The following is a 107,564-nucleotide window of genomic DNA, read 5'->3' on the forward strand; positions in this document are numbered from 1 at the left end:
CTGCTGCCTCCCAGTCCAATGAATCACTGTTATGTCTCCTAGTGGGAAAATTCCTCCCTCTGGGACTGTGACCTCTGGGCCAGCAGGGCATAAAGTCACAAGGACAGGAAGCCAAATTTTGTTAGCGGGTCACTAGGGGTATAGTGAGTGGTGCCACTCCCATTTCCACCCCCTGATTCCTCAGTCACTGAATGCTGGTCATCAACGGAAACAGCACCAAATGTTGGATGCTGGAGTTCCTGTGGTGGCTCAGCGGTTAATGAATCTGACTAGCATCCCTGAGGATGCAGGTTTGATCCCTGGCCTTGTTGAGTGGATTAAGGATCCAGCATCGCTCTTAGGCTGTGATGTAGGTTGCAGACACACCTCGGATCCCACATTGCTGTGGCTGGGGTGTACGCCTACAGCTGTAGCTCCAGTTTGACCCCTAGCCTGGAAACCTCCATACGCTGCAGGTATGGCCCTAAAAAAAGCAAAAAAAAAAAAAGGATGCTGACTCAGAGCATATACACACTTCTGGAGAACCTTACCCCCGCCCTGCAAGACACTGCCATCTAGCTAGTGCTGTAACTGAGTCTTCAAAAGACCGTCCCACTGATCTATCGGGCCAGCCAGCCGCTTCAGGATGGTGGGAAACATGGTAAGACCCGTGAATTCCATGAGCCTGGACCCACTGTTCCCCTTCTTTTGCCGTAAAATTAATTTCTCGATCCAAGCAATGCTGTGTGGAATACGAAGACAGTGAATAAGGCATTTTGCAAATCCACAGATGGTAGTTGGGGCAGAAGCAGTATGTGCAGAGAAGGGAAATGTGTACACAGAGTGTCTATTCCAGAACAGACGAGGGCAGCCCTTTCTGTGATGGAAGATGTCGAATGTAACCAACGTGCCACCAGGTAGCCAGCAGACCCCGAGGGGAATGATGCCACACTGGGGCTCAGGATTGGTCTCTACTCTCCAGCAGATTGTCTAACAGCCAAGGACCTTGACAACAAAATGGTAAAAGTGACATGTTCTCCCTGATGGCAGTGGCTGTGGTTTTTATTTCCATATCCGCAATATCTCGTTTAGAGCCAGTCTCTGCTCCATAAGTATTTATTGATAAAATGGATATTTTTAGTTACCAGTTAGCAACACAGCTATTCTGCAGAGAGCCCTCAAAAAGTACTGTCATTCAACAAGGATTTTAAACTAAGAGCTTCAGTCAATACCTTATACTACTCCCATGTGGAGTTTAGGACTTCCAGTAGCTAAATTCCCTGATTTTCCTCTAGAGAATGTCCCCCACCCCCACCTCCTACTCTTTGTGCTTTGGGTGGGGCATGGAGTCGTGGATGTCCACTCTGGCTGTAACACTGGACATGTGGCATAAACCTGACCAATCAAAATAGCACACCTAGTGATTGATGTGGACCTAGACCTCGTGATTGGACATGATGAAATGGACCTAGTGGTTGACATGGTGATCAGAGACAGGCCTGCAATCTCATCCATGGCCATCAGACCAATCAGGGCTAAGACTTGTGTCTGAACCACCAGAAAAGAGTGGATGAGAGCTGAACTCCTTTCCGCTGGTCTCAGGGAAGGGAGGTTGCCGGCCAGGAGTGGCCTAATGCCATCAGAGGGAAAGGCCTCTGACAATGAAGTGAATCCAGAGGAAAAAGAAACAAGAGAAAAAGGAGACCCGGGTCTTGATGAAAGTTTTGAAGCCGCTAGATCTAGCTATACCTGAAATCACCTTGCCTCAGGGCTTTTCAGGGCTTTTGCAATGCAACCCAACAAAGTCTTTTTTTTTTTTTTTTTTTTTTTTTTTGGCCTAAACAAGCTCAAGTTGGGTTTTCTTTACTTGCAGCAAAGAGGGCTGGGAGTAAAATTCCATCTTTTGAATACATGGGAATTTTTTGATGCTTTGAGCCTGAGAATTCCAACTACAATACGGAGTAATTAATGATGCAAGCCTCTGGACACAGAAGCAGAGGTTTCAAGTAGGCAAAGACCCCGAGTGTGCCACGTGAGGATCTAGATGAGTCAGAGAGCTAGTGTTTATCTGTGAACCTCCCAAGGACTCCAATGGTTGAAGTTAATTGCATCTCAAACTCAAACAATTTTGGAGAGAAGTCACATTTATCTGGAATTAGAATACATACAGTCACCCCTATTTCCATTAAAACACCAAAGGAGTCCCCATTAAGTGGCCTTTATTTATTCTCAACCGTTAGTTGCTGTGAGATATTTGTACTGGCGTCTTAGTCAGGAAAACATTAGCTGGGCCTAATTGCTCAGACTGTATTTAACAGAGGGCCTGCGCTATCCGATAGCCTTGGAAAGAAAACAATAGAAGGCCTAACGTGCAACTCTAGGAATGTCAGGTATGTGGTCATAAAATCTAATAATTTCAGAGCAGGGAGAGCCTTAGATGAGCCGCTAATCTTCTCGCTGGCCTGAAACATGAAGGGCCCCCCACCCCAAGCCAACTAATGAAAGGCTAAACTCATTTCCAACTGTTAAAAGATGTTCTCTTGAAAAGACGGAAGTCACGTCTCTCATGCAAATATAAACACATGTCAAAGATTCTTTTATTCATTGAGGAATGGGGGAACCCTAATGGGTTAAACTGGTTCAAAGAGGAGACACAGATGTAGGCCATCAGAAGTGCCGATGGCATTTCAGAAAAGCAGAAGAGCATCTGTTAAGCGATGGCAGACTGGCTTCCTCCATCAAATGTCCGTTTGCATCAAATGCGGACGAGACTCGCTTACATTGCTATGAGTTTCTTTCAACTTACAGGGTCAGGAAACCACTCTGAGACAACAAAAGGTGCAGATGCCTATAAAAGTCAAGAACTCAAATGAAAGAACTGGGGGGTGCCCAGCATTTTTATGATACCCAGCAATCCCTTTCTCATTCAAAGATTCGTGCAATTTTTTCCCCTCACTACATGACGTTTCTCCTAACTGAATATATATCACGTTATTTCAGCATTTTTGTGGTTTCTGAAAAGCCTCACTCAGCCTCGGTTTCCTTCCTTGCAAAAAGGAAATTGTATGCAGTATTCATTCTGTAGGGTGTTCTGAAGGAGATGTCTGGGAAATGCCCTAGAACCATCCTAGACACCCAGCACCTAGCAGTTTAGGAAGAATTTGTGCTTCAGTAGAAAACTATGCATTGTCTAGAGCACATCCTTCCGAGTCATCTGACTTTGATTCTATGGGGGATCTGCCGCTTTCATTGCCTTCGAGCTTTTTTATGGCTCTGTAAATTGTAGATAACTGATAGCAATGCAAGTCATTTTTGTCTATAGCCATGCAAATAAATTCTGTCCGGTGGAAGGATAACCTGCCCCCTCCCTTTAGAAAAGGCAGTTGTGCAGTCATTTGCAAATACATTTATTTCTAATCTGTAAAAGTCTGTGGGTTGACATCTCCTTTAAAGCAATGGTAACATCCATCAGAAGCTGCCTCAGCAAATATCACCAACACAACCTCTTGATACAACAAAGCTGAGTTTACTGCAGTGAGAGAGAGTGCTACGTTGCAAAACTGTGGCAGTGTCTCAGAGGAAGGAAGGGCAAGTCACAATGTATTAAGAATTGGAATTTGGAGTTCCCATCATGGTGCAGCGGAAATGAATCCGACTAGCATCCATGAGGTTTCAGGTTCAATCCCTGGCCTTGCTCAGTGGGTTAAGAATCCGGTATTGCCGTGAACTGTGGTGTAGGTCACAGATGTGGCTCGGATCTGGCGTTGCTGTGGCTCTGTCATAGGCCAGCAGCTGTAGCTCCAATTCGACCCCTAGCCTGGGAACCTCCATATGCCACCAGTGCGGCCCTAAAAAACCAAAAAAAAAAAAAAAAAAAAAGAATCAGAATTTGATGTCAGGTGGGTTCTCAAAGCAGGGGCTTGATTAGGAGTGAATAAAGATCATGGTTCAACACTCTGGGGTTGGAGGAACTCAAAGCAAGGGATGCAAGGAATCTTCAGGATGAGCAATCCAACCATTTGCCTGGGCAGCAGACTCCTGGAGGACTGAGGTAATGCCAATGAAGACAGAGGAACAACACGAAGTCCTGTTAACAGGTTGGTTCTCGGTGTCCTTATTAAGTGTGAAGAGAAGCAGTTTGGTTCTCAGCCTCTCCTGATGTCATCCTCCAGCCCACGCTGAAAGACAGACCATGAATATCTGGGGTGTAAGCAATCCAGATCTTTGCTGCTGCTGTTTGAAGTGTCATATTTGCATGTCAAAATTCCATCAATAGTTCCATCCAAGTTTCCTGTGGTGGTTGTTTCAGCTTCCATAAGTGTCAGATTTTCCAGTTTTTTTTTCTGCTGCCCTTTGCTGGATTATTTGCTGGGATAACAGCTGAGCCACAGTATTTACAACTTTGGGGATGGTGCATGTGAGCACAGTCACACAGAAATATACTAAGTAAAGAATTAAGATTAGAGTTTATTCTTCACTTCTTGGCCAGCAGCCAAGGACACCCAGATTAAACTAAGCCAACAGATTCTATCCCTCCAGCTGAAGTGTCTACAGAACCAGATATGGGATCTTTAGTCAAATTACCTAATCTTCTGATTTCTTTGTTCACGTCCCAGATTTTCTTTTAGTAACATTAAAGATCTAAGAGAAGTCTTCAGGGAACTACGTATGATATTCTTCCCCTAAAACAGATCACGTTACTTCTAAAGAGACGGATATTATATTTAAGGCTGCTTTTTTCTGAACCACTACCTGCTCAATTTCATAATCCTCTTGGATGAGGAGGTGTATGATGCAGAAGAAAAAAAATATTCATCTTCCTCCCTCTTAGATTTAGTATCTAAGAGGCCTGCTAATTAAACTGGAAAAAAAGAGAGAGATTAAAAAGAGGAAAAGCATACACATTATATTTGATGTTAATATATGAATTTTTACATGCATGAAGGCCATCACAGAAGCAGTTAGACTTGGGAGCTTACATACCATTTTAACAAAGAGTGATCAATTGTGGAGAAGTGGCGAGATGAAGGAAACTGGGGTTGGGGAGCTCTGAGCAGTGAGAAAGTACAGAGGGATTCCTAGGAAATATACGGGCAATAGGAGTTGTTATATATTTGTTATATAGATAGCAGTCACTTTCTCCTTCCTGGTATAGGAAAGGAGAACACATTTACAAATGAAAATTATGTCGCCTTTAAAGAGGGAAAGATGTGCCCTGTTTTTAAACAGAAAGGAGGAGGTAGAGTTTCTTCCTGTGTCTGCAGTTTCTCAATTGCCTTTGGCTCAAAATAAGTCAAAATAAAAGTGGCATATTTGGGGTGCCATATTCTGACCCCTTCAGTGGCCTTAGTGACACTGTCTACATTGCCTCAATTATAGCATGTAGGAGTCCCCCTAGGGATGAAAATTGTCACTCTCACAAGGATGAAGTCACTAGCCACTGCAGTCACTGACTTTTAACACCCCCTGAAAGGAGTTCAGGGTGGAGATCAGGAGTGAGGCACTCTGTGCTCTGGGAAAAAACTGGCAGAAGAGGCCTTCGGATAGTTAGGAATCTTAAGGAGGAGATTTTGTGAGCCAAATTTCTTGCATCCTCTCATATCTAAAAAAGCGCTAAAATCATTAATGGAGATATCTACTCTTCATGACTAGTTGCAACCTTCTGGTGATGAGCAGTAACCTTCTGCCAAAATGTGTGCTTGATTGCATGTATCTCTCTCCACTGAAATCACATACATAGTGACAGCCCGCCCCCTTCGAGAAGTGTCTCTGAGAGGCTGTCTCCCAGGCTCTCATCCTCATTTTGCCCCAAATAAATTTCAACTCACAACTCTCACATTGTGTACTCATGATCACTTGACAGCCACAACTTCCAAGCTTCTTGCAAAAGAAGGCCTAAGGAAAATTAAAATCGGGAATCCCCCTGAAGTGGTGAGAGATCTACTGATTGCATTATCCTATAGGATAAATCAATCACTAAATAAATAAATAAGAATTTATATTGTAGATAAAGGCAATAAACTGTAAGACAAGGGAGTTCCTGTCATGGCTCAGTGGTTAACGATTCTGACTAGGAACCATGAGGTTGCAGGTTCGTTCCCTGGCTTCACTCAGTGGGTTAAGGATCCGGCGTTGCCATGAGCTGTGGTGTGGGTCACAGACGTGGCTCAGATCTGGCGTTGCTGTGGCTCTGGCGTAGGCCGGCGGCTACAGCTCTGATTAGACCCCTGGCCTGGGAACCTCCATAGGCCAAGGCTGTGGCCCTGGAAAAAAGAAAGACAAAAAAAAAAAAAAAAAAAAAAACAACAGTAAGACAAGAAAAGAAGCTCATCAATTAAGCAAATTTTTTAAGATTTTTACACATCCGTGGCTTTTCAGAGTCATTATTCGCGTGTACTATAAATCGTCTTTTTCCTCTAACAAAACTACATCTCATTACCTTGCATACAAACTGGTGACACCTCTTGCTGAGACTGCCCATAGTAGAGACTCACTTGGGTACATTTAATTTTAACTTTTAACCAAAGTAACTTCTATTTCACAGAGAAAAGTGGAGGGAGCAGGAAAAGGAGGAAGAGTGTGGATAATTATTAACTGCCAAGCATCAGCATTCCTACAGATAAGCAGGGCTCGTGAATACACATAACACAGCTTTCCACAGCCATACGCATTCCTTACACAACTTCTCAAAGTGGCAAAAATGAGCACATTCATGAAAAGGCTCAAAGACAGTAGATAAAAACAAGCAGCAAAAGTATATAAACTTGAAATTGTGCTTAGTAATCAATGTTTCAGTATCCTGTCCTCCTTAGAAGGTATCTAGCCAGCTACTGAAAACTATTAATTAACTCTATTTAATATTAGCCGTAAAGAATTTGGAAATTAATCTTTCAGCTGACATACTACAAAATATAATCACCACTGAAATTTAATTTTCAGAGAAAATCAACATAAATTCTCATTTCTCATAACTATAAGCATTAAGCAGAAGTAATGCTAGTTTATTTGACCATTCAGCCTATGTAACCTTAAGAACATACCCAAGTAGAATAAAATCATAAGCATCTATTACACTTTACCATGATGAAGCAGAGATGACATAACTTTTTTATGAAACCAAAAATAATAAACAAATCTCATAATGTAAAATTTTACCTAAAGCATCTGAATTTGGACCTTTTTTTTTTTTTTTTGTCTTTTTAGGGCCACACCCATGGCATAAAGAGGTTCCCAGGCTAGGGGTCCAATCAGAGCTGTAGCCGCCAGCCTATACCATAGCTCACAGCAACACTGAATCCTTAACCCACTGAGCAAGGCCAGGGATCAAACCCGAATCCTCATGGATACCAGTTGGGTTGACCACTGAGCCACAACAGAAACTCCATGGACCCCTTTTTTTAATATCCCGTTGTAAGAGTATAATATAACTTCCATATTCACTCTTTTTTTTCTTTTTTTTTTTTTTTTTTTTTTTTGTCTTTCTAGGGCCACCCATGGCATATGGAGGTTCCCAGGCTAGGGGTCGAATCAGAGCTGTAGCCGCTGGCCTACACCACAGCCACAGCAATGCCAGATCCTTAACCCACTGAGCAAGGCCATGGATCAAACCCACAACTTCGTGGTTCTTAGTCAGATTCGTCTCTGCTGCACCACAATGGGAACTCCCATATTCACTCTTTACCATCACAAATAACACAGCTCTGAATATTCTCAAATGGGTCCAATGGTACAGAGGCGCAAGAGTTTCTCTTGGGTATTGAACTTGGAGTCTTAAACTATTTGGTTTAGGTTTCTATAAGAATATTTTCTAATGTATTGCAAGTATTGGTTCAATTTCCTTCATTTCTGGGATTTTTTTTAAATATTCTGTTGATATAAGCACTTATTTGAGATAAATCAGAAGAGCTCCTTTAATCTCCAGGGAAATTTCTACTCAACAGATCCCTCTGAGCACATCACGGCTCAATCATTTCATTTTTTACATATTTTCTCTGTTCTCTTAGCCAAGACAGAGCAAATTTTTTTCAGTGTCTTTTCTGTTTACAATATCTACAGCTATCTTTACCAAGAGACTCCCTCCCAGGTGAATGACTAGGATGGATGACTAGCCTCTAGACGTTTTATCTGTACAGCCACAGATTTATTCAAGTTTCTACTTTGTTTCTATCCCAAGCTATATTCAAAACACTCAGCAGGTGTTGGAATGCTGGCAATGGGGTTATATCCTATTCTTGTCTCTGCTAATGTATTAAATACACAATTTCCAGCTTACCACCATTTATAAGAAGTGAGGGAAGAGGTGGGGCCACATATGCTTCTAGATCTCCTATGCTATCTAACGGTTTAAAGAACCTGTCCCTGAAGCCTCCAAAGTCTGCCAACTGGATCTCAATGGAACCTCCAAAGCTGTCAAAAGCTGGCTCCCCAGATATCACCAACACAACCTCTTGATATGTCAAAGCTGTTTATTGCTAACTGCAATAAAGCAGCACCTCCTCTCAAAGCTTTGGCAGCATCTCAGAGAGGGAAAAGTGAGGTCAGAATTTATTACGATTTGAACATTTGATCCAAGGCAGGTCTTTCAAATGCTCAGTTAAGATTGGGAAAAGGAGTTCCTGTTGTGGCGCGACAGGTTACGAACCTAACTAGTATCCATGAGAGTGCAGGTTCGATCCCTGGCCTCGCTCAGTGGGTTAAGGATCTGGTATTGCCGTGAACTGAGGTGCAGGTCACAGGCAGAGCTAGGATCCTGCGTTGCTGTGCCTGTGCAGCCACAGCTCCAATTCAACCCCTGGCCCAGGAATTTCCATATGCCAAAGGTATAGCCCTAAAAAGAAAAAAATCGTTTGGGAAAAGATCATGATACAATAGTCCAGGACTGGCAGAAGGAGCAAGGTGACAATTTAGGCAAGGGCTTCAAAGAATCATAGGACAGCTTTTTAAGGAACTTCTTATAATGAACAATTGAACCATTTGCTTGGGCAACAGACGCCTGGAAGAATCAGGTCATGCTAATGAAGACAGAAGAATAGGGTAGAGTCCTTTTAATGTAGACAATGACCTATGGTTCTCGTTTTCAGTGTCCAATCTACCGCATGCTCCTGTCTTTTCTTTTTCTTGGGGGGGGGTGCCTGTTTTGTTTTGTTTCTCCCATCTTTTTTATTATCCTCATTTAATTTAGGAGTTAAATAAAATCTTTGTCATGCATTTATTTTATATCTGCATGAGAGTCATGATTTTACCTTTTTTAAAAAAATTACCTTTCAGGGTAGATACTCACAGACAGTAGCTGGGATCTTATCACTCTTTATATAAAAGTCATAGAGGGGAGTTCCCGTCGTGGCGCAGTGGTTAACGAATCCAACTAGGAACCATGAGGCTGCGAGTTCGATCCCTGGCCTCGCTCAGTGGGTTAAGGATCCAGCGCTGCCGTGAGCTGTGGTGTAGGTTGCAGACGCGGCTCGGATCCCGTGTTGCTGTGGCTCTGGTGTAGGCCGGCGGCTACAGCTCTGATTCGACCCCTAGCCTGGGAACCTCCATATGCCACGGGAGGGGCCCAAGAAATGGCAAAAAGACACACACACACACAAAAAAAAGTCATAGAAATAAGTGGACACGAATCATGTGCTCTGATGTATCTGCAGGCCCAATTGTTACTCATGTCCATGATGTTCTTACCCTTTATAAACCTCCGCATTGGGTGGGTATTAAAAATTTCATATCGTTCCTCCTTCCACATCCTTCTTGGCTTCCCAGCAAAATATTACATCCTTGGCTTAAGTCATGCCTCTAGAGCAGGGGTTCTTAACCTTTTTTGTACCATGTATCCCTTTGACAGCCTGTTGAGGTCTCTGGGTCCATTCTTACAATCCTATTTTTATTTATTTTTTTTTTAATAATTTTATTTATTTATTTATTTATTTTATTTTGTTGTTGTTGTTGTTGTTGTTGTTGCTATTTCTTGGGCCGCTCCCGCGGCATATGGAGGTTCCCAGGCCAGGGGTCGAATCGGAGCTGTAGCCGCCAGCCTACGCCAGAGCCACAGCAACGCGGGATCCGAGCCGCGTCTGCAACCTACACCACAGCTCACAGCAACGCTGGATGTTAACCCACTGAGCAAGGGCAGAGACCGAACCCGCAACCTCACGGTTCCCAGTCGGATTCATTAACCACTGCGCCATGACGGGAACTCCACAATCCTATTTTTAAATGCTTGGGGAGGGGAAAAAAAAAAAAAAAGCAGATAATAAAAGAAACCAATTACATTAAAATAGTATCAAAATTTCTAAAAACAAATTTGCAACATAATAAGTTCATCTTTGTTAACACTTTAGCATGTTCCAATAGCAGATCTGATAATTATTGTAATATGAAGCATATAGGATATTTTGAGATATTTGCCAAACTGTAATGTGACATGAAAATATCCGAGATTCTTGCAAATACAACAGGGTTTGATGTCTATACTTCTAATTAAATGATGCATTGCACTTCAGTAAGAAATGAGTGATAATCACTCATGTAATTTTTTTTCCCAACCAAGTACACAGATCTCATGAATTCTACCCACAGACCTCATGGGTATCCACAAAACTCAGTTTGGAATACTTGCTCTATAATCACTGGCACAAATGAGAAATTTTAAGAGGATTTTTAAAAATCAATTGAATATGAGTCAATTGGAAAGCATGTTGCAGAATAATGTACACAGTGTACCCACTGCTATAAAAACAAAAACACAAGGTGCCATGTGTTTGTATGAGGAAAGGAAAGATGCAAGATGCTGAGGGATATACAGCAGCTGGTCACCTGGCTGGACAGGCATAAGTGGGAGAGGACAGCTTACATTTTCTTCTTATAGTTCAATATTAATAACAATAAGTGTATTCTTTTGAGTTATTATGAACTGAATTGCGCCACCCCTCCCCAAAAGTCATATGTTGAGGCCTTAACCCCCCAATTCATATGTTGGGTGGCTTACCCCCCCAGCAACCCAATGTGGCTGTATTTGGAGAAAGGATCTCTGGGGACATAATTATAAGGTTAAACGAGGTCATAAGGGTGGGGCCCTCATCCAGTAGGATTGGTGTCCTTGGAAGGAGAGAAAGAAATTCCATTTGCAGAGAGAAGGGGCCATCAGATGATACAAAAAGACCACCATCTACAAGTTAGGAAGAAAGGTCTCATCAGACACCATTCCTGCTGGAACCTTGATCTTGGACTTCTAGCCTCCAGAACTGTGAGAAGAAATATCTATTGCTTAAGCCACCCCATCTGTGCTATTTTGTTAAGGAGCCTAAGCAGACTACAATAATTTGGGGTGCAGGGTGGGGGAGACATAATTTTTTAAGTAGTTGATTTGAAATCTAAACCCAGAGTATTTGATTTGCGATGAAAAGTTACATCCTGTGGTCAGGCTAACTTTGACAGCATAAGAGAAAACTCCCAGAAGGCTAGCCTAACAGATTCACTGCCCCCTACACCCTCCAACCCTATTCCCCATGTCAAAGCCAGGATTTAACAAAGCTCTCTGGCATCCCAGCAGAATTCTGATCGGTACTATTTGTCCCGCTTACACAGTTTTGCTTTCTGGGGTTCCAGTTACCCGTGGTCGACTGTGTTCTAAACCTATTAACTAGAAAATTCCAGAAATAAATAATTCATAAGTTTTAAATTGGGTGCCATTCTGATAAAATCTCATGCCATCTCACTCTGTCCCACCCAGGCCGTGAATCACCCTCCTGTCCAGCGTATCCACACGGTAGGACCACCCACCCATTAATCATTCAGTAGTCTCTAGGATAATAGCCTGATGCTATGTCACAATGCCTACATCATTCATCTCACCTCATCTGATCACATAGACATTGTATCATCTTATATCATCACCAGATGAAGGAGGAGTACAGGGTAGTAAGTAAGACCTTTTGAGAGAGAGAAACCTCATATACATAATGTTTATTACAGTATATTGTTATAATCTATCTTATTACCAGTTATTGTTGTTCCTCTCACATTTTATCATGGGTATACATGTTAGGAAAAAACAGAGTGCATGCTGGGTTCAGCACCATCTGCAGCTTCAGGCATCCACTGAGGGTCTTAGAATGTATCTCCCATGGATAAGGGGAGACAACTGGATTTTCCAGCCCCATCTTCCCATCAGCAATTCATGAGACTTAAGGGCTGCATCATAGTATTTCCCAAAAAAACAGCCTATTTTTCCCAGCAAAGAGAAGAGTGTAAAAACTATTCCCAGCAAAGAAAATAGTGGGGGCGGGAGGTGGGGGGGAGATTTGCCAAAGAATTTCAAAAAGCCAAGAATCTATTGTGTGGTATCATTTAATCTTTGGGTGGTCTCCCCCTCCCCACCCAATGCCTGGCTTTCTGGCCCTAAGTACTCCTGACTTAAGATATCTTGAAGATCACCAGAAACAGAGTCCTGTAGATCATGCATATGAAGCCTTATCTTTTCCTGGTTATGCTTTTATTTCAGAGGTCACCCATCCATGGTCCTCCAGGAGGCACATGGCATCAATGAACCCCTTGCTGAATTTACAGTAGCCGCTCTCAGCCCACACATGAGTGCCACTTAGACAGAGATCAAATTTCCTTTTTTAAGCGAAAACTTCAATAGCTCACCGATCAGCCAGCTGAACTCTCTCTCTCTCTTGATTTCCATTTTGAATCAGGGGGGAGGCAGGGGTGTCTCACAGAGCAGAAAGGAAAAACCAAAGCCTGACACAATACTTTTTCAAAATTTTAAGACTTGCCTCAGCTCTTTGGCAAAATAATTTCTGCTTGCTTTAAGAAGAAATGGGAAGTGTTCGCTTTAGGTTAAACAGACTTTTCGGACAGTCACAAAAGGGTTTGATGAGTTATTTACAACTGACTAATCATTTATTAGCTGAGAGACCCAAAGAATCCATTTCTCTGAACATCAGCTTCTTCATCTATAAAAAAGGAATTAAACACATGATCTGGCCACTGCCCAGGACCATTGTAGAGACCAAACGGGATGCTTAACATATGTCAAAGCACTGCTGGTGCCAGTGGTTATGTTTGAGACTCAGAGGAACTATTTTGTTGGGTAAACTTATGGTCATGTAAGAGTTTTAATAAATTTGGGGGATTATGTCAAGTTAATAATAGTTGAACATGAACCCCAAACACCTATGTTTCTAATAAGACCAGGATTCCTTAAAATCAGATCTACATGCATCTGATGTTTAAAAATATGAATGGACACAATTATGTCACTGGAGAAACGAACCCCTCAGCTTCTGTTTCCAGAAAGAGAGAGGCAGCAAATGGCCCCTAAGAATATAACTGAGCCCTTGATTTTTTTAATCTTTTTTTTTATTTATAATGATTTTTATTTTTTCCATTATAGCTGGTTTACTTTTTATTATTGTTGATTTACAATGTTCTGTCAATTTCTGCTGTACAGGAAAGTGACCCACGTATACATATATATACCCATTCTTTTTCTCATATTATCTTCTATCATGTTCTATCACAAATGATTGGATATAGTTCCCTGTGCCATTCAGCAGGACCTCATTGCTTATCCATTCTAAATGTAATAGTTTGCGTCTACTAACCCCAGATTCCCAGTCCATTCCATTCCCTCCTCCCCCTTGGCAACCACAAGCCTGTTCTCCATGTCAGTGAGTCTGTTTCTGTTTTGTAGATAGGTTCACTTGTGCCACATTTTAGATTCCATATATAAGTGATATCATATGGCATTGGTCTTTCTCTTTCTGACCTACTTCACTTAGTATGAGAATATCTAGTTGCATCCATGTTGCTGCAAATGGCATTACTTTGTTCTTTTTTATAGCTGAGTAGTATTCCATTGTGTATATGTACCACATCTTCTTAATCCAATCATCTGTCGATGGACATTTGGGTTGTTTCCATGTCTTGGCTATTGTGCATAGTGCTACAGCAAACATAGGGGTACATGTATCATTATGAATGAAAGCTTTGTCAGATATATGCCAACTGGGCCCTTGTTAATGGTAATTCCAAGGCATCCTGTGTCCTCGCGAAGCTCAAGGACAGGCATTCTTCATATCCCCATTAGGCTGGAGGGAGCATGATTTGAAAGCAAGTTAGAAAAGCAGACAGCAATGCCATCACGAGAGAGATGCCTTGCAATCATGTGAGTTTTGACTCTACTCTTACTGAGAATTCACCCTGGGCCTTGGGGGTGAGGGGTTTGGATGTGTATGCACTGTTTGGAGGCAGGAGAGGACCTGACAATTACTAGCTGGACAATGAGAAGAAGGAAAGAGTGAAGGTTACAACTCACACAGGTGTGGAGACGTCCAAAAACACTTCTCTGGTGCCCAGGACCACCTTGGACTTCACCGTGAGGTTCCAGCCTCAGCCAGGCCAACCAGACCCTCATCCTCCCAGACTGTACCAAAAAAACACAGAAGCAAAGGGCAACCGTGGGCTGACCACCACCGCAACTCCGGGGCAATTTATCTCCATAACCCAGACTTAGGAAATGACCCACTTGGAGAGAAGGGATCCACCCTGTGGGTGGAAGGAGGATTTCTGGAAGTGGGACATAGATCACACGGCAGAGGCAGGATGTACTCAGAGAGAGGCCTCCACCTGGGACAAAGGACTGATGTGAGGGGGTGGGGACACCCATGAGGGACCAACAGCATGTGAGGCGTTTGAACGCCCTGCAGGCCCTTCCCTAAGATATCAATAATCAGCACATGATTTTAAAAGGTCTCCTTCCTAGCTCTCCTCAATCCTGCACTAAAGTCTGATCTCATAGAAACTTGAATGATCAGGCTTTGCAAAATAAAGAAGGCAAGGATTGGGCTGCCCACTTCACGTTTCTGCTGCCATTGCAAGAACACAACAGCACCCTAGCAACGCCGCTGTCCTGTTGCTCAGGCAGAAACCAGCATGACTGGGATCTCCCGAAGAATACAGGGTGAATGTCAGCCACTCCAGAGCAGAGACAACCTCTCCTTAGTGCCACCTCATCTTCTTTCCCCAAAACCCTCAAAAAAGATAATCCCTTAAGACAGAGAGAAAACCAGAACTTTCGGCGGGCCAGAAGTAAATGATCTTATAATTTACAGGCATTATCGCCCTGGTATACACCCAATTAGGCTGCTTTCTTTGCATCCAGGTGGACTCTTGTTTCAGCCCTTACATTCTCTAGCCCTTGCAACTGGATTCAATTCTGTCCATTATCTACTGAGGACCTTCTCATGCTAAGCAGAGCACTCAGATCTGAGGCTACAAAGTTAATGATGAGAATACTAAATGTCAGCTTCTCATTCATTTTACAGACGAGGGAACGGAAACTCAAGGAGGTCACCCCAACTGCTACAAGGCATAAATGGCAGAAGAGGAATTTGGAGAAGGGCTGTGTGTCACCACAGACTCCATGTTCAGGTCATCAATGCCTAAGAGTCCTCCCCTCCCGAGTTCCATTCCCAGAGCTACAGAATGCATCACTACAGCATCTGTCTACACCCCGAGACATCAGCATCACCCCCAAAGTTCTGTGTGTCCCATTGTCCCAGGCCCACCATGCCCCACCTCCTCTTCTCTGCCATACCCTCCTCTTTGAGAGCTGGCGAGCTGACCCCAACCCCAATCTGAGCTACCCTGCGTGATTCCAGCCAGCTTCCCGCCAAGAGTTCAGACCGTGGCTCTGCCAGAACGCAGGTCCCTCTGCTCGAGGTTGAGGCAGCACGGAACAGTAGAGAAGTGCTTCCACCGTAGCTCCCTTCTCTGAGGCTCCATTTCTTTATCTGTGAAACAGAAGTGGTCTTGTCTCCCACTAAGGTTGAATGATAAACCTATGTAAAAATGCTCAGAGTTCCTGTCGTGGCTCATTGGAAACAAATCTGACTAGTATCCATGAAGGCGCAGGTTCGATCCCTGGCCTCGCTTAGTGGGTTAAGGATCCGGCGTTGCCTTGAGCTGTGGGGTAGGTTGCAGACGCAGTTCGGATCTGGCGTTGCTGGGGCTGTGGTGTAGGTGGGAAGCTACAGCTCCAGTTCGATCCCTAGCCTGGAAACCTCCATAAGCAGTGGGTGCAGCCCTTACAAAAAAAAAAAAAAAAAAAAGACAAGAATGCTCAATGCCGGCTTGATTCCTGGGGCTCTCATCTGCCTGAGCCTCTGAAGATCGTGCTTGGCCAAGAAGCTTAGACCACCCTCTCCGCATAGCATTAAGGGCGCTTCACTTGAACTTGTACATTCCTAGGATGCCACACACTGCCAGGTCCAGGGTCTATCTCTGAAACCCAGCCGGCTTCCCCAGCTCACAGAGCATCCATCGGCCAAGACGGCAGGGCTTTGCTTCCCCCCCCAACCCCACCAGCCTTAACTGAGGTCCCAGCAGGCCATGTCCTGTTGCCACACTTCAGAGCAGCGCTTTTCAACAGAATTCTCTGGAGTGAGGGAACACTCCTCTATCTGAGCTGTCCAAAATGAAAGCCAGCAGTCGCAAAAGGCTCTTGAGAACTTGACCTGTTGTTAAAATGGCTAATGAACAAAATTTTTAATTCTTTTTACTTCATGTTAATATAAACATGCCCCACGTGGCTGAGGCTGGCAACTAGCTATTGGATGGCGCAGGTGTGACTCAGGCGCACCCAGGTGTATTCCCATCTCTCCGCTCCCCGCCGTGACTTCACCCCACGTGGGGTGGCATAGCCACTCACGGCGAGGTCCAGCCCCACCAGTAACTCACCACACACTCATTGGCTCCTAGAGATGAACCTGTGATTACATCTAGTGCCTTCACCTCTGCCTGGAGAAATCCACCTCCCAGGTAACAACGCTTTTAAGGGTCACTGGAAGGTGAGGAGGAAACAGACAGGCAATCCGGCAGGGGGACTGCAGCAGCCGGAGCTGAGAAGGGGTGTATATAATTACACAGCCCAGAGCCGAGAGGATTAGAAGTGCTACAGAAGTGAATGTCAGGCAACATGATATTCCACAGGTGTGAAAGGAGCACTTCTATAGGGTTGGCAACACTCTCTAAATCAAAAATATCTGCTGGCGGGGGTGCGGGGAGTGAAGTGAATCATAAATTAGAGGAAAATGGGCTAGGAGAGACCAGGTAGGGTAGGCAAACCAGCAGACCATAACCTGCAAACCCCAGTGCCCACACACTGCTCCAAAGAATAGATCCTTTATCAAAGGGAAATGTGATTTGGACTTTCCTCGTGGCTCAGCAGAAACGAATCTGACTAGCATCCATGAGGATGCAGGTTCCATCCCTGGCCTCGTTCAGTGGGTTAAGGATCCAGCGTTGTGGTGAGCTGTAGTGTAGGTTTCAGATGTGGCTCAGATCCCATGTTGCTGTGATTGGACCCCTAGCCTGGGAGCTTTCACATGCCACAGATACGGCCTTAAAAAACAACAACAGCAAAAAGGCATGATTAAATTTTTTTGAAAAAAGCAAACTAGATTTTACAGATCAGGAAACAGGCTTAGCAATGTTATTTACTCAAGTTCCTGCAGCTTAGAAAATGTGTAACAAAGCTGTGACACCCCGGCTGTGGGACTCCAGAGCCTCATCTGCAGTGATTAGGGGATTCAGAAAAGGGGGAACCCGCACACAGCAGAAGAGGTCCTTTTAATAATCCCGGCAGGAAGTGAGATTGGGAATGAATACAAAAACAAAGCAATCGTGCTACCTGGTGGGTATACCAGACCCAAAGGCAGAAGAGAGGGATGCAGGAATGGGAATTTTCAGGATCGAGAAGATGAGCTGGGTTTTTGATGTGTTGCGACAACTAAGTGAAAATGATGATAGGTTTGTTGGAGACAGGAGATTAAAACTATAGAGAGAGGGTGGAGCGGGTGATATAAATTGGAGAATAGTGACAAAGTGAACAAAACCTCAAAAGAACGGAGTATAAAGAGAAAGCAGCAATGATGTTCAAAGTATTGTCAGACAGGAGACATTGGCAGAAAACTGACATTAATTTCCCAGCACGTGTCACGTGACCGAATGGTTGTACCGTTCATTATTTCACCTTTATTGTGTACACCACAAACCCGTTGGGAAGTGATATGACAGCAAACATCTGTAATTTGGCCCCCCAACACTATTCTCTTTTTTACGAGTAACATCCAACAGTTTGGGCTCCGTGGGAACCCCTACTCCCACTCTTAAGCTAAGACATCCAGGTGCGCTCTGCTCCTGGGGCAGGGATGGGCCATGTGACCTAGCCTAAGCCAACCAGCACCTCCCATTCCCCCCCAACCATTGCGATTGGTTCAGGGCTAGGGCAAGACCCAATCAGCTGCAGGGAAACCCTCTGAGGCTTTTGCTGGGAATTCTGGGACAGAGGCAGCTAGGCTTCCTTATTTGAAAGATGTAGGGGACGGAGCACCCACAACCATCTTGCTACCACTTTTAGTTGGAGAATGGAGTTAAACTGAATGAATTAAAGGGGAGGGGAAGGAATTGAGTTCTAGGATGGCCTTTGGGTCCTGAATCGAAATATGCCTAAAAGGGGAACACCCCCAGCCTTTCAACTTATAGGAGCCAATGAATTCTGTTTGTTATGAGTTTCGTAGCATTTGCAGCAGAAGGACTTCTACCTGATACAGACAAGATTCCCATTTTCTAGCTGAGGTAAAGGAGGCTCTGAGGGATTAGCAAACATGCCCCAGTTCATGAGTTTATTACGTAAATCAAGCCAAGATCTGCAGTCACTTCTTCACTTCACCTTGTTAAAAGGAGCTGCTGGAGGGGAGATAAAGTAGATTTTTAACTGATTGCAGTGTAACAAATAGGTGGAAAAAATATACAGCACAAAGACAGGAGTGAAGGAAAGACAAGGGGTGAAGGACATTCTAAATGCAGCATAATAAAGTGGAATGATTTTTGAAGATTCCGGAAATCTGAGTTTTTCCTGGTTGTTCCATCTCTTACTGGCTCCGCAAAATAGAAGACCATGGATGACTCTGAATACCTGGCTATTTTAAGTGCCAGCTAATTATGGGGCACTAATTAGAAATCATTTCATAGAAAACAAACATATGGTTACCAAACCGGAAGGGGGGAGGGAATAAATTGGGAGTAGAGGGTTAGGAGATGCATACTACCCTGTATAAAATAAACAGCAAGCATTTACCATTTAACACAGGCAACTATATTCAGTATCTTGTAATAACCTATAATGGAAAATAATATTTTTAAAGAATATAGATATATGCATGTACATAACATGTAAAACCGAATCACTTTGCCATACACCCACCTGAAACTAACACTGTGTTGTAAATTAACTACAATTTTCAAAAACGAAATCATTTCTAGTATCTCTTCACTGATTTGAAAAAAAAATGATATTGGCTAGCTATTAAAAAAAAAAAAACAATTTTCATTTCATCATTGCTAGGAATAGTCATGAGTTCCAGGAAACAGTGGAAAGGTAAACCCAACCCACAAAAGCCCTCCATTTCAGAAGGTGAATGAGCCACCATGGATTATTGTAAATGACTTCTTCCCATCAGAATCCTCCAAAGTGATTGGACTTGGGTATGGAAGTACTTCATCCACATCAACCCTTCACAGCTTTTCAATGGTTAAAGTTCCATATTTTCAAGTTCATGTCAGTTTTATGTTCTTCTCCATGCTACATCTGTTTATTTGCAAATAAAAAAATGGTTTTAGGTATTTATCAATTAAATTCTCCAAATTTTTCAACAAAGTTTACTAGTAACTCTACTCTCTGGCTTGATGCACCCCATGCCTCTTGCAACATCTCACAAATTTAACCCTCCACCAAAACACCCAGGGTCTTACACATCAGAGAAGCGGGTGCAATGATGCCCTTAAAACAGTAGATCTGGCTGGCTACTCATCAGGCACCTGTTCTGGGTACTTTAAGTCAGTTAATAATCACAACCACCTGGGAATTAGGTACGAGCCAGAGTCTCATTTTACCCCTGAGAAAACCACATCAGAGAGGTTAAGTGACTTGCCCGAGTTCACATGGATTGTGCAGAGCAGAAGTAGGATTTGAATGTAACTTCTAGCTCTTGACCACAAGGCGAGCTTGCCTCTCAAGTCTATCAGTTCATGACATGGAACCTACTTGGCATCTGCAGACTGTCATAAAGAGCATGTCAGAAAGAGACAAGAATATACATAGACGCAGCCTTTGGAGGCAACTGTCAAAATTTTAAACACTCACCCCCTGTAACCTGGCAATTCCCTCTTTAGGCATCTTGCATCCTAAAGACTTTCGGATATGGATGAAACACACAGGATGATCTTGCATGACTGCTTTCGAAAGGGGGAAACTAAAAAGAGTCTAAATGTCCATCCGGCGGAGATTTCTGTAATTAACTCTGGCACATCCATACACTGGATTACCATCGGGTCCTTATAAAAACAAGGTCAGTTTTTATGCACTGCGTAGGAAATTCTCGAAGGTGTGGGGTTAAGCGAAAAGGGCAAAGCGTGGGATGCTTTGCACAGGATGAGGAGGGATTTAAGCATTTAGGTTGAAAACAACATAAAACAAAACGTTGTTTTTGTACATGGAGCAAGGCTCCATTCTGTGTTTAATGATAGTTAGTAATGGTTTCAGAGACGTCTAAGAGGCCAGATAGTAATGGTTACCATCAGTCAGGCACGCTGGGAGGGGCAGGAAGTTGTCCCCCGTTAACCAAGATGCTAGAGAAACTAGAAGAAGGCCCTGTAGGATAACACGGGGCAAATCAAGATGGACTTTGCCCAGGATGTGACAGGGAACGTGGACTGATGACAATCCCCGGCCCAGCCCTTTGCTCCTGACTGTTCAGAAGATGTGATGATAGATAGATGTCCCAGTGGTGCTTCAAGCCACCCAGCTACTTAGGAACTGAGATGGCATCAGATAGCAGATGTCCTGTTCATCCAAAGCTGCTAGGCTTTCAACACAGTCAACTCTGGATCATTGATTCTTAAGTTGCATTCCCAACGTTTTCAAAGAGTGTCTTGATCTCTGGCACAAGTGATACACACAAACTAGAACCCAGGTCACCAGACTCCAGGGGCCCCGAGGTACATTCAAGGACAGCAGAAATGTCGTTTTCAATAGGATGCTTTTGTTTTGCGTGCTCACCTGAAATTGCGCATGAGCTTTTAATGTTCAGGTCTTGGTGTTATTCCATTCTCTTTCACTGCAGCCTTTCACCAATAAATAATATTTTTTAAGTTCTGCCCACTCTCCTGGGCCCCTGCATCTTTTCTGGTCCATTCTGTCATTGGGTCACTCCGCTGCTCTTTGTGGACCTTGATTTTTCCTGCCCTCAACGGGAAAGGCAGAATTATATCAGCCCAGAGCGGAGACATTGGTGCGGGAATGCTGCCCTCTGCAGGCCATTGCCACGAATAGCCCTTTACGAGTGATGCCTGACGCCAGGGTTCAGGCAAATAATAACCGCTATTATGATCTGCTTCCTTTACACTGAAAAATTCATAACCCCAACAACCTGCTTTTCAGAGGCGATAACTGAATCCCAGAGGAGTTAGGTAACTTGTCCAAGATCACACAGCTAACAAGTAGCAGAAACAGTATTTGAATCCAGGGGTAGCCACCCTGTTAACTGTTATTTTATACTGCCTCCCTGAAGGAAAGATAACAGTTTTTGAGTAACTGAAACATGACCGGCCTCTTACATACATTACCTCATTTCATCCATCTTTCAGCCAAAGGTAAATAAACGAACCTAAAAAAACTCATTTGCTTCCCTGTGGCCACATAACCAGAAAGGTGTATCTTTCCAGGTCCAAAGCATTGGCCTCATGTCTGAGTCACTCGTACAGGTGCCCCTGGCAGGGAGCACAGCAGACTGACAGCTTCCAGCTGTCGTGACTGCGGCGTGTGCACTGAAGCCATGCCCTTTCCAGAGTTCACCCCACCAGTGACTGAGCACAAGGGGTGCCCAGGAGCCCGGCCATGCCTGCCCACTGCAGGACTCCTCCAAGGCCAACTCTGCTGGTCACGCCCCATCAGCCTGCACTGCCATCTGAGGCTCTTCCTCCCCAGCCCTCCTTCCTTCCTGCCCTTGGGTCGCAGGTGTCAGACCCACAATGTAGTCTGCAGGCCCCATACACGCTTGCTCCCTCATCTTTTGTCCCATGTAGCTATTACTCCCTGTTAAGTCCTTGTACATCTCATGTTTGTTTCTCAGAGAATCTGAACTGACCCCATTTGCAGCTCCCATCATCCAAGGGCCCTTTTCTCCTTCAGTGGAACCATCAGTACGTATTATTCTTAATTCCTGGATACACGGAACGAACACAGTACCACGAAAAGAAAACATCCAAGTTCCAAGCAAAGGCTGGATCTCTCAGTGTGTACCCCAGAAGCTAGTGAGGGGCCCAGGGAGCCCCCCCTGCACCACTCTTGAGGGTGAAGGTCCCAGGCTCTAGGATTCTTGCCCATCTCCCATGAGATGTCCTGGCAAAGCCATGAAGAGAACAAGGTTTGCTTTCCCAATCTGTCTGCACCAAGAAGAGCCCAATTCCTTACGCAGGTCTGTCCTGAGCATTTCCAAGCATGGAATCCCAAGTAGGTTGGTCCACCTGGCACAGGAATTTATCCTCCAGGATATTCTCACCTCCATTCCCATCCCTTCCCACCAGTGGATCTTACATCTTCCACTCAACTGCCCACATAACATGGATCAGGTGCCCCAATGTCAGCGACTGGTTTTGGCAACGTGGGGATCCACCCGGGTGAATCCAACACTGATCTCACCCCCACGTTGCTTGCATCAAGAGGAGGAGGTTAGTCGTGAGCATCAGTGACTATCCAGCAGGATAACGAGCCGGGAGTAGCAGCAGTGTACCGGGAGAAGTCTGGGACTTGGAATCAGAGGACCTGGACCGGAGTCCTATATCTGTCTTCTTGAGCAATTTTCCCCTCCTCACCCAGCCTCATTGCCAAGTCTATAAACAGAGATACAGAGAGCAGTGTGCCCTCAACCACGGGCCATATGCTGTGGTGGATAAGAAAGCTTTGAGGTCAGGAGTTCCCGTCGTGGTGCAGTGGTTAACAAATCCAACTAGGAGCCATGAGGTTGCGGGTTTGATCCCTGGCCTTGCTCAGTGGGTTGAGGATCCAGCGTTGCCTTGAGCTGTGGTGTAGGTTGCAGACGCGGCTCGGATCCCAAGTTGCTGTGGCTCTGGCGTAGGCTGCCGGCTACAGCTCCGATTAGACCCCTAGCCTGGGAACCTCCACGTGCCCAGGGAAGCAGCCCTAGAAAAAGGCAAAAAGACACACACAAAAAAAAAAGGAAGCTTTGAGGTCAGGCAGATCCGGGTTTGACTCCTGGTTGGATAAACCTGAGCAAGGGGTCTGGCATCTTTGAGCCTCAGTTCCTCCATCTGAATAATGGGCAGACTAACACATATCTTGTGGCGTTACTATTAAGTGGGGTATGTATGCAAAAAATCCATTCATATGAATATGTGATACGTGGCAGCTAATCCCCAAAAGCTCTTGGTTAGAAGAAAAAACTCCTTTATGGGGAAGTGGTTTATAGGGTATACACCAGACAGAGGTTGGTTGTTGCTATTGTTATAAATGTCATAGAGGAGCTGAAGCGAAGGGGTCTGGAATTCCAAGAAGAGGGGCTTAGCTCAACCAGGGAGAGAAGTGCTGGGCTTTGGACAAGAGGCAGAGGGGAGGGCAGGCCAGGTGCGGGGACCTGCAAAGGCAAGAAAACACCTGGCTTGCTTGGGAATCTGCCTGGAGCCCATTCCCTTGGGGCCTTTATGACTGAGGACAAAAGAGTCAAAGAAAAGAAGCCAGGAAAAAGCGTTAATGAGTGGAAAGTGTGGAGGAGGCCAGGCAGGTGCCTCAGATAGCTCGGGCCTCTGGCAGCTTCCAAGGAGCTAATCAGGGGAAAAGTCCTCGCAGTGAAATAGCATCCAAGATACTATGGGGGAGTTCCCACTGTGGCTCCGCAGAAACGAAATGGACTAGTATCCATGAGGATGTGGGTTCCATCCCTGGCCTCCCTCAGTGAATCAAGGATCCACCATTGCCGTGAGCTGTGGTGTAGGTCACAGACATGACTCGGATCCCGCGTTGCTGTGGCTGTGGTGTAGGCTGGCAGGTGTAGCTCCGATGAGACCCCTAGCCTGGGAACCTCCATATGTCATGGGTGCGATCTTTAAAAAACAAACAAAACAAAACAAAACAAAAAACCACTATGGGAAGGTGGAGAGAGTGGTCGTGGGGCTACTAGGGCTCCAAAATCACTGGCCCAGAGACAGGGGAATCAAGAGAAGACTGCATCAGACGAGAGAGAAGGCAGTGACCCAGGCGGAGACAGTCAAAGCCCGCGAGGCGCAGAGTCCCAGCCAGGCAGCTCTTTGCATTTACATCGCCCCTGCCAGACCCTCCAATGCGCCAGCAGAGGCGAGCCTCAAAGACTGCGGTCCCCCCAGCCTGGGTAGGGCTCACGCTGACTGTGCGGCTGGGAGAGATTTAAAGGTGACCTGTCCCCGACCCTAGGGTCCCACCAGGGGGGCCATAGGGAAGGGCAGGTTCGTGCAGAGCCCACAGTCAGATTTTTTCACCCCTCCCTACATAACTCCATACTCCTGACTGCGCCACATACAAATAAGTGCCACTTACAAATAAATGCATGTCACCGCCTCACTCCCTCTTCCGCTGGCTCTTTCTGGAGCAAGCTTTGTACTGGAAGGTTTTCACATGCGGGATAAATGAATAAAGAAGCCCATGAAGAAATCAACGAAAGCAGTTCCCGTCGTGGCGCAGTGGTTAACGAATCCGACTAGGAGCCATGAGGTTGTGGGTTCGATCCCTAGCCTTGCTCAGTGGGTTAAGGATCTGGCGTGGCCGTGAGCTGTGGTGTAGGTCGCAGACGCAGCTCGGATACCGCGTTGCTGTTCCCGCGTTAGGCCAGTGCCTATGGCTCCGATGAGACCCCTAGCCTGGGAACCTCCATATGCCGCGGGTGCAGCCCTAGAAAAGACAAAAAGAAAAAAAGAAAAAAGAAATCAATGAAAAATATCTCTGCTTTCAGCTGGTCAGGAAGTGCACTTCAACCACCTTATCATGACCAGATCTTGGGGAAATTCTACTGAAATTTGGTGGGAGGGATTGTTATGAAAGCCAGAGAGGGGGGCTATGTTTAGCCTCCTTTGGGCAACAAGAGGTAGAAGCAGAGACCAAATTTGGATGCAAGCCCCAAGAGTTTATGTCTTCAAAACTGGGGAAAATCTTGATAACAGCTGCCTATTTTCCCAGATAGTGGAGGTGGCTGGGGCAAGGATGGGAAGTTGGGGGCGGGCTAGGGGCGGCCAATTAAACTGCAAGCTCACAGAGGTCAGGGGGCCCAGGCTCTCTGGGACCCATCTTTCAGGAAAGCCACACTCTCCACTGGCCCCTTAGTTTTTCTGCATCTGACCTAGAAAGGCCAAAACAAGTCGTCCCAAGGAGCAGGTGCCCAAGGCCCTAGGAGGAGAAGGAACCACCTGGCAGCTGACAGATGGCCTTTTCCATAGGGTTAGCTGCTGGCAGAGGGCCCCACCCTCTGGGGAAATGGCAGGTACCTTTCAATCTAGAGAGGCAAGACCCCAGCAATGATGTCAGGGAAACGCAGAGAGCCTGGCAATGAGGAAGGGCACCTCTGGGCAGCCCCTCTACCTCTACCCACTTAACGGGATCCTACACACTAGAGACAGCACTGGGACCCCACTTAGCTCAGGAGATGCTGAGCCCCACTTGTTCTGGCAGGGGAACTTTCACGTGGAAAGTTCTTTCCTGAGCTTTGGAAGGACTGAGCGCTGATAGTTTTCCAAAGAAGGATATGAGGCCCAAAGCAAGCCAGGGGTATGTTCTTGGTTAGGGGACAAGTGGAGTGGAGCCCAAGGGTTCAATTCCTGGTTGTGGATTTTACCCCTCTCCTGTCTGGGGTCCACATGTGTCCAAAACATGAGGGTTAAATTATGTGTGTCAAGTCGGCCAGGCTCCGGCCCCCAGTCGTTTAGTCCAACACTTGTCCAGATGTTGCTGCGAAGGTATTTTGTAGCTGTGATTAACATCTACCATCAATGGACTTTAAGAAAAGTGCCTTTAAGAGCGAAGGTGGGCCTCATCTAATCAGGTGAAGGCTTAAGAACCAAAAATGAGGTTTTCCGAAAAAGAAATCCTGCCTCAAGACTGTAATGCAGAAATCCTGCCAGAGCTTTCAGCCTGCCAAGCTGCCCTACAGGTTTCAGACTCAAAACTGCAACACTAATTCCAGCCTGAGTTTCTAGTCTGCCCTACAGATTTTGGGTTTGCCAGCCTCGACAATCACATGACCAAATTCCCTAAAATAACTCTCTCAGTGTCCGCAGACATATATTCTATTGGTTCTCCTTCTCCAGGGAACTCTGTCTGATACACAAGGTAATTATTAACACTTCAGGTGTGAGGTGAGCAGAGCAGCAGGTGATGGATAAAGGAGTGAAGCCACAAATACAATGCTCTCACACAAGTGCCCTGGAAGGCAGGGTGGAGCTGGAATTAGTCCCATTTTACAAATGGAGAAACTGACACTTGTCAGCGATGTGTCCCAAATCTCACATCTTACAGATGGTGGAACAGAAACCTAAGTCTCAATCTTCCTTCTCCAAAACGCCTTGTGCTCTTTTCTTTATTATTATTATTAAAGTGTAGTTGATTTACAATGTTGTGCCAATTTCTGCTGTACAGCAAAGTGACTCAGTCATACATATATATATATATTCTTTTTATGTATATATATTATTTCCTATCAAGGTCTATCCCAGGCGATTGGCTGTAGTTGCCACATTGCTTATCCATTCTAAGTGTAACAGTTTGCATCTACTAACCCCAAACTCCCCGCCTATCTCACTCCCTCCCCCCTCTCCCTTGGCAACCACAAGCCTGTTCTCTACGTCTGGGAGTCTGTTTTGTAGATAGGTTCATTTGTGCCATATTTTAGATTCCACATATAAGTGATATCATATGGTATTTGTCCTCTTTCTGACTTCACTTAGGAGGAGACTTTCTAGTTGCGTCCATGCCTTGTGCTCTTTCTCTACATCTCAGAATCACTCATAGCCAGCTGTCTCTTAGTGCCATCCTCTCCATCCAGATCATGCCCTCAGGCCCCCTTTCACAGCGGAGAGTCACAGGCAGCCCTCCATCAACCGAATGCTGGGGCCACCTCTAAGCATGACATGCTCCCACCCTGTCCATGTTAGTGGCGTGTCGGTTTTCCACGACCCAGGCGAAGGCAAAGATACCCGGCCACCTCCTACGTCCTCTCTGCCTCACTCCTCACATCTAATCCTTTCAGCCTTAGAAAGTCAGCCTCGACCACGTCTCCCAAGTCTGCCCTCCTTCTGCCCTGTCCTACCCAAACTATGTGTGCTCCTGCCTGGGCCCCTGCTCGTCCGCAGACTGGACACTGAAACCAGATTTTGAGAACAACAGAGCTCTTGTAGGATGGAAGGAACCGTGGAAGAAATTCTAGGTGCTGAGTTCTGTGACCAAAAGCTTGACTTCTTTGGATATTTTTTTTTTTTTTTTTGTCTTTTTGCTATTTCTTGGCCGCTCCCGGCATATGGAGGTTCCAGGCTAGGGTTGAATCGGAGCTGTAGCCACCGGCCTACGCCAGAGCCACAGCAACGCAGGATCGAGCCGCGTCTGCAACCTACACCACAGCTCACGGCAACGCCGGATCGTTAACCCACTGAGCAAGGCAGGACCGAACCGCAACCTCATGGTTCCTAGTCGGATTCGTTAACCACTGCGCCACCACGGGAACTCCTGGATATTTTTAAATGCTCTTTTAAATGCTCTTCTCCTACTGTCAAGGAACCAAAACATCACTTATTTACCACATTTGAGACACTAGGTGGGCTCGATAGAGCTTTTTTTTTTTTTTTTTTTTTTTTTTTTGTCTTTTTGTCTTTTTGCCATTTCTCAGGCTGCTCCCGCAGCATATGGAGGTTCCCAATCTAGGGGTCGAATCAATGCTGTAGCCGCCAGCCTATACCAGAGCCACAGCAATGCAGGATCCGAGCCGCATCTGCAACCTACACCACAGCTCACGGCAACGCCGGATCCTTAACCCACTGAGCAAGGCCAGGGATCGAACCCGCAACCTCATGGTTCCTAGTCGGATTTGTTCACCACTGAGCAACAACGGGAACTCCGAGAGATCATTTCCAAATGGGGATTCTATCTCACTCCCTAGGATGCATTTGGGGAATCTGTAGGAGCATTTTTTGGGGGGGGGTCACAAAGTGGGGGAGGGGGGAATTTGCTGTTGGAAATTAGCAGATGAAGCAGAGGACAGTTTTGCCCAATACAAAATCATCCCCATCCCACGCAACTTTCAAATGTCCTGCTGGAAAGGCACGTAGATAACAAGCAGGTTCATGATCGTCTGACTGCAATTTTGTTTTACATAGAAATACCAAGGTGCTTTTTTGCACATTTCTGATACACCCTCAATGTATACTGTAGCCAAGGAATGCAACAAGTCCACTGGAGATGGCACTGTGTTTGTTTACTGTTTTTTGGAATTCAGTGCACTCAAGGAACCACACAGGCTGCATCACACCTGCACATCGGTCTGCGCTTGTGGGAACGGGGTAGACATGCTGTCATTGTGTTGTGTTGCCACACAGCCCAGCCCCAGCGTGGACATTCTGAGACACAACGAAGTGTTCAATTACGAGTTACTTTCCTGTGTTTCTCCTTAGTAAAACAGATCTGCAGGTGGAAATGTAAAATGTTATGCAGGGTCCTCAAATTGGTCAATACGGAATTACCAATGATTCCACAGTCCCACTTCTAGGTACATAGCCCAAAAGAACTGAAAATGAGTCAGGAGTTCCCATTGTGCTGCAGCGGAAACAATCCAATGAGGAACCATAAAGTTTCAGGTTTGATCCCTGGCCTTGCTCAGTGGGTTAAAGGATCTGGCGTTGCCGTGAGCTGTGGTGTAGGTTGCAGACGCGGCTCAGATCTGGTGTGGCTGTGGCTCTGGCGTAGGCCGGCGGCTACAGCTCTGATTCGACCCCTAGCTTGGGAACCTCCATATGCCACAGGTGCGGGCCTAAAAAGACTGAAAGACAAAAAAAAAAAAAAAAAAAAAGAAAGAAAAGAAAATGAGGAGTCAGATATCTGTATATCCACGTTCATTGCAGTATTGTTCACAATAGCCAAAAGCGGAAGCAACCCAAGTGTCACGGGGTGGATGAATGGAGAAACTCAATGTGACATAAACATCCAATGGAAGATCATTTAGCCTTAATCGGGAAGGAAATGATGATGCTACAACATGGGAGAAACCTGAAGACTTTCTGCTACAGGAGATACGCCAGTGACCAAAGAACAAACACGGTACGATTCCACTTACAAGAGGTACCTAGAGTGGTCAGATTCATAGAGACAGAAGGTAGGTGCTTGCTGGGGGGGAGTGGGGGGGATGAAGAGTTACTGTTTAGTGAGTACAGAGTTTCAGTTGTAGGAGGTGGAAAGAGTTCTGGAGCTGGATGGTGGCGATGGTCACGCAACATTTAAAAATGGTTTCAAATGGTAAATTCTCTTACGGGTGTTTTACTACAATTTTTTAAAAGATATGCATTTTATTAAAAAATAATATATATATGTAAAAAAAAGACATGCATTTTATTGGTTTTTAATGCATGTATCAGCAGAAGAGGAAAGAGGGCGTTTCAAAATGTTTGCTTTTAAAAGGACAGACACATTGCATGGAGAACAAGGTGTCTAGAATTTTTATGCCCTTGGCGTTTTATGGCATTTTTTATTTTGTCTGAAGACTTTCTGGCACCCCTTGAAATATGTGGGGACACCTCGGCATCCCTAATGAGGGGCTGGGGATGGATGGGGCACAGGAAAACCCCAGGAGACTAAGAAAATACATATTTGAGCTTTTGAGAACCAGGGTTCAGAGGAAAGCGATTCCAAGTCCATTTACGCCGTATCTGAGTGGCATGTCTGGGGCTAGAGACGCTTATCTTTATGGAGCTTCACATGCTTCATGATGCAAAAGCATCATAAAGTCCATTAACGGAGGTGGCTGTGGCAGGGCGGTCAGGCCTGACTCGGCCACATTAGTACTGCCTGTGGGATTTAGGAAAAATGGCCTAACTTCTTTGAGTCCCATTTGCCACAATCTGTAAGACAGGGATAATATTTACCCACCTTCTTAGGAATGCTTCCTATGTATTGGGCCAGGCTCTTGGCAGACATTTCATCATTTCATCATTAATCATTTAAATCAAGCCACCCCATGATTTAGGCATCATCCTTATCCTATAACTTAGGAAACCAAAGCAGATGCAGCGGGTCCCCCAGTCATTTCTTCCTGGCTCATCAGAGGGCACCAGTGTCGCCTCCTGGGTCCCTCTGGCTACTTGAGTCTCCTCTGCCCAAATACAGGCAGCTGGGAAGGGCCAGGGCATTAGAATCCCAGGAGCAACCTCGGCCACTGAGCAGTGAGGGTTGCTAGATAAACAACCCGGTACCCTCCTCACCCCTGCCCCACCCCCGGCAGGAGAACAGTCCAGGGATGTGTCCCACACAGTCTCCGGGTCCATCCAGACCCCCTTTCCCGGCCTCACTCCCAAGGGCCCCTCTATGCATCCTGGAATCAGCTCCCCAAGAAAGAACTTCACTCCAACACTCATCTCAGGATCTGCTGGTGGGGAACCCGATGTAACGGAAGCCGAGGCTCAGAGAGTTAGTTGCTTGCTCCACAGAAAGATGGGCTGCGCCACAAAGGCCAGCCTGGTCCCGCATTGCAAAGCTCCTCTGTTGTAGGGATTGAGTGAGAGAAAGGCGACCAGTGAAGGAGAGGCCTCACTGCGCAGTAAATGAGCACCCTGTTTTCACTTGATCTTCATTATAGCCCCCGGGTTTCAGCAGGTTAGTTTTATGCCCACCTCATAGGAAACATGGGCTCTTTGCACAAAGTGACTGGCTGGTCAGTGACCAGTGGCAAGAAGAGTCTCTGCTCCTCCAGGCCCGTTCTCCATCTTTCTCTGCCTTTCTCTGCAACTAGGAGGCCAAGATGACTGGACTTCATCACCCAGTCATCTCACCCTCTGGTTTCCAGTTGGGGTCAGCCAATAGATGGCATGGGCAGCAGGAGAGAAAGCAGGGGTCGGAGTTCCCATTGTGGTGCAACAGAAATGAATCCGACTAGGAACCATGAGGTTGCAGGTTTGATCCCTGGCCTCAATCAGTGGGTGAAGGATCCAGCATTACCATGACCTGTGGTGTAGGTTGCAGATACAGCTTGGATCTGGCGTTGCTGTGGCTGTGGTGTAGGCCGGCAGCTGTAGCTCCTATTCGACCCCTGGCCTGGGAACCTCCATATGCCACAGGTGTGGCCCTAAAAAGCAAAAAAAGAAAAAAAGAGGGGGTCTCAGTGAGGCCCCCGCTCTCTCTCAGGACTATAATTTTTTTAACCTTTTATTTTTTTTATTTCTTTTTTTTTTAATAGTTATTTCCCCAATATCATTTTTTTTCTACTGTACAGCGTGGTGACCCAGTTACACATACATGTATACATTCTATTTTCACACATTGTCATGCTCCATCATAAGTGACTAGACATAGTTCCAAGTGCTACACAGCAGGATCTCATTGCTAATCTATTCCAAAGGCAATAGTTTGTATCTATCTATTAACTCCAAGCTCCCCAACCACCCCACTCCCTCCCCTTCCCCCTTGGCAACCATGAGTCTACTCTGCAAGCCCCTGATTTTCTCTTCTGTGAAAAGGTTCATTTGCGCCTTATATTAGATTCCAGATATAAGTGATAACATATGGTATTTGTCTTTCTCTTTCTACTTACTTTACTCATTGTGAGAGTCTCTAGTGCCATCCATGTTGCTGCAAATGGCATTATTTCATTCTTTTTTATGGCTGAGTAGTATTCCATTGTGTATATATTCCATATCTTCCTAATCCAATCATCTGTCAATGGACATTTGGGTTGTTTCCATGTCTTAGCTATTGTGAATAGTGCTGCAATGAACGTGCGGGTGCATGTGTCTTTTTTTAAGGAAAGTTTCGTCTGGATATATGCCCAAGAGTGGGGTTGCTGGGTCATATGGTAGTTCTATGTATAGATTTCTGGTTTTTTTTTTTTTTTTTTGGCTTTTTGGCTTTTTGCCATTTCTAGGGCAGTTCCTGCAGCATATGGAGGTTCCCAGGCTAGGGGTCCAATCAGAGCTGTAGTTGCCAGCCTACGCCAGAGCCACAGCTCCCGCGGGATCCGAGCCACGTCTGGGACCTATACCACAGCTCACAGCAACGCCGGATCCTTAACCCACTGAGCAAGGACAGGGATCAAACCCACAACCTCATGGTTCCTACTCGGATTCGTTAACCACTGCGCCTCAACGGGAACTCCTATGTATATATTTCTAAGGTATCTCCATAGTGGTTGTACCAGCTTACATTCCCACCAACAGTGCAGGAGCCCTTTCTCCACACCCCCTCCAGCATGTTATTTGTGGACTTATTAATGATGGCCATTCTCACTGGTGTGAGGTGGTATCTCGTGGTAGTTTTGATTTGCATTTCTCTAATAATCAGGGATGTGGAGCATTTTTTCATGTGCTTGTTGGCCATCTGTACATCTTCCTTGGAAAAATGTCTATTCAGGTCTTTTGCCCATTTTTCCATTGGGTTGTTGGCTTTTTTGCTGTTGAGTTGTATAAATTGTTTATATATTCTAGAGATTAAGCCCTTGTCAGTTGCCTCATTTGAAACTATTTTCTCCCATTCTGTAAATTGTCTTTTTTTCTCTTTTATTTCCTTTGCTGTGCAAAAGCTTGTCAATTTGATTGGGTCCCATTGGTTTATTTTTGCTCTTTTTTTTTTTTTTTTTTTTGGTCATTTTAGGGCCACACCCGCAGCATATGGAGGTTGCCAGGCTAGGGGTCTAATTGGAGCTGTAGCCACCAGCCTACGCCACAGCCTCAGCAACTCGGGATCCAAGCCCCATCTGCAGCCTACACCACAGCTCACGGCAACGCCAGATCCTTAACCCAACGACAGATCCTTGAGCCAGGGATTGAACCCGCAACCTCATGGTTCCTAGTTGGATTTGTTAACCACTGAGCCACGACAGGTACTCCTATTTTTGCTCTTATTTCTGTTGCTTTGGAAGACTGACCTGAGAAAATATTCACAAGGTTGATGTCAGAGAATGTTTTGCCTATGTTCTCTTCTAGGAGTTTGATGGTGTCTTGTCTTATATTTAAATCTTTCAGCCATTTTGAGTTTATTTTCATGCATGTTGTGAGGGTGTGTTCTAGTTTCATTGATTTACATGCAGCTGTCCAGGTTTCCCAGCAATGCTTGCTGAATCGGGGGCTAAAATTTTAGCAAAGGCTGCATTCCTCTACCTGAGACACAGCTCCTATCCAAACACTTTAATTTAAAAAAAAAAAAAAAAAAAAGCACTTGGAGGAGGGAGTTCCCATTGTGGCTCAGTGGTAATGAACTCGAAGAACATCCATAAGGACTCGAGTTCTATCCCTGGCTTCATTCAGTGGGTTAAGGATCCGGTGTTGCCGTGAGCTGTGGTGTAGGTCGAAGACATGGCTCGGATCTGGCCTTGCTGTGGCTGTTGTGTAGGCAGGTAGCTGTAGCTCTGATTAGACCCCTAGCCTGGGAACCTCCATATGCCTCAGCTGCAACCCTAAACAAAACAAAACAAAACAAACAAACAAGACACTTGAAGGGGGTTCTCTCATGGCACGGTGGGTTAAGGATCTGTTGTCACTGCAGCGTCCAGGGTCGCCGTTGCAGCACAGTTCGATCCCTAGCCAGAGAACTTCCATAAACCACAGGCATTGCCAAAAAAAGCCCACTTGGATTTTCCCATGATTTATTAGAAATCTAGGATCCTGAGAAGGGGGGAGGACATGAGGGAAGTTTGCTAAGACCCCAGCAAGCTTTCCAAGTGCCAGTCTGCCTTGACCCTGTACCCTGGCCACAGCTTTCATGCCCTTGACTTGCCCTTCAGCAAGGGGAACGGCTTCTGGCTCTTGCTGACCCCAGGGCATTGCTCATCCCCCTCCCACACCTCCCTAAATCGATACTATCCCCTTTGCTGCACTCATCAATAAGCCCCTTTGAGGGGACACTCTCTTCCTCACTGGGACTCGGACCTCAAGAGCTTAGCACCAACAAGAGGGGAGAAAATAAAATCCTTATGGAGCAAACACCATGTTCCAGGGCCTGGGCAGAACTCTTTGTATTCATGACCCTCACGAGAAGGCTATGAGGTGGGTGTAATTATGATTCCCCTTTCACAGGGGAACACGCAGAGGCTCCGTCCTGGCGCATGGACCAAAATCCAGGTCAGTGAGAACTGACAGTCCACGCTCTCTCCTGCTCTCCACAAAACCCACACTGTTCTCGTAGCCCAACTTGCCCAGATCATGGTCAATAATTCTTGGGACCACAGCCCTCCAGCCTTGCCCTGAGCACGTCAGGAAGCCCGAGACACCCTGCCCGTGGCGAGGGCGTAGCATCCTTGTGGGCAATGAGCATTCCATGAATGGAAACAGCCTTTCCCTTCTGCGAGGAGAGGCAGGATTTCATGCGCCTGTGTGATGGCTGGCAGGGAGCCAAGAATAAGAGCAGGAAATGGGAGCCCGCGTGAGATAACTGCCTCGAACGTCGAGGGGAGGGGGCAGCATAAACAGAGGACTTTCAATTTTGCAAAGCATTGGAGAGCTTGTTGGATTAAGGACCGGCCCTTGGGGAGAACCGGGGTGGTGGGGGGAATATTAGGAAAAGCATTGGGGGGTGGGCGGGGGGAGACAGCCTTGGCAAGCAGCTGAGACTAAGTGCTGGTGGAGCAATTAAAGGGTGGGGCGAAAGACTGGGAAACCACAGAATAATGCAAAACCCAAAGGCAGGCATCTGAAATGTGCAAAAGAGAAAAAAAAAATTATAAGGCCAAACCTAGTCGACCAGAGTTTGTGCTTGGTAGCTGCAAATATTCAAAACAAGATTTTGGAATGAGAAACATATGGAATAAGAAGCAACTGCCATTCGGAGGAGCAGCTTGAGAATTGTGACTTTCCCCAAGGGGGTTGGAGGGGGGACGAGTCGGAAGGAAAACCTTAAGAGTTCTAACCCCAAATGGCACCGAGGGGTTTCCCCCATACGTGACAATCATGCATAAAATCCGAAACCCCAGATTTCACAAATTCCATTAGAATATACAAATTTTATTCTGCCTATTCTAGAACGTACCCCTTGAAAAATAATGTCCAGCTCTTTAGCACGTACACTCCAGACACTGTGCATATATTATCCCTCATTCTCCCAACAACCCTACAAGTAGTGTCATTGACCCATTATACAGTTTTGGAAACGGAGGCACTGAGTGTTGGAATCATTTGTTTTATGGTGTTTGAATAATTTGCCCCCATCTTGCACACAGCTGGTGAGAGGCTGAGTAAGGACAGAAAGCCCAGATCAGTTTTTATCCTGTGCATTCCACTACCCCACGGAGAATCCCAAAATCTAGGCTTTCTAGAAGACCCAACCTTTGTTTTCAGAAAGAATCGAGGACCAGAGAGGGGATAGACACGCCTACGGAAGTTGTGGCCCTAGAATTTGAGTGGAAATTTATGGGGTCGGGGAAGAGAAATTCTGAAGATTACTGAATCCAACTCCTCTATTTTCATGCCAACTTGATCCCTCCAAGATCTCAAAGCCAGGGCAGCAGGAGAGCACACTTCTCAAACACAGTAGCACATCCTCCTGCCATTCATGTATTCATTTATTCATTCAACAAACATCCACAAGTGCCAAGAAATACGTACTATGAAAACATTTTTCCCGTAAGCAACTGGAAAGTGCTTGATTAGAGTTTTCTTTTGATTTGATCTTTCTTTTTCATTTTAGCACATTTCCACTTAATTCACAGTGTCAGGTTCTGAAAGCCTCCTCTAAAAACTTAGTTCAACCAAGAATCAGCAGACTGCTATCTTCAGAACATTTATGATCAAATAATAGCCCTTGGTTTTTTCCAGTCATAATTGTGTTTTCTGTTCATTCAGACTGGTAGCTCCAAAAGCATGTTATTTTTCTTTAGCAAGCATGAACGGTAAAGGCCTTTTTATTCCCTTTTCTGAGCTGGGGAAGGTAACTAAAAGAGTGCTTTGTAAAGGCCCTGAAATACACATGGGTTTGGCTAGAGTTTTATTCGAAATCTAGAAACCTGGGAGAGAGAGAGAGAAAACCATGTACATTTTCCAAATCCCAAAACATTTTCCCCATTTGCACAGACCAAGTGTCAGGTTCATGCTGGCCTTCTCCACAGCAAATGTTTGCTGTGTAACAAATGACCCCTAAAACTTAGTGACTGAAAATCAGGAGTTCTTATTATTTACCCTGATCCCGTGGGTCGGCGAGGTGGTTCATCTGGGCCTCTGGCCAGGTCTGGATGGGCTCGGATGCTGCAGTCACGGGTCTGGGACTTACCTGGGCTGAGTGGAGCATCTGTCCTCTCGGGAGGTCAGCCTGGGCCTCTCCACATGCCAGAGGAAGGGCTCTCAGCAGCAAGAGAAGAAGCCAGCCCAGTGGACAAGCCCTATTCGAGACTTGCATCACGGGAGTTCCCATCGTGGCACAGTGGTTAACAAATCCGACTAGCATCCATGAGGTTGCGGGTTCGATCCCTGGCCTCCCTCAGTGGGTTAAGGATCCAACGTTACTATGAGCTGTGGTGTAGGTCGCAGACGAGGCTCGGATCCTGAGTTGCTATGGCTCTGGCATAGGCCAGCAGCTACAGTTCCAATTAGACCCCTAGCCTGGGAAATTCCAGAAGCCATGGGTGTGGCCCTAGAAAAAGACAAAAAAAAAAAAAAAAAACGGCTTGTATCAGGTGTGCTGCTTGTCTCATTGGCCAGCCTGTCATGAGGCCAAGCCAAAGCCAAGGGGCAGGAGAAACAGACACCACTTCTTAATGACTGGATCGATTAAAACATTCAGGCTAGAGTTCCCATCATGGCTCAGCAGTTAACGAATCCAACTAGGATCCATGAGGACATGGGTTCAATCCCTGGCCTCGCTCAGGGGATTAAGGGCAGCTGTAGCTCCAATTTGACTCCTAGCCTGGGAAGCTCCTAATGCTGCAGGTGCAGCCCTAAAAAGACATAAATAAATAAATAAATAAAATATTGTGGCCATTTCTTTTTTTCGTCTTCGCTCGGCTGCTGGGAGTTTTGCTGGCTGAGCTCCCTCCTCATCAGCCCTTTGAGAAACTGCTCCTTTCTCCTGAAGAGCGGCCTCGCTCAAGGATGGTCCCCCTTCTCAGGGGACCCTGCAGGGGTAACTTGTCTCCACAGGATTAAAAGGCTTAGCCCCTTTTGCCCAAACTTGAGACAAGTCTGAAGGGTCACCCCAGCTTCAGAGGTTCCCCAACAGTCAGCTGGTGGGTGGGTGGGTGGTGGCACAAGGAGCTTGTGCTTCAGAACCTTAGATTTAATTAGGGTAGGACCTCGGCCAGAGGTTAGGGCCCCAGGAGGTGGGGAGGAAGTGGTGGGCAAACGATCTAGGTTACTGAAGGGCTCTAACAGCATCATTAAAACTGGGGTACCAGAGTTCCCGTCGTGGCTCAGTGGTTAACGAATCCAACTAGGAACCATGAGGTTGTGGGTTCGATCCCTGGCCTTGCTCATTGGGTTAAGGATCCGGCGTTGCCGTGAGCTGTGGTGTAGGTCAACGACGCAGCTTGGATCCTGTGTTGCTATGGCTCTGGCATAGGCCGGCGGCTACAGCTGACTCGACCCCTAGCCTGGGAACCTCCATATGCCATGGGAGCAGCCCAAGAAATGGCAAAAAGACAACAAAAAAAATTAAAAATAAATTTAAAAAAACTGGGGTACCATCCCAAGAACCAGGCAGGAATGTCATCAGAAAGGCCTAGTGAGAGGTGGAGGGAGACCAGCAAGGTGACATTCAGACGCTTGCCCCAGGTGGCTGCCAGATTAATTTCCTGACCCCACCTACTGGCAGACACAGGATCCTCTATGTCCTGCTGACTTTGTGTAGATTGATTTCAGGGCTGGGCAGGCTGGGCTTGCCAGTGGAGGTTCCCATGCCTACAGCCTAGCTCAGCAGGAGGAAGGCAGGCAATAATACCTGCAGTGCCTCGGAAGACAATGCCAAGACAATTTTAGAATTGAATGGAAGGGCAGAATAGGAGGGTCAGATTGCCTACCATCCCTTTCTGGGAAAAGTTCTCAGCCTCTGTGTGGTTTAATCCACCATGTTGAAACCACATGACCCCACCCCTCTGGCCACAGCTGACTGATCCAAGGATGCACACCTAACCCAAGGAGGAAAATGGCCATGGACTGAGTTAAGCCCATCACATTTCTCCCCAGGAACTTGAGGTAATGAACCCAACTAGGATCCACGAGGACAGAGGTTCGATCCCTGGCCTCGCTCAGTGGGTTAAGTAGCCGGCATTGCTGTGAGCTGTGGTGTAGGTCGCAGACGTGGCTCAGATCCTGCATTGCTATGGCTGTGGTGCAGGCCGGCAGCTGCAGCTCCAATTCAACACCTAGCCTGGGAACCTTCATATGCCGCTAGTGCGGCCCTAAAAGCAAAAAAAAAAAAAAAGAAAGTAAAGGAAAAAGAACTAGCAGGGTTAATGGTACCCTTGGCTGTGGCTCTGCTTGGCCATGTGCAAGCAAAGGAAGCCAGTCACAAGAGACAACCACACCAACCCAAGCTGAGCACCACCCAGCACAGGTACTGTGCTAAGTACTTGCCAGGTATTAACCTACTGAAATCTCTCAGCCAATGGGAATCTGATGGGGCTCATTTCACCAGTGAGGAAACAGACGCACACACAGATTTGCCCAAAGTTTGGGAGGTGGCAACGGGCTGGGATGAACAACCAGCTTCTGCTCCCTGAGCCTAGGCCCCTGACCAGTCTAGGACTGTTATGCAGATGAGGAAACAGAGGCTCAAAGGAGACTGCACAGCCCAAGAAAACAGGGGAGGGGGGGACCCCTGCACCGTCTGAAAGCCAGAGAGGGTGACTTATGGCTGTAAAGTCCTGTGGGGCCCAAAACATCTTTGTTTTCCAGGGAAACATCAGTCATAGCCCTTGAGTGAGCCCCTCTCCTTGAGCAAAATTTTCTGTTCCTCCTTGTGACTAAAATCACAGAAACCTTGATGCATTCCAGTCACCCACAGCAGACCCTTGGGCACGTATCCACCCCTTAAGTGGTGCTGGGGCCAGGAAGAACACATGTCTGTTTTGACCTTCGACGAGGGGACCCTCCGCCTGTCCCTCCCCCAGCAAAACGTCACCCCATATGGCATCCCCGTTAACCAGAATAAGCCCTCCCCTCCCCCCGCACAAAAAGGGCCTTGACCGAGGGAGAATGGGCAACACATGGCCAAAACAAGATGTAGGGTGGAGGATTCTCTTTTGAGAACATCCCTACAGGCACAAGTCACAAAATAAACAGAGACAGGGCAAAACCACTAACAGGAGAAAAATGGAAAAGCCGAGAACATTGAGGACAGTGTAAAAGAGCTCTTTAACTGAGCCCAGACTCAAAAATAAAGACTTTCTCCTTTACCCTGCCTGTTTTTCCACCCATCACCTCCAACCCTCACATTTTTTTTTTCTTTTCTTTTTTGTCGTTTGTCCTTTTGAGGGCCGCACCCGCGGCATGTGGAGGTTCCCAGGCTAGGGGTCTAACTGGAGCTGTTGCCACCAGCCTACACCAGGGCCACAGCAACGTGGGATCCGAGCCGTGCCTGTGACCTACACCACAGCGCATAGCAATGCCAGGTCCTTAACCCACTGAGCAAGGCCAGGGATCGAACCCGCAACTTCACGGTTCCCAGTTGGATTCATTTCTGCTGCGCCACGATGGGAACTCCCCAACTCTCACATGTTTTTAAGAAGCCATTTTTTTTAAACTACAGCATATATGAAACCTACAAGACAAAATGAGGGCAATTCCCAGGTCTTCAGATTCCAGAATCATGGGCATCACAGTGAGTAAGAAGGGAGGCCTCAGCTACAGCTGCCTTGAGGGCGGTAGGCACACTCCAAGGCAGGGGCTCAGAAAAGAAGAAAAGTGAAGGAGAATTAGGGTGAACGGGCAAGTCACAGTCCTGGTGGAGCACTGCCTTGGTGCCAGGCACACCCCCCACACACACCCCCAGGCCGCCTCATTTAACCCTCTCCATAACTCCACCACGAGGAGGCACTGCTATCATTCTCATTGTACAGAAGAAGCCGAGATTTAGAGACAGCCCGTGACTTGTTCAGGGCCACAGAACGAGTACGTGAAGGAATCCAAATTTGAACCTGAGTCAGCTTCCTGAGCACCCTACCCTGTCTTCCCGTAACACGTAGCCTTCTCCCTTCTCCTGGCCTCAGCGTCCTGGTCTGTAAAATGGACTTTGCCCTGCAAGCCTCTGCAGCACTCACATTCCACGGTTCTCAGAAGTGTGAACATGTCTTTCAGCCAAGATCACCACTTCCCAGCCAAGAGGGAGACAGGCAGTTATGTGTCCCCCTGGGCCAGTTCCCAAGCAGGGTTTTGTCTCTTGGGTTCATTACAAGTGAGACTGAATGGAAGATGATAATGTCTCCAGCACAACACAGGCGTCCCACAAGGGGTCATGTGACATCACACACTGGGCTTGGGAGGCTGGGAGCCGAGCAGGGAGGGGCAGGGGGCTCCTTGAGAGGATGAAGGCCAATGTCGAGCACGTAGAGGCCTCAAAGCTGAGTCAGACCCCGAAACCCGTGGAGAAGGAGAAACCCAGAGAGAGAGGGACCTGTGAAACTTCACGGAAACCACTGACCACCCTAAACAGGGTTTGGTGGATTGACTGGTCAAACCTTGAATTATGTTAGGGTTGGGGTTACAGCACAGCACACGTGCTAGACAGGAACCTGGGTCTCCAGGATGACCTGGAACCAAGAATCTCCAATCTACAGAACTCGGATAGAAATGTTGCCACCACAGCCCTTGATGGAGCAAGATGTGCTTCAAGAAGGAAAATCTGGCTTCCGGCAGCCCGCGTACCTAATATGTCCTGATGAGAGACCAGCCAATCAGCTTCCAAGTTGGAAATTCCCCGAACCCTTTAAATTTCACCCTAGTCCCTGGATCCGGGAGACAGGGTTGCAAGCTTTGCTTCCTGTCTCCTTGCCAGTCAGTCTCATGATTCAGCTCTTTTTCTTTCTTCCTTTTCTTTCTCAAAAGCCGGTGCCATGATATTGGCTTCTCTGCGTGTTAGGCAGTGTAACGCCCAGGTTCAACTGAAGCCCCAGCCTGTCCACAGTCAGGAAAACCAAAAGCCCCAAGAAGTCTAAGCTGCTAGAACATACTCCCTCAGACTTCAAGACCTGCTAGAGAAAAAGTTTGAGTTAAGGAAGGAAAAGCTAAAAAGATCTTCGTTTTCTAGGTGATTCTGTCCACTAGTGCTAAAGTGCCTGGTGTCAGCTACTCTTCACTGCTTTCAAGGGGTGTCAACTACTCTTCGCTGCTTTCAAGGGGGTGGGTCCTCTGATCTTTTCATAGATGGGAAAGCTAAAGTTCAGAGAGGTTAGGCAACGTGCCTGAGGGCACACAGGGAGAAGGGAGCCAGGCCACAAGAACAACTGCAGGCAGGCAGCCATAGCCCCTAACTGAGCACCACACCCTCCTGGCTCTGGAAGAGGGGTGTTCTCTCTCCCAAAAGACTAGGTAACAACTAGGGGAACTTGGCAGAGGTGTATATAGGGGGTCCCCCTCAAAGCCTTGAAGGGGAATGGCCTGTGTTGTGGGGTGGAGGGAAGGTTTTAGCAATAGCCAACAGGAGTGGCCAATGGACGGGGCTGAAGAGCACTACAGCAGGTGGAAATTATGGTACTTGGGATGAGCCAGGGGCCGGGCTGGGAGAGCAGGAGCGGTCGCGGGGGTATTTAGGCAAGGCTTCACATATGCACCCTCACACCTAGACACACAAAAGGACACAGTTGGCACTGCCCCGAGAAGATGCAGTGTGTCAAGCTTCCTCACTGTGGACTCCTTGGAGAAAGATAGAATTTACTGAAGGAACTTTGTTGTTGTCAGAGTCGTGGGCATAGTGATCAGGGCTTAAGTTCTTCCAGGTGGGAAAATAACTCCGTGGTGGGTGACCTCAACTAAAAGTCCCAAACCTCTTGTGGGGGGGGTGGGCCAGCAGGTAGCCTTTTCATCACTCTCGGCACTTCACACAGGGGTAGCCTCCTGGGGCTGCCTCAAACAAAGCAGCTTTGGAATCCCACTAGCCTGGGGTCGATTCTCCTCTATGCACTAATTCCACGGTCAAGGACAAATCACCTCACCTGCGAGAGCCTCAGCCACCCCATCTGCAACATAGCAGTGGTGGGCCTTGCCTTACAGGTTTGGGGAGGGTTTGGCAAGAGAATCCAGATACACCACAGAATATAGTACCTGACCCAGAGTGAGCTCTATGAAAAGGGCAGCTCTTAGGTTTATGGGGAGACAGGAGAGCATTTTGGCACAAATCAAGCCCAGCACAGCCCCCGAAAACAAGAAATCAAAAGCAGTTGATTGAAAATCAGGCAGAGGTGAGAACCCACGCTCCACTCATTCTTTTAAAAAGCTCCAGATGTGGAGGCTAGGGTTGAGACGAAGTGCTGATCCCCAACCATCCATAGGGGACAACTGGGGCAAACACTTCTGGGACAGAACCCAACAGGGGGTCGTGGAAAACTCAGGAAGAAGGACATACGTTCCTCGGCGTGTCCTCTGCCAAAAGCCTCTTCCAACCGCTTGACCCTCGACCACCCGACCTTAGTTGGAAGAAACCCATTTCAAAGCCATCTGAGAAGGCTCTGACCAGGAAAGAGTCACTTTCTATGGTCAGCAGAGAAGCATCTCCTTTCTACAGCCAAAGCCTCCCCACTCTTCCTTCCCCCAATTAGTGAAAGTACCCTAACCTCAAAGGCAAAATCAGCGGCTTCCATTCACGGGGCAAGATTGAGCAAGACAACACCCCTGGGTCCCATTCAGGGCCACCCTCCCAGGGATGGGCTCCCAGGTCCCCTTTAACTGTCAGTAACACTCCCTGTGCTGCAGCTTGGGAAGAGAGTGAAGCACTCCTTTTAAAAAGCCCTTTTCCTACTGAATCCTTCCCTGAGAGAGGCAATGGCAGAAAGAAGGGGGCTCGATGAAGGTGCAGATATGGAAAGGACACGCCCACACGGAGGGCCACACAAAGACCAAGGTCGGGGAAAGAACTTGGGATTTCAACAAGGAAGTGGGACAGTGTGTTTACATCTATTGCCGCATAATAAATTACCCCAACACTTAGCAGCCTAAGGCAATCACAAATACTTATCTCGCAGGTTCCATGGATCAGGAAGTCTGGGGCGCCTTAGTGGGGGAAGTTCTAATTGATGGGAGCACACGTGGTCCTTCCTCCATCCCAGGCTGCAGGCACTCCCGCCCCCGCCCCAGCCCCACCCTAGCCCCAAGCCCACACTTGCCAGCAGCTGTCCCATCTCCCAAGAACTTCCTCACAGAACTTGGGTGCTTGTCTGGTTGGTTGGTTGCTATCGTTCTGTTTTGGTTCTTTATTTCCTGTATTCCACATGGCTTTCCTTTAAAACCTCTCCAGAATTGGTTGGGGGTTGGGTTTATATAAAATTTGATGCCTGAGCCATTCACCATTTTGGAAGGAGCTGGAAATATCTAATAGAACTTTACATCTAAAGACCCTGTGACCTGAATGACTCCAGAGATTGTTAATCAGGAAAGATGGCTAAAGCAGGGGAAAACACTTTTTTTAAATAATACATACAAATGTTGTATTTTATTTTTAAAATAAAACAAATTCCTGAAACATTCTGCTTTTGCTACTGAAAGAAATCAGTTTTGGGGGGGTTTGTTGTTGGAGAGAAAGGCGGGCAGAAAACTAGTGCAAACACGTGATGTTTGGGGCAAGGATTTTTCTTTGAATGTGGATGGGCTGATGGGAGTTCCCACTTTTTCTTGTATAAATCTCATCCATTGTGCATTAGCTAAGATAGCCTATTTGTTTCTTGAAAATGGAATACGAGCTTAAAGATGCTAGTGAGCTTCAGAATCTCTAAATTTTTGGTAAATTTTTTTCACCTCTTAACTATTTTAATGGGTTTTTCTAAGCATCTTGTTTTTATCTTTGGAAATTCAACAGCCCTTTTTTTCTACACTATTTCAGCAATTTTTAACATTAAAATATTTCCTTGGTAATTGCATTAAATATAATTGGCTGAATAGCTTTGGAAACCAACACAATTCCCTCTTGGTAATAACACAGTGACTTGAGAGAAAAAGTGTGGAGTTGTGTAGAATAGCCCAGTAGCCATGGTGATCTAACACAACTTGAGCATCATTGAGTAAGTTCTAGAGAAAAGAGCCTGTGGATGTACTCGCATCCTCCAGCCTCTCTGGCAAGACTATTCAATAGCCATCAGTTGGGGGAAGGGGCTATGGTACCTCTACCAAAGTGTGATTTAGCAATCGGTTAATAAGTTAGAGACCCCGATTCAAGAGAGCCAGACACTCCTGGGGTTGAAATATTTGTCCCCCTATTACAACTCAAGAACTTCCAGGGAAAATGACACATTGGGTGATGATCAAGCAGAAACAACCTAAGTCAAACATCAGGGACTGGCCATGGGTGAGTTCTGAAAGCCAACCTCCTCTCCTTCACAGTGATACTAAGTCCACTTCATCCACTCTAGTCCTACAGACACCTATCAACTGGTGGACAGATTCCTATCAACTGGTAGAGGGTTCTCACCATAGTTACTCAAATAGCACAACATTGCTTTGACTACACTTAACCTCTTCGGTTGCTTCTCTAAGTAGGCATCAACAGAGGCAGCCTGGAAAGCAGGCTTGTTTCCGGCGGCGGGCGGGGGGGGTGTGCAAAAAATGAGAACACGAATTCCAGTACTGGCTGCACTGCTTGTTATATTTCGCAGTCTTGAGCAAGATACTTAACCTCTCTGAGCTTTTACTGTCTCCACATTGCATGAGGATGTCTTTATTCCACAATGTTTCCTGAGTGCCTGCTACATGTCAGGCACTGCGTTAGGGCTGGTCATCCGTAGTTAATAGACCTAGTTCCCGTGATGGTTAAGATGACATTCCCACGGGGGAGACTTAAATAATCCTAGTTGATAACCCAAGAAATAGAGGTAAGCGCTCTGAGGAAAGTTACAGGACATCAAAGAGCATAGGAGGGAGGAATTTTGGCCTGGAGAGGTCATGAGCAATGGTTGCATTTACCTCCTAGATTCTTGTGACGATTAAAATGGAATGAGAGCCTGGGGAGTGCCTGGCACATGGCCAGGGCTCTCTGTATTTGGTCACTACTTCTGTTACTCAACCAAGGGAGAGGTCAGCCTTGCGGGGTTGACCAGAGTACAGATGCCGTTTCCTGCTCCATAGGACCTTTCCAACTTTGGGGAGTGGTTCATTCTATCTCAGAACCAGCAAAGTGGGAAACCTCTCCAGAGAGCGTGAGGGGCCAGGGTAGGAAAAGCCTCCAGGTGTTTAAATGGAGCCAATAAAGGAAGACTTCAGGAATACCCTGCTATTGCTCATGAGAGGTAACCAGTTCGTTCCTCTTTATCCTTTAGGAAAAGGAAGGAAAACTAGTGCTGAACAAGTGATCAGACCTCCACTTGTCTGCACCCAAACAACTCTTGGTAAGAAGGCTGCTTTGAGCAACTTGGATGAGCAATAACAGAAAAAGGAGCATCTCGATCTCCATCACATCCTTCCCAAAGTTCTTCTGCCATTTTCCCTGAGGATTCATCCTTGCCTCTTTTCCTAATGAATCGACGGATTCCCTGAAGGGGGGTTGGGGGGCCTTCCTTGCCTGCGCAGATCAGTTGAGGACCAGAGCAGACCCGTTAACACCAAAATAAATTAGGCCAACATTCCTTCATGATATTTTTCTTTCTCTTCCCCCAAAGAAGAGAAGGATATTTGAACTTCACAATCTCAAAGCTGGGAGAGCAGGGAAGGATGATCCAATTTAGTTGCTTTAAAATCATTTTAGGGAGTTCCCGTCATGGCGCAGTGGTTAACGAATCCGACTAGGAACCATGAGGTTGCGGGTTCGATCCCTGGCCTTGCTCATTGGGTTAACGATCCGGCATTGCCGTGAGCTGTGGTGTAGGTTGCAGACGCGGCTTGGATCCTGCGTTGCTGTGCCTCTGGTGTAGGCAGGTGGCTACAGCTCCGATTCAACCCCTAGCCTGGGAACCTCCATATGCCGCGGGAGCGGCCCAAGAAATAGCAACAACAGCAACAACAAAAGACAAAAAGACAAAAGACAAAAAAAAAAATCATTTTAGGAGAACACTTTCATACAATGAAATTGTATCCAAAACCCTGGTGCGGAAAATGAGTAAAGTAATATATTTCATACAAACGTGTCATTTTATTCTAAAAGTTTAAGGGGCACAGTGTAATGACTTAATACATCATGAAATGAGCACCATAGTACATGTAGTGATCTATCCATCATCTCCTATAGATACAAAATTGAAAGAACAGGAAAGCTTTTTCCTTGGGACAAAGTACTGAGGATTTGCTCTCAACTTCCACATAGAACATACAGTGGTGTGAATTACATGTATCACGTTGTTAAAGACATCACTTGTCATTGAGTTTGAGGTTCTTTTAGATGAATACAACAAATTATATGGTGGGATTCTGCATAATGGAGAAGAATTCTGTTCCGGATCAGCTTCGGCACCTAATTTTTGTCGTTGCTGTTGCACAGTTCCAAGAGGATCTTGATTTTTTTTTTTTTTTTAAGAATTGGGCAATTTGCTAGTAACCGTAATTACAATTTGCCAGGAATTGTTAATGTCGCATGTGAGAGAAACTCCATTCAACTTGGATAAAGAAAAGGTAGAAGGGGGCATTGTCTGGCTCCTATGAGAAAGAGTCAAGGGCTTAAAGAGCTTCAGCCCTGGCAATCTCTCCACCTCCCCCTCTCTCCCCTCTCGGCCCTGCTCCCCCCTCAAGTTGGCTTTATTCTCAAGACAGCCTCCCCGTACTGGAAGGAAAGATGGCCCCAGGAGCTGTAGGCTTACATTCTAGTTCAAGGTCATGATCTTGGGCGGGGGGGGAGGGGGATATTTTTTCCCCCCTTAAAGGTTGGAGAAAATCTCAGGGCAGATGCTAATCAGGCATTCCTGGGTCACTGCTCTTCTCAGAAGGAACAACTATAGGAAATGAAAATAAGGGACCCCTTACAGACCAGATTAGGGCCCCCATTGCCATCGTGGTGGCAGGGAGGTTGTGAGGTCAGCCCCTCCCATCCACAAGGAATGGGTTTCCCACAGGGAGGAGGGGAAAAGGAAGGGTGCTAAGCAGACAAAACCCATAACTAGCACAGCTCCCTTAATTTACATAAGTAGCCGAACATGGAAAGCTTTCAGGCTCACCTTCCAATCTCACTTTCATAGCACAGACCCAGAGCCTGAGAGTAGGAATTGCTGACCCAACAATCACTCACTCACACAATTATTCACATTCCTTAATTACCGAATCTTGTCTGCAGAGGGCTTTAATGATCAAGGTCTTCCATCCATTTACGTTTTCCTTGTTTTGAAAAACCAGGACCCTTCTGGACTATGTCTTGAAACATTTGATGACAACATTTTTAATTACTGGAAGTCCCCATCCCCCTTCTGTCGGATATTTGCAGAATACTCTAAAAATACCTGATTTCAATTGTGGACTCAACATTCAGAACAAAATGAATCTTTCAATGACAGGAATGAAGATTTCACAGCTCCTGTAGCCAAGGTAACGTGAGTCGTGCCTCGCTCTACTGAAACCATGTGGCCTATTCGAGTCAGAACTGCAGCAAGAACTTAAATACGGAAATGATCTAAGACATGAGATGGTCACAAGTCGTCATCATGTTTTAAGATCTGCTCTTACTACTCAGCTGATCTATTGAGCTATGACAGAGCCTCACCCAGCCTGTATTTTGAGCATGGTCTGTACGTGTGTTAGAAGAATTAATCCACGTGCACAGTTTGGGGCAAGTGGATGAGTGCTGGCCTAAATTGTTTCTAAATGTGAGTCTAGAACTCCAGTCCCGCCGGTCCATGAGAGCTCCACCAGAATTTTATGTATGTACAGAGCTTTGTCCAAAGTTTGCACAATCCATGCAACATATGAAAAGCAAGATAGCGGCGACCCCCACTTGCTGCACTGAGGTACATAATACATACAAGTCTAACCATTTAATTTTACTGGGGTATAGTTAACATGCAACAAAATGGACACATTTCAGAATTCCCATCGTGGCTCAGCAGAAACGAATCTGACTAGCCTCCATGAGGACACAGGTTCAATCTCTGGCCCTGCTCAGTGGGTTAAGATCCAGCGTTGCCATGAGCTGTGGTGCAGGTCGCAGATGAGGCTTGGATCCCACGTTGCTGTGGCTGCGATGTAGGCCAGCAGCTACAGCTCCTATTTGACTCTTAGCTTGGGAACCTCCATGTGCTGCAGGTGTGGCCCTAAAAAGACAAAAAGTACCCCTTTCAAGAGTACATCTTAAGGGGTTTTCTAAATGACTTAATGTTTTTCCCCCCACACCCGCGGCAATAGAGGTTCCCAGGCTAGGGATCAAATCGGAGCTGTAGCTACTGGCCTACACCTCAGCCACAGCAATGCAGGATCCAAGCAGCATCTGTGACCTACACGTACAGCTCACAGCAACGCCAGATCCTTAACCCACTGAGTGAGGCCAGAGATGGAACCAGAACCTCATGGTTCCTAATCAGATGTGTTTCCAATGCACCACAATGGGACCTCCTAAAAACTTTCTAACTGTATTCTGGGTTATAGTCTTTAGCATTTACATCAGATCTAACCTTTCCCATCTTAAGATCGCTGGGATTAACATGACCGAGTATTTTTAAAGGTTCTAAAGCTATAACACTTAAAAAGAGGTAGCTACATTGGGCACTGTCTGCTTGCTAGAGCTGCTCTAATGAAGTACCACAATCTGGAGAAATACATTGTCTCACAGTCCTGGAGGCTTAAAATCCGAGGTGGCGGCAGGGCCAGGCTCCCTCTGAAACCTTTTGGGGAAGGATCCCCCACCTCTTCCTGGCTTCTGGTGGTTCCCAGTAGTCTCTGGCATTCCTCAGCTTAGAGATCCATCACACTGATTCTTCTATGTATGGCTACCATCCTTCCCTCTGTGCACCTCTAGCTCTTGGTCCAAATTCCCCCTTTGTAGGGACAAAAACTATATTGGATTAAGGCTCCACCCCCCCTAGTGAGTTCATGTTAATGTGATAACCTCTTTAAAGACCTACTCTCCAATAAAGCCACATTCTGAGGGACTAGGGGGTTAACACTCCAACCTATCTTTTCTTTTTTTGGCCACCCCCCCAAGGCATATGGAGATCTGGGCCAGGGATCCATCTGGGCCCCAGTTGTGACCTATGCTGCAGCTATGGCAATGCTGGATCCTGTAACCCACTTGCCAGGCCAGGGATTGCACCTGCATCCTGGCACTGCAGAGACACCGCGGACCCCACTGCACCACAGGGAGAACTCCTTACCTACTTCTTCTGTGGGATACACAATTCAACCCATACCAACCAGGGAGAGCAGGGGAAGTAGAATTTTACCAGAAATGGACCCAAACACACACACACCAGAAAATTAGAATGTGAAAAAGGTGCCCTTTCTAATCAACGGAGAAAGGCTGGATGACTCAATCCATGATGCTTGAAGCAACCAGATAGCTTCTCTTGTATCCACCACTAAGTTGTACCAATCCTTTTGCACCTGCTACCTGTTCACTCTCGTTCCCGGCTCTAGCCCTTGGGGAGGCTTCACCGTCGTTGGGGTCTATGGCTCTGTTACTCCTCTAAATTTACTCTGTTTTACAAGGACTGGCTCGAGGTGGCTTCTGTAGCTTGCAATGATTTCAGAGGCTGGTGGCCTCCTCACAAGGCTGGTCTTCTCCCAGTGAGACGTTGATAGGTCCTTCATTTTAAAAAAAATTCCCCTCTGTCACCCTCCCTCCTGCCTGTTTCCACCTGGCTCCTCGCCTCCACGTGGAAATAGGCTATTTGAGGCCGATCATTTCCTTCGGGGCTTCCCAGGAGAAGTGATCAGTCAGAACAGAAATGCTCCTTGGAGGATCACTAGGAAGTCGGCAAAGCCAGCTACGATCGCAAGTATTTTAAAACCCAGACATCAAAGTATTTGGATGGGATCCAGGGTTTCCTGCCTCCCTGCAACCTCCTCCTTCCAGAAGAGAATCAAACTGTTGAGGAGGAAGAAAAACTACCTTCACTGGCGCTGCAATTCCCCAAATTGCCCTTGGACTCCTTGCTACAGAAAGGGGCTCCTTGGAAGCTGGCTTATTAAAATATTTGTCTGAACACTGGTGAGATGGAGGGCGGCCCTAAAACCAGACAAAGCAGACTTCTCGCCAGAGGCTTTCTCCTTCCAGGGTTCCTCTTACATGGTCGGGTTTTGCTTTTTTTAAACAGCAATAGCTCCCATCTATTGGGCACTTAGGATGTGGTTTGTATGTGTAAGACTAGCATGGTGAAATGATTCAATTCTCTGCATGGTCCCATAAGGTCAGGGTGGTGGTTGTTTTTTTGTTGTTGGGGTGGGGGCAGGGGGGCACGCAAATGTTCAGTATATGGAAGTTCCCAGGCCAGGAGTAGACATCAGAGCTGTACCTGCCAACCTACCCCAGAGCCACGCTAGATCCCAGCCTCATCTGCCACCTACACCACAGCTCATGGCAACGCTGGAGCCTTAAGCCACTGAGCGAGGCCAGGGATCGAACCCACGTCCTCATGTCCTCATGCATACTAGTGGGTTCACTGCCACGGAGCCACAAGTGGAACTCTGGTCAGTTCTATTTTTCCCATCACACCAGTGAGGAAACTGAGGCTCGAGGCGGTAAACTGCCCAAGGAGCTAACCCGAGCACAGATCTGAACCCAGGACTTGTCTGCCTGGCCCCTGAGCTCTCAACCACAGCTCAGACTCCTAAGCGGAAATGTCTAAAGGGCCAGGAGGGAAGAGAGGCGGGGGCGGCGGTTAAGACGAGGGGAAAGGTGGGCAGAATGGGCAGCCAGAGGGCCTGCCCCCATCTGGAGAGGCTACCACTTTGCAGCAACAGCCAGTCCTACTCCCATGGGAATTGCGGCCCAGTGTGGCCAGATTTTCCATTTTTCTGAAAAAGCTTGAGACTCTTCATAGAAAAGCCAGGTTTCAACTTTTGAACATTGGGAATGGATTTAAATATTTTTACAAAAACATGGCGCAGGCGGAAAAACTAGCATTTACAGCCCACGGCTAGCCGGGAGCTCTTATTCCCCACTCGTGTTTCCCGAGCTCCCATCCTTCCCCTCTGAGGTTCCTGGAAGGAACCGGGCTTGCTCAGCCAATCTCCATCCTTCTGCGGAGCCCAGCGTGCCCTTGGGAAAAGCTTCAAAGAAAGGCAGGGGGCGGGGGGACAGCGTTCATCTAGTCAAGGATAGGACACTCCAAACCCACTTGCTTGCAAGCAGAAACCCATGTGTTCCAGACTTTCATCGGTGGGAGTTTCCTGGGGCTGCAGTACCACATACTGGGTGGCTTCAAACAAAACTGTATTCGCTCACAGTTCTGGAAGCTAGGTGTCCAAAATCGGGGTGTCAGCAGAGCCAGACTTCTGCTGCAGGTTGTAGGGAAGAAGCCTCTCTCTTGCCCCTTCCAGCTTCTGGTGGCTCCTGGCAACCCTTGGCATTCCATGGCTTCCAACTGCATCATTCTCATCTCTGCCTCCGTCTTCACGGGACTTCTCCCTGTGTGACTCTGTGGCTCTGTTTTCCCTTCTTCTAAGAGACCTCGGTGGATGTAGGGCCCGTTTGATCCCATATGACCTCATCTTAATCACGTCGGCAAAGATCCTATTTCCAAACCAGGTCACATTCTGAGGTTCGGAGAGGACATGAATTTGGGGGGTTTTTTAAGAGTGACCTTTTAATCTCCATCTGATTTCCTGTGTCTATCTCTACCTTGGCTCCAATGGACAGAGGACGAAAAAGGCTGTTGCTTCTTTACTTCCTAAAAGTCCAGCAGCCACAGGTAACACGAATGCTGGCTGTTTGCAACCTCGAAAATACACCATAATGAGGCCACTTCTCTCTTGCATACTTTTTTCTCTTCTTCCCTGTCATTTTCTCTTATCTCTTTTTTGCTTTGTAACCACTCTTTGGGGAACCGAGCCTCTGAAAAATACTGCCACGCTGTAGTCAAAAGGCTTTGAGATCGTGAAAACCTGGATTCAAGACCCACGCTGCCACTTACCAGCCCTCGGGGCCTGACCCCTCATGTGTGACCAGTAAATGTATGGACAGAATCTGCTGTCGGACGGGAGGCTTGGAAGCAAGGGCTCTGCTCTCCTGTATCTCGGCTTCCTCATCAGAAACACGGAAGTGATCATAACCATCAGAGAGCCCCGCTGTGCTGGATGAACAATGTTGCACCGCAGAATAAATAGTCCTGCGAGAGCAGAATCAAGGGAGCAAGAACATTGTTGCGTGAATTATTCTGGGAGTAAAGAGAACCCACCATAGTTCACCACAATAGGCAGAGCAGCAGCCCTAGAGACTTTCAAAGCTGAGCCTTAACACCAGGAGCTGGTTCCTGCAGCCCCTCGCCCCCCACCTGGCCCCCCGCCCTCCCACACACCGACCCTCGCCTCGAGCTTTTCCAACTACAAAGCTTCTGGGCCCCTCTCCACGGAGGCATGCAGGAGAAAAGTAGAAATCTCTGCAGCTCCAGAGTCTGAGGGAAGAGCAAAAAGTATGAGCAAGCACCTGGGGCGGAAAGAGGGGGAAGCCTGGGGGGATGGGGGACGGGCAGTTCTGCTGAAGGTGGAGTTGTCAGTGCTTCCCACGGTGTCAATGATAAGCCACAGCGACATAAAAGCTGGTGTCAGGGAAGGGACCAAGTGGAGGGAGGCACGGTATTCGTAGCTTCCTGGAAGAGGTAGCTGAAGATGGCAGTGTGTGTAGGAGGGGTACCTCAGGCGTCCAGTCCCATCACCATCAGGGTCTGCATAGAGCAGCAGCAGCCACAGCGGGGTCTTCACTGGGGCAGCCCTCGGGGGATGGTCTGGGTGCTGCTTCTGGCTGAAACAGCCTCAGAGCCTGACCCTCTCTGCTTCCCTTGGACTCCCCCACCCCAGAATCCTGCCCTCCTAATGGCCTTTGCTAAGTTCTTTTTCTAAAATTAAAGCAGACTCTGCAGCTTCAACCAAAGCCCTGAATGTTCTAGAAATTCGTGTCGGAGGAGATCCTCGGCCACAGACACTCAAAGACACGCAGGACTCAGGATGGATTTCTGGCTTGACTGGGTCTGAAGTCAGGAGATGACAGCTAAAGTGGAAGATGGGATGCTGGTAGGACAGGGCATTTGGTGGGTAAATCCAGCAATTAAATGATCACCTGAGATCTCTGGAAACAAAGCATCCTTGAAAAGTAAATCTTAAAGGGGGGGGGGGGTGACTGAAGACATGTGGCCCCTGTCCTGAACAATGATGGGCATGAGGAATTCAAGGACAGTGGGTGTAGAATGGGTCACGGTCTCCACTTGGTTCCTCTCCAAAAAGTACACATCCTTGGGGAGTTCCCGTCGTGGCTCAGCAGTTTACGAATCCGACTAGGAACCATGAGGTTGCGGGTTCGATCCCTGGCCTTGCTCAGTGGGTTAAGGACCCATCGTTGCCGTGAGCTGTGGTGTAGGTTGCAGACGCGGCTTGGATCTGGCATTGCCGTGGCTCTGGCGTAGACCGGCGGCTACAGCTCCGATTCAACCCCTAGCCTGGGAGCCTCCATATGCCGCAGGAGTGGCTCAAGAAAAGGCAGAAAGACAGTAACAATAAAAACAAAAAAAAACCTTGCAACAAAAGGAAGGGAGAGAAGGAGGGGAGGGAGGGACCTAGATTCTAAAGTCTTCAGGTTAAAAGACCTTGGATAAGACTTCCACTAGACAGCTGGATGGCAACAAATTGTCTAATAACATCTACTGCATTCAGAACGTACTTTCACAGCAACTGTATTGGTGAGACTAGGCGCCTTTTAAGTTAAGGGCATGGCAGGGCAGCTGCCTGCTTCCCATGAAGCAGCCGGTGCTGTTATGACACCACTCATCTTCAAACTGAACTTGGCATCAAGCCCATCTTCCTGTGGAGCACCCTGTGTGCTGGTCACTTCCTGGTGACTCTTAATACTCGCTCAGCTTTCTATGTGCCGTCCTCTAGGGCTCTACTTAAAAAACAAGTTCCAAAGTGCATGCCCTCCCACCCCCAATAACTTGCCTCCATTCTCCATGACTATTGGACTTGATCATTTAAATTGTAAGTTCGGTTTTTAATTTTGCATAATTTGCCCCTCGATCAAGAATCAAATAGAACGCCAGTTGTTGAAAGTTCAAATGTCCACAATACCCGTATTGAATTTCTTGACTATACTTTTTTCTTTATAAGATGTAATATGAAAAAAATTGTCTGAGGAAGTCCATCTGTTGGCTATGTTCCCAACTTAATCTGTGTCCCTGACTCTTTAATTTCTGTTGGTGTCAGCAGCATGATGAATTTTATAAGGGCGCATTGATGGAGAGGCCAGTGCTTAGAACAGTACAAGATAGAGGGGCTCATACATAATTTTTGAGTAGGTGAATAAAGCAATGGGCAGAGCAAGGCGCTACACAAATAGTTCTGGGCACCACCCTGGTTCCCTGCACGCTGCTCCCCGAACCCAGACTGGGAAAATATGTAGAGATCCCATCTACCTACAGACAACAGCAAATTAATAGACATACTAAATCTGCCCTTTAATCCTTTGTCCCCTCCTTGGAATTTGCCAGGACAGTCATGAGTGAAATAGGCTGACCTCACATCAGCCCCTGGAGAAATTAAAAGTGTCTAGAAAAATAGGTATAAATAATCACGTTTTACTATTTGACACAGTTATGTCTCATTATGCAAGTAAATGGCCTGGGTTACAAATGGGAGTAACCCACACATAAGTAAAGATCCATGTGGTCCAGAGCAATGTCGTTAGCACAGACCCAGTCTTGTAATAACTCAAAAAGGTGATGACAGATGCTGACTTGGAGTGTTCAGTCAGGTCATCTTTGAACCCCCTTACATGTATCATTAACTCATTTGATTCTCACACTTGGCTGAGAAGTAGCAACGATTTATCTCCGGGCCCTTGGTTTCCTTGTTTGTAAAATCGAAATAACATTTGTTCCAGTATCATAAGATTATTGTAGAAATTCAGTGAATTAATGCAAGGCATGTAGGAAGTATTTGGTACATATCTTTAATATTTTATCATTATTTGTCTCCATGTTACAGATGAGGAAACTGAGACACAGAAGTTAAGCAAATTGCCCAAGATACACAGCTAGTAAGTGGCAAAAGCCAGGATATGATCTCTCTGCTATTAGGAAGAAACTGCTGAATCCTCAAATCTATGACTATGTTAAGGAAAGTTAGCTATGAACTACTCCCACCTTTAACAAGAAAGGGGAAGAAATAAAGCTGCTGTTAGAAGTTGATTCCACCAGAGGGCAGTAGATGCATGTTATATAGGCATGACCCTAGCCGGCAGAGCTTGGCTTTTTAAGAGGTTCAACACGAGGGTATCACAGATCTTATGTCAATTGTTAAGGAAGAAATGAAACTATTTTCCTATTAAAGTGAAGATTTCTGAGATAAATACAATATAGTTAAAAGTGTCCGGTAAACCAATAAAAAGGACTTCTTCAGACATCAGGGTTCACTAAACCATCGTTCCTCCTGTGAGCCTAACACGGCATTAGTGCTAGAGGTCAGGGGGCATCAGGCATGAAGGTCACTGAACATCGAGGGACAAGGACCTGACAACCCACCCACCCATTTTCTGTGTGCATACATACACACGTATCTGGGATAATTTTGCATGTAATTTTTATTTTTGATTTCTGAACTAGACTGCGTACATTTTCTCACTAAACTACATAGACTTCAAAAGCATGACTTTTATGACTATATAATATTCCTACATAGCAGACTCACAATTTGAAAGTATTCCTTTATCGTCAAACACCGCAAAGGAAACAATCAACAAGGTGAAGAGAAACTTACGGGTGAAAAAATATTTGCAAACCGAATCTTAATCTTTCTGATAAGGGGTTTAATAGCCACAAAATATAAGGAACTCGATAGCAAGGAAATAACCCAATTTAAAAATGAGCAAAGAACTTGAAAAGACCCTTCTCAAAAGAAGACATTCTAATGGCCAACAGGTACGAGAATGTGTTCAATCTGACTAATCATCAGGAAAATGCAAATCAAAACCACAATGAACTACGACTTCACACCTGTTAGAATGGCTGTCATCAGGAGCGCCGTCGTGGCTCAATGGTTAATGAACCCGACTAGTATCCATGAGGATGTAGGTTCGATCCCTGGCCTCACTCAGTGGGTTTAGGATCTGGCGTTGCCATGAGCTGTGGTGTAAGTTGCAGATGCAGCTCGGATCCGGAGTTGGCTGTGGCTGTGGGTCCAGGCAGGCAGCTGCAGGTCTGATTTAACCCCTGGCCTGAAAACTTCCATGTGCCACAGATGTGGCCCTAAAAAGACAAAAGAAGAAAGGCTATCATCAAAAAGAGTGCTAAGTGTGAGAAGGGATGTGGAACCCTTGTACTCTGTTGGTGGGAATGTAAATTGGTGTGGTAACTATGGAAAACAATACAGAGGTTCCTCAAATTGCAAAATACAGCTCCCATAGGATCCAGGAGTCCTTTTTCCTGAAGGAAATGAAATCCGTCTCAAAGAGATCTGTGCCCCCGTGTTCACTGCAGTAGTAGTCACAATAGCTAAGACCTGGACACAACTGACAGGTGAATGGATAAAGAATATGGATATATATATACACAATGGAATATTATCAGCTGGCACAGTAGGTTAAGGATCCAGCATTATTACTGCTGTGCCCCTGGTTACTGCTGAGGTACAGGTTGAATCGCTGGCCCAGGAACTTTCTCATGCCTCCAGTGTGGCCAAAAAAATATATTAATCACCTCTAAAAAAGACATTCTGCCATTTGTGGGAGTTCCCCTCATGGCTCAGTCGTTAACGAATCTGACTAGGAACCACAAGGTTGCGGGTTTGATCCCTGGCCTCGCTCAGTGAGTTAAGGATCTGGTGTTGCCACAAGCTGTGGTGTAGGTGGCAGATGAGGCTCAGGTTGTGCACTGCTGTGGCTGTAGCATAGGCCAGCGGCTACTGCTCTGGTTAGACCCCTACCTGGGAACCTCCATATGCTGTAGGAGCGGCCCTAGAAAAAAAAAAGCATAACTCTCCCAGACTTCAAGAAATACTACAAAGCCACAGTCATCAAAACAGTGTGGTGCTGGTATCAAAACAGACAGACAGACGAATGGAACAGAATAGAGAACCCAGAAATAAACCCTGACACCTATGGTCAATTAATCTTTGACAAGGGAGGCAAGAACATAAAATGGGAAAAATAAAGTCTATTCAGCAACCATTGCTGGGAAACCTGGACAGCTGCATGCAAAGCAATGAAACTAGAACACACACTCACACCATGCACAAAAATAAACTCAAAATGGCTGAAAGACTTAAATATACGACAGGACACCATCAAACTCCTAGAAGAAAACATAGGCAAAACACTCTGACATCAACATCATGAATATTTTCTCAGGTCAGTCTCCCAAAGCAATAGAAATTAGAGCAAAAATAAACCCATGGGACCTCATCAAACTGAAAAGCTTTTGCACAGCAAAGGAAACCAAAAAGAAAACAAAAAGGCAACTTTCAGAATGGGAGAAAATAGTTTCAAATGATGCAACCGACAAGGGCTTAATCTCTAGAATATATAAACAACTTTATATAAACAACTTATACAACCCAACAGCAAAAAAAAGCCAATCAATCAATGGAAAAATGGGCAAAAGACCTGAATAGACATTTCTCCAAAGAAGATATACAGATGGCCAGCAAACACATGAAAAAATGCTCAACATGGCTGATTATAAGAGAAATGCAAATCAAAACCACCATGAGATACCACCTCACACCAGTCAGAATGGCCATCATTAATAAATCCACAAATAACAAGTGCTGGAGGGGCTGTGGAGAAAAGGGAACCCTCCTGCACTGTTGGTGGGAATGTAAACTGGTACAGCCACTATGGAGAACAGTTTGGAGATACCTTAGAAATCTATACATAGAACTTCCATATGACCCTGCAATCCCACTCTTGGGCATCTATCCGGACAAAACTCTACTTAAAAGAGACACGTGCACCCGCATGTTCATTGCAGCACTATTCACAATAGCCAGGACATGGAAACAACCCAAATGTCCATCGACAGATGATTGGATTCGGAAGATGTGGTATATATACACAATGGAATACTACTCAGCCATAAAAAAGAATGACATCATGCCATTTGCAGCAACATGGATGGAACTAGAGAATCTCATACGGAGTGAAATGAGCCAGAAAGACAAAGACAAATCCCATATGATTTCACTTATAGCTGGAATCTAATATCCAGCACAAATGAACATCTCCTCAGAAAAGAAAATCATGGACTTGGAGAAAAGACTTGTGGCTGCCTGATGGGAGGGGGGAAGGAGTGGGAGGGATCGGGAGCTTGGGCTTATCAGACACAACTTAGAATAGATGTACAAGGAGATCCTGCTGAATAGCATTGAGAACTTTGTCTAGATACTCATGTTGCAACAGAAGAAAGGGTGGGGGAAAAAATGTAATTGTAATGTATACATGTAAGGATAACCTGACCCCCTTGCTGTACAGTGGGAAAATAAAAAACTATATAAAAAAAATTTTAAAGCCACTGGTCTAGAATAGGGCTGATCTGCCTCCCAAACCCCCCTGCTCCTCAGCAGCCTCTAACTTCTGTGACTCCCATTTGCCATCTTTTTCCAGCCCCACTGAGCTCTTTGCTCTTTTCACCTATTCTAGACACGTTCCTGGCATGGGGCATTTTAACTCAGCCCTTCTCCTAAAAATATCCTTCTGCTGAAACCCACGTGGGCAGCCACATCGCCTTCAGTTCTCTGCCCTTGCATGTCTTTTCGGCGAGTAATTCCCTGATGTGTCCTTAAAACTGTGGTACCCACCTGGCTCTGTTCCCTCTCCTGGGGTCGTTTTCCCCACAGAAGCTGTCACTCTGACAACTACAAATACAAATTCACCTAGTGCATCTCCGCTCTGTAAACCCCACATCAAGGACGTCTGTCTGATGGGCTCACTTCGGCATCTCTGCTGCCTAAACAGAGCCAGGCCTAGAATAGACCCTCGGGAAATAACTCTGGATCAATCAATCCATCAACGAATTCTGCTAACCGTCGTAGCAGAAAATGAAGAGTAGATTTTGTGCCATTCATTGAAGATGTCCCAGGCACAGAAAAGCCACACGATTTAGCAGAGGCCTTAAATCTGTCCCGAGACCCTAGTGCTCTAGAGAAGCCACCAGTCTGTCGCTGAGAGTCACAAGTTCTCTTGCTTTCATCCCAACCCAAGGCCATTTCTCCCTAGTAGGTCCCTGGGACCCAATTCTAAGAAAAATGGAAGAGAATATATGAGGTGCCTGCCTTCTAAGGAGTCTGCGGTGTTTTAATATTGAATAAATAAGCAAGATATGTAATGGAGTGCTAAGTTATGGGTACGTTCAGACTCCCCTGATGGAGAAAGGATTGTGTCATTTACTGAATTGCTTTAGTGGAGAGCAAAGTGCGAGAGAGAATGGGAAGCCTGGGACCGGCCTCAACATTATCAAACCCAATCACCAGGCCCTCGATGACACCTGGTGCTGGGAAAGGCCTAGCCCAGCCCCAGAGTGGTGTTCTGACCTTCTTGGAGGAATGTTTTGTTTGGACACGTTTGTTTCGTCATTGTCCTTGACTCTGTGTTGGTTTCAATGCCTTGGATTAAACAGCCAGGCCTTGAAGGGGTGTCTCCGGAAGAAGAGGAACCTCACAGGCCAGCTGCCCCTTGCCTTCAGTTGTCTCTCGAACCATTCCACAAATCGCACTATCATCTGTATTACTGGTGAAATGGGAAAGGCCCACCTTAAAATAGAGCAAGTGTCAGCTGTGCCTCTTAGAGAGACTCACATAGCAGGAGGTGGAAGAGACCAGAAGACCAAGACTTCTGATGGCCCCCAGGGGACAGGTGAATGGGGGGGACCCAGCAAATAACCCCCACAATTGTTCCTCTCCAGGGGTCTCCTACAGACCTCAGGAGAAGCTCCCCACAGCTGACTTTGCCCCCCACCCCCACCCCAGCCAGGAGGAACTCCCAACCTTGCCCAGGACACGCAAGGGGCTTGAGGACTCTGTGCCACTGCGCCTGTGGTTCTCTGCCCCAACTTTCTGCTGCCTCTAATTGGCTAACTCATGGCTCTGAGGGGCCTGCTCTCCAGGAAGTCTTTCCTAAGCCATGAGTCTTGACATAGGGGCCTGTGGGCTGTGCTCCCAAAGTCGTCCTGCTCCCCTGGGCCCATACTGCTCTGTGTGTGACAGGTTCCCCAGGGTACCCCCACTATTCGAAAGAGCTCCGCGTGCAGAGGTTGGGTCTTCCAGCAGGACCCTCAGGAACTAGTGTTCCCCTGGGGCAGAGCAAGACCTCGGCGGGTGAGGGTCAATAAATGACTCGAAAAAATGAGGTGTCAGAACCCAGCCTATGGAAAAGCACAGCATTTTGTTCTACTTGGACTTAGCAAGTGCATGAAGTCTAAGCAAATGAAATGTAAACTCTCCAGCGACTGAGTTCCTCGCATAACTCTGCAGCCCTGAAGCTCTTCACAACTCTGGGCACAGATACAACACAGCCACACAAAGCTCCCCTTTGCACAATGGAACCTGTTTTCTCTTCCTCTCCAAGCCCTTCCCAATTCAAAAGCCCAGAGGGGTAACGTCTCTGTGCCTCTAAGACCCTTCTCTTGTTCTCTGCTTCGCCCCAGAGCCTACTCCAGATCACTTTTGAGAACTCGGTTTGCCAGGCCAGATACTCTTCAATAAAACCCCAGAAGTTAGTTGTACTTGCCAAAACCAGATCTCTACATTCCAGAGATCTAAACAGTTCTTCCAAAATTAAATTCTAGCCGTCTCCTTTAACCAAGTCGAGGCATAAATGTCTCCTAGCTTAGAAGGTTTAAGAAAACCTTCTCTAATCAACAATTTCATTAATCAGAAGTTCTTTGAAACTCTTCTCTCTCTAGGATATTTTAGCAACAATCTTACAAAGAACCAGAATACATTGTTTGGGAAAGCTTTTAATGCTTAAATTTCAGGCATTTCAAAGGCTTCTCCAATCTCTCAACTTGTCTTTTGAAAGTTCTTAATGTTACTAATTAATCTTTAAGACTTTCACTGGGGATCCTTGCAATACTTAATAAAAAATAATTAGCCTTAAGACTTAGGTAAGTGGGTGATATTAACATGGAAGAATCACAAGTTCTAAATTTAAATGTCGAGTTGAAGGAAAACATTAAGACCTGCCATAATATGGAAAACTCCATTCATTTATAATTTTGAAGTTCTAGGAGTGTGTTTTAACTGATTTTTGAGTTGGATTTTTATTCTGCTTGCTATTAAAAGTCAACCTAAGGGGAAAAATGAAAAGAACCAACATGAAAAAACTACCAATGGGCAAAGCTTGAACAACTTGAGCAATAACCTAGTGAAAGGATGGGATTATAACCTAGAAATTGATAGCTATGAGACCACATGCATATAAAGAAATGATTGGTTCCTCTCCCCATTTATTTTTTTTTTAATTCAAATACTCCTTAGAGAAGAATCTCAAGTAATCCCCATGAAGGAATGAACGAGGGAAGTAGAAAACCGGCATTGGTATCCTGCAGTAAACATTGAAGGTCCAAGGATGAATGTTAAAATCAGCGGGCAGCTCTAAGGAAACAGGACATGTGCAGAGTCGCAAAGTACCTTCTGTAAAATACTTACTAATCAGTGTGGGGCTTGTTTTTTTTTTTTTTTTTTTTTTCCTGTTTTTCTTTTCACTTGGTTTTTACATTGAGGTATGACTGACGACACCACTTCGTTCGTTCCTGGTACCCAGCGTAGTGACTCATTTATTTCTATACATTTCAAAATGATCACCCTGTAAGTCTCATTACCACCTGTCACTATACAAAGACACTACCCTTATGACTGACAATAATCCCCATGACTCATTTTTTGTAACTGCAAGTTTGCACCTCTAAAATCACCTTCACCCCTTTCACACACCTGCCAATTCCCTTCCCTCTGGCAAACACCTGTTTAAATCTATGACTCTGTTTCTGTTATGTTTGGTTTTTAGATTCCACGTAAATGTGAAATCACACAGTGTGTGTCTTTCTCTGACATGTTTCACTTAATACAATATCCGCTAAGTCCATTTACATTCACAAATGGCAAGATTTCACTCCTTTTATGGCTACTATTTCACTATAGGTATATAAGGCTTTTCATAAATTCTAAAAATTCCTTGATACTCTTTCCTCCAGGAGGTGGAGCTTAATTCCCTTCTCCTTTGAGTGTGGTCTAAACTTATGACTTGTTTAGAAGAAACAGGATGGAGACAAAAAAAGAAACCTTACAGTGGAGACAACTGACAGATGCCCCATCCAAGTGGTCGTGGTTAATCTCAGTTTGGACAAACATACTAAGTTTATGGATGAAAACCTAGGTAATTCAAAATGTTTTCAAAAAGTTAATCCATCTATTAATCTCAATGGAATAAACTGCTGAGCTTCCAGTTAAAGGCCACCATGTGCGTGTGGACATGAGACGGGAGGATGTGTATTGTAATCATTTCTCAGTGATTCTAACTTTCGGGTTTTTAAAAATCAACTTGACGCCCCTATGACAGCTGTATGGACCAAAATATCTGAGAATGCTTTTCATCTTGTGCATAATTCTGGTTTTTCATGGTAATCGATACATGATGATTTTTTCATGCCAATATGTTATATCTCTACGTCACAATGGGTGACTTATTTGAAAGTGTTCTTTCAAAAAAGAATTAAGAAATCCAGGTAAAGGGGGTAAAAACTTTTAATTATTGAAATACATTGGCACATTAAGTGATTTACAGTGCAGTACGAAGTGGATGCATGTTCACTATCAAAGTAAGAAATTCCCAAATATCCCACTAACCATCAGTGACAAGTTCTTGAAAACAGTATAGAATTAACATGATGAAATGCTCTGATCACACACAAGTAGAAATGGGAGCCTCGTGGCTATGAAGTATTCGCAGTTACATAATAAGCCTTTGACTAAAGAAAATAGGAAGTAAATCAAATGGTAGGTATAGCATGCAAATCTCAGCAGTTTAAGTGTTACAATGTAATAACACCATCCTTAATAAAGAAAATCGTCTGACATTTAAATAAAGCTGAAAAACAAATAGTAAAAAAAGAGCGAACCATTAGAATCACTTTGACAGCTGACAATTAACATGAAATAGAAATAGTGAAAGAGAACAAATATATTACTTTGGGTAATTCATTTACCGTGCCTTATTTTAAGTTATAAATAGATGAAGGATTTTGTTATATAAAAACGATCCAAAAAGTATCAATGAAAAAGACATGATCTTCACGAGCTGTGATGACCGCTAGGAGCCAGCGGCCAGCTGGTCAAGAACCGCTTGTGAGCTCGTCTTGCACAGGTGAACCATGGCAAGTGCCAGGTATGAGTGTACTGTTCAACCCATTCCTTTCTAGTCCTGTAACATTCAATGTGTACCCATGGCATTAACTATAAACTGGGAATTTCCTTGGAAATGTCTGTGCACGTCACAATGTCCCACGACGCCGAAATCCCATCCAGATCTTGATGAGCAAGCTATGGAGGCAACAAACAGAAAAGGGGGAAAGAGTTATTCGTAAACACAAAAAGGCACCACTTGGATTTAAAAAGAAAAAAAAAAAAGCCTTAGGCCTGCAAATGATCTACTCACTTTTCTTTTCGGCAACACACATGCTCAATATCTGTTCAATATCTTGAGACTTAATAATAGGTGGCCAGGGCAGTGTTAAACCACCGCTGACCCATGAGACAAGATAGGCTGGAGAAAGAGTTCTGAAACTTAGAGTGAAAATACAACAACATGATGCCCCAACCTAGCCAACTGTCAATATTGCAAAGACAGAGGCTGCTCAGTCATAACCCAGTCCTTCGCTGCTGGTCAGACCCTCCTGGGGTCTCAACCCCCACCCCACCAGGGATCTGATGCAGTGAGCACAGCCAATAGCCTCTGAGAAGCACCACTGTGCTAGCAGCACTCTGTACATCCAAATGGGCAAAACTTTTCAGCCTTGGTCCATCAGTGGAAGAAACTACCCATCCGTATCATGATATACATAATTTTAAGAGACTCTAAAAGCATTCCTCTGGCCATCATTAAAAAGTCTACAAAGGAGTTCCCACCATGGCTCAGTGGAAATGAATCTGAATTGTAACCACGAGGATGCAGGTTCAATCTCTGGCCTCACTCAGTGGGTTAAGTAAGGATCTGGTCAGTGTTGGTGTGAGCTGTGGGGTAGGTCATAGACAGGGCTCAGATCTGGCGTTGCTGTGGCTGTTGTAGGCCAGTGGTTACAGCTCCAATTCAACCTCTAGCCTGGGAGCCTCCACATGCCACGGGTGGGGCCCTAAAAAGACAAAAAAAAAATAGGAATCTGCAAGTAACAAATAGGAAGTCTATAACAAATGCTGGAGAGGGTACGGAGAAAAGGGACTCCTTGTGCACTGTAAGTGGGAATATAAGTTGGTGCAGCCACTATGGAAACCAGTATGGAGGTAGAAAACTAAAAACAGAATTACCATATGATCTAGCAATCCTATTCCTGGACATATATCTAGACAAAACCGTAATTCAAAAAGATACATGCACCCCTGTGTTCATAGCAACACTATTCACAATAGCCAAGACATGGAAAGAACCTAAATGTCCATTGACAGAAGAATGGATAAAGAAGTGGTACATATACGCAATGGAATATTACTCAGCTATAAAAAAGAATGAAATAATGTCATTTGCAGCAACACAGATGCACCCAGAGATTATTATACTCTAAGGAAAATAAGTCAGAGAAAGACAAATACCATCTGATATCACTTACATGTGGAATCTAAAATGTGGCTCAAATGAACCTATCCACAGAACAGAAACACTCAGAGGACAGACTTATGGTTGCCAAGGAGGAGGGTGGGTAGGAGAGGGATGGAGTGGGACTTTGAGGTTGGCAGATACAGATGATTACCTATAAAATGGATAACAACAAGGTCCTACTGGATAGCATAGGAAACTATATTCGGTATCCTTGGATTAAACCATAATGGAAAAGATGATTTTAAAAATGTATATGTTTATAACTGAGTCACAGTGATAACTGAGAAGAGAGAAGGATGGCAATAAAATGTTTATTTTTATATTGATAGCCATGAGCAGTCTTCTAGCCAGCCATCTAGCATTATCTGGACTGACTCGCCAACAGCGTTGCTCAGCTGTTCTTAGGAAATCTTAGATCCACATGCAAAGTTGAACAACAATCTTGTCTCTTATGTGAAAACTGGAAGAAGGTAACAGATCTAGGGTCTTGTGCTCCAGCATCGCTACCAACTGTCCTGTTCGCCATCTACATGCGCTTCATCCCACTGTCCTCAGATGCTTTCTGAAATACACCCTGTTTTCAGGAGGGTGCACAGTCATGTATGCTTGCTTTCAAAGAGATCTTTCATCAGTTTAATGCAAATGACAAAAATGCTGCTGCATAAGGGAAAGCTAGCAGGGAACTTAGAAATCTAAAGGAGAATGAGAACTCTACCAAAAATCCCAGAAATAGAAAATCTCCAACAAATCCCTAAAGAGAAATTCCCCCACCCTCATGTGCCTCTGAGCACCAGGCAAGCTCCATCATGTTGTTGCCTTGTAGAGAGAGTCTTGGAAGAAGTGGATGCCCAAGATTGTTGTATTTCTAGTCGGGCAGAAACCAGTTACGACTTCCAGGTCCCTTTCCCCAGGTAGGAAAGCTCATTTGTTGCCACCTGTGAGCTTATCCTGCAACCCATCCCACCCCCAAAGCCAGCACCATTACTGGCCCTGAGCAAGAAGTTGGCTCATTAAAAATCAGTCTTGCCTCTGGTCTACCAGGGGCTGGATCCTCAGGATGACAGTAATGCTGATGGTGGCCCTGACTATTCTAGCAGAGCTACCATTCACTTCATATTTAACCCTAACAAGAACCCCTCAAGATAAGCATGAGTTCCATTTTACAGATTACAAAATGAAGGCTACGAAGAGGAAGTAATTTGCCCAGCTAGGAAGTAAAAACAGTCTCAATTCAATCCAAGTGGTCTGCTTCCAGAGAGAACAGGCTATGCCAGAGGACAGAGCATTCCTGATCACGGAGTATTCCAAAGAGGTGGGCTGTCATTCAGCAAGATTGAAAGACAGTGGGGACCCAAGCACCATGTGTAATTTTGGACCAGGTGAACTCAAACTCTTTGCCTGTATGGAAATGCAGGTCAGCAACCTTTAGAGACTGGTACCCAGAGGGTAGTTAATAAATGGAAGCTATCTTTTCTTCTGTCCTGGTTCTTGTTCTCTCGGAGTTACTTCTAAGATCTTCCTGAGGTTCACAGTGCTTCATCTTTTGGGCAGTGGGTTCTTTTGTCCATGATGAACATGTTTTATAACACCTTAACCTGGAAATTCGGTCTATGACTTGATTCTTTCTGCAGAACTGCATCTCTGCACATGGACCACTGGCTCCACTGCAGCTTTGGTACTGACATTTTTTTCCTCTGTATATTAACTACCCCCTGGCTACTGCCAAACATTTAATATCGATCCTAATCTAATTCCCAGCCTCTCTAGTCTGCTTATCTGTCACTTCCAAGGTCCTAACCCCACAAAGATTTTGACAAGGAAGAATGAAACCTTGGTTATTCATTATTTATGGGCTGTGCCCATGGCATGTAAAAGGGCCAGGGATAGAACCCAAGCCACGGCAATGACAACACTGAGCCCTTAACTGCTAGGCCACCAGGGAACTCTGAAAGCTTAGTATTTTAGTCAAACGCTTAGCTTGTTCTTACCAAATGAATTAAGTTGCATGGGGGCGGGGAGCTGGGGGGAAAAAAAGCTGCAAAGAAAACTGATTTAATCATAAAGAGCTCTTTACAATAAAACATGTGGGTTCCACAGATTTAAGAAGATAAGACCCCTTGTTAATCTTGAGGCTCAAAATTTCTTAGAAATACGGAGCATTGTAATAGCTACAATTCATTCATCAAGGCTAAATACATAGAATTATTTACAAAAACATACAGTACCTCTTGCTGATTGAGTCATGATATTTTCTTCTAATCTTAAAGAGAAAATGAAGAAAAGTTCAGTTATAAAGAACCTAATTCTAGTTTCCCATAAAGCTACAAATAGTTGTGACATGGATGTCCTTGCGAGTCTAAATCATCAACCAGAAAAAGAGAATGAGGAAAAATAATATGTTAAAATAATACAAGGCTTGTGTACAAATTAAACATTAACAGCTCTTGAAAGCTATGTATCAGTGTACAGTGATGAGTAAATCGGCATTCTTTTACCACGAGCCACACTTAAAAACTTTTATTCAAGCAAGAAGGTTGCAATCGTACTTATTTCAAAAGGACTTCATAATTACTAATAAAACCCAGAAAGGAGCCTTACGTCATTTCATTACCCAATAAGCAGTTATTCTATTTACCAGATGACTTATCAGTCCCATTTATCATCTATGGCAGGAGTTTACCTCTGTTCTACCACAATTGCCTAAACTTAAAAAAACGTGTGCTTTCGTTTCCACACAGATCATCACTGAAAGGAACAATCTGTGCAGGACAGGGATCGCCTGCTCTGTCCTGTCCACCTTGGGGAGCTGTTCCTATGGCCTTTTCTCGCCCCTCCAGTCCCCTCCCCTTCCCCCACTTCCCCTCTTGCTCTTCTTGTATAACTAGTCATTCATTTCTCAAGAGTCTTCCCTGGGGATCCACGGAACATAACCATGAACAGTGAGTTGTTCAATTTTGCTCTGGAATTACTTGCATCATGTGGGTGGCGATTTTGACAATGATCACAATGAGCAAATACAGCTCTTAAACACGGCCCACTGTGACTCGGTGCTATGTAGGGGGAGCAGGAAAGCTGAAATAACAATTTTACTTTTTTTCACAAAACAAAAAAAAATCATATGGTTTTACTTACTTTTTCGTACCGTCTTTGTTTGGCTGGATACCATATTGACGGCTTCAGATGGTAGACCAACATACACCCCTCCGTAGTTTCTTAAGGAAAAGAAGCAGAGAAAAATCAGGCCAAACTACATGGTGTACTATCCACCTGTAGAAAATTATGAATGCATGAAAGCATGGAGTCCTTCGAACAATGACGGAACTTTTAAAATAACTCATGACTTTTCAAAAGTCGAATTAAGAATATTATTGTCCTTGGAGACAGAACTTTTTCTGTGCTCAAAAAAAGCTATATATTAAAAAAGCTGTATAGTAGAATTTTTTAGATATTTTGCCTGCAGTGGGAAAGAAGAAGGTGGGATTGTTACGATTTTGTAGAGTAAGGAGTATCAGTACGGTGACATGTTACAGTTGATCAGTCAACAGTTATGAAGAATTCAGAGTGGTCAACTCGGGAACAGGTGTTACGGACAGGGTCATTTTACCTACAGGTAGATACAAAGTGAGGAGAGAGTGAGAGTGGAGTGCAGTGGCTCAGAGGATGGGAGGACAGAGAAGGCAGCGGGAATGAAGGGAGGTCCTCCAATTTGGGAGCACAGCCAGAGGCCACAGGGTGGAAACTAGCCCAGGCCGTGTGCACAGGACAACCCAAGCGTGCTCGAAAGAAGCCCATGATTAGGAACCCTGGGTGAGTTCTTGATCAGATCACATGCTCCTACCTGTTACTCTCTGTGCCAAAAGTTTTCTTGGTAGGATCTGTATTATTGGCAATGGGCTAGAGCGGTTGATTAAACCCATGAGTTAAACGAATTCATGTTACATTAAATCCATCAGGTGTGGCCAAAATTATTCAAATTTAAAGCAGCCTCAATACCAAACATACCTCCTCTTGTCATCTTCTGCTATCGAGTCTTCTGTTCTGAAAGGTCAAAAACATTTTATGAGCCGTCTGGTTACAAAGACTTCATTTTTGGCTCTGAGAAGAAGGGAACTGATGAGTTAAAGGCAATTTTGTTCAAGTTCTTCCACCCAGTATTTTGGTAACACAGTATTCTGACTCTACCTCAATCATCCATACACTAAAAACTGGCAATGTTCTACTTACCGAAAAGTGCAAGTGCCAACAAGCCTAATTGCTAAACAAAATGAAAAACTTGAGGGGAGCCAAGATTAGAAAGAGCACCATTAGGCATCACGAAGCCTGGGTTTTGTCTTGGCTGTGCCACCTGCCTCCTGTGTGATGGACAGGCTGTGGGCAAATTGTCTGCCGATATCCATCTGTAAAATAAGGGGGTCGACCAGATGACTCAAGGTCCCTTCTAGTCTTAACACACGATGATTCAGTGTCTCATGTCAGCTCAGTGGCACAACTTTAGTTATGAAAGATTTATCTGGTGCAGAAAGGGTTAAATCAATTTAACCTTTAAAAAAAAAAAAAAAACATTTTAGGGAGTTCCCGCTATGGCACAGTGGGTTAGTGATCCAGCTTGTCTCTGGGAGGTGCAGTTCCATCCCCGCCCAGCGTAGAGTGTGAAGATCCAGCATTGCTGCAGCTACGCTATAGGTGGAAGCTCTGCCTTGGATTTGATTCCTGGCCCAGGAACTTCCACATGCCGAGGGTACAGCCAAAGGAAAAAAAAAAAACATTTTACATATGACCTATTACACAGAGGAGGAGGAAATGTTCAAAAAGTTTTTGGAGGGAATTCCTAGTCTAAAATGCACGGCCTCTTTTCCTTGAAGAGGAATCCATTTCCTCCTAAAATTACTTGGCATATTTTTAGGAGGATCAGGAAGATTTTCTTGAAGCACTAGTTTAGTATAAATGAGTTATTTTTCTGAAAGAGAAAAGACTCAAGTGTATCTGGTTGAACTCAACATGGAATTCTAAGGGGCTTCGGTCAAGAAGAAAGTGGACTGAAAGCATCTCAAGAGTTTCATGGAATCTTTCAACTCTAGGGACTGCCTAACCTTGGTTTCACCCACTTAAGAGTTGTGAAGGTACATGCCCATGAGATGTGGGATCATTTCAACAGCCAGTAAATCCCAAGTCTATAGCGAAGGGAAGCAGAGACTTGGAAATTATCTGAACATCGGCCATGCACCCTCAGCAAGCCCTCCCAACAGAGGGCAAAACCCATCCTGCATTCTGATTTGTCCAAATCGAGCCCATAACCTAAATTCACCAGACAATTATCAACTTCATTTATCACTTGCTAAAGCTGGATCATTTCTCAGTTCAAAGGTGTCGACGTCATACTGTATAGAACTGGTGCTGCACTTGGTGAACAGATGTTAACACTGTCAGGTGTTGCTTTTACCACTTTTAATTAAAATGGATTTATAACCTGTGAGTACAGATAGTAGGCAAATGACGGTGACAGGTTTGTTGAAGATTATCAGAACAATGCCAACCATGACCTGCAGAATGGATCAACAAGGTGCTACTGTGGAGCACAGGGAACTATATTCCATCTCCTGAGAGAAACCCTAATGGAAACGTATACTACAAAGTACATAAAAAGATACGTAGGAATCACTTTGCTGTACAGCAGAAATTAACACCATATTGTAAATCAACTATTTCAATTAAAAAAAAATAAAAAGATGATCAGAACTGTTTACTTTGGTCCTGAATGGCCAAGGTTATCATGAAACTGTTTTTGAAGCTCTCTCTAACCAGATTTGGACACACAGAATGTCTCATATTTTGCCACGGTTATTCTCTTTACATCCAGTGACATATCTGTTTATCTTCACTCTTGCCCCTCTCAGCTAATTTGGCTGAAGGATATATTCAAGGTTTTAAAACATATTTAACATCCCCTGATGTAAGAGTAAATTATTTGTAATCTATTCTCTTGAGTTACTCAATACCCTAAAGGCCAATACATGTTCTCTATGATACAAGGAATTAACCACCTTACACATCTAATTACAAAATCTTTAAAAATACTATTTATGAAGGCTCATCAGACTTCCGTTCTTTTAAAGGTTGAAGTAAGTTATAAGGCCTGCCTTTGCCTATACGCGTGCATATCTGAGCCGCTGCTTCACCCCTTCCTTCCATCAGTATTCTACAATAGAAGACTCGGGGTTAAAGACTATGTGGTAAAACAGCATCATCAATGAATCCTTCCTGGGAGTCAGACATAGCACTGGTCACTCCATATGCATCAGTGCTGTTCCTCGCAATAGCGCTGAGAGCTGAGGAAATGGGTTCGGAAAGCCAGGTAATTAATACATATGCAAGTCCAATAAGCAAGACCAACACTGAAATCCCATCCATCTGACACCAAAGCCACGCTCCATGTGCTAATCCACCACTCTTATGCCGCTCAGATAAGATGTAAAAGTCAAAAACTCTTCTAGGTGGCTCCCCCTAGAGTGGCTGTGGCCTCCGACCTCTCTTGGAAAAGCTCTGAACTTCACCCCTGTCTCACAGCCTGCTTGTGGAAGCAGGACAGGCACATTGCTCGTGCTACATTGCTCACGCTCTTCCACTATTTCCTTTAATCCTCATCACAATCATTGCAAGATTCACCACAGTGAACAATGAAAAACTGAGACTCAAAGATTGGGTAGCATGACCAAGGTTACATGACCAGGGAAGAGAGCTCGAATGCAAACCAAGGTTCTATAGCTCCAGCTCCTGCTTCATGAACTGCGAGCTCGGGCTAATCTGTATCAGACAAACACCCCCATCTCCCAAGCTGGGGCTCCTTGATTTTTCTCATCCCACCTAAGGAGAGAAGGAGCCAAGATGGCAGAAGGTCTTGGTCAACAATTCATGAACACTGGAGAGAGCTTTTAACAGATGCCAGGGACAATCAATCTTTGTAGAACTTGTCCAATGGCTATGTAATTCATTTTTATCCCATTAAGAATACCTCCCCTGATCAGCAGTTACATTAGAATCTATTTGTCTGGACAACCAGATTCAAATTGAGGTTAAATCAAAAAATGGCGGTTGGTCCAAACCAAATCTCCTTGTGGACAGAGATTCAAGCCACTCTGTGTAGCTGCCTGAAAGCCAAGTGCTGCCCTGCCGGTCCACAAGGACCGCACCCATCCAGCTGGGGTGCCGTGGTCCTGCCCTGGCTGCACAGGCTGGAGCATTCAGAAGAAATGGTGCATCAAGCAGTAGTAAAATTTCCTGTATGAGGAAGACTCTGAGATGTTAAGCCACAGACCCTGCAAAACTAGTGGAATTGTTTCATGGTTACTAGTCACTCCAAGTGGACCTCTGAAAAATCTTTATCTTCTGATGTGGGGCCTAACTTCTCTGAAAGGGCATTTCTTGTTGATAAAAAGTAGCAATTACCTTAGGGCAGTAAATGTATCTGACTGCCAGGCAACTCAGCAGGAAGCTGAAGTCTTTAGGATTCTCATCCTAGGGAGACACTCAAGTGATGAATCATGCCTGGGCTGCCCCACCTAGGCACCATTTTCAGGAATCACTTGATAACTGTTTCCCTTCACAAAAGGATTTCTTCTCCACTGGCCTTAATCATTATTTGCTGATATCTTCCCCGACAAACAAGTGCCAAAGGGTGGGTGCTCCTGATGCGCGTGGCATGGTTCCCACAGAAATTTTATAAATTTGAATCAACAGTAAATCTACACATGGGTAACATAAAGCCTCACTGTGGGGACGTGCAGATTTCTGTTCAGTTTCTGAAGAAATGAAAACAGCCTGTAGACCTTCAACCCCGCTGAATCAGAGCATCGGGCTGGGAACCAGGCTTGGGCCGGAGTTCCAGCACCACCACCGCCACCATGAAGCTCTTGGATGAGCTTCATGACCTCTGTTTGGCACAAAGGACTTCTTTGCTTTTCTCTGGTCCCTACAGTGTTAGTGGAAGGGCAATGGCTGTTGTGTAGCCTGCAGCTATGACTGACGATGGATCGTGAGATTTGTTCCCCAAACCACTGAGAGCAGGAGAGAAAGGCACACAGTCCCTGGCTTAGGGAGAAGAGCAGCCACTGACAGCGTCTAGAAGTCGCAGGGTCATGGACATTCATGGCCCTGTTTTCTGCCAGTTCCAAAGGCAGAGAATGAGAGGACTTCACCCTTGAGTGTTCCCTTAGAAAACAGACTGGAGATAAAATTATTCCATGCTGGAAATGACAAGCAAAGTGAAAATGAGGCCAATTCACAGTAGATGAGCTGGAAGAGGCCAAACTGCTCTGGGCTCTTGAGAACACCGCTGGGGAGTTCATTGGTTCACAAATTCGGCCCCCCCCCATAATCTTGCTGCTTTAGGGAAGGAGCAGGGGGGACTTACATCAAGCAGGAGACACCTCCTATCATCTTAAATCTCCTCTAATCTGCTTCTAGATAATAGTTCTAAAACACAGCTCGGGGCACTGCAAGCAGAGGCTGTGAAAAGGAACGAGAGAGAAGGGATTCAGGGAGAAAAACACCCTGGAATCTTGCATAAATGGGAGGAAACTTGAGATGAAGGTCTACCAAGAGAACCAAACCACAGGGTTTTAGGAGGTAAGGGACCAGGTACCATAAACCAAATCACCTAAAAACAAAAAAGTGAAAGGCAACTTTGTACCAGTTTCCCTCCCCTTGCCCCAGCCCCAGCTCCAAATTCACCACCAAGGAGGCTAAGGTCAATGAGGGGAAGGAAAACTAGCACAAATTACCAAGGGGTCAAAAGTGACCTGGAAACAAGCACATGGCCTCTCTGGACAAAATCTGCTCCAGCCAGGGAAGCTGAGCTGGCCCCTGGCCCCTTCCCCTCCCCACTCTGTGATGCAGGGACGGGGGCAAGGGCTCTGAGAACACCCTCCCTTGCCTCCTGGCTCCCTGTTAGGTTCCACTGAAGGGGATGCTCGAGAGACACAAAATGCAAAAGACAGCACCCCCGCAGCTTCTAGAACAGGCCCAATTAACACTCCTTTCCTGGTCACTACAGTTCAAGCCGCGGCCAGTGGCTACTGTGTAGCCTCGAGCTGTGGTTACTAATAGAATACAAAGTTCAGACCTGGCAGTAGCACCCTCTCCCCAAATGTCTGGGTCACAGCCCCACAGAAGCACCCCTCTTCCCAGCTCCTGGATTTTGATAACCCAACCTCTTTCCTTTGTCACTCCTGCCCTAGAAGTGGGCCCCAGGAGCAGTAGCCACTTCCTGCTACCACTCTCCCTGCCAATCTCAGCCTTCCTTTCCTACACCCTCCATCCTCCATGACCTGCTCAACCAATCCCTAATAATAGTAAATTCTCTCTGCTTAAAGAGTTAATGTGGTTTCTGCTCCCCTAACTGGACACAAACCAATACATGAATTGGTAGTAAGAATGGGGTTTATCTGCCACCCCCTGGTCTGACTGTGTCTCACTAAGGCATCTAAAGGACTTATTTCCTGTGTATCAGGTCCAATCACTATAATGTCATAAATGTCCTGGACCAGTGCAGGGTGCCGTGGGACATCATAGTGCAAAATCGAGGATGCGAGTCAAGACTGTGACAGTATATTGTTAGCCTTGCCAGGTAAAAGCAAACTGCTTCTGCCATCTGGTTCAGAGACAAAGTATTTGCCAAAGGTTGCATAAGGGGAGGTAGGGGCTGTATTGATAGTTTGCAATAAAGATACCACACCTTCAATAGCAGCTGAAATTGGAATCAGCATTTCCTTAAGCTTACACGACTCCAAAGTCACTCTCTAAAATAAATCTGCCTTCTGCATGGACCAAACAGCCAAGGTGGAAGGAGATATGAGAAGCAACTTGCTATCTTCATTTCTTCAAGTCTTTGTTGGGAGCATTCATCTCTGCAACTCCACCAGGAATGCAGTTTTCCTTTCTGCTATTCTGGTATAGAAGGGAAATTTCCATGGACTTCCACTTGACCCTTCCCACCACTGATAGCTCTTCCCTCACAAGTCAGAGAGCCAATGTGGAGATTCTGTCAGTTGTCAAATACATCTCCCCTGATGAAGCAAGTAACCCGAGCATGATCTGTAGACTCCTGGAACCACTGCCATTTTTAGATCAGCCAGAATTCCATTTTTTACCTGACCGCTATAAGCCCACACATGGACCCACATGGACCGATGGACCAGAGTGGCATCTTGGGTCCTCAGATATTAACATCAACTCAGAGCAGTGCCTAGAAATCTCTAAAAGGCCCAGGTGCTTCCTTCTGTTTTGGACACAGCTGTTTAGTAAGTGAACACAAGCCTCTCTGGGGGAAGACCCGAAAGAACATCTACCAGACATGCATGTGGCAGTGTTTATGATTCCCTCAAGGGAACATGGCCTTAATCACTCTGAGTCTGACTTGGGTCTAGAAGCTGTATTAAAAAGCTGTGCCTTTCCCCTGTGATGGCTCAGCTCAGGTCTCTGACTCAGACCAGGCATCTTCTGCTTATAAAATACATAGAGGGAGAGAGTGAACCTCAAGAAGACCATCCTTCTGATTTATCCCTTGGGAGAATGATCAACTCGCTATCATCAAAATTCCTCCCAGGATGAAACACTCTACCTCTTCATCCCTGCTGTCCATTAAGAGGAGTGTGCCTATCTTGCTTGGGTGGTTAAGTTCTTGGCCTTTGCTTCTCTGGGATCCCATCATGGCCAAGGAACAACCCATCTGGGTGGCATCATCTCCTGCTGTTAAAGGCTGCCTTCCAGAGAACCATCACCCTGCAGATTCCCTTCACCGCCTGTTTCTGTTTTCTCAGTGCCTGTGGTGGGGAGCAGCTCAACTTGAGAAATTCACACCAACATTCCTATCACCTCACGTCTTTGGATTCCTCCCTCTCCAGCCCACCAGGGAATCGGGTACATTCTTCCCCTGCTGAGAACGTAGGCTCATTTGGTTAAGTTTCATCAACCAAATAGACTAAACCATTAAAGAGTCCCAGCCATGCACTTAAACAATTAAATCTGGAATCTCTGTTAAATATAACCATATCAATAAATCCAGTCTCACTCAGTAGACACTCCTTTCTCCTTGGCCTCACACCCCTAGAGTCCATTTCCACACACATTCCTGAGAATTCTGGCCAAAGAAACTAGAAAATCCTGCCAAGTATAAGGATATAAGCCCTTCCTGCCCAGGTCAGTCTTGGTGCTTGTCCTGGGGGAGCATCCTGAGAGCTGACTATGGATCCATCAGCAATAAGGGGTGTTCACAGTGGGTCCTGAGGACAAGCACCCCCTAATGTGGCAACCACCCAAGCAAGGGGACCTAATTCCAAGCCTCCCCTCCCAACTGGTCTAGCCCTTTCTCAATGGCACTGCCAGGAAAAGAGAAAGTTTCCGGCTGGCAAAGGTGGGGAGAGAAAGTCAGCGCTTCATCATTAGCTTCACCCCAGTTCAAATTTAGGCCAGCCTGGTGTGCTTGAGAGATGAAATGGGAACAAGATGAGGCTACAACAGCTCTCTCTAACCAGGGACTAAACGGACACAAAATACTCTCCGCAATGTGGAACTGAATAGAAAACAGCTAACAGAGAAAGCCCTGCCACTGAACAGTTTTCATGCCCTGATATGACAAAGGCCACATAGACCACCCTGATTTCTGGCCTCCCCAACTAAGTGAAGAGGAAGCAGGTGGGGGGTGGGGGAGGGAAGAAAGGTGTAAAGAGGCAAGTAGGTTGGCTTTTCCTTTTCAGTGGTGGAAGCACTACCTATTTGAATAATTTCAAGGGTCTAGAAAGGCCGATTTAAATATAGTTTAATTTTACCTGTTGGCTCAACTTGCAAATTCAAGTTCTCCATGATTGGTCATGGGTAGCTCAGTGTCAGTGAAGGGAGAAGCATAGGAGAGAGGATGACAGGGTCCCTGGAGAGGAGCTAGAGCTCTCAGAGCTGGGGTTTGGGTAGAAACATGGTCTGTTTCATGGGTGTGTCCAGGACCAATCACAGAAGAAAGACTTATTTCTGAGTCCAAAGAGTAAAGGGGGCAAAGCAGGACTATGGAATTTAAAGTTAAGCAAGTGGTTACTCCATTTTCTCAAGTTTCTACAGAGTAAACTTGTGTGATGCACTTGTTTTTTTCCAGAGGGAGCATGACTGAAAGCCTCTTGGTAAATTGCTTTCTCTAGTATCAAGTCAGTGTTTTATTTCTGAGCACATACAGCATCTGAAAATTTGTGGAAAGCGATGTCATATTTGGAAAAAATGTTTGAGTAGTGAGATTTTTTTTCATTAAAGCTCACGTCTCATCTTAGGGAAAAAAAAATTAAACCACAAGTACATTTCCTAAGACCTGTGGAACATGTGTTAACAATTTTGGACCAAGTTTTAAACATTCTCTGCATTTCAGTATCACTGGGTCCCTTTTTGTTAGCTCCTTTTATCAAAGAATGGATGTTCGAGGAGAAAGAATGTCAAGGTTAAAGCCACCCACTGAGCCTCATGATCATCTCCTGAAGCAAGATCACAGGTTCCCATGCCCTGGCTCAGACTGTTGGCCACTTCAGCCATAAAAACGTTTTGCAGAACCAAGTGTTAATTGAGGTGTGACCACCGGTCCATCATCTTCCCCCCCCCCCCCGCCCCCGTTTAGGGATTGTTGAAAAGATCTCCAATGATAGTTTTAATCCTTGCAGGGTGGTATACTGTTCGGTGATCTCTCTTACCAAAGTTGGCCCGAAGTGGCCCTCCCACAGGCTTGTTAGAATAAGGGGGGGGGGGAAGCACCCATTGGTTTCAAAACTGCTTTTTTATATCTATTTCCGCCCCATGCTTCTAGCCTACTTCCTGTGAAATCAGCATGGCACTCTCTTTGCCCTTCTCAGATTGAGTATGTTTGCTGATCCACATTGTCTAGGTAACGCACACTCAACGACTTCTCCTAGCTTTGCAGACCTTTCCTAGATGAAGCAGAGAGACTGAATTTCCTCCAATCATAAACAAGCTGTGACTTGTTTTAAGTCCAGCTTCCAGAAGGTGAGCTGTCTCCAAACCAGCTAGATAAGTCTGTGGTTGCTCTCTGGGACCTGCTGGCTTTCCTCCATCTGTCTTTTTTTCATTCACCTATTTTGTGTATATTCCTATTTAAAACCCAGTATCCACAGAGACGACCTAAACTTTCACCTTATCAATGATGATCCCCTCAATAAAGAGAAGCCTCATTCAGAGGTACTACATCAAACACACACCTCTACTTTTTTCTTCCTCAGCAGCACAGGGGAATCAAAATATTTCCGTCACTATATTTGCTTAGTTTCTAGGTTGTAATAAAATAGCTGTCCCAAATGACCTACAAAAAGGTTTCAAAGGTAAACAAATGGAACCATGGCACAGATACGTTATGTACACACTGCACAACAAACACAGATGATAAATATCAGGCAGCAGGCAGCCACTCCACTCAACATCCCCTAACTCATCGTGGCTCCACTTTGCCTTGAAATTCAGAAGGTTCTCCCTTTCCTAGCCTTCCATAATGACAGAGTTCTGTGGCAAAGAAATGATTTATTTTTTTACTTAGTCATCAAGAAAAATGTTCTAAATACAGAGCTATTCTTATGAGTGATCTAAGAAGCAGCTGCAGTCTTTTCTTTTTCCATGTGAGCAGTGCCAATAAGAGGCCACACTTATTATGATTTGTAAATGGTACAAATTCAATATGGAAACCTCAGGGGATCCTGTGTGTAGCTCCAATTATCTATATTTAGTTACCATTCATGATCTTTTGGAATAGGTTTATTAATCAACAGTGTTTACTTCCACCAACACTACAGTCCTCCCAATAAACAATAATCATTTAATTTTCTTTTTAATTTTTTATGATGGCTCCTGCTTCTCAGGGAGGTTCCAATCAATTCTACCGAGCATTTAACTACACAGGATTTTGGACAGAACTGTCTTACCATTGACTGCTTGGGCCTATATGCAATCTCATGCATTTCCTCATTTCTTCACAATTTTGAAATCTCTTTGGACAGTCAGCTTTCAGCCTCCCTCGCTGGATGGGCCCCTCGGCCAATACTGGCTCCTTTCTCCCAGAATGTATTCCTGGAGAACACGAGTAACATCTGCTCTTTGTATGGGGTAAGGGGTCAAGAATTAAACTGCAATTTTCCTATCCATCTACTGCTCTCCTTCTAAGAAGAACACAGTGTTGGATTATTTCAACACGGGCTGTAGAAGCATCCTTTGCTATAAGACAGGCAGAAGTGTTCTCTCCACCTCATTAAGAAACCTTGTTTTTCTCTGATGTATCACTTTTCTCAAAACCTCAAGACTATACAGCTTGTTTTTCCATGTCCCAGTGTCTCCCGTCAGAGACGGAGCCGGAGTGCTCCCAACATCCCCAATAAGCTCTCTCAGATGGGGCCAACTTCGCCTTCACTCAAAGACTCTCCCCTTCGATGTCAGAACCCTGCCATACCCTCCCTGGATGCACCAAAGATTTTGGCCCTGACTTCAAAGGCTTTCTTCTAACCATCATCATCTTGGACAATTTTAAATCCCATGAAAATCACCCGATCGACCTCTTGCTTCACATTTTGCTGACTTCCTCTATCCCAACAGCTTTTATTGCTATTCTGATCATTGACTCCCATGGGTGCTCCATGGAGCTTATTAGTTCCTGGAACTAGTTCACTTCTGATATTTTGGTCAATCCCACTCCCTGGGGAGGGGGGGTGGAAATCTTCCTTCCATCTCCCCCACTCCCATCCCAATTCCCAAGAAGCCTCCAGTACAGTCCCCCTTCATCAGCCCCTTAGGGCTTCCCCACCCCCCTCTCTAGTGTGTGCCTTGCAGTCAAGCATTTCAGCAATACTTGCTGGTCACCACCAATCCCTCTCTACCCCTGAATGAAGCCACCTAATTGCTTCTCTGCCTGTTCCCACTCTGCTGGGTCCCACCAGGGAAATAAATCGAACCATGTATTGATGGGCAGCCAATGGGAATGTAAGGTTTCTAACCACAGAGAGATGGTTAGAAATGCTCTGGGTCTTCGGCCATCAGGGATTCAGGACGAGGCACTGCTGAATCTCTTCAACAACCTTTAAATCACTGAAAAATCCTAGCTACCATTTACGAGCGGGGCAGCAAGTATTACTTTAGGATACTGAGTACACTGTACCAAAACCCATCATAACCCTCAAGCAGTTACTTAACCTCTCCGTGTCCCAGTGCCTCATTTGTAAAATGGAACAGCACGACTGTCCCCATCAGAGGTACTGAATGAGATAACGTGCTGAAATCACTAGCTATCTATGCAGCTCTCAATCAAAAGGAGCTATAAAAATTGAGGATGATAATGAAGATGGTAACTCTCAATGGTTAGTATCATCCCAATTTTACAAGTAACATTTAAGGGCACAAGATCACACAGCTAGCAAAGGAGGAAGGGCCGTTTGAACACAGGTCTCTCTGCTTCCAAAGCGCGTGCTTTTTCAATGCTATTTCCACCCCATCCTCCTCACCACGCGCAGGAGACACCCTTGCCTGCCACCTCATAGGGAAGAAAGGAGGCCACCTGACACCCTCAGGTCTGTAATTAGAACAGGGCTCAGGAGTTCCCGTCGTGGCGCAGTGGTTAATGAATCCAACTAGGAACAATGAGGTTGCAGGCTCGGTCCCTGCCCTTGCTCAGTGGGTTAATGATCCGGCGTTGCCGTGAGCTGCGGTGTAGGTTGCAGATGCAGCTCGGATCTTGCGTTGCTGTGGCTCTGGCGTGGGCCGGTGGCTGCAGCTCTGATTGGACCCCTAGCCTGGGAACCTCCATATGCTGCGGGAGCGGCCCAAGAAATGGCAAAAAGACCAAAAAAAAAAAAAAAAAGACAAAAATAAATAAAAAAAATAAAAGACAGCACTTCAACATGTTTTATGGGAACTCGTTCCAAGGTATTTTTCTCTAGAGCTGTCACCTTGCATAACAATGGTCCAGAAAAAAATCTTTGTGATATCATAAACAAGTTTTAAGTGAAAGAAGTATATGAACCATCGTGTTTAAATTAAGTGGCCATGATCTTTTATTTGCAACAGCAAACATTACATTTGCGTCAACTTGTTTAACACTGTTTCTTACTTGAAGTATTTTTGTACAATTCACATACATCCACATATGCCTTGTACATATTTTTTCTTAAATTTTAAATCAAAAGTTTTTTGGGAACATGAAAGCTGACCTACATAGAGAACCTACTTTGTTTCTGCCGGCCCAGTTATAATTGCTCCCTGTTTGGGTAGGAGTATCCCCATTTCTCTTTAGTGAGGGAACCACTGCTCTCCCACTGTTTAGCTGTACAGTTAGGTGAGAAGAACAATTATGATTGGCTCCAGCAGTGGGCACGTGACCCAGGTCTGGCCAATGAGAAGCCCATGTTCCCCCTGGCCCACTGAATGGTTCAGAGAGAGGCACCTGACCCCTCATCACGGCCAGGGAGAGCTTAGCCCTAGGACTTTTGATCAAACTACAGGGAAAAAGAAACTCTTTTGTCCACAGCCACTAATAAGCTGATAAGAGGCCATCTCCATCACCACTTGGGGGAAAATGTCTAAGAATGGGGCCAAAAACAGGAAAGCAGAAATGAGTGAGTTTCTTCCTGTCATCGGAGCACCTGGATCCAGCTGTGATGAAGGCCAAACCCCTGGAGCTTTTCCGTTACACATGCCAATAAATTCCTTTATGTTTGTTTGTTTAGGCCAGTTAAAGCTGGGCTTCTGCCATTTCCAACCAAAAATAGCCCAACAAAACCTATTTGTGCCAAAAAGCTAACTCCCTGAAATAAAATTTTGGTTTGTGAAAACAACCAAATATCATCACATTGAGTTAAATTGTTTTGCTCTGCATGTCATTATACTGTGGTTTAACTTGGAGGAAAAGAAAAAGGGAGAGAGAAAAAGTCTCATTCCCTAATATACATGAGGGTCTGTCTTAAAATGATTAAATTTCTCTATCTTCACCCACACTTGCCTCTTTCTCTCAAGTTTTGAGGGTGAGCCTTCTGTTTTTAATCCTTCTTGCATGTTCAAGGTTCTACATCCATCAGTTATTTTCTGGCTCACACAGATAACCCCTCCCCAAACCACCCTCTGCTTTTCTAACCCTACTGGTTCCCCCGCTTCTATCTATGGGTTCACCTATGTCTCCTCCATTAAAAATGAACAGAGAAAAGAAAAAGACTTCACAAAATCACCCATCCTCTTTAAGCGACCAACATCTTTCCATCCCTTACTGCCAAACACTGAAACAAAAGATGGAGCATCACCTTCTGACTCGTAGTGTGTTTCCGCTCTGAGTCCACTGGTACTCGCACCCCTCAGCTGAAACACTGTCCCCCAGTGACCACAGTGGCCATCACACCACTTCCAATGGCTTCTCTTCTCCCTTGAGATCAAGGGACCTCTTGGAACCATCAGCCATCTCTTCCCTTTGCTCAAGTTTGAAACCACAGGGTTGTCCTCACCTCAGATTTCCCCTTCCTTTCTTTCCCCATTCAGTCATTCAACACGTCTCACTGACGACGCTTCCAAGTGGCCCTTGAATGCATCAGCTCCTCTCCTTTCCTGCACCCTGTCTGCTGTCTGGCCCTCACGTGGCCTCAGCCCCCTTATCCTCTGCACCTCCACCCTTCCCCCACCTCATATGCCTCTGTCTGGGAGCCAAAGCCCTAAAGCTCCAACACAGTCATGTAACTCTCCACCTTAAAAGTTCTAATGGCTCTCAAATGCGATGTAAAGATCAAGTACAATTGCTGGCTGGCCCGGCACCAAAAGCCCTTCCCAAGCCGGTTCCAGCCCATCAGCCTCCTCTTCCACCTCTGTCGAGTCTGTACCTCAGGCTCTGGGCAAACTGGCTGACTTCCCAGCAGAGGCTCTCTTGCACCCGTGTGCCCCTCGTCACGCTCTTGCCCCTGCCCCTGCTGCCATTCTTCCCCTTCCCATGCACGCTCTTGCTCATGCTTCAGGACCCGGACTAGCATCACATTTTGACTGTTTTTTGGCCACACCCAAAAAAGCATGTGGAAGTTCCCAGGCCAGGATCAAACCTGTGCCACAGCATTATCAACACCAGATCCTTAACCTCCAAGGCACCAGGGAACTTCCTGACCACTTTAATAACAAGCACTTAATCACCCTGTATTTTGGTCCCCAGCAGACAGTGACCAACTTTAGGGCAGAAATATCATTTTATTCATTCTTATATCCTGGCTTCTTGTCTACAGAAAACAGGCAAATAAATAGGAAAGGGGAGATATAATAAAAATCCCAAACCTTCCCTAGAGAACTGATTTTTCTTATATATTAATGGAGTAATTAATAGTATTTCTGAGTCTAAAACAACCATAATTCCCCGCTAAAAGACTTCTATGTGGTGTGTGTAGTACATTGGTTGCCCTATTTGAAGCTCTGACTTTTTATCCGTGACATGAGTTTGGCCACTTCTTTTGATTTGGACTCGGTCTCTTTAGATTAAAAACAAAAACAAGAATTTTAAATCTTGATAATGAAAATTTAAATTGCCTTAATTTCAGAGCTCCTCTTCATTCATGGCACCGCCTAATGTTATGGCCAAGGTTTATAACTCTACAGCTTCTGCTTTTTAAAAAAAAAAAGTCTTTGCTCTCTTCCTCTCTTGCTCTTTCTCTACCCACCGCCACAGGCCCTGCTCCCACCCTGCCTGTCCGTGCCCATATTTTCTCCGCGCCTATCTCCTCTCTCTTGAAATAAACAATTGCCTCACTAAAAATAAAAATAAAAAATAAAGTCTTTGAACATACCTTCTGTGCAGGCAAAAATAAAAGTATAATAACTTTTTTATAACTGAATTTACTGTATTTATTTTTCAAGGGTCATTTAGGAGTAAAATTACATCTTTTTGGTTATAGATCCTACAAGGTATACATAGTCACTGAAAGCTTAGAGAATTCAGGATTTTTAAAAGTAGCTAAAGCGCATCTCACTTCCTGGAGTCATTAATGCTGTCGACAAAATGTCCACAGAGGCATCACTACTAAATTGTCGCAGAAATTTCCATGCCTCTAAAAGACCAAGTTAGGAAATCCAGCTCTCCTTAAGAAGAAATGATGGAATTCATTCGCTAAACAGCATGCCTCTGGGACATACTATTAACTAGAGGGGACGTCTCTCAATGCCCGAGGGAGAAAAGACAAGAAGATAAATGACTACAACATAAGCCCAATATGATGTAGCACAAGAGAGGGCCAAACTGCTGCACAAGTTTAGAAGGGAAAGACACTATACCCGGTAGAGATCCAGGAAGTTCTTCCTGTAAAGGATAAAACATAAGCCCAGAAGAATAGACAGAAGTGGGGGAAATGCCCTCGCAAGCAGGGAGCAAAGCAAAGAACAAACAACAAAAACGAGGAGCCGGGACAGGAAACACGAGGTCAGTGTGAGCCCCTGAGAGTTGGCCCAGAGCAGGACTCCAGCTCACCTCTCAGTCCAGGACCGCTTTCACGCCCTGCCTGCACTGTTTCCTTCTACCTCATGCACAGTCACTCGGCTAACGGCTGAAACATGAAGGGCCCTCCTTTTCCCGAAGGATTCTGGGCAATGGAGACTAAGCAAAAGTTTGGAGCAGCGGTCCTAAAAGGGCAGGGGAGTCATCTGGCAACAACATATAGAAATGGAGCGGGAGAGTGAAGGAAAGTCAGAGATGCTGCAGTAACAGGAAGAGTTAGGGATGGCGAACTCGTTGGTGCTAAATGCTTCTGTAATAAACCCGACCACTGTTAACCAGGAGATGGAAGCAATGTAAACGGCTTCCTTTGCACCCAAAGTCCCATATGAAATGCTTAGTTAATTTTCCCCAAACTTGACAACCCTGTTCTAGTCTTCCTGGATTCCTTTTGGCAATAATGATTTTGAAAAAAAAAGGTGGACTGTTTTTGACAACAACTTTCAAGCCCCACCACTCCTTTGGCCCCACTCCTGTGCAGGACTTGAAGATGAGGAACTCCTGCATTTGTGCTGACGGGGAAGACAGAGCCAGGCACTCTTCTGCGCATGCGCCAGAAGCCCTCATCCCAGCACCCCCACCTGCAGCCCGACCACGATAAAAACCATAGCCACTCATCCCTTCCTTCACTCAAACTGAATGGACCCTCTGGGAGCCCACCCTGCTCTCCCCAGAAAACTCATTATACGAGGAAATAAATCTTTTCCTTCCCTCTCGGGGTATATGTGGCACCATCAGTCCTGACATCCAAGCCCACAGGGGTGGGCGAGGCAGACGCTGATTCCATTCTCCGTGGAGTGACCACAAACACCCTTTTTGTTATCCTTGGGGTTCTATACCCCAGCTTTCTAGTGGCACTTTATTTTTCTTTTTTTCAGAACTCTTGCTTTTTTTGAAATTGAAGTATAGTTGATTTACAATGTTTTGTTAGTTTCTGGTGTATAGCAAAGTAATTCAGTTTATATATATATATATATATATACACATACATGTATGTATATTCTTTTTCATATTCTTTTCTATTACGGTTTACTATAGGATATTGAACATAGTTGCCTGTATCACACAAACACCTTTAAATAGAGAATTGCTGCCTCCTTACTGTACCCAGATTGGAGGTAGGAAGATGCAAAAAAGGGGCATGATGGAAACACCGAAAGAGTCCTGTGGTCTCAAGTTCAACTCAATACTGACTACCTTGAATGGTCATATACATTCACTCAAATATCAACTTTAAAACGATTCAATGTGCATTTGGTAAATGCCTGGCTCCAGGCTCCTCCCCCCAAGGCCAACTCTCAGGCTGCACAGCCACAGGAAACAGCTGCTTAATCCTCCCATAATCATTTGCTTGCAACTAGAAGAAATGTCTACACAAGTTGGGATGGAAGCACAATTACACATTTCCCTCTCAAAGTTCTGAACATGAGAGGGCAACTGAAAGGCTAAATGAAAAGTCACAAATAATTCCATTCTTCAAAAAGCACTTTAGTTATAAACCCAATAATAATCTTGATTTGTGCTCAGTGCAAAAAGTACTTCGATGTCTTTTCCGCCAAACCTACATATCTACGGGTCATAACCATGAAAAGCATGTCTCCCTCAGAAAGAGTTTAGAAAATCATAATATTAAGTACTTACACATCTTTAGCTGCTCCTGCAGGGCCTAGAAAGAAAGAAAAAGTTTTCTATTATCTTGATAGTACTGCTACAAAAATCTTAAGCCCAATCAATACCCAACTAAAATAATATTCTAGAAGGGATGGGTTGAGTGATTTTTTTTTTTTTTAAAGCTCATTGCAAAAAAAAAAGCAGGAAAATTTTAAAAATCCAAGTGTAGAATTCATTCTGCCCATTTTTAACAATTCCTATCAATTATAAGGTGTTGATTCTGAAGGGGATTTTACAGACAGTCTAATCTCATCCTCATTTTATAATAAGGGAAATTGACAGATTTGAGAAATAGGAGGTTCATGGCTTAGACAAGAAACTAAGCTGCTATCTCCATGGAATTGTTACAAGTCCACTACATACTAATCACAAAGGGAAGCAAGTCACAAGACAAAATGTGGTGTCCTAAGTGAATTAGGAAGTCGCCAGGATGCAGGCGCAGCTCCAAAAAGAATAACAGACATTTCTAACTCTGTTCCTGCTTGCCACTGAGCCCTCTCATTGCTGCTTCCCACTCACATGCCAAAAACCCATCTCTTGTGGAGCCCATTTCCATCACTTATCACAGATTCACTGCCCACAACACAGTTCCATCTCTACTTCCTCCCCCTAATAGCCTTTCTGGAACAACACAGACCTTGGTTCCAACTTTACAAGCAACATGATATTAAATATCCTTTCACCTCTTAAAACCTCACTTCCCTCTTGTGTCAAATGAGGAATATAACAGTACTTTCTCAAAGGTTACTAAGGTTTTTATTAAGTTTTTTTAAAGATATCAAAATAGCAATGACATGTTTCAAAGAAATGGACTAATCCTAAATAATCCTAAAATTTCTCTGGATCCACAGTAGACCCTGCATCACCAAAGCAATCTTGAGAAACAAACCTGGAAACACCATGCTCCTTGATTTCAAACTATATGACAAAGCTATAGTAATCAAAACAGTATATTACTGGTGCAAAAAAAAAAAGACACACAAGATCAATGAAACAGAATACAGAATACAGAAGAATAAACCCACGCATATATGGTCAATTAATTTACAACAAAGGAGGCAAGACTATACAATGGGGAATGGGCAGTCTCTTCAATATATAGTGTTGGGAAAGCTGAACAGCCACATGAAAAAGAATGAAACTGGGAGGTCCCATCGTGGCACAGTGGTTAACGAATCTGACTAGGAACCATGAGGTTGCGGCTTCGACCCCTGACCTTGCTCAGTGGGTTAAGGATCTCTTGCCTACTTGGAGGCAACGCCTCATCGCGTGCTTAAGCGTGCTAGCTTGTGGTTGTAGGGTTGCAGGACGCGGCTCGGATCCTGTGTTGCTGTGGCTCTGGCGTAGGGAGGTGGCTACAAGCTCCGATTCGACCCCTAGCCTGGGAACTTCCATATGCCGTGGGAGTGGCCCAAGAAATAGCAAAAAAAAAAATAGAATGAGGAGTTCCCGCTGTGGTGCAGTGGGTTAAGGATACAACTACTGTGGCTTGGGTTGCTGCAGAGAAACAGGTTCAATCCCTGGCCCAGAGCAGTGGGTCAAGGATCTGGCTTTGCCAGAGCTGTGACACAGATCACAGCTGCAGCTTGGGTTCGATCCCTGGACCAGGCACTGTCCATAGGCTGCTGGGTGCAGCCAAAAGAAAGAAGGAACATTGTGCCATTGGCGACAACATGGATGGACCTTGGGAGAATGATGCTAAGTAAAATAAGTCAGACAGAGAAAGACAAACACCAAGCGGTGTGGTTTCATGCATATGTGGAATCTGAAAAACAAAACGAATGAAAACATAAAAAGCATAGATAACAGAGGAAGAAGTGGTGGTTGCCAGAGGGACAGGGGTTTAGGGAATGGGCAGAACAAGTGCAGGTGGCCCAGAGGTAGAAACTTCCAATTCTACAGTAAATAAGCCATGAGGATGCCATGTAGAGCCCAGGGTCTCTAGTCAGCAACACTGTAGAGCACACTTAAAAGATGCCAAGACAGCAAATCCTAAAAGTCACCTGCATATGGGGACAGGCGGTAACTAGACGCACTGTGGTGATCATGTCACTATAGATAGAATTATGTTGTAGACCTGAAACCAACATCGTCATATGTCAGTTATATTTTAGTAAAAAAAATTTTAATAAATGGTAAAGGTGATGAAAAGATACAAACAGCAAAATCTGGCACATAAAAATAGCTAAGTTAGTATTAGCAGTTACGTTTTCCTTAACGTCTCACTTTCCCTATCTATGAAATGGGATTTAACTTCTGCACCAGTCACAGAGCTGTGAAGATAAAGGAAAATGTGCTATGAAATAAGCAACTAAGTCTGCAGGAAAAGGAATGGCCAAAACTTACCCTATAAGAACTACGGTTTAGGGTTAAGAACTATACCCTAGGGATATTCACTTAGGATCTGGAATACTGCACACTCAAAAGAGCATAAAATAATCAAAACTATGTCTCAAATTCCTATAAGATGTTGATCAAACCTGAACTTTGTAACAAACGTTAAGAGTCTTTACTCAGGGAAGAGTAATATTTCTGTTCTACACTACCGTTAAAATTTCAAAGTAGTTTTTATTTCTATAATCTGAGATCATGAAAGCAAAAAAAAATCTAAAATTTAAAATCTTAACATAATAGTGGAGTGTCTTGACAGGAAACAATAAAAGATTAGTGCCACCAAAACCCCACAAAAATGAATGTTTTATTGCGAGTTAAAACAAGCATAAGAATCTGGAAGAAAGTCTAGAAAGAAAATAAATATCCTCATTTTCATATCTGCATGGAAAAGGATGGGGAGGCTTGGGGGTTTGCTGTGTGCAGGGGAGGGGAGGGGGAAAGGAGGGGAGGCCCGGGGGTCTTGAGAACAGATTCGGTGACATCAGAGAGAAGAACTGATGATAATGCGAGGGCCGCCGCTGCGGGGCCTCTGGAGACGAAGGGCCATCTAGCACAAGCCATTGGGAAGGCCGAGCAGACAGAAGCCAGCCCACTGCAGCTCAGGGACAGCACGGCGGCAGGGTGGCAGGGAAAGCAGAGGACCCAAGGAAATTCCACCCCAAGTCTAAAGCCACTAGATGCCTCTGCTTCAGCTCCTCAAAGGCGGCTGACAAAGACCAAGCACCGGACATGTGCGTCAAAGTGGTTTCACAACAGGCCCGCCTTGTCTCCTTGGTACTTATTTTAACCAGCCCCCAGGAAGCCTGCATCCTCTTCACCTTGACGGCACCAGGCCCTGGACCCCCTCAGGGCCCCTTGCCTGCTGGCTTCACCACCTAACACCCCAGCAGGCCCAAGGCAGATGCCTGGTGTCACCTTCCAGAGGGGAGTCAGCACATCATTGCCTCTGTTCGCTAATGTCCCTCGTTTAAAGGGCACCTGCTGCTGAGAACCTGCGATGGTGAGAACTGGGCCAAGAAATCCAACACTTGACATCAAGTACATACATGTGATTGGAACATGCGCTCCGTTTTTAAGGGAAGAAAATATGCCTCTTAGAAGCGAGGAAACGTGGGATAAATGACAAGCTTATCACCAGGGCAGGCAGAACACAGCTCCCCAACTCACAGCTACTCAGAGAAAAACAAAAAAATTCTGTAATTGTTGAAACCCTCAGCAAATCTATCTCAATATCTAGGTATATGAACATGAAATACCTTGTCCTACAAAAGTATAAAATCGTAAGAAGATTAGAAATAGGAGAGGCAGAGCTTCCTTGCCTGCCCGCTTGCATCTCTCACAAGCGTCCTAGCCTAATACATCTGTTTCTTACCTATCAGAAAAAAAAAAAAAAATAGAAAAATCATGACTACCCTCACCGCAACATTTCAATCACGTGACACCCGTAATCGGTATTGATAATTAACCAGATGGCGAGATCTACTCGAGATCTTTTCCGCAAAAGATACGTGCACTAGAATGATTGGGATAACGGCAAAACCCCGTTTGCTTTATGCCGTGTCTATGGTTCATGTGATTCATCATTTATGAAGCAGATAGTTACAGTGATGGATCTACTTCTTTCTTAGGCCCCGAAACAGGGCATTTATCCCTGTTTGTACCACATCATTTCCTGCCAGGATGACTCCCGACTGTTTAAACAGAGCCGAGGTGCACTAATAGGAGGGCCTAAAAATGACTGGAAAAAAAATTTGATAAAAAAAAAATAAAAAAAAAAAATAATAAAAAAATAAAAAAAAATTGAAAAAAAAAAAAAAAAAATACACAGTTCCAGTGACACACTGAACACTGGTATGTAGGACATTTTCTGATGTCAGTCGTCCAACATCAAGACTGCTGTTACAAACTTCATTCACAGGATTATACCTGACTGGATCAAAAGACTTAAAGTTGATCACGGTCCAAAGTCTCGTCATGATGCACCCCAACAGCGTCAAAACATTAATCTGATAGTGAGGACTCACAGAAAGACATCTGGTCTTTATTCCCCACCCGGGGCACAGAGTTTCTAAAGCCCTTGGAATGTCCTGAGTGATAAGGATATAGAGCTCTTTGTCTAATGAGGGGACTCTTGCCAAGACCCAGAGGCTTCAGGACTGGGCTAGTCGCTGGAAACAGTGGATAAGCTCTTCAGCTCCATTCCTGTTCTATCAATGACTCATAAAACCTAAGGACAGATTCAGAACTCCGATAACACATCTTTGCAGGTGTCCCAACTGAGCAGGACTCTAGCACTGAGCCCTGGACCTCTCCAGTTATATTCCATAAAATACTGTTTAACAAGTAAGGAAGTTCTGAATTGTGAGCATTCTAGCAAATAATCAAATCTGAATCGGCTGTAACCCACATTGCTGCCAGTCAGAAATGCAAGTACCTGAGACTGTAACTGCATGACATTGGACGAAGTGAGCCACTGACATAACTCGAACCGAATCTGTAGAGACCCAGTGCCTAGATAGAAACAAATGGTACCAGAAGGAAAGGAAAAACATCTCAGACAGTCTTGCCGTTTTATAAAAATTTGGTAGCCTAGTAAGTAACTGAGGTTCTGAAGCACCTTGAAATGTCTTCTGAATCACACCAAGATTAAACTGTGTTGTTATCTGTTCAGCAAATAATTATTTATACTCCAGGGATACTTTTTAAACTACATTTTCCGATGTTCTAATACATCCAGAACAGTAAGGAGGCCTCTGTATTAGCTTCGTAGGACTGCTGTACCAAATCATCACAAGCCAAGTGGCTTAAAACTCCAGAAATGTGTGCTCTCAGGCTTCTGGAGCCCAGACGTACAAAATCCAGGTGTCAATAGGTCCACACTCCCTACCGAGGCTCTGGGGAAGCATCTAGCCCAGCCTCTCTCAGCATCTGCGGACACCCAGCCGCCCTTGGCAGGCTCGGGCTCTCTGTGCTCACATCACCTCCTCTTGGTATCCGTCTTTTCCGCATCTGTCTCTTGTAAGGACACTGAGCATTGGGTTTAGGCCCTACCCAGATAAGCAAGGACCTTTTCCTCACCTCAAAACCCTTCTCTGCGTTCTATCTGCAAAGACCCCTTTGCCAAACAAGAGAACATTCACACCCTTCAGGGATTAGGATGCGAACCCATCTCTGCACAGGTCACTGTTCAACCCAACACACTTTCTCCGCCCTGGCCCTCCCCCACCCTCCCAAACACAGGCGTTCCCTTTTGAAAAGAAATACAGAGCCGAATGAACAGCTACGGAGAACGCATCTAACATGACACAGCATACATTCTACAGACAAATGTTCCTTCCCATGCATGATAAAAGCAAGCCAGCTGCAAGATCCTACATCGGTTCACCAATACTGAGTAGGTACTTAGAACACCGTGGTTCCTATAGACAGATATTTCTTTGCGATCTAATCAGTCTCAGATGTTAAAAAGATTGAGCTGTACTGCCTGGCGTGTTTTCAAAATTGTTTAGAGTCATATATTTATTGTTATGAGTTTCCTCACACATTCCAAATTCTAATATAAAGGAAATATTTACCTCTTTCAAAAGGAAGATCACATATATTGTTACATTTGAAAAAAAGTCTAAGAATGCCTTTTCATCACTGTTTTCTCTATGCACTCTACAGAGTTTATGTAACATACTGGAACTATCCACAACTAAGCGAATTCCTAAATTACATTTTAAATTGTATCTCTTTGTTCAGACTGAGTCGTGATAACTTAAACACACACACACCAAAACCAAAATTATGTACATGAATTTCTACAAGGTACTAAAGATTGACAAATCACTCCTCTTTCAGCAGTAAGTGATTAGAAATAGAAACGATTATGGCTCTTATGGGAAATAATAAAAGTACGCAGGAACGGTTTCCTTTTTATTTGGGTTATAAAGGAAAAACATGCCTCTGAGAACTGTATAAACATAACTACAGAAAATAAACAAAATTCCCTGTACTATTGACAGCTTGCTATGTCCCTCCTCTGACCAATGATCTACAACTCTGGCATAGTCTCGATTTGGCCAAAATAAGCAGAAAAACAGCTCTTTATCTAAAGCAATGTTTATTTTTCAATAAGATAATCAGAGATATCAATTCATAAGTCATTTCTCCAATAATGGAGGAAAAATTCAGCTTAATGTGTCCTAGAAATATACACCTGAAATTAAGACCACTTAGAAACTTATAACATAGGACTCAGTATTTTCATAGATTAGGCACCAAAGTTATCATTGACTTCTATTCCTCGTGCTGTACTTTACGTCCCCGTTTCTTACTTAGAGTTGGTAGCTTGTACCTCCTCATCCCCTTCATCTCTTTCACCCACAACCCCCACCCACACCCCTTGGCAACCGCCAGTTTCTTCTCTGTTTCTGTGGGTCTGTTTCTGTCTTGTTACAGCCATTCGTTTGTTTCATCTTTCAGATTCTGAATAGAAGGGGTAACACACAGTCTCTGTCTTGCTCTGTGGGACCACGTATTCCACCGAGCCAAATATCTGCTAGGTCCAATCCATGCTGTCCCAAATAAAATTCCTTTAAGGAACGTGGACGCACTTACAGAAAATCTCTCTGTTGACAGGTTGTCCCTGTGGAGTAGCTATGCTGTCAGCAGATAAAAATTCACACACAAAAGCAGGCACAGAAGTAGACATAAGGTAGCCATTGACATTTAGCTGCTCTCATTTAAGCCATGTCTATATTGAGCCATGTCTGCCCAGTGGCTCATGGCAGAACTGAATAATTCACACGGGTCGCCTCTGCAAACCATTCACGCACCAGCAGTTCTGGGGAGCTGGAACGAGTGCACCTCCCGATGCTGTGGCATCCCTGAGAACTGTCTGAGCAGAGGTGTTTCCACACCTGCAGTCAACAACAGCACGGCAAACATGCTACAGCCAAGACAACGTGGATCACCTGCATCCTCCCGCCTTCCCTGCAGCAGAAGCAGCATCTCCTTTAGTCCCCCAGGCTTGAACAGCTTGGGTCCATTTCTGACGTCTCCCTCCTCCTTCCTCCCTCACATGTAGCCCATCCTCGGCCCCGCTGGCTTCCAGGGGGTCCCTGACCTCGATGCCTCCATCACTCGCCAACACCTCTCTCACTTCACTGACCGCCCCCCATTGGCAGAACTTCCATAGTACCAAACCATTTAGAAATGTAGCTTAAGGCTGGACCATAGTCAGCTACATCAAAAGAAGAGAATGCGATTATCTAATTGAGGATAAGGAGATAACCTAAGTAATTGGACCCCAAAGAATTATGGTAGCTCCCCTAGTACGCTGGTAAAAGGATAAATAACTGTTTGATTCCTCTTCCCTGCCTCCTCAGACTATTATTACATAAATAACAGAAGAACTGTTACAGAAACATTCTAATAATAAACTGCCCACAAAGTTATGATCAGATAGCTGCCAGTTACATATCTCAGGGAGAAAAACAACCCACCAATTCAATCAACTACCATAAGCAGAACACTTCTGAAATGACTCTGCTGCTGCAAAGAATTTCTACAGCCTCAGCCTGTGCTGAAAATAGGCTCTGATAGATATGCACAACCATGCAAACTCAGAGACTCTCTGGTTCACATAAAAGGAGAATCTCGGGTTTACACGGCAGACCCAACAAGCTACGTGAATGACTGTCTGTGGGGAACACCTGGGGAGCATCGGCTCCAGCACGGGGGTGCTCATGTATCAGCCCAGTTAGGGAATCTCGTCGAGGGAAAACAAGGGCACAGACAATCTGACTGCTATTGAGATTGAGAGAGACAGAGCGAGAGAAAGAGGGAGACAGGTGAGAGTGGAGATCAGAGAGAGAGAAAGCAAAAGCTCCCTGCCCTGTATGTAGCAGAGGCTTTAATCCAGAGGGTTCTCTCCAGTTTAGGGTCTAGACTCTACACTCTGCCAGAGAAATGCACTGAATCTCCAATGAGTGGAAAATACAGGAAGTCCTCGTGTACAGTTCCAGGTTGGGGAAAGATCACATTCCTCTATTGAGAGTGATCTTACAAAAGCACTGGGATGGGGGGTGCACGCCTGTGTAACCCAAATGGTTCTCATGCCCCCATCTAACGGGTAGGGTAGCTCGACTCCTCCCCAAAGACTTTTCTGGTTAAATGTGCACCTTGTTCAACAGCTCCTGGGCATTGGATGTTAGGGATATATTGTATTCTGCTTCGTATTGCTTCTCAAATGCTTCTTCTTCCTGCCTAAACAGTCAGCCTCTCAAGAGAGGGAAAGGTTGATTTCCTTCTACAGTCACCCACTGCTGGCTGTCCTTACCCTTGCCCGGAAACCTCCTGAGAGGGGACACAGCTTGGCACACAGAGGGGGACTGTGTACAAGCTGCCAGGTAGAAATCTACAATACGGGAAACTGAACCTGCATTACCCAGGATCTGAGTGATCTGATTCCTTCTGGCTGTTTGACCATTCTGCTGCATTTCAGTTTCTTCCCACAGTGGACATACAGAATCAAATTTACTCAAGTACACTACTAAATATCCATTTGTCGTATAAACTAATTTCACCAGGCAAAAGCCAAGAAAGGCAGCTGTCCAGGGAGCTCAGGAAAAAAGAGAAATAATTATGTGGTTTTAGCTAAATGACTTAGGGAGTAAAACAGGGTGTCTAATGGAGCGTATACATTGGGGGGTCATTATTATAAGATGCTAATGCATCCTTTGAGAGTAGATTTGCTGTGTTCGTATAGAAAAAGAATCAGGGAAAAACCTCTACATGGTAATATTCCATTACGATACATAATGATAATACAGAGTGCTTTCACCCTGTAGCTCAAATAAGTGAAATGAGATGCCCACAATAACGCAACCAACATGGTGCCAATGTCAAGCTTGAGCCTCCCTCTCCAGGCTCAAGCTCAGCACCCCGCCTGCCATCTTTCTCTATACATTGTCTCTGCCGAAAAACGTAAACATGACTGTTGAATGGTAGGACTCGTGGGACATTTGGGAAGTCGGTCATGATAATTACCCGGAGGATGGGGACAACATCTCTGTAATCCATTTCATTCCTCTTGGGCTCAGTTAACACACGTCTGCAGCTTGGGCAACGGTGTAGTTGATGCTGCTGCCAAAGGTCACGACGGAAAGGGATTTAAGTACCTTTGCACTGGGGCTCAGTGTTCTTAACCCCATCTCTCCTCCCCATGCATTTCCTTTCTGAAACTGCAGTCCACCACCGGCTGCTGGAAAATTTCAAAATAACAACGACCCAAACCCCCAACTAGGCCAGCTGGACTCACCCACCAGCAGAAAAATGTTTGGGGAGTGACTTCTCAGACAAGGGCAGAGCCATCAAAGAGGTGAGGCAATAATGCCTTCGTGTTTTACAGTCTGCACTTGCTCTCTCACTCTTCTCTGAACACAAAAGTAATTTTTAGCAAAGCGCGAGCTTGGGGAGGGAACAGCACGCTCTGAGAGAAGCTGCCCTTCAGGAACAAAAGCGAGGCTACTCATCAGGAAAACATGCACTCAGCGTGGTTCTTGCTGTACAACTGCACCTCCCTTTATATAATAAGGGATGTGCCGGCAGTGGAGGCGAGGAAGGTCAACCAAATGTTTGTAAAGAGAATCGTATTTTCGCCTTTCCTTACAGGACCAATGCATCATTCCTAACGCGATCTTGGCATCATTCTGGTTTAGCAATGGTACTCCTTCCTCTATCCCCAAACCTGACAAGCAGTTCATTCATCAATAAAAATGTCCACGAGCTGAATTAGCTCTGCAGTGAAAGAAATCTGTTACAAATCCTTCCTCCGATGTTTTCTGTAAGGAGGCTCATTGTTCTGAACCTTTTTAAAGGTAGGGTGCACGGGCAGCGGAAGGCAGAGGACCACGGTGCACGTGAGATTGGGAGAGATATACCTGACCCTTGAACAGCGCGAGAGTTAAGGGCACCAACCCTTGGAGTCTAACTTAGGGTCAGCCCTCCACATCTGCAGTTCCACACCCTGGGATTCAAATGACTGGAGACTGGATAGTACTATAGCATTTACTATGGGGGGAAAAAAATCCGTGTATAAGTGGACCCGAGCAGTTCACACTCGTGTTGTTCCCCTGGTGCAGGATGTGGCCTTGACATTGTTCCAGGTCTCATGCTGAGCCCTGTGGACACTCTCAAGTCAGAACCCTGTCCTTGCTCTAAGACACTAAGCTAACTAACCTCTGTGTCACTGTTACAGGAATTGAAAAGATGTGTTGCCCAGTGGCTCTCTGCCTATCACAAGGACGAGAGTTTAATTCGAGATGGTAAAGATTACCTGTAAGAGATGAACCTTTCAATGAATCATGACCTGAGTTCATTCCCTGCTCTAGGACTAGAATCCCCCAGAAAGCGCCCTCTCTTCAAATACTCCGTTTGCACAGTCACTGACGGCCAAAGAGGAATGACCAACTTGGCCAGTGACAGCAGAGTTCTATACCTGATCCCATAGGTGACCATCAAAATAAACTTTAAAATAAATGAAAAAGGCTTGAGTTTTAAGCTACATCTTCCACGAGGTCTGGGTTAAGGGAAGTGACAGGCCCAAGGTCACAAAGTCCTTGGCAGGGCATCCACACCCGCCTGGGAAATACTGCAGCATCAGAGCACTGTTCCCATTTGCCAGCTGGAATAGGAGGTGGCATCTGATTGATCTCAATTGGAGGAGATATGGAGATACAGCTCTTTATCCAAAAGACCAAAATAGGTCAGCAGATACTACTCAAAACAGATCCAAACTCTCAAATCAGTAGACACTGGCTGGGTGAAAGAGAAGGCTTGAGTTTTGTTATAAGTCATCTGATACCAAGCATGGCTGACTGGGGGAATCTGGAGGACTTCCCGTGCCAATCATCAAAATGAAGTGGTATAAAAAGAAGTTTCAATATTTTTTAAACGAAAAATACAGCAACAGATCATTGCTAATATTAAAAAGCTCTGTCACACGTATTATTCTAAAGCAGCCTCAACACTGCAGCTTCTCAGGGAAACCCTACAAGCAGCCCAACATCAAGACAGACTCAATGAATTTTTAGAGCTCTGTTTGCATTTCTCTTCAACCCCACTAGCAAGCCTCCCCACCAAAAAAAAAAAGTCCTGAAAGCTCTGCTGCACTTTTCCAGGTACAGCCTCTGGGTTCTGAGGGCTGGGGGCGAGGCCTGGGGGAGCGAGTGTGGGAGGGAGGGAGAGGACACAGGCCACGACTAGGAATCCTCTCTTCCAGGGGAGTGCCGGGTTTACCCGCTGCCGGGGAGCCCCGCCGCCAGGGCTCCCCGCACTCCCTCCCTCCTTCCCTCCCTCAGCAGGATCGCCCTGCGGGCATTCCCATCCGGGCCGTGATCGCCCCCACACGGAGGGAAATGCCAACCTTTAGGTCTTTGCAAAACCAGGCGGTCGGCTCCTGTCCCGAAAAGAGGGACGAAGCGAGGGGGCTGGATACTCTCCCTGCCCCGGGTCCCTGCACCTTTCCTTCCAGCCTCCTCTCTCCTGGCCTCTCCCGCAGGAACGGCCCGCCCTGCAGGGCTCCCCACCGCCCCACCGTCGCTGTCCCGGGGCCCCAGCCACCCGCCGCCTCTCTCACCTTGGCTCGCGCCCGCGCTGGTGGCAGTGGAGTTCCCGCAGCCCATCGCGCCTCCGGCCAGGGAAGCTGCTCTCTGGAGCTGGCAGCCGCAGATCCTGGGGGCGGAGACGGAGGCGGAGGGTGGCGCGCCTGGAGCGCGAGGCCGGCGAGGGGCGTGTGGGGCCCGGGACGCACGGGGACCGCCCCCTCCCGCCGCAGACCCGGGGATACCTGGGCAGGGCCAAACAGGGCGGGGCCGGGCGGAAACCGCTGGGCACCCCTCGCCCCTGCCCCACCTCGCCCCGCCCGCCCAGCTCTGCTCCCGGGTTCTGGACCCTACCAGACCCCACCAGACCCACCCGTCACCTCGGCAACCGCGGCGCCGGCCAATCCGCAGCCTTCTGAGATCTCCCTGGCTGAGCATTGGTCGTCGTTAAGAGGGGGCGGGAGTTTAAAGAGGGTTTGGGGGCCGAGGGGCGTGGCCGACGCAGGGTGGAGGGTGAGCCAGGGTGGCAGAGGATGCCCACCTGCCCGCCCTCCACATCCTCTCTGACTTTTCTTCTTTCCCCACTTCCCCTCCCCGCTCCAGGATGTGGGGGTGGGGGGGAGGAAGTGGCAGGGAACACCTGTTTTGAGTTCAATGGGCGCCCAATAAATGTTGTAGACGGAAGCCAACACTGAAATCCATTTCTGCTGTAACTGAAAGCCAAGGCAGCTCTGTCCCCCCATCCAAACTGGCTAGGAACCAACATAAAATCTTCCCGGGTTGGTCATACTAACCTCTTTCACTTTAAATATCTGCCGTAATTGGATGACCTGGATCCAAAGTCTGAACACTGATTTAATGACAGAACTGTGAACTTACATGGCACCTTTCAGCCTAATGGTTAGACAACTATTACTGGAGTCAGACTGTGTGAAGTAAAATCCTTGCTCTGCCGCCTTAATAGCTGTGTGATCTCAGCAAAAGTACTTAACCCACAGTGTAGTTGTTATACTTATAAAACGGCAATAACTCAGACACATGCAAGGCACCTAACATAATGCCTGACCCTAAATAAATGGCAGCTCTTCTTTTTCTTAAATCTGTCAGGAGTAAGTGTTAATTCCCTGAAGGGAAGGACTATCTGATTTGTCAAAATGTCCTCCTGGCTCATGGGACAGACTCCATAAATGCTGTGTGAGATGAATTCTAGCCAGGAATTAAATCTCCATTTTAAATTCATTTACCATTTATAGAGAGCCTGGCCTGTGCCAAGCCCTTTGTTAACATTAAGTTCCAGGAGTTCCTGTTGTGGCGCAGGGGAAATGATTCCGACTCGTATCCGTGAGGATGTGGGTTCAATCCCTGGCCTCAGTCAGTGGGTCAAGGATCCAGCATTGCCGTGAGCTGTGGTTTAGGTCACAGATGCGGCTTGCATCTGGTGTGGCTGTGGCATAGGCCGGCAGCATAACTCGATTTGACCCCTAGCCTGGGAACTTCCATTGTCACAGGTGTGGCCCTAAAAAGCAAAAACGAAAAAGAAATAAAGCTCCAGGGATTCAAACATGTGGGATACAGTCTAACCAGGCAGACAGATTATAAGCAAGTGAATCACAATAGAGCAAGGATGCTACCAGAGGGATAGAGGGAGCCCAGAGGGTGCTGGGATACTGGTTAAAAGACTTTACTAAAACTGTACAACTGTGTTTGGAGAAAACCTTGAACCAGAACCAAGGCCCTGCATGACTGAACTTGATCTTTGAGGCAATGGTGAGGATCGGGTAGTCCTATCACTCAGAATACAAAAGATACCCTAGACCCCATTTGAAAATTAGGTATACTTGGGCACATGCTGAGATGGTAATTAACTCTTGAGCAAGTATAGTGTGTTTTAGTTTCGCTTCTAGAAGCCCTGCTTTTCTACCTTGGCCTCTACCACCTTGGTTCATTGGCTACCTCCATACAAATACAGAACTGGTGATGGAAAAAAGGGGGAAACTATCAAACAGCCGAAAGAAACACTCTTGCTTTTCTTCACTGTGTGACACTGGACTCCAGCCCTAGGGCCCTCGGAAGAAAAAGAAAACCAGACCCTGGCATCCAGAAAATGGCCTAACCCTCACAGGCAGGTCTTTATGTTCTCCTGTTAAAGACAGTTTCACAGAATATCAATACAGAGACAGCCCCTCAATAGCTATGTGGGAGGAAGGCCAAAAATAAGACCCCACGCCGTCGTCTTGTGTGAATATGACAAAAACAAAGTCCCTGACAAACCACAAAAACACCAAACATCATCCAATCCTGACCAAGATGAATGGTTGCAATTTTTTGTATTATCAGTTATAGTTTTAGCATCATTCCAGAATTCCTGCCTTGTAGGTGAGATTCATTAAGAATATCCCATCATAGAATTGGGCTTTCTGACCACATCCAATCCAGAAAAAAAAAAAAAAAATTCTGCTTCCTTAAACCCCAATCAAAATTACCTAACTTGAACCCAGATCTTCAGTCCTTTCCAAAACACCTGTTACTGAGATGCCTTATAGTTCCCCTTGGTGTGCATTCTCTGTCACTGCAATGAGCAATAAACCCAACTGTTCACCTCCGGGACGCTTCTGGTGGTCTTTGCCTGGAGGACATCGAACCTTGTAAATAATATGTACTCTGCCTTATGAGGTTCCAGGACGTGCTATGTCTATTCTTGCAGCAACACTATCGAGTGTCTGGTTTGTGCCATCCACTTTGCTAATGCTTGAGATACAGCAGCGAACAAGGCACAGAGGGAAAATCTAATGAAAGGAGACAGATCCAAATCAAATCAAAGATAATTTCAGGTACTTGAAGTGGAATGGGAAAAATACAAAGCAGGGCACTGCAATAGGTGCCTAAGGCGAGAGGCTGAGGTGCTATGTCACGCTGGATGGTGAAGGAAGACCCCTCTGAGGAAAGGCTATTTGACTGAGGTCTGACAAGAAGAAATCAGAGATGCGAGAACAAGAGAGATCATTCCAGGCAGAGGGAATGGGAAGTACAAAGAGTCTGGGGCGGGAACATGCTGGGTGTGCCTCACAAAAAAAAAAAAAAAAAAAAAAAAAAAAAAAAAAAAAACCCGCTAGGATGGCCAGACTAGAGCAGAGATGGAGGGAGATAACGGAGGAGGTAACCAAATCACACTGGGTAGGGTGAGCTTTGAAAGAAGTTGAAATGCTATTCAAAGGGCAGTGCAAAACCATCTGATGACACAGACTATGAAAAGTTCCAAATAAAATGTCAGGCATACAGTAAGTGCTGCTTAAATGTCAGTCCTCTCCCTCATGCAGATGGACAGTGAGTCTAGTGTCTCCTTTTTAGGAATTTAATTTATAGACAATGGCTAACTGCATTTGGATGCTTTCAAAAAACAATGAGTCCGAAGAAAATCATCAATGCGTGCCTCTTTTCCTGGCTCGTCAATTTTTTCTTTCTCTGTGCCAATTCATTTTTTTAAGATTTTTAGTTTGCCGTTATAGTTGATTTACAATGTTGTGTCAATTTGTGCTGTATACCAGAGTGACCCAGTCATATATACTTCTCACCCTATCCTCCATCATGTTGCATCACAAGTGACAAGATATGGTTTCCTGTGCACACAGCGGGATCTCACTGCTTATCCACTCCAAAGGCAATAGTTTGCATCTATTAACCCCAGACACCCCATCCATCCCATTCCTTCCCCATCCCCCTCTCTGTGCCAGTTTAAATCACACCAGTTAGCTGTTGTTTCGCCACTCTTTAAACAAGAAATCATGCGGTGTGAAGGTGGGAGAAGACGTGTGTGACTGAAACACATCTGACAAGAAAAAGAAAGCCACATGCAAGCGAACGCAGCGCAGTCCGTCTCGGTTTTCATGGTTTGTCTTCCATAAAGGACCTTCCACAAAACTGGACAGCCTGGGTCTGACTTTGGTCTTCCTCTTTTTCCTTTGACAAGCTGCACGACGGCTGCCTCAGCTCTAAGTAGCTCAACCACACATGACCATTCTCAGGAACTCAGAGCAGGCTTTTCCCCCCTTTGTGTCCCTTTTTAAAACCAGGAGGCACCCAAAACCCTTCCCGTTCCCATTTCATTGGCCAGAACAAGGTCATGTGCCACTTCCTGATCCAAATACTGGGAAGGTGAATAGGATGGTTATAATTGGCTCTGGTAAGTTACAGTTTGCCCTGAGTCACAGAATAGACACCTGAACAGAACTGGGGCTCTGCTGGCAAAGAAAAGAGGGGTCTAAGAGCTGCTTGATCAGTAACTGCGACAGGTATTACAAATGGGCTCTAGTATCTAGTTGTCTCCTGGATTAGGTGTCCCACCCCCTTGAAGAGGGGCACACTGACATTCGACTAGGTTTGGCCAATGAAATGTGAGTAAAAGTGAAATATGACTTAGAGGCACTCTCAGTTCCTGGGAGAGGTACAAGAAACTTATAACAGGCAAAGTCTGAAAGATACAGGGGAGAGGAATCAGAAGCAGGCAGGGAGAGCTCTTCAGGCTCCATTGCAGGTGTGACCCCCATGTGGAAAGTAAGAAGACGGATCTATAAGCAGCACCGGGTTAGGAAGCAGCTCAGGCTGTGATGCAGCTCTGAGAAAGTCTGAGCCAGCACCAACAGAGCTTCACAAGCAGATTGCTTGTAAAGGTAGCCCCATGCTGGGCAGAGAGGGCCAGGTACTAGTAAGCTGCCCAGAGAGGTCTCGACCTCAGCTTGACCACAGCAGCAGATCCCAGAGGTGCCAAGAGCGGGGGACTGTCGCTCACTCCCTCACAGCAGGTTCTCTCTCGAAGGGAAATCGGAACAGCACATTTCCAAGCCTGTGGCACAGAAGTTCTCGACTGCAACTGTTAGATTCTCCAGCTGCCAGAGCCCTGGAAGCTTGTGTGCAGGAGTTGCGTCCTGCATCAGCCTGGATCCCTAAATCACTGCATCAGGCAGATCCACACCCACACTGAGCCTGCAGCATGAGCAAGAAAAAAACTTCTGTTGTATTTAAGCCACTGAGATGTGAGGGTTGTCATAATATACCAACGGGTATATCATAACATACCACATCATACCAAATCAGCATAGCATTTCACAACATATCATAACACAGATGCAGCAACCAAACCTGTGTTTAATACAATATACATTTTTCAAATGTATTGGCATAAAACTGACCACAGTATTTTTTGTGGTGATTTTGATCTCGTTTATATCCGTGGGTGTGTCGCCTTTTGCTGTCCCACAGTGTTTATCTGCAATTTTTCTTTTCTTGTTTAGTCTTTCTGCAGATTTGTCCATTTTATTGGTGTTTCAGAATTCACTTTTTTACCATTTATTTTTGTTTCGTTTACACTTCATTTATTTCCAGCCTTTATTACTTTCTTGCTAATCTTTCTGCAGCTACTAGGGAAAACAGTATAGAGGTTCCTCAGAAAAGTAAAAATAGAACTACCACATGATCTAGCAATTCCACTCCTGGGTATTTATCCAAAGAAAACAAAAAAACTAATTCAAAAAGATACATACACCCCTATGTTCACTGTAGCATTATTCACAATAGCCAAAATTGTCAACAACCTAAGTGTCTATCAATGGATGAATGGATGAAGATGAGGTATATATATAGATTGGTATATATAAGAAGATAGAATAGATAATAAAAGAATGAGGTTCCCTCTATGGTGCAGTGGGTTAAGGATCCAGCAACTGTGGCTCCAGTCACCATGGAGGCTCAGGTTCAATCCCCAGCCGGAGCAGTAGGTTAGGGGATCTCACTTTGCCAGATCTGTGGCATAGAGCACAGCTGCAGCTCAGATTCCATCCCTGGCCCAGGAACTTCCATATGATGCCAGTGTGGCCAAAAGGAAAAAGAAAAAAAATGAAATCTTGCCGTTGGCAACAACATGGATGGACCTTGGGAGAATGATGCTAAGTAAAATAAGTCAGAGAAAGACAAACACCGAGTGGTGTGGTTTCATCCGTATGTGGAATCTGAAAAACAAAACAAATGAAAACATAAAACAAAAATCATAGATACAGAGGAAGAAGTGGTGGTTGCCAGAGGGACAGGGGTTTAGGGAATGGGCAGAACAAGTGCAGGTGGCCCAGAGGTAGAAACTTCCAGTTCTACAGTAAATAGGCCATGAGGATGCCATGTAGAGCCCAGGGTCTCTAGTCAGCAACACTGCAGAGCATACTTAAAAGATGCCAAGACAGCAAATCCTAAAAGTCACCTGCATATGGGGACAGCGGTAACTAGACGCACTGTGGTGATCATGTCACTAGAGATAGAATTATGTTGTAGACCTGAAACCAACATCACATGTCAGTTATATTTTAGTAAAAAAAATTTTAATAAATGGTAAAGGTGATGAAAAGATACAAACAGCAAAATCTGGCACATAAAAATAGCTAAGTTAGTATTATTAGCAGTTACATTTTCCTTACCGTCTCACTTTCCCTATCTATGAAATGGGATTTAACTTGTGCGCCAGTCACAGAGCTGTGAAGATAAAGGAAAATGTGCTATGAAATAAGCAACTAAGTCTGCGGGAAAAGGAATGGCCAAAATTGTAGGAACTCTACCCTAGTGATATTCACTGAAGATCTGGAATACTGCACATTCAAAACGGATCAGAAAGTAATCAAGACGGTGTCTCAAATTCTTTTAGATGTTGACCAAACCTGCACGTTGTAACAAACTTAATCTTTACTCAGGGAAGAGAAACATTTCTGTTCTACAACTACCATTACAGTTATAGAAATAAAAACTGCTTTGAAATCTGAGATCATAAAAGCAAAAAAAAAAATTCTAAAATTTAAAAATAATCTTAGGAGTTCCTTTCGTGGCTCAGCAGAAACAAGTCTGGCTAGTATCCGTGAGGACACAGGTTCAGTCCCTGGCCTCACTCAATGGGTTAAGATTCTGGCGTTGCCCTGAGCTGTGCTGTAGGTCGCAGGGAGGCTCAGATCCCGCATTGCTTGTGGCTGTGGTGTAGGCCAGTGGCTACAGCTCCCGATTCGACCCCTAGCTTGGAAACCTCCATTTGCCGTGGGTGCAGCCCTAAAACAAAAACAAAAAAACTTAAATAACAGTAGGGTGTTTTTGACAGGAAAAAATAAATAAAGGATTACTGCCAAAAAAACCCATAAAAATGAATGTTTTATTGCAGAGTTAAAACAAGCATGAGAATCTGGAAGAAAGTCTAGAAAGAAAATAAATATCCTCATTTTCGTATCTGCATGGAAAAGGATGGGGGAGGCTTGGGGGTTTGCTGTGTACAGGGGAGGGGAGGGGGAAAGGAGGGGAGGCCCGGAGGTCTTGAGAACGGATTCGGTGACATCAGAGAGAAGAACTGATGACAATGCGAGGGCCGCCGCTGCGGGGCCTCTGGAGACGAAGGGCCATCTAGCACAAGCCATTGGGAAGGCCGAGCAGACAGAAGCCAGCCCACTGCAGCTCAGGGACAGCACGGCGGCAGGGTGGCAGGGAAAGCAGAGGACCCAAGGAAATTCCACCCCAAGTCTAAAGCCACTAGATGCCTCTGCTTCAGCTCCTCAAAGGCGGCTGACAAAGACCAAGCACCGGACATGTGCGTCAAAGTGGTTTCACAACAGGCCCGCCTTGTCTCCTTGGTACTTATTTTAACCAGCCCCCAGGAAGCCTGCATCCTCTTCACCTTGATGGCACCAGGCCCTGGACCCCCTCAGGGCCCCTTGCCTGCTGGCTTCACCACCTAACACCCCAGCAGGCCCAAGGCAGATGCCTGGTGTCACCTTCCAGAGGGGAGTCAGCACATCATTGCCTCTGTTCGCTAATGTCCCTCGTTTAAAGCGCACCTGCTGCTGAGAACCTGCGATGGTGAGAACTGGGCCAAGAAATCCAACACTTGACATCAAGTACATACATGTGATTGGAACATGCGCTCCGTTTTTAAGGGAAGAAAATATGCCTCTTAGAAGCGAGGAAACGTGGGATAAATGACAAGCTTATCACCAGGGCAGGCAGAACACAGCTCCCCAACTCACAGCTACTCAGAGAAAAACAAAAACATTCTGTAACTGTTGAAACCCTCAGCAAATCTATCTCAATATCTAGGTATATGAACATGAAATACCTTGTCCTACAAAAAAAAGATTAGAAATAGGAGAGGCAGAGCTTCCTTGCCTGCCCGCTTGCATCTCTCACAAGCGTCCTAGCCTAATACATCTGTTTCTTACCTATCAGAAAAAAAAAAAAAATAGAAAAATCATGACTACCCTCACCGCAACATTTCAATCACGTGACACCCGTAATCGGTATTGATGATAATTAACCAGATGGCGAGATCTACTCGAGATCTTTTCCGCAAAAGATACGTGCACTAGAATGATTGGGATAACGGCAAAACCCCGTTTGCTTTATGCCGTGTCTATGGTTCATGTGATTCATCATTTATGAAGCAGATAGTTACAGTGATGGATCTACTTCTTTCTTAGGCCCCTGAAACAGGGCGTTTATCCCTGTTCATACCACTTCATCTCCTGCCCAAATGACTCCCGACTGTTTAAACAGAGCCGAGGTGCATTAATAGGAGGGCCTTTTGCTTTGGTCAAAAAATTTTAAAAGTTGATTGATGAGTCCCAAAGTCAAGTCTCAGTCACGTCAAAGTGCATGGCACCCCGAACTGATTCAAACATTAATCGGATGGTGAGGATTCACAGAAAGGCATTTGGTCTTTATTCCCCACTCCTGGCACAGAGCTTCTAAAACCCTTGGAATTTCCTGAGTGATAGGGGTGAGAAATCTCTTTCGTCCTAATGAGGGGACTCGTGCCAGAACCCCAGAGAGCTTCAGGACCGGGGCTGTGACGTGAACCCATCTTTTTTACAGGTCACCATTCAACCCAATACACTTTCTCGTCCCTGACCTCTTCCACCCTCCAAAAACCAGAAAATACCTTTGAAAAGGAATATATAGCAAAATTAGTATCTGCAGTGAATTCAATCTAACAGGACATATCAAACATTCCACAATTTACTCCCAGTGCCTGATAAAAGCAAGCCGCTAGCTGCAAGACACTACATCAGTT

At 45.5% G+C, this 107,564-nt stretch overlaps 1 protein-coding gene and 1 long non-coding RNA gene across 2 annotated transcripts; one reads left to right on the plus strand and one right to left on the minus strand.

Annotated features, from left to right (window-relative positions):
- Positions 41,182 to 46,013, plus strand: LOC110260654. Its single transcript, XR_002343930.1, has 2 exons — positions 41,182 to 41,494; positions 45,708 to 46,013. It is a non-coding gene; the product is annotated as an uncharacterized LOC110260654 (long non-coding RNA).
- Positions 63,223 to 98,856, minus strand: C5H12orf75 (chromosome 5 C12orf75 homolog). Its single transcript, XM_021091585.1, has 7 exons — positions 98,728 to 98,856; positions 98,518 to 98,612; positions 86,469 to 86,493; positions 69,308 to 69,343; positions 68,438 to 68,517; positions 67,531 to 67,565; positions 63,223 to 64,035 (listed from the first exon to the last, which is right to left on the minus strand). The coding sequence occupies exons 2-6, from the start codon at positions 98,561 to 98,563 to the stop codon at positions 67,561 to 67,563; spliced, it is 192 nt and encodes a 63-aa protein (XP_020947244.1). The 5' UTR covers positions 98,564 to 98,612; positions 98,728 to 98,856; the 3' UTR covers positions 63,223 to 64,035; positions 67,531 to 67,560.

Source organism: Sus scrofa, chromosome 5, assembly GCF_000003025.6.
Source record: "Sus scrofa isolate TJ Tabasco breed Duroc chromosome 5, Sscrofa11.1, whole genome shotgun sequence".
NCBI classification, from domain to species: Eukaryota; Metazoa; Chordata; class Mammalia; order Artiodactyla; family Suidae; genus Sus; species Sus scrofa.

Coding starts and splice junctions, on each gene's coding strand:
- C5H12orf75 (XM_021091585.1), bottom strand. CDS start 98,563: ATGGGCTGCGGGAACTCCACTGCCACCAGCGCGGGCGCGAGCCAAG. Junction 86,494..98,517: donor CAGCGCGGGCGCGAGCCAAG/GTGAGAGAGGCG, acceptor CTTTCTTTCTAG/GCCCTGCAGGAGCAGCTAAA. Junction 68,518..69,307: donor GCAGAAGATGACAAGAGGAG/GTATGTTTGGTA, acceptor CTTTTCCTTAAG/AAACTACGGAGGGGTGTATG.